Source organism: Lycorma delicatula, chromosome 5, assembly GCF_047948215.1.
Source record: "Lycorma delicatula isolate Av1 chromosome 5, ASM4794821v1, whole genome shotgun sequence".
Lineage (NCBI taxonomy): Eukaryota > Metazoa > Arthropoda > Insecta > Hemiptera > Fulgoridae > Lycorma > Lycorma delicatula.
In genome coordinates, this window is record NC_134459.1 from 169990274 (window position 1) to 170126899 (window position 136626).

The window sequence follows — 136626 nt, forward strand, 5'->3', positions numbered from 1 at the left end:
GTAATTTGCTGTAGGTAGACCCCTCTTTAGAGTCTAACAATAGTCAGCCAAAACTTTTGGGTTACATTTTCCCTGGTATCGTGTTTCCATTATAGATATCTCCTGGTGAAAGCATTCTCCATGTTCATTATATAGTGTGAGAAGATTGTCAGCAAAAAGATTCAAATGTGAATGTAAGAAATTGATTTTGAGTGATATGTTACACCCAAGTTCTATGTAGCTTTGAAGGAGTTCACTCATAAGTTCTCTGTAGTTATTGGCCTTATGGTTTTTCCATGCAGCAACCTACCTCCAAATCATTCAAACATTCTTTGCTCATTATTTTTCTTATTTGCGGTTGCAATACCCTTCAATTATTTTAGTATCGCGTATATTAGGGAATTTGTTTGTTTAGAAACTGAAACCCTGCACCATTACAATACATTTAACAGAATTTTTAATGTGTAGTGGCAGGAGAAACTTTTTCTGGTTTTATTAATCCCTGACTTACAACATTCTTCTCTCCTGTAGTTAGTACCTCTCTCTTTGGCCACTGCTCTTTTATGTAATAGTTTTCTTATCCCTGTTATCCCATTTCATAAAAAGCAACAGAATTTAGTGTATCCAAGTTGCAGCCCAAGTAAAAGCACTATTACTTTCGGATTCTATAAATATACCATAAACATTTCTCATACTGAATCCTGCTGCTCAATAAAGGTTTCATAAGACATGTTCATGTGAACAGCGTTTGCTAATAGTATGGATGGATATTTATTAAGATGAAAATAGGAAGAATGAGTGACATTCTTGTTTATTTTAATTAGTCTGTAAATAATAAACATAATGACTAATGTCCAACAAATCAACATAGCGATGATTAAGGGATGTAATAAATAAACAAGAGCTATTTAATTGACAAATAATGTAATAAAATATGTTCACAAAATGCTATGCTTATGGAGTGCATACATGATACTACCTGAAAATTAGATTGGTAGTTCAAAAAAACTAAGCCTGATAAAAGGATTCTGATTTCATATTTGAAATCAGCATAAAAAATACCATAAGAATTAGTAATTCACTCTCATTTAACAAAATCATTGTTATCAGGGTATCAATGAATTGTTGTTTTATGAAAACATTCTATTTTTCCATGTTGCTTCTTGATAATTGACTTGAACTAAGGATACTTTACACGTTTTTCAATCATACTATTTTTTGTTATTACATGCAGTAGAAAAAAGCAGTCAACAAGATAAAATAAAAATATTTTGTCTAAGGTAATGATATGACAATATTTTTCTGTACTATTATTGTAATATTACACCAGAGGAATAGCTAACCTGTAAAGAAGTAATGAAAAAATGCATCAATCCACAAATATGAACCAATCTGTAAAATTAAATTTAAATATTCTTAAATGCCAATCATGAAAAACTTGAAATTTTTGTTGAGAGTTTATCAACTATGCCTTATTGCATATGTGCATATATGCATTATTTGTATTGAAACTTGGAATTTTGCATGTTTTTGTTTGAGTGGGTATAGAATATATTACAATACTAGTAAGATTAACAAATCAGATGGTGTTGTTATATACATTAAATACATGAAAGAAGATTTAATAGTTAATACTGAAATTATAGAAATGACAGACTTAAAGTTCTAAATGCAAGTGTGAAAATTGATGAGTTGAGCAACTTTGAGATATTGGCAATATATAGATCACATAATATGCCTAAAATTGAATTTATCAATAATATAAAGAAATTATTAAATCAGAAGAAAAATCTCAAGAATCATATAATCATTGGAGACTATAATATTGATTTGCTAGAATATGATGATGTAAGTCAGGAACTTTTAAAACATTTTCTTGGAAATGGGTATATATCCGGTTTTCATGGAGTAACAAGACTATCCAATAATGAACACAATGGATCGTGCACTGACAATATGTTTATCAAAACCACATCATTAATCTTGAGGACATGAAAACTTGAAAGCTTGATGACTGACCATTACCTGTCATTTTATTGATTACATCAATAAATTGGAAATAATAAAAACAACTGGTATAAGATACAATTTAAATTATGGGAAACTTGGAAATTATGCTGAAACAGTTAATTGGAATGTGCATAAACTCCATGTAAAATTCAAATGAAGCAACTGAGTCTCATAATGGCAATAAGGAAATGTATTGATGATACCAAATATATTAGTCAAGTTAGAAAAGATAGAAATAAAATACCTAGAAAGGATTGGATTATTTCAGGAATAATAAACTCCTGCATTAGAAAATGGAAATTAGAACCCACAAATAAAAAATTGAAAACTGAATAGGAAAACTATGATAAATCTTAAGTAAAGTTATAAAAATGGCTAGAATGAATTTTGATAGTAAATTAGTGGAAAAAAATTGTGATATTAAATGTACCGATGAGATAGAAGTACAATAAATCATTAGAGATCTGAAATTAAAAAATGGAGAAGTAGATAATATTAATACAAAATCAATTAAGACATTAGCTTGTTATATAGCTGAACGTTTAGCTCACATATTTAATCAGTGTGTAGAGAAGGAAGTATGGTCTAAAGCTCTAAAGAGAGCTGAAGTTATATCGATCTATAAATCAGGTCCTAAATGTAATATGAATAACTATGTCTAATAACTAACCTATGTCTATAATATCGAATCTGGGAAAAATCTTTGAGAGAATGATTCATAAAAGGATTTACAACTTTGTATCTGAATGTAAAATACTAGCAAATATTCAATATGGTTTTATAAAGAATAAAGGAACTAATGATTCCCTCAGCTACATAACTAAAAACTATATAATGAATTGGATAAGAATAGTCCAACAGCCGTTAAATTTTTGGATCTGGCTAAAGCATTTGACACTGTAGACCACCAAATTTTATTGGATAAGCTTTATAAATATGGTATCAGGGAAAAAACTTTGAAACTTATGGAAAGTTGCCTGTTATTTAAATAACAGGCAACAGAATATTAGAGTTGGAGTAACCAAAAGTGATTATAGGAAGATGTCAATAGGAGTTCTGCAGTACAATCTTAGGACCCCTATTATGTATATTATATATCAATGATGTTCTTGTGGATATGCCTGAAAGTGCGATTTTGTCATATGCTGATGATGCAGCTATAATTGCAACTGGCAAAAATTGGATTGAAGTTGAAAGAAAAATGAATGAATTCTTAACTTACTCAGAGCTAGTCAATTTGAAATATTGTTTATTTTCTGATTGTAGACAAGATTGTATTTATGACCTTCAAAACGTACAGTGATAGTGTACCCATGGAAATGAACATACAAATCAAAGGTGTTAAGCTGAAAAGAGATGAATATAGTAAATATTTAGGAATGATTATTGATTTTAACCTGAAATGGGATAAACATGTTGAGTACATACTCAAAAAGACTAAATAAATACCTAGTATATATATTTTATAAGCTATCAAGAATCATGAACAGAAAAATGTTAAGAATGATATATTATGCCTTTTCCCATAGCTTAATTAATTACAAAATTATTGCGTGGGATGGTACATACAAAACATGCACAAACTTAATACAGTCACTCCAGAAAAATATATTGAGAATAATAAGTAAAAATACTTTCGGTAAGAAATTATCTTTGAACATTGAACAGATGTTTTCTTACCAATCATTAAACTACAGCTACATTGAATTAAAAAAAATTCATCAATTCCAATAGTACAACAAGAAATAAATATATTCCATTGCTGAAAATAAATAAGACTATTAGCTTCAAAAGCAGTTATATCAAAGCTATAAAAATATCTAATCTACTGCCAAATGATCCCAAAAGATTAGTAGGGAAATAAGCGTACCATAAACAGAAAACATAATGAATGGATTAGAATGAATATATAAGACTTATATTTTGTTAAAATACTTAACAGGGCACTTTAACTTGTTAAAGTGCCGTATTTGAATTTTTTGAATTCTGTGCTTAAAAGGATGATGTACAGTTATTACTTTTGGAAATATTTATAAGATGTATGTCTGTTGTGTTTTAGTATGTAAGTTCCAGTCTTGCAAACACGTAATAATGATTTATATTAACTGATGCATATTGACTAGTGAAATAAATAAATAAATTATATCTCATTTGAATATAGTAAATATTTAGGAATGATTATTGATTTTAACTATTGATAATTGAAATGGGATAAACACGTTGAGTACATAATCAAAAAGACTAAATACCTAGTATATATATTTTATAAGCTATCGAGAATCATGAACAGAAAAAGCTATGTAAATAATTGTAACATTGCAGCTATGTAAATAAAGTTGACACATCAATCTCAACATTGATATTTTTCAGATTTAAAGCTTTTCTACTGCAATCTTATCTCATGGAGAGATGGTTTTCAGAATGTATAAATTTTGGTCTTTTTATGTTATTTCTTAAAAATTAATGATCTGATTAGAATAAAACAATCATTGTTGCACTACAGCCCACCCCTCATTGTAGGAAATGGACTTTTTTTCTATCAAAACAATGATAGAGAGGTCTTAAAGCCCAGTTAAAAAAAGCCACAACATATTTTGAAATTTTCAGCAGAGGCACTACTCATTACTTGGTAAAAAAAACTTTTTTTTTATATCTTATTATTTATTTTTCACTTTTAATTTCCCAACTTTATATTTACGCTGTACAGTATAGTACATAAAGTATAGTTTAGTATAGTATGATACAGTAAAGTTTATAAAGTATCTAAAAATGCTTACCTTGGGTAGAGATAAATTTTGCATCATTGGTTTTTTGCAGATCTTGACATTAAATGATCCTCACTAACCAAAAAACATATTTTCAGCATCAAAAACTTCTAAAAGGATGTACGTTAATACATAACATCCTTTGATCATAAGACCAAACACTATATATGAAAAAGTGCCTTAGCTACCTAAGGGGCATTAAATTATGTGGAAAGATTTACCTACCCTTTGAGAAAAATTTGAGATATGATTACTTTATAATTTGAGTATGATCTTGAGATATGAATTTTATGTGATTACAAGATTCATTATTTTTTTATGTTTAATACAGGTGATTGATACCATTTAATTTTGGTTACTACTGCTCAATGGAACAGGGAGATAGTCACTATGAGTCCATATCTCAAAGAATATGTCTCTACATACCCCTCATAAAGTAGATGAGTACTTGTATACCTATAGAGTTTAATGTTTCACTTAATTTTCCCTTAGTACTAGTCTTTCGAAAATTAAATCTTGTACCTTACAGTTATGCAACTCTTTGCTGGCTTTTTTTTTTAATTGGTTAGTGAAAGTAAATCTCACAATATTTACAATTCTCAGGCTGAAAAAAGTTTTTAATTCCTCATTTAACGGATTATATTGTGGTTTCTACAACATTTTATTTATTTTCCACTCTAAAAAATTATAAGAAAGAGATAAATATATGCTTTCAACAGATCTTTTAGAACTATGAAGCTAAATAAAGACAATATAAGATGTGAGATTGTAAACGCCACAATAATCAATAAATTACAGCATATATTACAGTTGATTCTAAAATTTTAACGCAATAAAACAATTAACTTTTTACATTTCATGATATCCAAACTAGAAAACAAGAGCACTTTCAAATATATAGAAAACTTAACCACTACTGATACACTTTTTCACAAAAACCTCATCCCCCACTCATTAGGAATATCATCCACTTTTTTCATTCACATTACATCCTCTATTATATACACCCACACCAACTGACAATCATAATAAAATACACAACACAATAGAATTGTGCTGCCTATTACCTAGCACACATTAACTTACACATTCTTTCTCCCACATAATAGGTTATGTCAGAAAATAAAAAATACAAGTTACTTTCTAAAAAAAGTGGAAATGTGCTTCCATAAGATCTTTTGAATTTGATTAAGAGATTATTGTAGTCATATAAAAAAGTCTGTGTCTTTTCAAGATTTGATTGATGATTTCTAGATTTAGGACATTTCTAGTTATTTAGAAAATTAGTAATGTTTTCATTATTTTGTAATATTTTAAACATCATTTCACCATGCTGATCTGTGAATATAATCTTAAATACATTATAAATTCAAAAACATATCTAATAATTAAGGCCAAGTAATCTACCAATTCAATTTAGATGAATCCAGTCTATTTGCCTTTCAGGTTTGAGACCTGATTTGGGTTTGCCATAAAAAAATTAGGGAAACATCTTCTTTTGGGAAATTTCAATTGAAACATCGAGGAAGCCCTCTAAAAGAGGTTAAAATTTAAAAATGTCATATTTAACACCGAAAAAAGTATATAAGAATAGTACATTCCCGAATATGTTTGTAAAGGAGCTTTATTATTAATGGTTTAATCAGTTTAAAGAAACACGAAGTGTAGATGCTAAAAATTCTGCTGGCTGACTTCCTGTATTGGAGGAGGAAGTAAAAGATAAGACAATTATCCAAATGTAACTTAAAAATATATGTCTAAAATTACTATCCAAAATGTATTTCATAAATATCTGTAATTGCACGCTCAAATATGAAATAAGGCAGTATACCTACCCAGAATAGGGTAATTTGATGAATGAAAGTGATGAAGATGACATTTTTTAAGAGTGATATTTACAGATGAGGCAGCTTCTTATACAAACTGATGTTCCAGTTACTACAACTGTAAAACTTGGGATTTCAACAACCAAATGAAATTACCCAAAATATTTGTGACTCTCAAGATAGACATATGAAGTGGAATGATGCAAGTGTGGTGAGTTCGTTTATGTATAGTGAAAAAACAACTGCTACCAGCAGTTACTTTGTTATTGATGAGAATTGATTTTTTTTTTTCATCTATTATTATTATTAGGAGAGATAACCACATCTTTCAGCAAGACAATGCACCACCTCAAAATAGTCACAATATTCAAGATGTAGTCGATAATTGTTGGATTGCAAGAGATGATTCTGTTTCCTGGCCAGCAAGAAGCCCCACTCGACTAGATTTTTTTAGGGGGTTACATAAAAAAATCTATTCAGAAAGGATTCATGATTTACAGCATTTAAAAAATATAATCCCTGATGCTACAGCATCTCTCATTTTGAAATGTACCAAGTATTGCAGTAAACAGGCAGTCTGCTGAACATTCTGATGAATTTAAACATTTCATATTCAAATGAATAATTAAACATTTCATTGTTTAAGCAGTTATAAAATCATGGACACCACTAATATATGTTAATGACCCTACAAAAAAATGAGCAAACCATTTGCACATTTATCCTCAAATATGTATAACATAGAATCACTAAATGATCAAACATTACACATCACCTTTTTAGAAAATTGATGGACATAAAGACATTATTTCGTAATACATAAATTTTACAAATTGCACTTAACAAAACCATAAACTATCACAGTTGAATAAAATGGCTTTTAAAAATGTATTAGTTTTTTAAAAACAACATATTAAATAAACAAACTACAGATCAACAATATTATTAGATCATTGTATTAAATGATTTTTGATTTTTTACTTCAAGGTGACTGCCATTAATAGCACCTGCAACACATTGTAATAAAACTGTATCATAGTTCTAAATAGATATTTTGGAAACATTTGTTATTTATATGAATTAAGTACATAATTTTTTAATTTTCCTAATTTTTTTCATAGAAGTTTAATTTGACAAATCATTAAACCCACCTTGAATTATAGAAACTGTTTAATTTATAAAAATATTTTCAATGATATGTTTCCCAGATAAATATAAAACTATTAATCAGCCCTGCAGCTAATAGAGTAATAATTTTTTTATAAATAAAATCAAAAGTGTATAAAAGTTGTTTCATTTTTTATTTATACAGAGGCCATTTAAAAAATATGCTATATTTTAGTTTAGTCAAAATTAATTTAAAGAACATAATCACAGAGCTAATGTACAATGGCAGCAGGTCTCAAATGTTTATTGTTACTTTTAAATAATCTGGGTCGAACTCTATAATCACACATAATTTTATAAGTAGCACTAGTCTGCAAGAGTTTTGTTACACAGACAATTTTGACTTATCTTATGTATTTTTTGACACTGAATCCAGATATGAACTCAAAATGTTGTCCTAAGGACTTCATTTTTTAATAATTGTCACTTATAAAAAATAAAAGTTGTTAAAATAATTTATTTTCTCTATTAAGAGCACTTGCGAAGATTTGTTGTGAGTCAGTGTTTATATTAATAATGAAATGAATGTCTGAAGATATTTATAAATGAACCACTTTATAAATTATTCAGAGTAAAATAATTTGCAGGAGTGACCAGTATGATAATATGGTATTACACTATAAAATGACATAGATATTAATTATTTACTATGACTCATTCCGTCTAGGAAAAATATATTTATCACGGAAATATGATTTAATTAATAGTTTTTATTAATCACATCATATCTGATAGTCATGTAAATCATCATTTTTACTCTGGAATAACCCAGACCAGAGAATTATTTTCATTCTGATTTTTTATGCAAATACCATAGTGAGTTTGGCCCTTTTTTAATTTCTGTTTTTCTGATACAAACATGTATTGTTTTTGTTGAGTTTCATACACATTTTTTTTCTGTATGTTATTAATTTATAAAGAAATGCCACATAATTATATAAATCATCCTAATATGCGTGGGTTGAATTAACTTTAATCTCAAAGAAAAGAACTATTCTTTGGTTAAAAAATCATATGACCTCTAATTTGGATGTAAAATAGATGATCAGGACAAGTCTTAGACGCCTCATATGTGCTGTAATTATTGAATATCTTTACTAAGCAGATGAATAAGTGGAAAGCCACAGTATATGCCTTTTGTTATTCACATAATATGGAAAGAGCCTAAGGATCACTTAATGTCTGTTATTTTTGTATCACAAAAATCGAAGACAACACAAGTAAATTTAAAAAATCTGTAGCATATTTTGGATAGTAACAGTTGAAGTAACATTTGAAACTTTCTGTTGTAAAATTGGGAATTGCCTTTCAATGGCATTGTTTGATAGTGCAGTCACTGGATTCATTTCATTTTGAATTTCAAACTAATGTTTACTTTGTATCATTACAAAATAGGGTTGTAAAATTTTGTTTAGTTTTTTTTGTATATATATCCTTTCTACTTATACTAAAAATACTCTAAAGTTTATGATTAAAAAAATTAAAGATTATTAAAGCTTTTTTATATGCAATTTTAATTGTTTACTTTTAAAAAATGTAAGGGTTGTTTAGTATTAAACAACCTTAAGATTGTTTAGCATTAAAAAAAGGTAAAAAGGATCAACTAAACCTCATAAGCATTACAGCTATGAATAATACATTTGACTTTTAAATATATAATGAAATAACTTTTAATAATGAATATTTTTTTATAATAAAAAAAGAGAACAAAGAATACACCTGCCCTGGGTTATATTATCAAAGAAGATAAGTAAGTTTAAATTAGATATTCAGCGTAATTTTATAATTTTACTGTTTGTATACTGAGAGAAGAATCGAATGAAAACTGAATAAGTTTGTAATAAGTAATATTAACAATAAAAATCTACATAAATAAGCTTTTAAACTTTAAACAGTCTTATGTTATTAGTTTTTTTGGTTCCTAATGTCACTCCAAAATATAAAATTAACAATCATTTTTAAAAAGGTGCACAAGTTGCATTGTAAGAGTAATAGATGAATATTTTTCTTAGCTTGTTTTCTAAATTCTTTGGAAAGATACTTCTAAGAAAAATTATGAATTTCTTTACATTTAAATTAATTAATTTTTTTTTAACATGATTTATCATGTTAAAAAAGTTTACTATCATTTCATTGACAGAATTTATTTACAAAGCGATAAATCTTATAAAAATTAAAATAAACTATATATTATGAAGGTTAAGACGGTTAACCCGGTGAAGGTGAAGGTTAAGGTTAGGTGAAGGTTAAGGTTAATATTATCAATCTTTTTTTATTGGGTCAGCTACATAGATCTAAGATTAGTGGTAAATGTTTTAGTATAATTAATTTTTTTAGCAATAGGTATCAGTATTCTGAAATTAAATAATTAATAGGGCACCTCTGCTAAAATTTTATTCATTCCCTGAAATCCCAGTTCCTTATCTGTTTGGCAAGGTCCATTTTTACTTGTTGCTTGTATAAAAAGTTGAGCAAACAAGTAACTAATGCTATCTTGATAACATAATCTATAAATGATAAACTATGTAGGATTCTGAGATAGCTTCTTGAAACTTTACTTATATCCAGTCTGGTGATAATTATTGTATGGGTTTCCTCAGATTGTATCTATACTCCTATCCATTAAGTGGTCTCTAGTGATGTATCTATTTTCTATGAGAAATCATTGTTTTTATTAGGTTTTACTTGACGCCTCTACTCTTGGTCTTGTCCTACTCTTTTCAATAGTCTAGTCTCTTTCAATCTCTTTATTTGTCCAAATCATTTTCTCTGAATATCCTCCACCACTGAGCCTGTTAGTATCAGTTTACACACGTCTTTTCATATCCTGATATTGCTCTATATCTGCTTTTCTTATTCTGAATATCCTCATTTTAGGTACAATGTTTTAAAGACCAACAGCTTCCTTCTATCCCTCCTCCTTATCATCCAACTATCTGTTTTATATAAAATGGTGATGGTGGCCATCACCATTCCCTCAAACAATGTTCTATTCAATCCATCAATCTATACAATCTTCAAAGATCCATCAAAGACTAATTCATTTCTGTAAAGCACTGTGTCAATTTTTACCTTTAATGAAGGACACTCACAACTATTTAAATTTACCTTGAGCCTTCATTATTTCCTCCTCCTAGTGTAGGTTCATTTTCCATCCTCCTAATTATTTTCATTACTTTTTTATCAGTAGCACTTTCTGTCATGTCATCTTTTTTGCAGTTCCCTGAAATTCTGTTCAGCATAAGAATGCTGAGAAGCATAAGAATGCTTCTCTTTGAAACCAACTAACACTACTTCATCTTCTAAATACATAAGTAATGGGTTCTCCTCCTAATTGCAAGTTATTTTCATAATCTCCAAATGAATCAATTAATATCATTTAAGAAAAAAAATTGAGAATGACCTCTTGTTGCTCTGCTTTCAACCATTCCAATAATTAAGTGACTTCACATACTCCCTCTTCCGTGATTGGTGACTCAGTTCATCAGTCACCACTCACTTGCACAAAAGTTATTTTTGTGCAAGTGATTTATTTTCTACTATATTTTATTCCTCTAGAAGTAAAAAATCCTTAAGGATTACTGTAACTAATTAAGAGGATTATTTTAACTAATTTGTATACATTGTTTTAATCTCTGCTTTCAATTTTCAACAAGCATGGAATCCATTTCTCAATAATCCTTTTTTATTTTTATCAAGACATAGGCATGTTATAAGTGGGTTTTTTCATACAGGCTACATTCACTGAAAAACTATTTCTATTTTTTATTAACGTAAAACCAAACAATATGAAATAAAATACATTTAAAAAACAACACTAAAAAAATAATTGTTTCAATTCTTCAATAAGTTTGATTTTAAGTCTGTACCAGATTGAATTAGTAATATTCTGGTAGTCATTTTTATGTGTAATGAGTTTGTTAAAATTTAAAGAAGGATTGAAAAAAGTATTATCATACTTTTTACTTACTTTTTAATCCTGTTTTTTATTTATTTATTTTTTTAAATTCATTAATCCAAACCTTGAAAATTGTAAACTGTAAACTGTACGGTAAAACTGAAATGAAATTGTAAAATTGTAAACTGTACGGTAAGAGTCTTGCAGATATCATTTCTACTGCTCAAAAAACAAAAATTTCTGTAATATAAATAAAATTGTTTTTTACAAAATGATACTGATATCAAAAAAGGTAAGACACTACATTTCTATTATCAAAATCTGGTATTAATTTAGAATTTTGTTTAAAAAAAATACATGTTAATATATATAATAGACAATAGATATACAATAATAGTTAATAAACAATGTTTAAGCATTCCATGTAATAAGCAAAAAAAAGAAAAATTTGTTAGAAAACTCTTAATGGCTCGATTTCATTTATTAAACAACAAATAATCGTAAGAATTGTATTGTTTCTGTAATTATGATATGTATTACATATAAATGTACACCAGGGCAATGAGGTACAGGGCATATTGCCAAATAACAACTTGGAAAAACAATTTCTTTCTTATTTTTTAGATTGAACTCTTGTACATTACAACAAAAGTAGCAGTCATTACTGTGATTTTGTGGTTCTCTCCAGTTCATTGGTTCTCCAAACCGTAAAGACTTTTTCTTATCTTTTGTCTATTTGCATAGCTTTTCCACACAAATAAAACAAACAGTATGAGGGGCCCATGTTTTATCTTGGTCGCTAAATTTTACCCCAAAATAGGCGTAGTACACTATTTTTAACAAAGTATGTAATACTTCTTTGCTGTTTCTTCACCACAAACTCCCCACAAATTTAACAGATAGTATAGGTGAATTAATACAACTCCTTAAAGTCATTTTGAAATAAAATAACTTCAAAAGATGAAATAAAATCTAAACACTATAGAAAGTCTAGAAAACTATTTAACACTAGCAAAACCTTTCCACACAATGTTCTAACTGCAACTGATTTATTTTTATTTCACTAGAATGAAGGGGAGTAAGAATTAGTAAGTCATCACCTTAGCTAATAGCTTGACAAAAATGACTCATGAAGTCACTCTAATTAAAAAATCTAATTAAAATCTTGTTAGTCACTCATCTTATAGTATCAAACCAAAATTATGAACACTACTTGTATTCATTCCACATAACCAAACTAATAGTAAAGTATCAAAAAAATGAACATAGGCCTAATTTTTTATTCAATGTTTTATAAATAAAATATATTGATTATCAATTTTAAGAATATTAAAGAAATTTATTTAGTGAAAAAATAGTACATGATGGAATTTTTTGACTATTTTTCCTGAAACCAGCACACAAAAATCAATAAGAATCAATAATTAGTTCTAAAAAAACTTTTTATTATATATATAAAAAATAAGCTTTTATTTTTTTATAAATTATTGATTGTTATCTTATGGATTTATTATTGCTTAGAACAAAGAAATTGAAGTGCATGGCCAATTTTTTTTTTGTTGATAGTCATATCATTCATTTCATATCACATTTTTCCGTTTTTAATAAAACTAGTATAATGACCTTTACGAATCAAAAATCCATGATATTGCACTTATTACTAATTATTTGAGTTTTATACCCATGTTTACAATTATTCAAAGATTTGTTATTTTTAAGTCTGTGGTAGGAAAACTAAATAAGAACAAAACAAATATTAAAAAATAAAAAAAAACAATTATATTTAAACAAATTTTTAGAGTAATAATTAACGAATTACAACACATGGAGTACAACTGGTTTTATTCATTATAAATGCAGGATGGCATCTCACACATGTTTCAGACACTGAATTAAGAAATAACATAGGATGAAATTGTTGTTCCACATGTCGAGGAATGTTTATTGTTATTGGTGTTGCAGTTTCTGCAGGTATTATTTGTGAATCACTATCCGGTATAAAAAATACTTGTCTTGGGTCCTGGAACTGAAGTTCTAAAACATTACTTTCCATTTGATCAGCATCTTCTAATGGCGCTTCAAGGTTTAAACTTGGACCTTCAACTGGAGGTTCTAGATTATCAACAATTAAATTTACATCACTGAATACATTTGAATTAACAAATGGCGCTACATTTTGATTTTCTTCATTTCCATTTGCATTAGTAGTCTGTGAACTTTCAGGCGTGAACCTTTTCAAAAAAGTGTATTGTTTGAGAGAATAATCATCATTACTGTTATTTGAATTAAAATTTGGATTGAATCTTTTAATAAAGTTATTGTATGATCCATTTTGATTAACAGCAGTTAGGTTTAATTTTTGTTCAAAGGAACTAGCTGTGGCTGAATAATTTATTTTGTACTGATTTTGTTGTGGAACTGGAGTAGTACTAGAGTGTTTCAAAGATGGCACAAAATTTGTCGATTTTGTCTGAAATGGTTGAAAGACTTTAGGTGTAACTGCTGGTACAAATGTAGTTCGTGTTTGTTGTGTTTGGTGTATCCTAGGCGTGGTCACCGATACAAATCTATTTTGTGTTTGATATGTTTGGGGTGCTTTAGTTGTACTAGATGGTACAAAAGAATGGAAATGTTGGTTAGATATATGGTAATATGATTTTGGATTTGTATGTCCAGCAGTTTGCGGAGGTGTAAATTGATTTCTGGTTGGACTGTTATGTACACCAGAATACTGCTGAGAACTAACAGTTCTTGTATTTTGAAAAAAATTGTTTGTTACTACTCCTCCATTTCCACTATGAAGACTTTGTAAATCATCTGGATTTTTTAAAGTGCCAATTCCTTTTCCTGAAAAAAAGAAAAAATGTCCTTGAATAAAATATTTGTTACTAAATATATCTAATTTCTAAGAAATACTTTACATTTTTGGATATTAATCTGCCTCCCTCAGGTATGTAATTATTTGAATTCAAATGCAGAACACTAATAAAATGAAAAAAAACGATTTAAATTATTTGGATTGAGGATAAAGTTTGTTTGTATTCTCCTGGTAATACTTTGTATGCGATGGGATCAGAAAGGAAATGTTCACTATCAGCTTTTGCTGCCTGATCAAACTATTAATTATAATCTCTACTGTCAACAAATGGAAACATTATGCCAAGCAGTCAAGAAAAAGTGACCAAAAATGATCATTAAGCAACGCCAGATCCCTCACATGTTTAGTAAGTTGTTGAAAATTGAAAGAGATTGGCCAGGAAATTTTGATGCATCCACCCTATAGTCCGGACCTTGTACCGTCAGACTACTGTTTTGATCTCTACAGAACTCTCTTAAAGATAAAGATGGACTCAAAAAGGCCTGCGAAAATCACTTATCACCGTTTTTATTTTAGGAAACATGAAAGTTCTCGGGTGAAAACACGGAATTTCTTTTATGAGTTTACCTCAAAGTGGCAAAAGGTTGTCAATCAAAACAGCATCTATTTCATGTAATAGTTCATTTAAAATATAAAAAAAGCTTGTTTTATTTTTGCATTAAAATACATAAAAACATTTTCTCCAACCGATTATTACGCCAATGTAAGAAATGTTTTTAAACAAGTGCTGTTGTTCCACTATATAAAAACCAATTTATTATGAATAATGATATTAAAAGCATGTATTGTTGGCTCGAGTGTAAAATAGTGACATTTTTAAAATCTAGAAAAAAGTTTCCTGAACTTTCTTGACAATCTTCTACATTTTAAAAATTAGCCTTTCTCCTAGTGATAAAATTGAAAATTATGACTACCCTAATTATCTTACTTATTTTTTTATGTATATTTTTATTTTCTTAACTAAAGAAAATAGAAAAGGTAAATATATGTGCAAGTTACACGCCAGAACTGTGTTATCATGTTGCCTATAATAATTCTCAAAAATGACATGAGGACTCTCAAAAGTGAAGTAACCATTTCAAAAAATATCAAATATATTGTGCCAGGTTTCTCAGGAAACTGAAGTGTGAAGAGGTTTCCTACCTTCTTCACTGAGCAGAATATAATGTTGCATATCAGAATGCTAATGCAATTGAAATAGTGATGATATTCAGCCCGGCAAATCACACTTTCACAATGTTCACCAGATAGCCTGGTTGCATATGAACATCATTACTTTTAGAGAAACTAATTCTGATTATTGCCTTTTGTACCTCAGATGCTTTCCGCGTATCACTAATATAAGAAAGATTATATCAGATAGCATAACTCAACAAATAAATGTACCGGTACTCCTTTCTATGAGGAATGATACATTATATACACTTTCCATTCAGTAGGGAATTAAAAAGATTGTACAATATAACTAGTATCATACATTCCTTTCTTATATACTTCTACAACTTACCAACAATTTTGGGAAACTACTAGGGTTAATTTAAAAAGTAGCTATTAATAAATAATGTAATTTTAAGAATTTCATGTAAAAATAGCATTTCTAAAAAAAAATATGAAAACTTAAACGCTGGTCAAACTTGTAGTTGGAGGTCAAATAGTAATCCCAATTAATTTATTAATTAAATTACAAAGAATTTTGAACTCAGCCAGTAGAATGTAGCGAAAGTTTATAACTTTTTGCAAGTTGTTTTTTTTCTTTTTACTTTACTGCCTTCGTTCTTATTGGTCGAAATAGCATGATTCAAACTTCAAGAAATGAGAAGGGTACAAATGAAAACGTGGAAGGATGTTCATGTATTGGTTCAGGTGAGAGGAATAGAATTTAAGAATACAGCATATTGTGAATAATAGACGACAGTCATTCATTCTGTAGTGAATGAAAGCTAACCACTGAAGTTAATCATCATCTAATGGGTAAAAGCAAGCTGAATATTTTAAGCATACATAATATTCATTTCTATATTAAACCATTTATATGGAATAATAATACTTATTTAATAACGTATCAGAGATGATAACAAATAACAACAATTATGCTATTGCTTATTCATACCATTACTGAAATCAGGTCTTATGTATGTTTCTTCTACAAATGGTTTATCTCGCTGGCCAATCAGTAGATTTGCACTATAATGCTGTTCTGATCGACTGCAGTTTACTTGATACCTGTAAAAAATTAAGCAGTAAAAATTATCAGTGACTAAAGCGTTTCGCAGTAGCTGTTGGAAGATTTTTTTTTGTTTATTTTTATTATATACAAGACCAAATAAAAGTATTTTTCTATATCAAAATATTGAATTCTTCATTATCACATTAAAAATAACTTATGCTAAATATCAAAAGATGTACAAGTATATTGTTAAAAATTATAAATGTATAACTCCACCCATAAATTAATTATAAAATAATTTACCTTTAATGTTACAAAATATATTGTCGCGTGTTTGCAGCTTGATCAGGATGGTGTGAGATTGACAGTTGAAAATGTCAATAATTACAATTTATTAGTTTATAAACATAAGTAAAACAAGACAAATCAATAGTAATAATAATCACAACCACAAATGTAATCAGAATATTAATGAAAACAGCAAATAATGGTAATAATAATAACAATAATAAACAGTGAATACCTACAAAACAACTTAAAGTAATCGTCAGGATTTACTTACAGGAAGTTAAATGTAATTCAGTCCCATTAACAAAAGATACTAGCAGTCATGCTAATCACTAGTCTTGTGTTAGCAACAACAGTACAATAGATAAGACAAGCATAAAGTTCTTTTACTGCAAATACTTCACAAATAAAACTAAATTTGTGAATGAAAATAGTACATTATCTCTTTCACTTATAGTCTTAACAGTAACTCACGAAACCACTTTTTGTTTTCGTGTATTGGAACTACTTGTAACATCATGTTAATCACATCAAACTTAATTTACTAGAAATTCGCTTCTTCATTGACTTCCTCACAGAAAACTCTCGCTGAGTGACATCTTAAAGAACTCTCCTTGCAAACTCACATCATAACATCTCGTTTAGACTGATTCTCAACCGGTCTTCCCTGGAGTATTTATACTCCTTTCTTCTTTACCTGTCAGACTGGATCCAACTCGAAGCATGAGAATGATCGTCCACCCTCACAATTTCCCATTAAATTCCAAACCTGGGTCTGGTAACTCTTCTCACAGAAGGATATCTGTTTGTGTCAGTGGGCAATATTACAAAAGATAATTGTTAAAAGACTGTTACTTTCACTAAAAGGGTTTCTTTTAGCCCCTTTCTGGATTTCTTCCACTATTATATTTTCTACTGCTTTCTTCTTAATTGTTAGGAATCTAACAGGTCCATTATACTGGTCTTGTTACAATATCTTCAATTGTGTATCAAATATTTTTCACAAATCAGTGAATATACAAATTAATTGCTGTAAAACCCACTTCAGTGTACTATTAAGGTAATAACAATGATATTAAAATATACAGAATAATACAATACTACACTTTTCATATAAAACATAGTTACTGTGAAGAAAGCTGTTCTAACTTAAATATAAAATTAAGAAAACAAAGTTATATCTGTATACCAACCAAGTTGTCATTTTAAAAATTCTATTCTCAGTTACAGTCTGTTCAGAAGTAAATATACAAAAATATTGCACATTATTTATTGTTTGATGGATGTGCAACTAAAAAGTTCCTATAAATAATATATTGGTAATACATACATAAAGCATTAATTTACATTTTTGTTTGTGTTTATATTGTTTTTCAAATTCTTTTAATTTCAAATAAAATTAATACAACAATCATGCATGCATATGAGTGTGCACTCACAAATACAAAACCAAAGAAAATAAAGTAAAATATGAGTAAAACTAGTAAAACTAATTGGTATATCACCAAGATCACAAATAATATAAGAAAGTTGATACCATCTCTGACAAAGAAAACCATTAGTCTGACAGAATATCTTCCATGAGAAGGAAATATGAAATTAGACTCGACAATAAATATAATAGTAAAGGTAAATAAAGCAATTATTAAGTTATCATAAGTGCATAAAAACAGAGTGTAGCATAAAAAATTCTAGTGCAGTTCTTTGCAAGAAGATTGATTTTTCGTTTCCGATGCCTTCACTATTTTGCAGTCAGAAACACACTGATTTCAGAGTAAAATGGACTACATATGATGAAAGGAAGGACACATCATCATCAAATTTTTACATTCACAACTACAGATACACTACTGCAGGATGTCTAAATTTCATTGAAATTGATCCAGTAGTTTTGAAGATTTTTGGGTCACTAAATTTTATACACGTTCAAGCTGAAAAGTTTTATTTACATGAAATTTTATACATGAATTGTAGTTTCATAATTCTCATACATTAAAACCTACAGAAAATTCAATTTCACCCCCTGAATCCCAAACGTGTGACCAAAAAGTTGCTAAAAATAAATTTATTGTAACAGTTAGAGATAAAAATATCAGAATTAATTAGAAAAATTTTATAACAATACAAATAATTTTAAACAATTTTAATAGCAGTAGATGTAAAATTAAGCTCATGATAAACTAAAAATAAAAGCTTAGCTTGTTAGAACATTTTCAAGAAGAAATTGTCAGTTAATGTGATCTTGTGATCATTATTTATTTTTTATCCTTTTTTTTTGTGAAGATGTTTTAAAGATAATTCTTTATAAATAACATTCATCATAAATAAAATACTAACCAGTGTGCACAGATAAGCATTCGCTGTTGAAACAGTGTTGTGTTTGGACATTTGTAACTGAACTGTGTTCCTCCATCAGTGCACATGTGATAAACCTAAAAATTATATTAATTAATATAAAATAATTTTTAATGAATTATATTTTATATTATTGTAAGATCGGTTTTCCAAGATCTATGACAATTATATATAAAAATACAAAATAAAGAATGATCATTTATAAAAGAATAAAGGTATAAAATTAATAATATAAAAAGTAAATAATAAATAAATCATAATAATAAATTGATTACAGTTAAAAATAATTTTAAATAAAATTACGATATTATAAATAGATTGTTCAACAGTAAAATGCAACAAGTTATGAAAATATAATACATAGCTAAACTGAAATAGTTGACAATGATAGTTGCTTCATAATTAAATTGTGAAGGAACCATTAACAATTGTAGCTATTTAAAAGACTGTTTACAGATTCACATTTCATTTACTGTGTATCTACGGTTTTCTGCAGCCTAAAAATTGTTTTGAAATGATGTTTTGGTGATGAAATGAACAAAATCTTAAAACTAAATTTAACCAATAACTAATTTTAATTGGAAATTTAAAGTTTAAATTATTTCTTTTGGGAAATGAGCAAAATGCACTGACATCTAAGAAATCCACTGATCTAAGAAACATTAAACTGATGAACTGCCTACCTTACAATTGCTGTCAACCTCTGTAAGTATGTACATTCTGAATTCTATTATGATTTATACTGTAATTTGTATAAAAAAACCTAATTTTGCAACTTTTTATCTTCTGAAAATCTTTATAAATGATAAATTTTGTTGTTTCTTAAAACAACAATTCTCAAATTAATTAAATATTTTTATTTGTGAATTTTAAAACGAAACTAGCAATTGAACACTAAATGCATTTGATACAGAAAAGTGACAAGGATAGATCATTTTTCAAATTAATCAAACATTTAAATAAGTTGTGAATCTCTGATGTTATAATACATTAAAAAAAATAAATACTTCTTTGTTTTACAAAAAAGTTTTATACTTAGAAAGTATTCACTGAAAAACGTGTTTATACCTGACAATCTGTTTCTACATCAGCATAATATCCTGGGGTTCTGTTAACACATGAAAAACTTGTTACAGGAACATCATCCACTGAAATCACTCTTTCCCTCTGTAAAAAAAAATACAGTTGATAATTTGAAAATATATTTTTTCATAATTTTATTACAGATACATTAAGGGCCACCCATAAATTAGATCAAATTATTATTTTTTTTAACTCCTTTTTTTACTAAAATAAAGGTATTCAAAATGAACTGATATCTTTTATTTACCGCCATTTTTTTTCCGTCAAAACCAGAGTAGAGATTTTTGTATGTTGTTATCAGTCAACATTGAGGTTAAATTATGGAAAAGTACACACCTGAACAAAGCGCAGAAATTGGCAAAAATAACAATATAACGAGTTTGTATAGTTGCCCCAGAGAATCTACGAGCTTGTGACGTCACGTGCTGACATCTCATATCATTTTCCTAATCATTATTTTTGCGCGTAATTATTATTTTTGTTTCATTTTTCGGCTTACAAACAACACAGGCGCCCAAACAATACATTTATGTTGTTGTGTGTTCAATTTAACCACTTGAGTTAATTGCATGTATAAAAATGCTTAATGCTCAATCTTAAAACAATAAAAATTCCTTAACCAATGACTAATACCCTGATAGTATTATGTACAGGCCTATAAAAATTTATACATGCATTTAGAAATGACGTCATGATTATATTTAGATCTGTCATTCGTAGTACATAATGTGTGTATAAATAAATAAACTTTAGCCAGTTTATATCGTGTTCAGTGAAGGATAGCGTTTTTGTGCGGTCATATTATTTTATAATTTTCCATTGTTTTTCGCAAATCTTTTGTAATATATTATTTTTTGTTTTATTTTTGTTCATGTGTTATTAGTGAGACTTGTTACTGCAGAAAATTCTGCAGTAACATGCCAACTGCCAACATGCCAACATGCAGTAACATAAAAAAAAACTTAAGAGAAGCAGTTGAAACCCACCGGGTTGATCTAGTGGTGAACGTGTCTTCCCAAATCAGCTGAACTGGAAGTCGAGTGTTCTAGCGTTCAAGTACTGGTAAAGGCAGTTATTTTTGTACGGATTTGAATATTAGATAGTGGATACCGTTGTTCTTTGGTGGTTGGGTTTTAATTAACCACACATCTCAGGAATAGTCAAACTTCCCTATGGAGAGGTGTTTTGACCATCTAGAAGAGGAGGTTAAAATGTCTCAATGAGGCACGGAAGACCCCGATGGGGGGCCCCAGAATGGGGCTAAGCTAGGGTGGGGCAGTCTGCTGCCACATCACTATGGGTGTAATCAGAAGGTAATGCTAAAAAGTGATGCTGGTTAGTGCTGGAGTGGTTAGCAAGTTAGAAAAAAAGGAATAGTTGAACTGCGACTTTACAAGACTACACTTCATTTACACTCATATATATCATGCTCATTCATCCTATGAAGTAAAAACTGAACTGTAATTCCTGGAAATGAAACAGGAAAAAAATGAGAAATTACCAATAATATTTATGATTTTATGAAAAAAGAAGTTCTAAAAGTAGGTAAATTAACTGACAACAAAAACATAATTGGCATTCAAAAATGTGAAGAAAGAACTGCTAATGCTTGTGGGATATCAAGAACACAGGTTCAAAAACTCAGAAGAGAAAAAAATATGATTCTTCAATCAAAATCGCAATCGTGTTCTTTGAGCATGCCGAAAAAGTATAAATGACATCTGAAACCTGTCAGTAGACTGGACAGTTTTGATATACGTGTAGTTAAAAGAATAATTAATGAATTTCATTGTATGACAAATGAATTACCTACTTTAAAAAATAAGGCAAGAACTTCAATCATCTATTGATTTTAAAGGCACAATCAACTTAGCTGTTATTTTGAAAGATTTAGGTTTCAAATGGCGTAAAACTGAAAACAACAGAAAACGTTTTACTGAGAAATCCAATATCAAGTGGAAGAGAATTGAATATTTGCAGGCAATGGCTAAGTACAGACAAAGTAATGCTACAATTGTTTATTTGGATGAAATGTATGTTTTAAGTTTGCATTGTCTGACAGAGTCGTGGTCTGATGCTATTCTTCAGGGATTTCATGTGCCGATTAATAATGGTGACCGTTTAATAGTATTCATACTGAAGGAGAAATTGAATGAAAAACCAGTTCCAAATCTTCCACCAATGTAAGTAGTAGTTGTTGATAACGCTCCTTATCACAATACAGGGCTTTATCAGTATAAAGCGCCAAATTCTAATTCTAGAAGAAAAGAAATGACCGATTGGCTGGAGAAATCCCATATTCCATATAGTTCAAAAATGCTGAAATCACAGTTGTATGAATTAGTAAAGTTACATAAAACTAAAGTACAAAAATATCACTTGGATGAACTTTTGAAAAAACATGGGCATCGTTTTCTTAGACTCCCACAGTACGAAAAGCGTACCTCTGCTAGTATGAGAAACTGGAACCACTGATAGATGAAACAACAGAATGTAATATTATATGTAGACTCTGATACTGAAAGTGAAAATGAAAGTGACAGTGATAGCAGTTCGTTTAGCGAGGATGGTGAACTTGCTAGAAGTTTGAATTAGATGCATGAAGAAAATTCAAGTAAGCTTTTGTTTATTATTAAAAATTAATAATTTAGTACAAATATAGGCTATAAAAGAATTAATTATGTATTGTTTATAATTAGTAAATGTAAATATGATGGTTATTACCGCATACAATATGATAATAAGTAATATTTCGATTTGATATGCGGAGTTGATGTTTTCAGGCAAAGTAGTAATACTCAGTCTGCTTGTGATGTCACAAGCTCGTACACTGGCTGGGCCAAGTATAATGTTAAAATGTTTTTGGTAATGTTCAAAGTTTTTGAAAAAAAATCATCTTTATCAATGAGGCATATTTACTTCTTACCGGCTTTGTCAATAAACAAAATTGTCAAATTTAGGGATCAGAAAACCCAAAAAAGATTGAAGTTTTTACTAAGCCTCCTTGAAGGGTAGGGAATTGACTGGACCTTACTTATTCGAAAATGAAAATGGAGATGCCGTAATCACCATGGAGTTTGATATTATGAGATAATTTAAAACTTTTAATGACCTAAAATTAATGATATGGATTTAAAACACATGGTTTAAACAAGATGGTGCTAATTTCACACTGTCAATGAAATCATGCAGTTACGTATAAAAAATTTAATGGAACAAGGAGATGTGAACTGGCTATCAAGATCACGTGACTTGACACTGTTGGACGCTTTTCTTTGGGATTATCTTAAGGATAGACTGTACATTAATAAACCAAAAACAAGTGAGGATCTCAAAGAAGAAATTTGACTCAACATTGTTGACATGTTCCAGCAACTACGTCAACATGTTTTGGAAAATTTTATCACAAATGTAAACATGTGCAGCTAAGGCCAGGGTAGTCGTTTGTTAGATGTTCTGTATTGCTTATAACCTCCATGTCATTACTTTCTAACAAAGCAAAATTATTATCAACTATCAAATAAAAATTATGTCTTATTAAAAAAATTAAAATGTCAGCTCATTTTGGAACACCCTTCATTATCCACTGGAAGAGAGAAAAACAACTCTCTTCCAATAAATTATGTTACATTTACAACCCTTCCCTACCATTAAAATTTCATTTATCTAATAAAGATTAATTAAGATAATATTTATATTTTATCTGTATACTTAATTTAAGAATATTTTATTTAAGTATGAACTGAATCACAATAAAACGTTTTTTATGTAGTGTATTATAGAATAATCGCACATTAAAAAGAGTAATAATGAATATTTAAGTGTTCGTTACACTTAAATATAAAGTAATTAAAAGTAAAATTTATGACTTTTTATTTATGTATTATGTTTTTTTAAAAAATTCACAGTATCAATAAAAATGAATTTAATGCTTTCAATAGTATTTAAATAATAAATTTCCATTTTATCATTTGTTAATTAAATGTTTCATAATTTGCACAATTGTAATAAATATAAATATAAAGCTGTTTCTCCACCCTTGTATATTATTCATATTCTTGGTCATTTTTTTTCCACAGCAATAAAATATATTACAAAAAATGAGAAGTTTCTGAGCTTGAATCAAATTTTTAATTTATACTAAAACTAGTAAAAGATTTGCTTACATCTCTCTTAATTTTTACATTTGTGTAAATATTTTGTAGTATAAACCATCAGTTTACACTTATACAGTACATATTTATACAGTCCTACTGGTATTTTACATCCTTATACAAGTTAGAGTAAAAATATACTCAATGTAAAAACATATGAGTACATTGATGTATCTTCTAATACGATAAATTTAATACAATATTGTATGTATAATGAAATAAATATAGTAGGATTCATTTAAACACTTTTGAAAGTAATTTATAGAAAAAAAGTTATTCTTAAATAACAGATCTGTATTCATTCTGAAGGAATGATAACTAGACTAATGAATCACAGAGTAATTTCTTGTACGATAATTTATGGTTGAATTAATTTTTTTAACAAATGGATAAAATGATAGTTTTGGGAGACAAATATTCTGAACAAAGATTATTTTTTTTATGAGAGAAAATGTCTAAAATAGTTATCTTAGTCACCTTATTCATCAATAGAAAATTTGTTTAATCAGTAATGGTTAAAATAATAAACTGGTTAAAGAAATCATAACCATGTGTTGAGAAGGTAACCTTAGATATTCTATATTTAGTTAATAACAAAATATATTAAGCAGTCTGTTTCAAAGTCTACAGCTAAATAAACCACCCTTTTCCAATTGAATGAAGAAGTTCATACAATTTTGTTCCCTGACATTGAGTGTAAATTAATTTGTTGCTTTCTTTCTGCTAGATGACCCATTTTATTTGTGTTATAATGCACGTAAATTAATTTTCAGTGGTAACGTGATTCTCTTATGACATACTCATGGTATCTAACAGTACAAATTATTCTATTCTTCACAAACAATTGTATAATTGTTTGACCATACTTTGTAATTGCTGACATGAATCAATTAATATATATATTTTCAAATATTTATACGAGGGTTATTTTTTTTCAAGGTTGATCGGTCACAAAATTAAAACCACAGTGAAAATAAAAAATTTTTTGTTTGTAACAAGTACTTATATAGTTATGCTATTTCTCTACATAGTCGCCACTCTGATTTAGACATTTGTCGTTCGAAAAAAGCTACAATTCAGAATAAGCAGAGAGGAATGTTGTCATCAGGCATTGTCTTTCTTTATGACAATGCTTGGCCGCACACTGCAGCTGTAACAAAGAAGCTTCTGCAGCGTTTTCGTTGGGAAGTGTTTGATCACCCATCATACAGCCCGGACTTGGCTCCATCTGATTTTTTCACCTCTTTGCTCACATGAAACGCTGGCTAGGAGGACAACATTTTGGCACAGACATTGAGCTGCTGACGTAGCTGAGTGTAGAAACATGGCTGAAAACACAGGCGGCTTGGTTCTATGAGAGGGTATTGGAAAGTTGGTACCACGTTACGACAAATGTCTAAATCAGAGTGGCGACTATGTAGAGAAATAGCATAACTATATAAGTACTTGTTACAAACAAAAAAATTGTTATTTTCACTGTGGTTTTAATTTCGTGACCGATCGGACCTTGAAAAAAATAACCCTCGTACTAATCATACTATAAAAATTTTATTTTATTGTGTAATGTTTATGTATAATTTTACATCCTATACATAATTTGTCACTAACTTATTAATTCAGTTTTATACTTTTACAAAAGAGTATATAGATAGATGCATCTTCATTAATTAAACTTTTCCACTATACTCTTTTATAAAATTATTAATGTAGATACAGTTTACTGAAACAAAATATGCATGTATATTATTTTATAACTTTACTTACTTGTCTGTGAAGCTGCTGGCCATAAGCAGGAATGGAGAAGAAGCCAACAACTAGCAATGGTATGGCCAAAAGTGCTTTCTGTCTCCAAGTAATCATCTTTATGATAGAATCTCCTAATTTAAACAAAAAAACAAAGAAAATGAAATAAAATATTTAATTAATTAAATTTCTTTTTTAATACACATTTATTAATTTGTTTCAATATTTTAGTTTAGAGTATTGTATAAATAAAAATGTATATACTGTCTTCAGTCAACCACACAATACAAATACATGCACATAAAGTAATTTTTTTTAAAAATTAATCCTGTTTTTGCCATATCACCTCAAAATTTAAAATTCTTACTCATTGTTGTGATCATATAGAGTGAACATTACTGTTTGCAGTCAGTAAGAACATTTTTTTTAAACCAGTTTAAAAATTTAAACAATTTTTTATTTTTTTATTTAAACAAGTTCACTTATTTAAACAATTTACTGATAAAACAGCCGCCAATTATTCAACTGAAAAAAATTAAAAGTACTTTTGAATCAATGTATTGAATCCTCAGAAAACTATTAGAAAATATAAAAACAAATGTAATAGTATTTATATAAACATTTAATATATTATATTAAATGTCTTTATACTGTTGTATTATAATTACATAATATTTTGTGTATTTGTTATGGAATACTTAAAATTTGTTACATGATAGCTACATTTTATAACTCGTTTGTTTTTTTTTTTGTATAGGCAATATAATGTTCTTTAAATTATGAGTTACACATTTTACTTGCTGCTCCTATACATAAATAATTACAGTCATTTACTTTTAATTGTCATCATCATATAGTTATCTTCTCTAAGGCAGGTCCATGCCCACATCAATCTCCATTTTCCTTTATTCCATGCTAAACCTTTAAGATCTTCATAGCATTCTTTTATTTTTATTTTCAACTGGCTCCCTCTCTGTTTTGTGACTTCCATTGATCCTTCTAGCACTGTTTTAATCTATCTTTCTCCTCCCAAAATATATGCAAACCAGTTTAGCTTTCCTATTCTAAATTGTTCTGATTAAACTTTTATTCTTATTAACTCTGCTCATTTCTTCTTCATTTTTCTCTTTGTCGCTTCATTTAATTTTTTCCAATCTCTTTCATGCCATTACTTCAAATCCAGCTTTTTTCCCCTCTTTTTCTTACTGCCGGTATTACACATCTATACAGAAATATAGTCCAAATATAACACCTTAAAAGCTAATTAAACTCTAACTCTTTCTCATTAAATAAGTATTTATTTCTATTAAATACTTCCTAAGCCATTGCTTTACTTGTTTTTATTTTTTTTTTTTACTTTTGAAATCTTCGTTAATGAAGTATCTAGGTAGAAATCTTTCTACGTAAGTATCCTTAGTGTTATATTTGTTCAGTTATTTTTTCTCATACAGATATTTGTTGGCTTATTATCTCCTATGTTTTAATTTTTGTAACATTAATTTTCATTCCTTTCACATTTAGGCTTACCATATTTTTTTGGGTCTAACCCAGGACATATTTTTGAAATTATTTAAAAGTCTTAACAGTTTACTGAAACATTAAAATTTATTTATTCAGTTGTATTTTTCACTAGATATGACTTTTTTCAGAAATGGTTTGTTTGTTTTTACATCATAAAATTCACAACAAGAAAGTTCTGAATTAATTTTTACATTTAGCAGATGTTTAACAGTAGATACTGAAAGTCTTTCTACAGACCAATTGTTCCCATAATTGAAAAAACTCTCTCAACTGGAGCAGATGTCCCAGGCAAAGACAACACAAACTCAACCATTTTAGAATTTGCAACATGAAATATCAGTTTTTTGAAACACCTTAAAAATTGATTTCCACTTCTCTTCAATAGTATCTGGTACTTTTTCAGAACTTGAACCACAACTTAGCCTTTTGTTTTAAATTACCTGGTTGAACAATATATATTCATGAAATAGGTAATCAATGCTTATGGAATCTTTTCTAATTTTATTAACAACTTATGCATTCTCTTCATTTCTTTTTCAGTTTTACTGGATTTTCAAGATTATAAATATATAGGATCATGAAAATACGACAGTTAGTTAAGAACTTATGTTTTATCGATTTAAAAAAAAAAAATTAATACTCTTCTGAAGCAATCATGTGTAGAATTTTCTTAATTTTAATAAACATAAAGTTTTTTTTTTTAATAATTTTTAAAATATTTTTACTACAAAAATGTAAAAAACTCCTTTATTCTCTTTAAAATCTCAATCCTGTTTATCAGTCAATCAATTAACATTTAATTTACATCTTTGTGTTTAAAAATATTAATTCAAGAAAGTTAATGAACAATAAATATAAATTTTACGCTTTTTATTGAATCTGTAAAACAAAATCACACTGCTCAGCAGTATTATCGTCTGAGCTTACAATTACTACAAGGTAGTTTTGCCTTTTTTTTTTTAAGAAGTACTTTATTCTTTTCTTTCTTTTTTGTTAACAAAAATAATTTTTGTTTTTACAAATAATTATGTAAATAACCCAACCTAGTTATCTTCAAAAATAACTCTTAATAATCACGTATGCCTATTAAAATGTTATACCAATTAATCATTAATTTTAATAATAAAAATACATGACAAGAAATATTTTATTAAAGTTGTAATTCATGTTAATTACATATGTTTTTTCCTAAAAAAAAACTAGTTTATAAAAAATAAAACGATTTATATTTAAAATTCATAAACTTAGAAATATTTTATAATTAAAATATGCTGTATTACAATAATAATAATAATAATAATACCATTTGATGAAAGTAAACAGATTAATAACGACTAAATACAATATTATTATTAATACAATTGGCAGACTTATCACGCCAATACCTCTTCGCCAGGTCAAGGTATTCGAGACCAGGAAGAAGGTACGGAGGCGTCTATCCGTCCTTGCATAGTATCGATATACTCGTACTGTATAACATTTCTTTACAGTCATGGCCTCGGTTATGTATTACGGAATAATGATTGAGGGTAGTTGTAAACTGGGGAAAAGTGAGAGGAAAGAAATGATCGATCAGGAATTTGATAGGGGGTAATAATTCTACTGATGCAATTCATTGTAGTATATTATTTTAATATTTTTTTTGAACAGATTAAATAGGTAGTACCTTTTTTTATTAACTTTCGATCTTTTATTTTGATTATATTTAAAAAAAGATATAACTAAATAATGTCTGCATTATTTATTTATTGATAGGTTTCATTATAAACTACTTTGAGAAGACCATTTATGTTTGTAATCGCTAACTCTTAAAAAATCTCACACTCGTATTTGTTTACAAGGTCAAGATTAAATTCAAAAAATACTTAATGGCTTTTTTTTAAATAATTCATCCATTTTCTTTGATAATCCAATAATTATAGAACTGCCATGAAATCTTATGAAGAAACATAATATCGTTTATTTTTATTACGATGCAAAAAAACGTGGGAAGATCATGTTCATAGAACAGAAAAAACTTAGCTACGTAATTTATCTTAGCACTTTATTTACATCCGAAATTAATTCTTTTGATTAGTTATCCTTCTTCTGATAAATTTTGTAGAAATTATTTTTAGCAAACTTCTTTGGTTTCATCAAACACCAAAAACAGGATGATTATTATATCTACATACGGAAAAAGAACTGGCACTCCCAAGAATTAACATATTAATAAATATTATTCTGTAGCTCATTTAGAATTGTTATTATATTGTTTTAGTGACATACAAGATATTATTTTCATAAAATTGATAAAGAAGCTGTAAAAAAATTAGAGTGATTAAAATATTAGAAATGGTAGAAGTAATAAAGTATTAGTAATAGAGGAACGGTAGAAATATTAAATACTAGCCGCTCGGCCCGGCTTCGCCGGACCTCCCAGCCAGGCCTCTCTTCGCTCGGCGCTTTAGTTTTCCAGGTTTCCAAAGTTCTTTTTTCAACCGGAAAATTTTTGACGTTATCAACTTTACTCCAAGAGCTTAATATTTTTAGAAAAAATTTCATGCAATTTAGATACGTTATCTGATAACAGAAAATCCCGTTTTTTTAATTTACCGACTGGGGGCTGCGTCCCCAAAACCCCCTCAAAAAATAACTCCCATATAACAACTGTGAAAACATTTTTCGGTAGATAATTTGGAAAAAACAACGTGATTTTTAATTTTTTTTAACTGAGGGGGGAAACCCCCCACTTCTAATGTTTACATACCGTCTGGAAAAATAACTTCAACTTTTTTACATGAATCACTTTTAAATAAATACAATACTTTTCTTAGTTAGGGTTCATTTTTACTCAGCTACCCTTTGTAATAAATTTTCAACCTAAATTTTGTAACTGAAAACGTTGGGACTCAATTTAAACGCTTTTATAGTTTTACATTTAATTTAAATAACTTAATTTGAAAAATTGATGGATTAGAGACTACGAATTCTAAATTTTTCAATGCTACACGGATACTTTTCACGGAGATTTATAAAAATTACAAAAAACATAATCAAGAATAACTTGGATTCCATAATAATACTTAAGGATTATAATTAAGAAAATCATTAATAACAAAGCTTTAACTATTGCTTTAACTAATTGCTTTAACTATTGTAGTGCTTTCAAATACACAACATTTTTGTTCTTCCTTCGGGCGTGTACACAAAAAGATCCGTGGGGTCGTCAAAATTTGAACTCGAATCCGCATCGAATTGTAAAAACAAACTAAAATTTAACTGTAAAAAACATAACATGTCTAAAATTTAATTGTAAAAACATGAAATTTAACTTTTAAAGCATGCGAACAAATGAATCCAATGTTGTCAAAATGTAAAAAAGTAACTTTAACACCGATAACTCGCAACCGTTATGTCGGAGGTACAAAAAAGTTAGCCTATGTTCACCGCAGGGCTTCAAAGTATAGGTGTGCAAAATTTTAGACAAATCTGTCTGGTAGATCTCGAGTTAAGTTGGAACAGACAGATAAACAAACATTGATTTTTATATATATATATATATATATATATATATATATATATATATATATATATATATAGATTAGTTTAAATATAGCTTAACTAAATGAGTTTTCTATTTTTTATTTTTCTAGTACTGATATTCAACAATATATTTTGTTTAGTAGGCGTACATATTTGAAATTAAAATCATTTTAGGTACTTATACGCTTTGTCTATCTCAATTTCGTGTAAACACAATTTTACCATAATAATAATAATAATAATAATACTCCCGTTTATTGCATCTCTTCATTTTTTGAGAAATGTTTCAAAATTTGAGTTACTGAACAATATGGAACCCGAAATAAAATTGATTTTAAATAATCTTTTATTTTGAAAAGAATGATCTATTTTTCTTATATGCGAATAGATAATTATGTTAATGTAGGCTGAGTTATAAAAAATATGATTACTAGTGCTGCCTGCGGCTTCGCTCGTGTGGAGTTTGGATTTGTACCTAGATCAAGTTTTCAAAAGAAACATTAAATTTTCGTTAAAGTTTAAAAGGTAGTTTGGTGTGACATTATCTTTGGTAGTTCGCTGATATTAACTTTGTGAGTTTTCAAATACTTCTTTTGAGACAAAATTATCGTACGATATTATAGATTTTTAATTCGTCAATAGATGACATAGTATGTAACGTGTCGAATATAATTTCATTTCGTACGCGTGTTTACAACTTTGAATTATATCATGGAATTATATAGACAGTTGAAAACATTACTAAACGGAGAAACATCTTGTAAGTAAAAAACAAACTTGCGTGCACTTATAAAAAAAAATAATTAATGAAATATAAACATATATAGATTTGAAAAACTAACAATTTATAAAATTAAACAAAAAATGTAGGGCCATTACAGATGTTAATTTAAGTAGCGCAGGATTAAGTTAATTTTTATTTAATCTTTTTTTCGGCTTGGACTACCCATTGCTAAATGATTTTAATTAAAAATTTACCTATATTCAAATATTTACATTTTTTTTCTAACTATTCTCCAAATCATGTAAAAAATTATTGATATCCAAGTATGAATACAAAGAATTCCCCGTTTCTTTTTTCTGTTTAGCCTCCGGAGTCACGAAAGGTTTTATTTCAGAGAATGATATGTATGAGTGTAGTCTTGTACAGTCTCAGGTCGACCATTCCTAAGCTGTGTGGTTAATTGAAAAACCCAACCACTAAAGAACACCAGTATCCACGATCTAATATTCAAATCCGTATAAAAGTAACTGCCTTTACTAGGATTTGAACCTTAGTAATTTCAACTTCGAAATCAGCTGATTTGCGAAGCCGCGTTCATCACAGGGACCAACCCGGTTAAAGAATTCCACCTGAATCAAAATTAGAACAACCTTAAATTTCTGTTAATCAAATTTATCATTTTAAGATATATTTTTTTTATTTTGGCCGTATCATTTTTGTTCGCAGTTAGAAAATCAATGGAATTTTTCAGTTCTACAGCTATTTTTTTCAAAGAAAAACTATTTGTCTGTCAAATCTGAACTTTGTAGGACATCAAAAAGTCTTTTGTTTTTATTATGAGGAATATTATAAAAAACAGGGATCAGAGGAACTGTTAAAACACAATATAAGAATGTCTTTATATTTGACCTGAAGTACCATCACTAAATTTTTTATAGTTTGCCTTTTATTACGAAATACTCCTAGTTTAAATTTAGATTATAAAATAGTATATATATATATATATATAAACACACATACCAGAAATATTTCGTAAAATAAAGTATCCCATAAAATACTATTTAAATTTGTTATAACTTCTAATAAACTTTTTTTTTAAAGAAATGTAGTCAACAGGTTTTATTTTTATCCGAAACGAGTTAACATAAAATGAATACACAAATTACTATGCATTATTACTGCATCTGTGTTCATTTTATTTAACTGATTTAAATAAATAAATTTATTAACGCGCATATACATGATTTTATCTGCAGTTATCTTTTGAATAAATTTATTTATTTTTTTTTATAATATTAACATTAATATTCTAATCTTTAAAGAATTATGTTTAAGTATAGGCTAAATTTTACTTCAAAAAGTAATTTACAGAATAAAGATGGACAAAAGTTATGAAATTGTTTTCACTAAAGTAAGCTCATGTTAGTCGGATTTCACGCACTTTGATATTCTGTAGTTCGGTCGGTCACGAGTCACGAAGCCGGCCCTTCGTGATCCAGTTAGATGAGCCAACAACACTTTTATGTTTAACATGAAGAAGGACGAAGAAACGGAGAGGGGATTAAAGATAAAGGTCGTCCGTCGATGGACAATGCTAGAGTGCTTTTCTGCTCAATATTTTCACTTTTTTTTAAATCTGTAAGTTATTTTTAAGATAAATTCACATTTTTCCTATAATCTTAAGATACAGACTAAAACCATTAACCATATATGTATTGTATCATAAATGAATTCTTAATTTTCTGACTGTATGAAGCAAAAATATTGTTAAATCCGAATTCTCAATTAAAATTGACTTTAAATACAATTTCAAAAAATACGATACATATTCAATTTTATTTTAGTTGTTACGTTTGAAAATGATCATATTCACGAGTACAATATTACAGTTAATCTAATCAACTTAATTCGTGGGATTGATAATATAAAATTAAAAGCTTCTTTATTCATCTAAAATGTTGTCACCAACACAATTTCTTATCCATCGTATAAATCAAAAGACGTGTTTCGTTCTCTAAAGTCAAGAAGCAATGAGAATTTTTGGTTCTATTTTCGGCCAAGAATATAATTGAAAATTTATCTAAAAAGTGCATAAAATAATGTTTAGTCATTAATGGTATTAGAGAGACAAATGGCCAACCTACACTTTTACGGTGCATACTTAAACGATAAAAAAGTAAATAAATACGTGTGTCCACGCTTAAATGTATTTAAAAATTTTATAATAAAATATTTACGTTGTTTTTACGTCATTTTATGAAATAAAAATTAAAAACGAAATTTATCCAATAATTAATAACAATCGCCTACCAAATCACAAACAATGGAATAAAAAAAATTTAATTATATTTTTCAATTGTATCTGTCTTAGAACTGAGTTATTTCAGAAATAAAAAATAAAATCGATCCCTTGAAAAGCACACGACCCCTAAACAAAACTGACGTTACTCAAGTCGTTTTTAATAGATTAATAGATATCTTTTTCAAACCCTACGATTGTAAGCTACACATTAACAACAAATGGTTACAACCACCTGATCTAAGTTAAATTTTAATTTATACGGGACAGCGCGAACGCAGTCCCGACTCTCAAAAATTATGCGCCCGAGATATCCACATTTGGGATATTCGCAGGGGTCAACCAATCCGAAGTGCAATGGATAAGTCTCACCCTGAAGGAACCGCCTTCATGATCACGGTAACCTCCACGCCAGGTAAGTATGATTTAACATGAAACTATCTTCGGCCCTCCAGAAAACATCTTTAGTTAACATTCGAGAAGTTACAAGAAAAAATTGAAAATAATTAAAATATATGTAAACTTTTAGTAATAATTTTATTAAAATGCAATTAAAAAATATATTTGTAATTAAAATTTTACATTTAAATTTCTAAAATTAAATATTTCGTTATGAAATTTACTAATAGTGTTGTAAATAAATCATCTATTGGTTCTAAGTTAAATTTAGTTTTATTATTCTCCGGTAGAGGGTTCATAGTTAAAGACAGTACATTGTACAGATAAATCGATACAAGCTTATTCGGTATAAAAAAAATCGTTTTAATTTGAAAATAAATTCTAATTGGAATAATCATAATAATTTATATTCATTTTATTCTATTTATTCATGATAATTTTATAGACCTTAAATAAATAAAATGTATAAACCTTAAATAAAATAAAATTATTCGTGTAAACTGTATAAACCAACTTTTAGATGTGTATCCTGAAACGCTGGCAACAAAATAACGACCAAAGTACATTAATTCGTTATATAAATTAATTTGTAATTTTATTATCTTATGCAGGTAAAAAACTATAAATTTTTTTTTTTTTTAAATTAGGAGGTAAATAATTTGAAAACTCACCTTTCGCATTCGAATATTAAAAAATTACTAAGTGATTAAAATTGAAAAAGTTTAGCAAAAGTAAATTTTTTTTTAAACGTTTAACTCTAAACTATTTTTATTAGTTTTTGTGTATTTAAAAAATTAGTATATTTTAGAATCGGTGTAAACGTGGGACTGCCAGTTCCTTCGGTTTTTTTCGAGATAAATCATGAACAATTCATCCGATCATTGTAAATAAAAGCTTTGCACAAATATATTATCTCATTAATATTTTGGCCGAGTTCTACGACGAGACGAATTTAATTTTACTGGTTTAAATTAAAGTAGTGAATTATTAGTTATGTTTTTAGTCTATTACTTGTGTTTATATAAAATGTTTCTAATCTTTGATTGCACTAGATATCATATCCCTTTTGTCCGCGTGGATAAAAACGTAGAATTTTTTTTACTAAATAATATACTGTATACGGTTTAAATACTGGAAAATGAGTTTTTATTTTACGTTACAATATTTATTTTTTACTGTAGGTATAGTACAATTTTTACCGATTAATAAATAATTTTATGCTTTATTTTTATTTATATTAATTTTTGATTCATTAAAGTAATATTAATTTTTTCTTTCTTACACCTCTTAACTATACGTGTGTATATGTGCGCGCACGCACAGTTTCCCGTGCGTTCACTTCTTGGCCAATCTTTAAGCTCAACACAATTCCTTTTCCCCACATCATCAAACAACTGTTTCATATATTTTAATTTTTGTCTTCCTTTATTGATTTTATCCTCTACACTTATTTTTAGAATCAAATTTACTAACTGTTGATGTCTTAGGATACAGGCCATATTGGGAGAGGGGATGGCCAGACTTAAGAGACTGTTCATTAAAATAAACAAAGAAGTTCATGTAGACAAATGCCGCATTTCGTTTCATTTTTTCTACCCGCCATTTTGTGCTTTTTCAATAAAAAATATATTTCTTACGTGCGCATTGAGATAGCACAATGAAACTTGGTATGTATATATACCAACAACATCTTCTGCAAAATTAAATAAGTATGACTACTACAAAATGGCAGGCATTTAAATAATTTTATCATTAATAGCGTGTAAATCTTAGTTTTATTGAAATATGTTCTATTATATAACATTTTAAGCCTTTTATTACATAAAGCAACACCTCATTTATTCAAATCAGTCAATAAGCAGTTGAAATACGGTTGAAGTTGTTTAAGTGGACAACAAAAATTAGGTACCGAGGGGGTGGAGCGGAGACCGAAAAGTCACATGGAGGGTGTCTTCCTCTACGGGGTCGGTTCATGAATATTAGTTTTTCAAACGAATGAATATTCGTTTGTGTATCCTTCCAAGATGGGTGACAAAGGAAGACTGACTGTTGAACAGCGCGTAAAAACTGTGTTGTTTTTTAATGTGTGGTCCTTGTACAAAGACGGTTTCGTGCTCATTTTAAAACTCGGTGGTCGCTCTCATTTAAAAAAAAATATTTAGACCACGAAAAATTTAACATTGATGGTTCAATATTCGAGAATAAACATAAATGGCCTGCGTTCGCGCTTACTGTGTAGCCTGTGTTCGTTCTCCACAGAATGTTAAAGCTGTCAGAGAAGCATTGCTGAGGGGCATGGGCAAATCAACAAGAAAAGCATCAGGACAATTTGGGATTTCTAGGCGATCTGTGCAGCGAATTTAAAAAATTTATTTGCATTTTTATCCGTACAAAACAGCAGTATTGGCTAAGTTAACGGTTGACAACAAACATCAAAGAATCGCTAAGTGGGCTGTGAACCAAGTATTGGTGAATAATGTTTGGTTTTCAGATGAGGCACATTTTCACCTAAATGGGGTTGTTAATAAACAAAATGTATGTTTTTGGGCTTAAAAAAATCACACGTGCTTCATGAAAAGGTGCATCACACTTCAAAAATAACGGTTGGGGTACTATCTCAAGTTACGAGGTAATAGGGCCATTTTTTTTTAACAGACAATGAACAGTGAACATTATATAAACATGCTGCGTAATAATTTTGTTTCTTAGCTTCTTGCAAAAGGGTTTCAATTAGAAAACTAGTGGTTCATGCAGGATGGAGCCAGACCACACTCAGCTATCGTTGTTTTAGACTTTCTACATGAAACTTTTAACGCAAATGTCATTTCAAACCGATCTCGTATTCGTTTTGCGCGTCGACAGAACTGGCCCTCGAACAGTCCTGATTTGAATCCGTGTGATTATTTTCTTTGGAAATTTCTAAAGGAAAAGATTTCCCCTAAACATCCTCGTATCGTACAGTGATAGAACTGCGAGTGTGAACAAGATAACCGAGGACATGTGTCGTCGAGTTATTAAAAACGTAGGAGTTCGTGTTGAAGAAGTTGCTAGACGTGGTTGTGGTCATATTGAACATGTGATAAGCAGAACGTAAACTCCAGGTATATAGTAAACACGTTATATTTTATTTTTTTGTTTTGCCATTCAGATAAACATATTTTAACAAAATCAAATGTTGTATCATTTCTTGCGCCACTCTGTATGAATTTGATTTATTTATTAAAATCACTTAAGCACTTATTCTTAAAAAAATAACAATATCCGAATCTATTAAACCGTTTAACAGTCCTGTTTTCGTTTAGAGAAAACAAGAAAAGGTTTTATGATGCTTCCTTTCGCTGTAATTATTAATAAATTAGCGAACATTAAAAAAAACTTCCCGACAATTTATTTAAAATATAATTAAACATTTTATTTTACAGAAATAATATTACTCCATTGATGAATTTTCAAATAATACTAATTAAAACAAACCCCTGGATTTTCTGCAACCCGTACAACAAATGTATGATAAATAATTGTCTTCGTATTCATTTAAACGGTGTCAGAATATCTGATGTCAGTAAGATAAGATATCTGGGCTTTTATCTTGATCGCCGTTTAACTTGGAGGTATTATGTAAGGAAGAAAAGGAGGCTGCTTAACAAAACGTTTAAAAGGATCTACTGGTATTGAATAAGGGATCTCGACTTTCTTTATCCAATAAGATTCTTCTTTAAGGCTTTCTTGAAACATGTATGGCATTACGGAATTGAACACTGGAGCACAACCAGTAACAGCATATGGAGATCATTCAACGGTTCCAGAATAAAATACTACAGAACATAACACAAGCGCTGCGATTCGCGAGGAATACTGGGATCCACGATTACATAGGCATTGTGTACGTTCACAAACGTTTGATAAATTTGACTATCAAATTTTATCAAGTTATTTCATAATTACTAATTCTTTTGTGTTTATCCAAATTAATTGTTTTTGTACTCGTTGAGGATTATCACTGGATGATCCTACTTCAAGTAACCGTCTATCATACGACTTACATATACAGGTGATTTTTCAGTCCTGTTACCCAATTGTTAATATCTGGTAATTTTTTTCTAAGAAAGAGAAATTTTGTTTTGTGACACGAAGTTGGTAGCGCTAGTCAACCGGTATAGATACGGCAGTGTGAGTTGATTCTCCTTGAGCTGTGTAAACTTTAGTGCCGTTTCCGGTCGTGTTACGAACAGAATGTCTTTTACCATAGAAAAACGAGTTTTCATTCTTGAACAATATTTTGCTACGAAATCGTACGCGAGTGTAAAATAATCATTACAAATTGAATTTGTTGGTGTTCCTCCGCCAGAAAAAATATCAATTTCTAGGCTAGCAAATCGATTTCGAGAGACAGGTAGTGTTTGCGACAGAAAACGTAGCGGTCGACCAACTCGCTTGACAGATGACATTTTAGAAAATGTGAAAACAAGATTGCTCAATTCTCCACGGAAAAGTTTACGAAAACTTTCCACACAAGTCGGTTTGTCGTATTCGAGTGTTCAGAAAGCAGCTAAAAAATTGAAATTGTATCCGTATCGCGTACGATTAGTCCAAGAGCTTCAGCCTACAGATTTAAACAAGCGATTGCAATATTGCCGTCGGTTTAGGTCTCTCGTAAACGATAACGGAATCGAATTTTTAAACACAGTGTTCTTTAGTAATGAAGCTTGGATCCATCTCGACGGTTATGTGAACAGGCAAAATTGTCGAATTTGGGCGGTTGAAAATCCTAACGCTTTACAAGAAAAATCTTTGCATCTGAAAAAATTGGTGTATGGTGTGCGATATCTCGTCATCGTATAGTCGGACCCGTATTCTTCGAACAGACAGTAAATGGTGAAGCAAACAGGAATATTGTGCGCCAATTTGTGTCCCTCCTGGAACCTCAAGAACGGTATTGCTGGTTTCAGTAACACGGCGCTACATGCCTCACATCTCGAGAAACCGTGGATTTTCTGCAAGAGTACTTTGATGATCGAATAATAAGCAAGGGCTTATGGCCTCCAAGGTCCCCAGACTCACATCTCCTGACTACGTTTTGTGCGGCTATATTATGTCCGAGGCCTTCAAAAACAATCCTCATACTATTGATGAATCTTAAAGTCAATATTACAGACTTAATCACGAATATTTCTGATGCAACTCTTAAAGAGGTTTTTGCTGATATGCTGAAAAGAGTCCGTGCGTGTATAACCGCAAGGGGTGGGCATTTTGAGCATATTCTTTAACAATTATGTAAACAATAGCTTTTTATTAAATCTCTTTTGTAAGTAACAAATACATTTTTTTCCACCTAAATTTCCCTTTCTTAAATTACATTTAAAATTGGGTAACAGGACTAAAAAATCACTCTTGTATATATATATATATATATATATATATATAGTAATATAAAAAATGTACAAGCACTATATTGAATGACAGTACAAACCCCAGTCATATTTCATTATTTGCAAAGTCAGCAATTAATATAAATGCAATTGATGTTTATTCGTCAAAATGTCAATTAAAACATAATAATAATTTTAAATTGGTCGTATATAAAAATCAAGATGATGACAGTATTATTTTTTCGATTTATTAGCGTTAAATCAGATTCCTTTACATGAATATTCTTGGAATGAAAGACTTCAAATATAACATATATGTAAAAATCACTCTGTAGCTTCAACAATTTACAAACTGATTGTAATTAAATGAATTCACCAAAAAAAAGATTCATTAACACGTAAACAGTGTTTAAATTATTTAGTAATTATCTTATATATTAATTTATTCATATTCTAATTATTCATATATTTACTTTAGGATTTTTCATGTGTTTATATTTTAAATAATTAACATAATCTTTACGTGTATTTTTTAATGTTATAATTAATAGTATATTTTGTTATGCTGCTTTGATCAAGGTTTTACCACAATTTCCATCGATCCAACAAGCTAAATGTCGGGACAGTTGTTATATTTAATCCGTAGAGTAGCATATCCACGAATTTCTGACGCGATCTAAATAAGTATTATTATGTACCCATTTGAATGAAAAATTTATTTAATCTATGAAATAATATACGAAAGAAGGGTATTTAGTGACGTATATCCATAATATTCAAACAACTTTAAAATCAGATTCATTGACCTAAATTACCATTACGTAATAAAAGATGTTTTATTTACTTTTTAACAACGGAAATTTATATAGCAGAACTCATATAACTAGAAGCATATCAAATTAGTCTATTTCTTTAAAAAAAAACAGGTAAAAAATAAAATGTTATCAAACAATTTTTTTTCTCATGTCTATTTTGTAAATTTGCTTATATTTAAATAAAAGAAAAACTGTTAAAAGTTATGTTGCATTTACCTTTAAAACGTATGTTAAAAACTGAATAAAAATATATAAAATTCCTGGATGGTAAGTAAAGTACGTAATAGTGAACTTTCACTGTTCACACGAAATATATGTTTTTCTATACAATTATTTTGAACATTATATACACTTGAAGTATTGTAAATTGAAATTAACATAAAGACGTTTACATAAGTATATTTCAATAAGTATACGAGTATAATACATTATTTATATATTAAGAAGAAAAAACACACATTTTGACCTACTTTCAATAAAAAACTTTAATTTTTTAAATTAAATTTTTCTATATTTTGAAAGCGTAACGTGTCATTATTTTAAAAGCGTTTAATTAACATGGATGCTGTTTATTACAGATTTAATTAAACTACCAACAATTCCTACCTTTTATCAGAGTTTATGAGTCATTTTTTCACCGTTGTTTGTTTTAAAAATTGTTTCATTTGATATTTCGTTGCAATTTGTTCCTTAAGCCTTATTCTGAATTACATTTCTATTATATGTAAAAAATTATAATTTTACCCCAAAAAGTGGTTGAATGAGTCTTAAAAGTATCAAGAATATAAAGGCACAAAAAATCTTAAATATAAAAATTTTTTAAGATATGATTTTATAGAAAAAAAAGTAGTTTAATTGTTTACAAAAAATATTAAAAAATATATATATATAATATCAGTATCGCGTTGCAATAACTATCTCCATAGCGGAATGGTAAAGTCTTTGGATGCCTTTCATCCAAAGGTTCCGATTTGGAATCCCGGTCGGACATAGCATTTTTCACAAACTAAAAAATTCATTATCATCAAACAAACAACTTTTATTGGACGTCAACTTGTTTTTAGTATACAATAAAGAATAAATAAACAAAAATAATTGTTTCTTTTCCGATGGATTTACAGTTTAATATCACATTTCATAAAAACGGTAAAAAAATACTAAAATTTTATTATTTTATTCCTTAATGATTTTTCTGTTATTGAATGAAATTTTAATTCATTCGTAAATCTTTCCTTTAAAAATAAAATTAAAAAAATGAAGAAAAGCAATCTACTTATTCCTGCGTAACGACTATGTCCATCTGAAAAGCACAAAAAATTAAAAAATGTATGTTATTTATTACTTAATAACAAATATTTTGTTTTCTTTCTCTATCAAACAACTGTGTTTTTCGATCAACGATATTTTTTACCTATTTTTAAATTTAAAAAAACACTCAACAAAACTATGACTGTGTTTTTTAAATAAAATTCAATTATTTTGTTGCTATTTCAGCCAAACACTGTTGTTAACCTGTGTACATATGCTTATCTTGAAATTGTATATTTTTCGGTATAAACTTACATCATCCTCAATCAACCAGGAGAACCATATTAAAGATAACTGAAGATTTTTAAATGGAAACTGATAGGATCATGATACACCGTTTTAAAATGCACTGAAAACAAAAATTTGACTAAAAATACTGAACTATTTTGACAACCGAAAGAAAAATAACGGCCATTAAATAATTTTTTACATCTGGTTACAAAGATAATCTACAATCAAAATTAGAATATGTGTTATTTTTTTAAGGTAATTATTACTAGTAAATTTAAAGATTAAACAAATTTAGATGTAAAAAGTTACTGAAATTAAGTTCATTTTTACCATATGAAATTACAGAGGTATGAAAACAAAATGAAATTAGTCGTGTATTGTTTTGCGTTTTCAAAATGAAAACAAATCAGTAATGATAGTATCAGTTTTGATTTATGATCTGTGATTTTCCAAAAGGTTATTGACAAAGTAAAAACAATTTAAAGTAATAAAACAGAATTTTAAGAATTTATTATCGTGAATTCCTTTTTTTCTTAATAGATAATTAAATATAGATTAATTAAAAATCTTAAAAACATTAACGTTTTTCCATAAAATTTAATTATATTTATTTTGTTAACTTCCATGTATTATAAAAATAAAATTAAAAAAAAAATTACTTTTCTATCTACATATACGTACTAAGTAGAAGTTAATTAATCCAAGGAGTGCAGTTTCATGGTAACATCATCAGATCAAAGTTTGGTAAGCACTAAACTGATAAGTGGAAGAGATTTTAAGAGATAGTTGATCTATCAGAGAGGGGGATGTTGAAGGTCATACAGGATATACAATTGGAGGGAAATTCAAATTCGTAACTGAATTATATTCAGTTACGATGAATAACCCATTATATTATATTACCGTATTTAAAAAATAATAATTTCGTAATTTTTACTTCCCGTTTTCAAATAAGTTAAGAGCTTGAAGGAACTTTTGATAGTTAATAAATGGACGTTTTTTAAATTTTGTAAATTTAAATAAATAAAGCTGCGAACCTAAACCCCCTCACCTAATTACAGTTATCCTTCTCGTTATTGTTTTTGGATGATAAGAGATGAATTTTTAGCGTGCAAAAAAATGTTAAGCCTAACTGGAATTCGTACTTTCTGGTTGAAAGGTTCTGAGTATGAGTTAATAATGAAAAATTCTTAAAGAATTAGCTTCAGTTAGCTCCAAAAACAATAAACACTAATGAATTTTAATTTAGTTTTATGATATCTCTCATAGTAGGGAATGTAATATAACTAAATAAATATTTTTTATTTCAAATTAAACCGGCTTAATCAGACTGCTTTAGGTAGAAGAATAGAAATCCTTCTTTTTTAAATTTCAGTAAAATTCATTCAATGATTTTCGATTTATAATTAAAAAATCTGATGTGGACACCACATGACTTCCTTGTACGCCTATTAAATTACAAATACACATTCTTAAAAGTACATAAGATTTTATTTCACTAATAGCTTCTGATTTCTTTTCATGCCTATTAAATTACATATACACATTTTAAAAGTACATAAAATTTTATTACAGCAATAACTCCTGATTTTTTCATATTTTTTTTATTGTTATTATTGAATTATTATTTATTGTAAAAACTTTTTTTATAATCAAGGTTAATAATTATTAATAAATTCATATACTTAAATTAAAAAAAAAAAGTTAAAAAAAGGAAATGAAGTCGAATTCGAACCGATGTGCCCTCCCCTTGTAAGATCAAAATATTTCATTAATTAAAATCTTATTTGGCTATAAACTCTGAAACTAATGAAAATAAGTATCAGATATGATATATCGTTGAAAAACTCTAACGAAGGCTTATTACTGCAGTTAAGAAAAAGTCCAAAATCCAAAGTTTTTGTGCTTTTTTGGACATTTTTGGTCAAGTCTATTGCAATCAAAGGGGGAGGTACACAACTGGATCTTACAACAATCCTAAATCCAAAACTTCAATGTGCTATGGCTAATAGTTTTTGAGCTGTGCTAGACATATACGTACAAACGTCGAAATTAGTCAAAATGGATTCAGGATGGTCAAAATGGATATTTCCCTTGAAATTTGAAAACCGAAATGTTTCACGATCACAATACTTCCTTTACTTCGTACAAGGAGGTGAAGAGATTTAATTACACAATTAAACCAAACATTATTTGATAATCTTTTTAAATATTTTAAAACCTCGAATAAAGTTATTTTCTAAATCAGAAATAAACCGTTTCGGGTGGGAATGTATTGGATAATTATAATAATACCTGCAATAACTGTAAAAAAGTTAACAATTTTTTTTTATTTTAAATGATGTTATGCTGTCAGCCTTAGTTTTATAGTTGTACAGTTAGTTTTTCATACAGAAAAGAAATCAGCTATTCTAATACATAAATAGAAATTTATTGATTTCTGTGAGTCTATTACTTTTTCATGCAAAAGTACTCAACTGATTGAGCTGAAATTTTGCTTGAACATTTTTAAACCAGGAATGAACATAGGAGTATTGCCGTTACGAAATGTGTTTACTGTTTCAAGATTGTGGCCATTTTAATAGCTTGCAGTAACAAACGGATTATGATTCTAACAGACATTCAACTTTACTATGGTCAAACCGTTGATGAAATCGTATTCGGATCACTTGGAGTATTTGAAATTAAATTTTCGGCAAAAAAATGTTTTTTTATCTTCAATTATTTTTTAAATCTCTTTTTTTCTTCAATGCAGCCCCTGACACAGTGTGTACGACTCCGACTGGCTGCTCCTACCATCCCTAATTAAATTAAAAAAACATAAAAAAATAAAAAATGAAGTTTAGACACCTCCTCGTGGTCGGGTAACGCAAAGAAACATGCAAAATACCTTTCCAACCCGTAAAAGGGTGGGTAACCAGTTATCTTAAAGTAGTAGTACCTAACTAATTTTACTATGGGGCCGACGATGCTAAAACCTGCGTACTTCAGATCAAGTTGTGAATCCTGGTGAGTTGACCAAGTAATTGCTCAGAAGAAATTAAAAACCAGCGATACCTTTTAAAAATTGAACAGGCTTTAATTGTTATTAATCAGTATTATTCTCCAAGCACGAAGATAATGAACACAGTGGGGGTCCAGAGAGTAAAGCCCCTTGCGTAAACGAGAAGTATCTGGCCTGCTAATATCTAATACAGATTTAACTGTATAGATTTTACATATATAGATTTATATAAAAGTTGTATATTTTATATAGATTTAACAAAAATTCTTGAAAATATTTGTGCGAAATTTAGCTGTTTATGGTAGTGAAATATGGTCAATAAAGAAAGGAGAATATCAGAGCTCTTTGAAACATAATGTTACGGGAGAATACTGAAATCAAATCGGTCGATAAGTTTCAAAATTAAGAAGTCTTTAAGACGAATAGAAGAGAAGAGAAGAGAACTTTATGGGAAAATACATATTTTAAAGAGATAAAGTAGATTGTTGGAATATGTATTTATGAAACATAAATACAGTTAATTTGGTGATACAAGGACGTGTAGAAGAAGCTGAAAAGTATAGAAAAAGCCGATTATTGGAATATATAAAATGCATAACTGAGGATTTAGGAAATGGTAATTATGTTGAGGCAGAATGGAGAATCGCATCAACCGGTATAAATATCAAAATATGATATAACAGTAAAGAAATTAAAATACTTTTAAACAGATAGTACAGTTTAATTTTTCTTTTGTCTATAACAGGATTTTAATCGTGTTTTAAAAATAAATTTCACTATTTGCGGTTTATATTGGGAATACCAAACCTACCAAGTGGTCACATCAAAATAAGATACGGAATACATCTCTTACTATATGATTACTGTTTAGATCAGTAAAAAAGGTCAAACATATCATGATAGATAAAGTAATGTCATACCGTCACTAATGATCACGCAAACGTTTTAAAGAAGGAAGTAAAAAAAAAAAAAACGTTTAAAATTATTATTATTATTATAATTAAAATACCAATAAATTCGTAAATTTATTTTAATTTTTAAATTCCTGTAAACGTTCATAAACCCTTCTAGTTGTATATTTTCTAATATAATTTTTAAAACCCTGTTTGGTTTAAATAATTTAAATGATTTTATTAATATCTAATCCAAGTTTAGATTTATATCGACATAAACATACAATATTCAATAGATTATTCGTGACTTAAAAAATACTTCTTAGAGGTCACATACTTTTTGTGTTTAGTACAAATTTCAGAGAGAAGAAATAAAATATTTGTAACATTGTGTGTGCGCGAGTGTGTGTGTATATATATATATATATATATATATATATATATATACAGTACCTAGTAGCAACTTGTCCTGATTGACTGATTTATCAACGCTCAGCATAAACCATTAAAGACAATTGATGAAAATTTCTATAGATATTCCTTCTTACGTTGAATGCACACTAATAAAAAATGTTTTAAAATCCGAAATTTCAAGGAGTAACAATGAGATTTTTTGTACTTTTTGTTTTAATTTCTTAGCAACAAATGAAATATAAAGTTGATTTTTGGTGTGTGTAATCTTTTTTATGAATATCTAAAAATCTATCTCTAGATTTTCGAAATTCGACCTTGAAAGGGATGAAGAAACAGAAAAATATTTTGAACAATGATTATAGATTTTACTCATATCCGATCATACTAAACGAGATATTCACTATATTAGTGCTTGCAAATACTCTTTAGAATATATAAAAACTATTTTTGGGCTTTGTTTCATTTTTTTTTAAGGGGTCCAAAGGCACGGCAACTCAATCAACACAGCCAATCTCGCTGTAACTGCATGTGCATCAGGATGCACCTGCCTCCGGTTACTTAATTAAAAACATTAAAAAAACGTTTTTTAGTGAGAAATGATGTACAGTCATCTCCTACTGGTCTTTGTCGGGTGACGCTAAGAAACGGGTAAAATACATATTTAGGCTTCGAAGGACGGATAAAAAATTCGATGGTAGGTTAAAAATTCGATTTTGTGTTTTAAAAATAACATAAAAGACATGCATTCTTTGCGAATATAATAGCAGGACAAATTAAACCAAAATATTTAACTATATAATCAAAACAATGTAGAAACAGCGAAATTTAAAAAACCTTTCGGTTAAAATAAAGGAATATAAATAATAATTTTTTTTCTAATAATTATATCAGAAAGATTGTTATGGTTTTTAGTTATATAAGCCTAGGTTTGTCAGTTTGCTACCTTGTTACTCCAGATTACTACACCAATTTTCATGAAGTAGGTATCAAACAACTTATGTAAACTGCGCGTATAAAATTGAGAATTTATGATTTAAAAGAAAAACAAAATGGCATTCAAACTAAAATTAAAACCAAAATTAATAAATATTTGACGACGATTGATCTTCTCTATACTTAACTGCAGAAAAGATAAGTTTCCGCCAGAGTAAATCATGAATTGAACCAAACCTAATTCTCCTATATAAGATAAAACCCGCTTCCTTTTTGTCCCCTTACAAAACAGATTAATATAAAAGGGTTGGTGTCCAAAACGGGCAAGACCTTTGTGGACACCTAATCTTTCATCTTTTACAAAACTCACTTCTGATTATAAATCAAATAAATTAAGTATGATTAAGTTAAGTTAAGTTAAGTAATGAATATTAAATTGTATTATAAAACAATGTTAATATTGGTTCTAGACTATGAGTAGATAACCTTAGAGAGTACAATTGTAATTAGTATTAGGATTACTCCATTAATTATTAATTTCGTAAAAGTGAAAGAAATAAAAGAATTTAAATTTGAATTTGAAGTAAGACTGGACGGAACTAAATAAATCTAGTCAAAATTCAAATGAATCAATATTAAAAAAAAAAGATTAAAAATATCAGAATTACATCAAATCACCAAAAAATTATGTTTACGTTTTTTGAAAAAAAAAATTATATGATAATCAAATAATTATATCTGTAAATATATAAATTACAGGAGAAACATCTCATTTTAGTTGTTTATTCCTGAATTTTTACTAGAGATATGAAAGATAATGATGTTATATTATTTCTAATTGTTCTAAGTAGTTTTACTACTTCTCATAAACTGATTGTTTTTCCCAATTTTTTGCTACTGTGCACCCCGCCATTTCACCTGTGCCTTTTAAAATTCAGAACCAAACTTTTCTACTTATTAAGAACAATCAAAAATAGAAATTTTTAAAACGCTGATTTCTAATATATAATATACGATTTTAAAATAAGATAACGCGTGAAAAATAATTATGAATTCTAAAAATATGTATAATTGAAACAAATATTTATACATTTGAAATACTAAATAAAATAATTTTAAACTAATCACTGAAAGTTCTTTTGACAAACACTTCAAAAATGGTACTTAAAATACAAAAAAAAAACCGCAAATCAATTTTAATTATTAATTTTGAAATTTTAAAAACTTAAGTTTTCATAAATAATGAAGACGTTTCAACTCTTACTTCAAGTACTATAAGCGATTTTAATATCCTACTGTAAAATAAACGAAAGATTTATAGCCGAGTACATAAGAATTTTGTAATTATTTTACTTATTAAAATTATGACGGAAAGTCTAAACAAAATAAGAAGCAAAACATTTTTTGTTAATTCTTTTTTTTCCATGAAAAAAATTCAAGCATTTAAATTGAAAATAAAATAAATTATGTTACATAAATAAAGAAGAAATTTAATTAATTCAAATTATCTTGAATAAAAAACTTGGTATGAAGATAGAAAAATAGTAAGGACTTGAATTTTTTTTGTAAATTTATTCAATAAATATTAACTTTATTAAACTGCATAAAAATAAAAATTGTAATTAAAAATTCACATTAATTTTTCTCATAAAAATATGCATAAATAATGCGTACTTGAGATAAAGAGACAAAAATAAATAATAAATAAACGCTTGAATTTTATGTTTATACAAGAACACATTTATATTTTTCATTTTTAAATATCATTAAAAAAAAGTAAGATGCTAATGAAGTCATTTTCAAATTTTTTTATAAACTAGAAATACATCTCTTTAGTCAATTCCATTTATATGTGTAAAAAGATAATTACGTAATAAATTTTCGTTAAGTATTAAAATAAAAAAAAGTTTTAACACTAATCTAAAGGACATATCATTAAAATAATCATTTCATAATATCCTTCGAAGTTATATTATCTTCAAAATAATTAATTTACTCTATCAAATAAATTATATCTACTTATCATAATTAATACAGAAAAAAATTAATGTAATTTTTTTAACCATTTAATGTCCTTTAATTGGTTTCTAATAGATAACTAGTATTAAAAATCGTGCATTATTCTAATGAAAGATTTTGTTAAAAATTATACGAGTATAATAAAAATAAATAAATCTATAATTAAAAATAAAATTAAAATATAATTTAATTAAAATTAAATCTATAATATAAAAAGTATTTTTATATTTTTTATATTTTCAAGTTAAATATTACAAAAAAGAATTCATTAAAATCAATTCTTTTTATTTTCAAACGGAAGAGGTAGCTACTTGGCCTTTCATCCAAAGATCCCGGGTTCGAATCCCGGTCAGGCATGGCATTTTTCATACCCTAGAAAATTTCAGTTTCATATTCTTATGCACAAGCTTCAATCTTATATGGTGAATTAAACATCAAATCAAAATAAATAAATAAACTTATTTGAAAACAAATAATCATGAATAAAAAAAAAAGAAGAAAATAAATATAATTTTACTACTCAGAAGTAGAACGCTAATTATTAATCTAGATAACAAGGGTTATAAATGAGAAGCAGTAGGGTTGATCATAATTGTCAGAGTCACGAAGGGCAACTATTTTTAAACTCTATTGTACTATCACTCCCTTATTCATACACCAGGGTCGTTCAATAATTATAGAAATAACTAGAAAATTATTATTTATTCAGTGAAAATAAAACTAACGCTACTTTTAAACATAATTCAAGTAATATTAAGGCACTTGTCCTATCTTTCTACGAGTTTGTTTGTTCCAGTAGTAAAAGATGTTTCACCTTGGGGTCTAAACCAGTCTTTATTGCATTCTAGAACCCCCTGCTCATTGTTGCCGAACTCGGTGCCACGCAAAAACACTTTGAGAGAACAAAAAAAAAAAAAAAGTCTAACAGTATGATATTGAAACTGTAAGATGGATGTGGAAACACCTACCGACCCTATTTTTGAATAGCTTCTTATGCCATTTAAGCGGTAAGGGGCATGCGTTATTATGCAGAAGAATACGCCTTTTGAGAAAGAACTGGAATATTTCCTCGTTATTGTGGATTTCTCTTTATTTTATAGCATTTTACAATAATACTGCTTTGTAAATCGTACGTTGTTCTTCAAAATAATCATATTAAATTGGTATTTTATAGTCCCAAAACACCGTTAGTATCACTTTAATAGCTAATGCGTAGGGTTTGGATGTTTTCAAGATTTTAAGTCGATTCTCTTAGAACCCTAATTTATTAGATTTTGCAGTAATTAAGCTTAATCATGGATAATGGAACGAACAGTCCCGATAGTCGCACTAAGAATTTCAGCGATTTACCAAATTTGTATGCAACTATCCATGCAAATAAGATCATTAGGGGTTTTTGCAAAGGGTCGGTCGAAACTTCCACTGGTCTTTCCGCTATAATGAAAATGGTTGGAATTTTTTCTTTCCGATTTAAACCATTCGATTAATTTAAAAATATTTTACACGGTTAATTCACTTTAAATATGTATTTTAACATTCGTTAATGAATTTCAGCCGGTTTTACATCTTCAGAGAAAAAAAATCTTATCACAGCATGCTGTTCTTCCACGATACATTTCAAGTGGAACAGACAATATGAAATAAAAAAAAAAAGATGTTATAATCATGGAAGTTGCTTTCGAACAGCTGATATGCCAGGGTGCCAATTTGAACGTCACTTTCAGTTTATGCTATTTTTAGTTTTCGGCTGTTGTCATTTTTATTTTTAATTATGTAACGATCTTCTTTAGCCTATAAACCTAATAAACACTATAATATAGGAAAATAATATAGGACAAGATAACAAAAATGCTGATTTTTCTTATTTTAATTAATACTGTAGAAGTAAATACTAATACTTCTTTTCAATTATCAAACGAATAATTACATACTAAACAAAATAAAAATATTTATGAATATAGCATAAGAAGACATTTTTACGTGTAATATCAAAAACAAAAAAATGCAGAAAGATAACAAAATTTAATTTGTTAAAATTAATTAATTCTTATTTATTTTTTAATTAAATACAAATTTAATTAGTTTTTATACAGTAAAATAATTATTATGTCATCAATTTATTTTATTTAATAAGCTGCCGCATGCTCGTGACAATGAAGTCTTTAAATTGTTAATGACACAAGTCGTGCTGCAAAGTGTAAAATGTTATTACATAAATACTCATTAAATTTATTGAATAAATGTACTTTATAAGAATAAAAAGTATGCGTCTATTATTATTATTTTCTTTGTTTGCGATTACGAAGACAAAATATTTTAATCTATCTTATTTATGATTTTAATAAAAAAAATATACTTACATACATCATTACAAGTTAATCTACCAGTTACTATTATACTATTTTACTAAAATCTTATGTTGCGTATAAATATTAAAAAAGAAGTAAAAGAAAAAAGACTGATTGTTTAATAGACGAGATTATTAATAATACAAATAAAATTACTTAAGTTATTATTTCGGAATACCTAATAACTAATATAATTGTTTAAATTCCAGTTAAAAATCAATTACGTAGTATTAATAAGTTGGGTAAATCCACTGTAATATTATACAATTGGATTTAAAGATTAATATAATCCGCAAATTTTATAAAATGATTATCTTGTAACAGACAACTTTTTTCTGGAATTTAATAGATAATGGTTAATGATAAATTGATATTTTAGAAGTTTATAATCGGTTTTGAATCTTTCTCAATGAAGTAGTTATGTAATTATGATAGTTTCTCGAGAATTATGGAAATATATAATTATTTCCATCTTTTCTTTACTTTTTTATATTTTATAATCTAATAAAGTGAATGATATACAATACCGTTATCAATTTAAAACATTAACTACCTTTAAAAACAACTATTATCATAGCAAGAAGGTCGTTCAGTGATTGCCAACTGGCAAAAGCGGAAAAAATAATAACTGGGAAAAACTGAAACTATCGATATTCAAGTTGGCAACATGGAAATTTCAGCTGTTTGAAAAGAATTTCCACTATCATATCCTCATTTGTTTATACGAAAATTTCGGCTCTGCTTCAAACGTGTACCGTGGAAGAACAGCGTGTTGTGTTTAAGAGTATTATTTTTCGAAGGTGTAAACCCGATTGAAATTCCTCAGAAATGTATTGTTTAATGTATTTTTTACATTATTTATTGATTTAAACAGAGATTGAAGAACAATTGCTAACATGTACAGGAACCAAACAGCAACAGTAATAATTGAAGAACATAAGAAAGAAGCCGTAATAAGAAAGGGAGTCCGATAAGGATGTTCCCTATCCCCGTTACTTTTTAATCTTTATATGGAACTAGCAGTTAATGATGTTAAAGATAAATTTAGATTCGGAGTAACAGTACAAGGTGAAAAGATAAACATGCTACGATTTGCTGATGATATAGTAATTCTAGCCGAGAGTAAAAAGGATTTACAAGAAACAATGAACGGCATAGATGAAGTCCTACGCAAGAACTATCGCATGAAAATAAACAAGTACAAAACAAAAGTAATGAAATGTAGTAGAAATAACAAAGATGGGCCAATGAATGTGAAAATAGGAGGAGAAAAGATTATAGAGGTAGAAGAATTTTGTTATTTGGGAAGTAGAATTACTAAAGATGGATGAAGCAGGAGCGATATAAAATGCCGAATAGCACAATCGAAACGAGCCTTCAGTCAGATATATAATTTGTTTACATCAAAAGTTAATTTAAATGTCAGGAAAAAATTTTTGAAAGTATATGTTTGGAGCGTCGCTTTATATGGAAGTGAAGCTTGGACAATCGGAGTATCTGAGAAGAAAAGATTAGAAGCTTTTAAAATGCGGTGCTATAGGAGAATTTAAAAAATCAGATGGGTGACAAATGAAGTGACAAATGAAGAGGTATTGCGGCAAATAGATGAAGAAAGAAGCATTTGGAAAAATATAGCTAAAAAAAGAGACAGACTTATGGGCCACATACTAAGGCATTCTGGAATAGTCGCTTTAATATTGGTAGGACAAGTAGAAGGAAAAAATTGTGTAGGCAGGCCACGTTTGGAATATGTAAAACAAATTGTTAGGGATGTAGGATGTATACTGAAATGAAACTACTAGCACTAGATAGGGAATCTTGGAGAGCTGCATCAGACCAGTCAAATGACTGAAGACAAAAAAAAAAAATTGATTTAAATTAATAATCCCAATATTTTTTCAGCCCGAGAAAAAATGTAGTATGCAATTTTCTATAATGGCCACTAATGCACTCTTGCGAAGTTTACAACTCGTTAAGGCTCGTATCGTAACTTACTTCACACACTTGCATTAATGGCTATCGTTATAGGCTCGTTGAATGATATAATATTATTAAACTTCAATAACTTGTACCAGGTTGTCAGACTTTATTGATCGAACCAAGAGAATTTATTATATAAAATAGCCCAAAGAATATTTTCTTTGAAAAAATAAAAATTCATTTTTTATTTAGATGTTACAGAAGTCTAGGCACCACTGCTTTTTCTGTTAATTAATTGAATAATATATTGGATATTTTCGTTTTTTAAACAATTTTTTATTTTAATATATAATTTATCTTATATATAATTTATATAGAAATAAAAAATGCTTTATGAAACTCCTTAAAAGAAAAATTATAATAAGCAATAGGATTAGGTAAAACATGTTTTTTTAAGAATTTAAAATTTTGGGTATAATTCCGTTTATTGCCATCAAAAGTTGGATAAAACAATTTAAATATTACACCTACTCCTCTTTAAACTACCACGCTTTTTCTAAAACTGTAAAACAATGTCAAAAGTATAAGTCAAGAAATACAATAACATTAAATTTTAAACTATCAAAATGAATCCCACTTATACGGCACAATTGCATAAAGATATATATATATATATATATATATATATATACATATATATAATAATACAATAATATATATATATTATTTTTATTCTTTTATCACGTGACAAAGCCTTTAGAAGCGCTATATTTTATAGCATTAAATTGTAAATACAAGTTAAAAAGATGAGGCAGTTTTAATCGTGCGTGTTGTGTCGGGTGGTACACTCAACCATAGTTGTCAGTGTAAAGTAACCTCGTGACACGGCGCTTTGGTTTTCACCAGTCATCTGGGATTACATTTATACGAAGCAAGCTGGCTGGCTTAAGAGAAAGTTAGTTAATAGGAAGCGACGACACATATACTGTATCTATTGACCAGTATAAGCATGTAAAATAATCAGACATTTTACTAATATATGTGTATAAAATAACATTAGATTATGTATGTTACGTACTTATAGGATTGGAGGATAAAATTATATAAAAATAGTATGTAATTTCAAGTAACATTTTAAATAACGTTATGTAACTTAAATCTACATATTTAAAACACTACATTTTTTTTAAATTTTGTTTAAAAACACTTGCCTATTGCTTCGATAGATCGATTTTAATTATTTTTGCGTTAAAAGAAATATTTTTATTTATATATCTTCAAAGAAAATTTTAAAATCTGTTCCTCGTGTAAGTTATTTTTTACTTTCCCGGTTGTTACAGGGTGTATAACAAAACAAATTATTATTGTCAGGCAAGGACTTTCTAAAGATTTTTTTTTTTAAACGTTTTTAGATTCAAATCTTTGAAACTTTTAAATCAAACTGTCCTACACGACCAAATTCATGTCCTTTAAACAGGATTACATTTTATAAAGATATAGCACAGAAATCTAGATAAAACATAGACCAGATGTCTCAAGATCGATGAGATATCTAAAAGCTAGAATAAAAGAGCATCTGTCTCATTATAGATATAGAAGAATGGAGAAATCGATTATAACCCAGCATTACCTGGAAGCTGGTCATAAAATTTGACTATTAGAAATGATTTTTATTTAAAATATAAGCTAAGTAATAACCCTGGAATTAGATAGTTGGGAAACTTTCTTTATCGGTAATGTAGCTGAAAGTTAATTTTTAAATAACTCTACTTTCATTGGAATAACTAACAGTCATTATGAGTTTTCAGTTTATTAAATATTTGTGAAAATATTCTACCATGGAAAAACATTAGGAATAGAATAAATGTATTTCTTATTCAATCTGACTAGTTTATGGTGCGCAACCTGAGTTGAAGGTTTTAGTAGTTTGGTTGTTTAGACTTCTTACTTTACGTTTTTGGTTGTAATTGCCTAAAACGACACCTCTCACTGTTCTGGTTAAAGGTTGGTTTTTATTTTTTTATTTTAATTTTTACGCTCTAAAAATCTAAAATACGCGTTTTAAGGAGGTTCTCGGATGAATGTAAGTACTTCGGAGACAGTTTGAAATACTTTTTTTGTGAGTTTTTTGTGCGTTTGAAACACTTTTTTGTGAAATGGCTGACAGATAGGCCGGATGGCAAGGAATACCCCGGACGCGTGATGCAGTTTATGTTACGCAACCGGTTGTGTGCTAACTGATTCAAAGCAGTCGTACAAGAAAAAATGCGAGAAGAGTAAAGTTTGGAGGACTAAAAGTGAAAAAAGTAACCGCTGTTGTGTAGAAATAGAAAGGGGATAGCCTGGTCAAGAGGTGATTGGTTGTTCAGAGGGGTAGTCAACTATTGTTGAGGTGTCTAGGACTCCTTGAGCTAGTCTGAAGCCCCGTGGTGAGTGCAACATACCTCTGAGTAATGCCGAAAGACGGGTACCGGGGCATGCTGTATTAAAGAGAAGGGGTGAGCCCGACATTACCATTTGTACGGCTGCATTGGCGAGCGGTGGTTAGCGATCTTTCCCCTCCTCCAAGTTAAAAAAAAGATATATAATACTTTCCCATTTTTAAAAATAGGATCTATATTAATTTTCTTTAAAACATTTAATCGTTTTAATTTACCAGTTTGAAACTTATTCTTTTAATTAATTACTTTTTCGGTGAATATAGCTAGAATGTGTATAGCAAGGGGTGGAGGGATATCGCGAAAATCCAGTTTCGAATTTCTTCAGAAGCATTCTAGAGAAAACTTTATTAAAACAAATTTTTTATTTAATATAAACAATTCATATATAAATAGTCCATTTTTTTTTAATCAATCCCGATCACTTAAAATTGAAATATAATTTGTTGTTCTTTTACATTATCTCCCTTCGGTTTAAATATTTTTCAAAACTTTTTTGAATATACTTCATATATATTGTTATCAATAGACGTCTACAATTTTTTTAAATAGTACAACCTTGACCTAAAGTGCAGAAATTAAAAAAAAAATTTTTTTTCTTATTTTAGCCTCTATAGAAGGGGAGTGTTAGATTTAAAGAAGACTTTACTTAAGCAAATCTATTAAATTTAACCCGTATAAGAATATTTTTAGAAAGATATTTTTTTTAATTTATTTTTCACCTCTAAAACTATATATATATATATATATTTTTTTTTTTTTTTTTGGGTTCTAACTCTTTTAATTGTTATTATTAGTAGCCGGGAAAGTCATGCAATACTTTGCCAGTTTTTTTGTCAACATTTAAAATAGAAGAAAAAGTTAATTAAAAAAGATATTTTTGTTAATATTTCCACTTTAATGTTTCTAAACTAGATTTTATACCTCAAAGTAGGAAAAATTATCATAAAGTAGTATTTATTCGAATTTTAAAAATATTTTATTGATGAAATAAATAATTTAAAAATTGTAAAACGTTTTGTTTAGAAATGAAATTTAGCAAAAAAGTTTAAGTAAATAATTAAAAATAATAAGAGTAATAGTTATTTTCAATTAAATAGCTAAGGAAATAATACATGTTTTTATAGGTTCATGTAATGACAAGAAAGTTCATTCGCATCTTTTTTTTATAATAAATTTTATTAGTATTTGTAAGAATTTATTAACCTAATCATGCGACAAGTGTCTGAATGAAAAAAAGAAGAAACATAATATCATAAGGTAGCCTAAATAAAGCATTATGTAAACAAATACGAAATAGTATACGTTAGTTTGTGGGTATAAGTAAAACAAAAGGAAGAAAAAAATTTGTTGATCACGGAAGAGAGATAGGAAGGGGGGAATAATATTTTAATAATTCTCTGCATGACGGGTTTAACCAAAAAAATATTAATTTTAAACGCATAGAAAAAATAAATAACACGAAAAAAACCAGTGATCAGAATTTGAGTCACGTAACTAGTGTTATTACATATCATACATACGCGCGCGCGCGTGAGCTCACACACACATCACTATCACACACACAATTGAGCACGTGCGTGGGCAAATAAACACATAGCACAAAAGAAATTGGATGATGAAATCAGACAGTAAAATCCATACAAAATAATTGACTTTTCAATTCAATAAATTTGAATCAATGGAAACATTATTGAAGAGGATTCTAACAAACAATAGGTAATAAGAGATATATCCGCGTATAGATAAATGGTAATGTTTATAATAAATAAATTCTGTTAAACTGTAAATTATTAATTCAGTTATGACATTTGAAAATGGATTAATTCCAACCAGATCCGACTTCAACAACGGTAAATTATAAATAAATGACTTCATAACAATTATGCTTAGAAAAAATGAATTTATTGTAATTTCAAAATTTATAAACAATATGTGGGTTATTTTATTTTTTTAATTTGATAATTTATCACTTTAAATTTTGTTTGTTACCTCTTATCCATTGAAAATCCAATCGGAATATATATTACAGAAGAGTACTAATGAGGCGAGATATCAGTTATTATTAGATCATCATCTTACTTAACTTTAATGAATATGTTGTGTGTGTGTGTGTGTGTGTGTGTATGTGTGTGCGTGCGCACACAAACCCCCACACACACTAGCGTGAATATATTTTTTTTTGAGAAACATCGAAGGGGTTATCCAGGTTTTAAACAAAGTAAGCACTATTGTTCGTAGAACATTAGAAGGAAAAACTTGTGAGAAAAAAATTAATCGACGGTTCGTTGTCCAAATCTGAAAAATGAATAGTAGTATGTCCATTCGGGTTTTCATCTTTAGGCCTATCTACTATCATAATTTCAATAAGAATTATGTGATTCTTTTATATTTTCTGACGCCTTTTTGTTTTTAATTGATTATTAAATTTAATTTTCAGCTTCTAAGACACTGAGCCCTAGGTGTAAAGCTCCTAGAAGGAAAAGGGAGTATCATTCCCATTCGGTCATGTGTATGGAAGTTCTGATGCTCAGTGTTACCACATACATCATATAAAATAACAATTCATTCAACAGAATTTTCCAGCCTCTCCTACACACTACTTAACCTGCAGCAGGTGCTTCTGCTAAACCAAGAAAGTCAATGGGCAACAATTCCATCAGGATACTTTTTCGGTAAACAGATTTATGTGGAAGACTGGGGATTGCATCCGTAATTAATCGCTCTGATTTAATAAGTACAAACATCGGATTGTCTCACGGAGTAGGGGAAATAGAAGGAATAAACTCATCTGAAGTTCAGAGTGCTCTTGAGTATCAGCGCACAGCCGAAAGCGGGCAGCTCCTTCACTGCAATAAGGTACTGTGGGCCTAGCCCCATTCCTGAATTTTAAATGGATTAAGAAATCGCTACTTTGCCTTTGAGCAGAACAGAGAACTCAGCAATAAAACGGACAGAAAGCGGTGTACAATTTTAGAAGCGGAAAAAATTGCTATGTGAAGGTGATTGGATGATGTGGAGGATGATTTAGAAAAGAATCCTATATACGCACAAACGTACTTCCAACAAAAATAAGATTTTTTTTGCACTTGTGAGCACTGGAATAAAGGGTTTTTCGCAGATTATTTACTATTTATTTAAATTAACGTTTTTGTTAAGCAATTTTTTAAATGTCTCCTTAAGGCATAAAACGTAAAAAAAGACCAACTTTTTGAGATTTTTTTTGACCGATCAATGAACTTTCCCGTTATAGCTATAAGAGCACACATCGCTATAGCCGGAAAACAACTTTTATTTGATAAGCAATATATACATGAGTCTCAAAACTTTATATCAATTTAAGATAGTCTGATTTCGGGTTCTTATTTAAAGTTTTCAGAAAGTGATAATTTCAGCAGTTTCATGAACATAATGAAGTAAGTAGAAAGGAAAGTATTGTCTGCTTTCGTCGACAGTATTAATAATAAAAAATATAATTAATATGTCGGACGATGAAGTAATAAAATAATAAATACGTCGAAAGAGAGAGAGAAAACAAATAATCAAAAGGCTACGTAGGAGGAACAAATTCATATATAACTTTTTCTTTAACGTAGCAGTAAATTTGAAAATTGAAGAAGTTGGAGAAAACGAAATTGACAGTAAAAATGAGAAATAAAAGTACTAACTAGAGTGAAGATAGTGGAACCTTAATCACAATAATTAAGAAAAGGGAAGCTAGTTGTCTGAATAAAATATATCATGAAAGGAGAACGCTTGATTAAAACAGCTCTATAAGGATGAATAGAATGTGCAGAAGAGACAGACCGGAAAAGAGTAAAAATACTTCTTTTATATTATAAAAAATATAAAAGAAAATTTGAGTTATCAAGAGCTTAAAATTTTAGCTATAATATAAATAGAAGAGAATGGAGACGGATGTGGTGCAAGGCACCTGTCTTATGGCAGATAATCATGTGATATACGTATTGTCGTCGAATGGCTTCGACGGCACGTGGCACTTACTAACCTTATGGTAGCCCTGAGAAGGGCTGTTATTGTCGAATGGCTTCGACGGCTCGTAATTCATAACCTTGTAGTGGCTCTGAAAAGAGCCACTACAAGGTTATGGAATTTTGTAGCGTATGAATAAATGCATGGCATTTATATCCCGCTTGAGCGGGATTCAAACCCGGAACCTCCGGAAGAAAGGCCGAGATGCTACCACTCCGCCATGGAGATTGGCGGAGAATATTATTATTGTTACTGTCTTTAAAATATTCAAACTGATAATCTTAAAAGAATTATGTATTTATTCCTGTAATATTACTTTGTTCTTACTTTATAAATATAAAATAATGAATATGTATTTAAATTAAGATGATAAATATGAATTCTGTATTTTATGTAAATATGTATTAACAAAAAAAAAACCTACATGAATAATAATAAATAAGTATGTTATTTAATCATTGATATAAAATAATTTACACTTTTAGATATATATGTCTTCTAATATACAAAATTTATATTAAAAATAATAATAAACAAAAATAATAGAACTCATATAACATATTTATAAATATAATTTCTAGAGAAGTATTTATGCATTATGTTACGTAATTTTGTATATACGTTTTTTTAAATATATTTTTGTAAGAGTATAAAGGAAAACAACAAATAAATAAAAGTAAATCCACAAGAAATATGTGCGCGTGATTCTGAAAAGAAAAAACAGAATTATGCATGTAGGCATTTAACAGTATAATAATTAAATAGCAATTGAATTGAAAGGAGTGATTTATTTATTACATTCTTCTCTTCTTCTTCCTCTTTGATCCCTAGCTGACGATTGGAGGGGTGGCTCACCGTATAATCAATACGCTGCTGTGGGTGCCGCAAGATTCCGAACTTTGCTCACAATGCTTTTCCGTGCTTTACGGTTTATAGCGATTATCCTGGCCTGGTCAAGATCAATTCGCTGATTCCTCAGGTCATCTGCAACTTGTTTTATCCAAGTTTTCTTTGGGACAGATCTTTGAATCTTCTACTAAGTAGGACGTTACCTACAGAGGAGTCTGTGCGGCAACCGATCTAGGTCCGTCCAGCACAAATGACTAAACCGCCTCAGCTTCCGCGTTTGAATCTGCTCTTTAACTGCTGGTGCTTCCCGCATCTGGAAAGCCCCTCAGGGCTTGGAACGGAGGGGGTGGTGTGGTGACCGGTAAAGTTACAAGGTGGTATCTTCCCTGTACGGGGTTGGAATGCCCGCATTTGGATCTGATGACTTCATTTCGGATATGGTCATAAAGTGAGACCTGTATGATCTGACGCAGGCACTGCATCTGGAAAGCCTCTAGCCGGTTTAAGTCTGTTTGGCGGAGAGTCCGATTTTCTGATCCATAGAAAAGAATCGGGATGATAAGTGTGCGAAAGAGGCGGATTTTTGTCCGGATGGTAATGTTTTCCTGCTTCCATAAGCATTATTTTAATGAGACGAAAGCTGTAGCTGGATTTGCTCTTCCTATGTAGCCTTTTGGTTATAATTAATAAATCCATATCCGATTTTTTACATTCGTCTTGGTTTTAATATTAACTACTTAGGCGGTCTTTCTCCCGTAACACTTATCCGGTATAAGGGCTTTTCAGATTTGGATCTAATGTTTGTGACCTGATTCCATAAGGTTACAAATGTAATATGTTAAAGTACCTACGGAGCTAGGGATATATTGTATGGGCATTGTATGACAAACAAAAGCCAGCAAAGGGTTGCATAACTGGTTTTGCCATTGAAAGATTTTTATTTTAAATACGCCACGGAAGCTCATCGAGCTGGTCTAGTGGTTAACTCGTCGTCGCAAATCAATTGTTTAACAGTTGATTTGCGAAGTCGTAGATTCTGAGGCTCAGACGCCCTCGTTGCGCAAGTGCTAGCGTCTCAGTCTTTCATCCGGAGGTCCCAGGTTCAAATCCCGGTCAGGCATGATATTTTCACACACGCTACAAATCATTCATCTCATCCTCTAAAACAATACTTACAGTGGGCCCGGAAGTTAAATAAAAAAAAAAAAAAAAAAAAAGTTCTTAGGTTAAAATCCTAGCAGAAGTTACTTACTTTATACGGATTTGAATACTAGAAAATGGATACCGGGTACTTTGGTGATTGGGGTTAAATTAACCACACGTTTCAGGAATAGTCGGCCTGGGTTTATACAAGATTGCAACTCATTTATATGTCATCCTCATTTCATTAAGCCGGGAAGGGAATTCACTGATTGGATAGATTGTAACGTCACATTAGGAAGATAAATAAAAAATACGTCATGGGAAGTTTTAAAATATTAATAACTTAACTATGAAATATTTAGATTAGAACTACAAAAAAAAAATCAAAATTTTCAGGGAAATATTTCGGTCCGATTTGATCTTGATTAAATGTTTTTGTCTTAAAACGTATGCATTATTAAAAGTAAAATTGAGAATAAAATAAACTTTTGGATCCTAATTGACCCCTTTCATCGAATAACATTTCTATCATAAAAGTTATACTGTTCATAGAGAACAATTTATTAAAAAAGTTCAAAATTTTAAATAAGAAAATTTACATCCCATTTGACTTCCTTGTTCGACAGCTACTTCATATAACATAAAACAGCCACATTTGAACAAGTATCAGAAATTACAAAAAGTTTTCAAATTATTCCATTGGAGCCCCTCTTTTTAAAAGGTTTTCCTGTCGTCTACATAAATACCGTATACAGTAGGATCTTTAATCTTGAAAATTAATGTTAACAAGTGATATTTTACGTACGGTTATAATTCAGGCCCCTTTTTGGGGGCATAAAAGTTTATTTATTGGAATAATTATTAATTTCAATGAGTCGTTATGATTCGGTGCAATATTATTCAACAAGGCTGAACGAAAATCATAGTTTACTAAGAAAAATGTACGGGTAAAATTTGATATACGAAAATCAAAGCAAGGATATATAAAGCCAAATTCAATCATTTCTGGCAAAAGGTTTTCGAGTGTTAGGAAAAAACCGTTTGGAATTATACGTTATTTTTTTTTTAATACATATTTTAATAAAATGCAAAATACATATTCATCTTTTTTGAAAATATACAGTGTTTCTAAAATGGTGCTCTGGCTATACTTTTTCAGATTATACTTGTAAAACTAAACAAAAAATATCCTTAGGAAAAATAGCAATTTATCCTTCGTTCTCCCCAGTCTGCCATTTTGTTATTTTTATATAAAAATTTATATCTCAATTTTGGACAGACGAATCACATTAAAATTTGGTAACCATCTTGGTAATAAATTTTAAAATTAGCAAAAAATCAGGACTTCGAAAATTACAAAATAACGGCCAGGTTCGTATTTCAATCTGTTATATCTCCGCAAATACTAGATTTATCAAAATTTATGTTATTTCTTACAATATTAAATCTTTTATTTTGGACAAAATTACATTTTATTTTTTTAAATCGGTTAACAAATAGTCGAGTTATGGGAGAAAATTGATGTAATTACGTGTCTGTTTTTATTCCTCCACTTTAGGTTCAATTCGATGAAATATTGTTTTTATTTATTGTTAATTCTAGTATTGTAAATTAGTATCAAATTAAGTAATAATTTTCTGACATTAACAGACCTAATAATTATGACACAAAATTACAACATCAATTTTCTCCCATAACTCGATTATTTGTTAACCGAGTTAAAAAAATAAAATGTCATTTTGTTCAAAATAAAAGGCTTAATATTTTAGCATAACATAAATTTTGATAAAACTAATATTTTTGGAGATATAACGGATTGAAATATAAAAACATGGCCGCCATTTTGTAATTTGCGAAGATATTTAAGTCCTGATGTTTTTGCATTTGGAAAAATATAGTTAAAAGAAGAGAAAGACTTATAGGCCACATACTAAGGCATCCTGGAATAATCGCTTTAATATTGGAAGGACAGGTAGAAGGGAAAAATTGTGTAGGCAGGCCACATTTGGAGTATGTAAAACAAATTGTTGGGGATGTAGGATGTAGAGGGTATACTGAAATGAAACGACTAGCACTGGATAGGGAATCTTGGAGAGCTGCATCAAACCAGTCAAATGACTGAAGACAAAAAAAAAAGATGTTTTTGCTAATTTTAAAACTTTATTCCAAGACGCTTACCAAATATTAATCTGATTCGTCTATCCGAACTTGAGATATAAATTACTATATAAAAATAACAAAATGGCGGACAGGAAGAGAACGAAGGAGAAATTGCCATTTTTCATAAGGATATTTTTTAATTTTACAATTAGAATACAAAACGTTATAGCAGGCCCACCATTTTAGAAACATTATATATATTCATTATTGTATAATTATAAAGTAGGAACAAAGTAATATTTCGGGATGTTGATGTCTTCCCCAACTCAAAATTCGATTGATTTTAAAACTTTGAAATTTTAAAAAAATTAATAAGTGTTTTAGTCGTAATAAAACTCAACTTACCACTAAACAACAGTCAAAAATTCTAAATGCCGGAAACTATCCCGACATTTTTTTTTTAATTTTGTTCAAAATTTAATGCCATCAATTGCTTCAAATATAAAAATTGTCTGAGTCATTTTCGAAAAATTTATGTCGAACCAGTCCCGAAATAGGAATCAAAATACAGACGAATACATCTTCGAGATGTACATCCATCTTCCTAAAATTTCTGTAACTTATTTTTGTGTTGTTTAGACCTAAGGTTCTATTGAAAGATCAAAATTTCTACAAATTTTGAAATCTAAAATTTTAGTTGATCGCTTTGCATTTCCTTTATAACTACATTTTTGTAGCGGCATAGATCTATAGCAAAGAAAGTGAGAAAGGAGAGTAACTTTATCAGGAATACATAACATTATTTAAGTAAGCTAGATTTAGATATATTTATTGTAATTAAATAAATCCGACATATAATTTTCATTATTATTTTAATGGTAGAATCCAATTTAACCCATAATTCAAATTTTATCATAAAAATTATTATTATTATTTTTTTTTTCTTTCCGTAGGGGGAGGAAAAAGCTCTGCCAGTCGCCATCAGGCCCGCACTGACGGCAGTCCGGGCTCTCACCCGCTAAAAAACCTCCCCTCTTATCATGCAGGGGCCGGATCTAAGCCATATGGTATGTACAGCCCCTGCATGATCACCCAGGCGCTCTACTATCCAAATCCGTATGACCGGAAGGCGTCCCCAAGGGGAGATCGACGAGCGAAAACTCCGAGGAGCCCCTGCCGCCCACCCCCAGAAGCTGGCCTCCCTTGATCACCCATCATCGAACTCCAAGTCTCTATAGATCCGCATCTGCTCAGCCTGTCGTTGCCTCTCTTCAGTGGCCTTCCATCCTATCACTGAGTGATCGTAGTCAAGGTACATTCCCATTTGTTGCTATTGCTGAGCATCACCTCGATTGTATTGTTGGCCCCCTCCACACCTTGATCCTCGAGCACTACTCTTAAGTTGCGCCATCTAAAGCAAAAAAACACCACATGCTCTGCTGTATCCAGTCCACCGCAATCGTGACAGCGACTTGTATGGCATCTACCCATCCTGTACAGATAGTCCTGAAAACATCCATGTCCAGACAGGAACTGGGTGAATTCGTAGCCTGTGTTACCATGCTTTCGCTCCACCCAGTTCCTGACATCCCTTATGAGCCCATAGGTCCATTCCCTTCGTCCGAATCTCGCCATCTGTCACGCCAAGCCATGTAGAGACCTTCAATTGCTTCCTTTCTATCCCGTTCATTCACTATTGAAGCTCTCATTTGCGCTTGTAAGTCTATGGGCGATACTCCAGCTATAACCGATGCCGCCTCGACACTGATCGTACGATATCCTGCGATGATACGTATGTTTATCCTACGTTGTTAAATTATTATTGTTATTATTATTATTATTAATTTGAGTTTTCTTAAATGGCTGACCAGGCCTTTTAAAAACACTGATACATGTGTTGTTCTGCATAAATTATTGGTTTGCAGTATAAATCGTAATTACACCAACAAGGATCTTGAACATGTACAGAATTTTCTCAGTCGGCTGCATTTTAGATTTCAACTTCAAAATCTCTCCATGACTGTTATGCAACAACGGCTAAATTAATTATCAATATATCTTTCAGGAAAGATACGTTGAACTTAATTTTATTTTATAAGAATTTTTATGGTCTGAATGAACTTTATTCCGGGTTCGTTTCGTCTCCGAGTGTCACGAGCCAACTTAAGAAATACTTATATTCTTATTTGTGACCATGGTTCTGTCTCTGCAACTGATAGAATAATTAATACAGCCATTTATTATGAAGATAGGGTAAATTATTTTTTACCATCTAACAAGTTTATACCTCAATTAAAAAAAAATGATGTAGGGAAAATATTGGTGGTTTATGAAGTTTCAATTGACGATTGTGAGTTGATGTTTCGGCGAGCGTAGCCTCTGGCTTTCTGTCCTGTCTAGGGTGATATGAAGCACTGTAAGGGGTGGTGGATGTACTATATATTGTAATTATTATTATTTCTTTTCTGTATCTTGAAATAATTTTACGTAAAACATGTGAAATTTTTTCTTTTATTTTAAAAAAAAACATTACATTTCTATTAATGTATCTTTCTCTTAATCTATTTATTACAATAAGAATAAAATTTAATTCTTAGAAAAAAACTATTACTTTTAAAATTAGTAATAAATATTTACCTTCTATGTAAAAATAATGAAATAATTACCTCCTATTATTTATACATATATAAAAACATATAATTTCATAATTAAATAATTGAAAACACACAAATTCGTTTTTTATATCATTAAAATTTGATCATTTTATTCAGTTTTTGGATGTACATATTAAAAAAATGTGCCAAGGTACAAAGCAAGGTTAACAAAATAAAAATTAAAAATTATCAGTGACATATAATTTATTTACACTAAAAGCTATATAATAATTACTGTTTACCTTATATATATATATATATATAAAAGAAACAGACAGCAACAGCAATTTGTAGTGTATTGTAACGCCCATCTGATTATAATGAAAAGTTTGATGATTGTAACAAAATTTACCACACATTAAGAACAGATGAGCACCGGCCTTGTAAATTCTATTTCTCAACCTAATTTATCTGTATCTTTAAGAAAAATGAATTGCTATTTAAGACAAATCTTAATATAAAACTAAATTATTATTATTATTATTATTTGGTATCCTCGTAACTAATAAAAATTTATTGTTTAGCCTAGCTTTTTAATACTGATATTATAACAAAAATTTCAAGCGTGATAATTATTTCACATGAAAACTAATTTCTCACGTTAGTTTTAAAATTATTTATTCACGAAAATATGAACAGCATATCTTTTTTTAATAAATTAATTATTTAAAAATTTGTTATATTATTATCAAGTACAAATTTAATCTTTTTTTCAACTCTTTATTTGAAATATATATTAAAAAATATAATCGAAAATATTTAAGTTTAAATTATATACTAAGGTTTATACAACCTTGAAATGTCGTGATTATTTCAATAATTTGTCATAAAATAAAACCACATATAAATAAAAAATATTGTCACATAAATTATAAAATGATATTATAATAATAATTCTCATTTTTGTTACGACCTAAATAGGATTCAATTAAAATCTATCGGTTTAGAATAGAAGAGATAAGTAACAATTTTAACACTTTATCCTATTAACTTGAAGAAAAAAATTGTGCTATTTCACTTAATAATATATTAAAATCGGCATTGCAATTATAATTGAAAAATTTTAAATTGCAGTAATTATTGGAATATTGCTACTCAACATAAAACGGATATGAAAATTGAATACTCTTTTTACTCGATGAATTAAAATTAGTTAAGGAGGCGTTAACAAGACAACCAATTTATATTAGTGAAATAATCGAAAAACATAGTGGCAATTAGTTATAGTGTCCCTTAGTTTTTAAATAAAAAAAATTTGTATTAAGTTAATCTTATTTATTTATTTTTTTAAATATATATTTTTTTTTATTAGTTTTTAGTAATTTTTTTATTATTAATTGTTTTAATAATATTTATTAATTTTATATATTTTTTTAAGTATTAATTTTTTATTTATTAAAATTAAATATCTAGTTAATTATGTATTGTACTATGTAGTTAACATAATAGAAAGTTATGTTAACTTTGTATTGATCAATTTTTCCTACGATCTTACGCAGCGAGTCTCAGCGGTGAGTGAGTTTAAATTTTGTGTAGGGTCTACTCGTTATTTTTAATTATTTCATCAATTACAGTTAAATAATTTAATTTTCTTAACAAAACTTAATTTAATTTTCTTTAACAAAAAATTTATTTTAATATTAGATAAAAAAATTATACCTCTTTCAGTTTTTTCATTTAATTTATATTTTTATATATTACTTGCTTGATTTATTATTGATCATAAAATATCGTTTGTTATCCTAACGCTTTCGTACAGCGCTTGTTCATCAATGTATGGAACAATACATGAACTGAAAGTTTGCCCCTCGCCATTCTGCTGTGTCTGGTGTACTAGTCTGTTGTGTTCGCATTTTATATACAAATGTGTCATGTTATTAGTAATCGGGGTTGTTGTCCCGCCTACATCAACCGACAGTTCGGTTGACAATGAGAGGAGCAAACTTTCAGCTTACCTAGTGTAATAGAAAGCGAAAAAACACCAGCTCCCGCACACATAATCCTTACAGTTTTTTTTTTTTAATTTATTTTATTAAAATCAACTCTAACAAAGACATTTATAAATTCCAAAAATAAATTTAATATATTAAATTTATATAATAATTAAATATAATTTGTAATTTTGTATGTCTATTCAAAACTACAAATTTCTACCTACGAAACAAAACTATCTGTAATTAAAATTTAAATAGAATAATCTATATTTTTTATTGGATTTGAAGTATCTATCTTGCTGATATAAAGATCGTTCGACATTACAAAAGTTAGATCAACGAAGATAACCAATTGATTGCTTCACCGGTGGATTAGATAGTTATTTGTTTAAGTGCGGGTTATTTATAAGCAAAATATCTAAGGTTTTAAATGCGTAAATATAAACGTATATATAAATAAAATAATAACTAAACTTTATTCTTTGGTTAGACAAATAAAAAAAAAAAAAACTAAAGTTAGAAAATTATAAAAATTAATAGAAAATTTTCTAATGTAATTTATTAGGTCACAACCAAACAAACAAAATAACAAAAACAAAAGCAGAAAACCTAAACCTGATTTGTGGTTTGTCCTACATCTTGGACGAAACGTCCAGGTTTTCTGCTTTTGTTTTTGTTATTTTGTTTGTTTGGTTGTGACCTAATAAATTGCATTAGAAAATTTTCTATTAATTTGGATAATTTTCTAACTTATTTAGTTTATATATATATATATATATATATATATGTATACACACACACACAAGAATATATAATAAACTAGGTAATTCAACAAATTAATGTTATTAGAATTCATTTTTCTCATATTAGTTAATAAAATAAAACTACATTGCGGTAAAAATGATGTTAATTTTTCGACATATCTATTTTTAGAAGATACTGTAAAGACAAATTACAAGACTTAAATAATTTGTGGTAAAGTTTCCATTTGTAAGGGTTTTTTTTGTATACTAATAAGAAAAATTAGGTAAAGAATGTTATTTAATTTAATATTTATTTATTTTAAATAGTAATAACAATATATACTAGTATATCCCTTTTTAATAATTGTACAGATTACATATATATATATGAGTGTGTGTGTGTGTGAGAGAGAGAGAGAGAGAGAAAGAGAGTGAGAGAGTGAGGGGGGATGAGAAAACGAGAGATTTTGTAATTGAGAAAATCAGTATAATTTTGTGTAATTTTTTAGTTTAACATCATTATATTAATTTTAATTTTCTTTGGGTATTTATATGATTGCGTTTTTTACGTTTTTATTTTAAATAAGTTATATAATTAATAATCGTGTTTACTTCGTTATTCCGCATATACTGACCGACCGTCATGAGATTTAAAAAATAATTTTATGAAGACATATGCTGTAAGAGTTAATTACGAATATAAAAAATATTTTTAACTCTTTATTTATGCGATAATTATCCATAATTACCTACATTAACGGATATAACTTTTATTCAAGAAAGGTTAATGAGGTAGCTTATTGCACGTTTTGTTCAATCAGCATAATTATTATGAAATCGTAAACTAAATTTTTAATAGTAATTTTTTTTGTAATATTAAAACCTTGAACAGGCATTTACAGATATATTTTAACAAGGAATATGAAATGAATAAAATGACACGTGAATAAATACTTAGGGATAAAGAACAGTACATAAAGCATTGAAAAACTGTGTAAAGGTATTAAGTATGGTGTTAAATATATCATATTCATTTATAAAACACAGACACACACACACACACACACACACACACACACACACAGAGAAAGAGAGAGAGAGAGAGAGAGAGAGAGAGAGAGAGAGAGAGAGAGCGAGAGGGATAAGCGAGCCCAGTAATTCATCTCATTACTTCTTAACTGAATACCCAGTGTTAAATGTATTAGAAGATTATGAATTAGGATTTTTAACAAATCCTAATTTATTATTGTTTTTAAATAAAATTAATAAGTAACGAAAAACTGTAAAATTAATTTAGGATTATTTTCAATAACTAATATTACGAACAGCACTTTTGTTATATTTAAAAAACAAGCGTTATTAAAAAAAACAGTTGTTAAAAATAATGGGGAGAACACCTTTATCTTTTCTAAACTTAATTTTTTTTTATCTTTTTCAAAAAATAAATACGAATATAATAAAATAATGAGAAACTAGTCACATAAAAAATAAATAATTATATGAAATACTAATTTAATCAGATAAAAATAAACTATGTGCCAAAAAAGAATTTTTTTTAATCTTATTTGCCGTGCCGAACGATAAAATATATAAAATACCATAAGTTTTCTGTCCATTGATAAAAAAAATAATCTTGTACTTTGATCAGTACAAAATAATACTTTACATATATTACGTTAGAAATGGGTAGATTTGCTAGTCCAGCGGGATAAAGAAAAAGAAATTGGTCACGATTTACCTGGGTGGATCAAGGGTATCCGTTTTAAAATCTTGATCAGAGTTGTATCATAAAATTCGTAATTATTATAAAATAAAGAAGAACGGTTAATATTTTCATTAGTTATTATAAAATAATATTAAGATGAATATACAACGATACTAAATATAAAAAATCTGACAACAAAGTTGTTATACTTTCCTGGCATCGATTATTTATTCTTATACAGTGGAAAAATAATTATACATGAAAAAAAGTTGATTATATGATTTGATTGTATGACTGTTTGATATAGATTAAATGATTTGTGTTTTGTTTTTTTTTTGAGGTAGGATTTGTAATGTAGTTTTATCGTAAAATTATCATGATATGTTTAATAAACTAAAAACAGTATAAGAAATGGGTATTTTTTATTTTTTCTGCTCTACCTCTAAAATCACCTTCCAAATTTTTTTTTGATCTGTCTACGTATGCAAAAATTCCATTGATAAATTTATATGCAATAAAGTTATCCAATAAATCATTTTTGTGGGTGAGGGATGAATTATGTTAAATTTTATTATATTATTAAAAATTAATTAATTTTAATATTATTAAAAGTTTAAATAAACCAAAAAAGCTTTTAAAAAATTCAAAAAATCGATATCTTTAGACTTTGATCGGTTCCTCCACCCACGATATTGCCCCCAAGGTATTATTTTTTTTTTGGGACACTTGCATATGGATAACAGTAGTAGTGGGGATATAGTAGATAATAGTGGGGTAATAGGAAGACATTAAAAAAATCTCAGTTAAAATATATGCAATAAATAAAAAAATAACGTTCTTCGATTTTTTTGGAAAGGAAGAATTTTGGAATAACTTTTTTTTAAATTGTCCGATAAGCACGCAAGAATGTACTGAACTTAATATAAAGTGGGATTATGTATGCAAAATTTTGAGGAAATTGACTCGCAAAACATCCCATCTCCTGTAATTTTACCCAAAATTTTACCAAAAAATTATTTCATAAACAAAATTTCATCGCTACAAAATTTCATCGAAATTGGTTTATCCAGTCAAAAGTTAGTAAGTTTCAAGCACACCAACGCACGTAGATAAATACGAATATTATCCCTTACTTTTTTGTTTTTTGGGATTTTTGGGTAATGAAGCGTCGAGAAATGTAAAAAATGTCATACTCCATTTTTTGATCGATTACTGTACTGCTTCTTGCAGCATAGCTCTAGAGATATGATGCCAGGATAGTAAAAATGACTAAAAAATAATTTCAAATTCAGAAACCGTTAATTATTTTTTTTTTTAAGATTTAATTTTTTAACAACGCTTATCTTTTAAATATAATAAACTGGTGTTTGTAATATTTGTTGTTGGGAAAAATTTATTTAGTTCTTATTTATTAATTTTATTTAAAAACAATATAAAATTAGAATTAGTTAAAAATTTGATTTGAACACCTTTAAAGGGGTGAGAAAAATGCGTGCTTACATTTTGTAATCAAGGTTATTTAACAATTCAACAACAATGGAATTTTATTTCTCTAAAAAGATTTGTTTTAAATAAATTGATGGGAAAATCTTTTAAATATCCCCATGATTTATTAATAATAAATAATTTTATTAAAAATAAATGGTAATTTATTAAAAATATCAAAGGATCATAATAAGGTCCTTTCTCGCAAGCTTAAGTATTTTGTTGAGTTACATAAAAATAGTTCTGTTATTTAGATTAATAGAAGTGGTTGTTTTTTTATTTTTATTTTTAAAGAATAAATTATTCTTTTTTAGATTATACTTACAGCATCAAACTATGATCCGACACCTAATTTTTATATTTTGAAAACTAGTTCTGACGTTTTAAGAGAGCTTCAAGGGATAATATTTGATTTCAGACGGGTATGTGTAATAAATATTTAAAAATGATAACAAGCTTAGCGTTTTATTAAATCGTTTCAAAGTAAAACCGTTTGATTTTACTGCAAACGAAATCAATTTTATCTTCCCAAAAGAAAATATAATGAAGATGATTACCGAGCAAAGTATAATAAAAATAGCTTTTCCTAAATACTTATTTATTTTTTACATAAAAATTATACATCTTTATGTATTGTAATAGAGAAATTACGTACGAGCAAGAGATAAGTGACGTGCGCATAAATATAAAACAAAAATTTCTTCACATAGTGACAAGAAATAAGATATAACATGTATTCAAATTAAAAAAAAAAAAACATGCACAGTTAAAAATAAAATGAAATCCATCGAAAGGTTCTTGAATTATTAATTATGTAAATATATAATACAAAATAAAAAAGATAGAATATTACTTAATAGATTCGGTTACATTTTAATAAGGGTCCGGAATAGCTAATATGTATATTTGTTGTACCGATGAATTGTTTATTAAACGCTACATTAACAAGTTTATTTATTTTTAATAAATACCACTAAACAAGTACGATTTTTAAAAGTATACAATATGCTATTTTAAAAGGCTTACTAAATATTTTTTTTTTTTTTTTTTTTTTTTTAATAAGCTTTATAATAATAATCTGTCCTTGAAAGGATAGAAAGTGGCTTTCAGTCATTTCTCACCCACTTAAATTTTTATTTGAAAAGAAAAAGAAAGATTTATTTTTGTTGATAATTCTATAACTTATCTCTCTCTCTCTTTATCAGTTGTACTTACACAAGTAATAATATTAACATAATGCTTATAGTCAATTACTGTACTTGTAGTTTCCGTTCAATTGACTATTAAATAACTGTTTTCTTACTATTATTATTGTTTGCCTGTTGTTTTTTTTTAAAGTAGTCCGTTAGGCCATTGAATAATATTTATTTTATAATTAATTTTTTTTTAATAAAATGGATACAAGAGCAACTTTATAAGAATGAATTGAGAAGTAACAATAATAGTAAAATAATATTTTAAAAAAACAACATAGATTAAAACTAACTTCTTGATATTTTATTTCGTAACTTAATGTTTAGAAATTGACAGGTAAAATGTTTAAAAGATGATTTATTTTCATTTATACTTTCTGCTTTTATAAAGATGTATAACGAACGTTGTCGCTTTATGTGGGACAATACTTTAACAATAATAATAAAACAGGATATTTTTTTATATATTAAATAATTTTAGTTTATATACAAGTAGTTATATTATCAATACGTAAAAAAAAAAAATAATAATAAATTTATAAAAACAAAAAATTTGAATTAAAAAAACAGTACATTCAATTACAATTTAGTTACAAAAATAGCTTTCATAAATATCTTACAGTATTAAGTACAGGCTTAAACATACGGTTTGGGCATTACGTGTGATGACATATCAGTCAAATAAAACTAGAGAGAGCATTTCATCATTATCTCTTGTCTGAATTTTTTCGCGTGCTGATTGCTTAACACTCATTATTATAAAATATATTTTATTTCCTCAATTCGATAATAGAAATTATTAATTTTTTTCACTGATGTTAACAAATTATGATAATTCTTAAGTCACTAATCGACCGTTAAATATAGAACAATTAAAATTTAGCTAATTCTCCGACCTTAAAATTAATTATTTTTCAGTTCGTAACTACCACACCCTCAAGCCCAAAGAAAAGTAACTAAAAACTTTTTAAATAAAATAGTAGGGTTCTGGAACATTATTTTAAAAGAAATTGGAAATAAAAAACATTTTGACTTAAAAAAGCCTTCAGGTTGTAGTAACCTTTACGAAAATGGCGGCTATTTAATACTTTTTATTGGTAATTTCAAAAGTACCCTGTACTACACCAAAAATTGCTGCCTCATACTGAAATTATTATTTAGATAAGAGCACTTTATTTATTTTGCTTTTGTTTACTTTATTTATTTATTAGTGTTTCATTGTTATTTAAAAAGTACCGTTGGCAACGTTTGAAAATAACCTTAAAAAAAATAAATGGCCACTATTTGATTAAAGGTGTCGTAGCCAGAGGTTTTTTACGACAAGTTTTTGTAATTTGTCACAGTACGCCATTTCCGTTTAAAATCTATAAGTTATCCAACTCTCTGCGTGCTCTTGGTGAAATGGTCTCGAACAGAAGAAATGGATCGTTTCGAGATAAGAATATTTGTTAAATTCAATTTTTCTGCGTTTAACTATTGAAGTTATTTCAGGGTTTCCATGTCAACACTCTGTATGTACACACACACGCGCGTGCGCGCCCCATCTCTGACTATAATTATCACTAAAAAATACATCACAAATCATTCAATTTTCCCATTTACTGAATACTCAAAAAGTTGAAATTCGTATAGTTATTACTAAAGGAGGTCATTATGAAAATGAAGAAAAAATTATTTGGATTAAAATTTTCTTCAAGAGGGTTGGAACTGAAAAGCGTGTAAAAACCGGAAGAGTTGGAAACTTGAAAGATGGTATGGATGTTTCTTTAAATATTAAGCTATCGTTAAGAACTATTCTTTTTTTTACCCGACTGAAAATGAACCAGAACTGATATTCCAAAATGAGACTCCAATATGAGAATGTTTAATCAACCAAAGTATATAATTTTTCAGGTAAATGCATGTGAGTTCGCAAAAGTAAAGAGACGAAATAACGAAGTGAGAATATGATAAATAAAAATCGTTAGTTTTACATCGAAAAAGATTTTACAATGTGGTAAAATAATACTGAACTATTAACAAAATTTCTGTACTTACATATTTGAAAAGCAATATTAATTTACGGTTGGCGTTTCTATACGTAAAGATTTACTTCTACGCAAATTTAAAAAGGAGCTGCGGGAACTGAACTTGTACTGCTTTACTTTCTTTATCACGATCATTTAATTACTTAAAAGCATATTCAGCAGGTTTAAAAAGGTATTTTAATTGATATATTCAAAAATAGGTTTTTTAATTGATTTATTCTCATTTAAATACGGAACACTTGTTTTATCAATTTTCAATGCTATGGTTCGATCAATCAAAATACGGAATGAAAAACGATTTCAGTAGGAAGTAAAGAATATTCACTATAAGCGAAAACTGATCATCAGAATCATTAGCCGTTGTCATGAACCAAAACACGTGAATATCATAAATGAATTACGACATTACGTTCAGATATGATAAGTGATTATAGAAAGGACAACCCTACATGTTTTTTTCATTGTTTCATTGAAATCTCTGGAATGCAACAAAATAAAATAAGAAATATAACAATTCAATACATAATACAACATTTTATGTTCTTAAATTAAATAAATTTAGAAATAATTTTGTTTTCACGAATCAACTTATAATATACCTCCGCCTAGGAATATTTTTAAAAAGTTTTGAAAAAATTTAAACGTCTGCAGAAGTCATTTTATATATACACCTAAAAACAAATAAATTTTGTTCCGAATCAAATTATCTAAAATTTTCTAAATAAAAAAACCATTAAAGATCTATCTTTAAAGATATATAGCTGTGTAAAAAATATATCGGTTGGACGATAATGTATGCCCATATATAATACGTAGGCTTTATCTAGGTTCAATTAGTATACGATATATTCTATTTTTGAAATGAATTTTCACTTATTTATAAATTTTTTTTTTTTTTTTGGCGCAATAATATTGATGCAGAAAGGGTGTACAGAAAGTAATTCATTTTAATAGTCATATAATTTGGTTCATGCCGACAACAAATGGATCACGTCTTGTAATGTTTTTGAGACACTTTTCTAATAATTATATATTTGTACATATATATTTGTACGTATATATTATTCTCATAACCATGAGAATAACCAACAGTACTGTTGCTTATTCTCATGGTTATGAGAATAATACGGATAAATAACAATTAAAGTATTCAGTCTTTATAGAAAACTGAAAAAGTAACTTAATTTTAAAAGACTAATAACTATTTTATCTAAAGTACACAGACCTTGTCAAGAAAAACTCCACAAACTATTTCAGTTACCCGGTGGCAGAAATATAATAATGAATAAAATGGATAAATCTCTTTTTTTCTTTAATGAATATCTTTAATTCACAACTCCACTCCCAAGCGGGTAGAGCTTAAAACCTGTTATGGTTTAACCTTCTCTGGGATAACGCGAATGTATCCTGAAAATTTGAAACTAATCGGTCGGTTAGTAGTCGCGTGATGCAGACAAAGAAATAGAAAACCGTCGGCTTTATATATATATAGATAGATATAGATATATATATATATATATATATAGATTTATATATATAAGACCGGTTAAAATAAATTTCTTATGTTTAAAACTTAAATTTCACACACTACATTTTACAATAATTTTAAATAATGTTAGTGAATTCTTAAGTCTTCCAAAAAAACTGATATGTACACCACATGACTTCCTTGTACGTCTATTAAATTACATATACACATTTTTTTTTAAATGAAAAGTACATAAAATTTTATTTCATTATAACTTCTGATGTTTTTCTTTTTTTTTATTGTTATTATTGAATTATTATTTATCTTAATTTTTTTTACAATCAAAAGTTAATAAGTCCTAAATCCAAAATTTCGACATCCAGCGTTTAATCGTTTTGGAGTTATGCGAGTTACTTACGTACGTACAGACGTCACACCGAAACTAGTCAAAATTGCTTCAGGGACGGTCAAAATGGATGTTTTTGTTGAAATCCAAAAACCAACATTTATCGCGATCAGAATGCTTCCTTTTAAAAAAAAAAGATATATATATATAATGTAAAAAAAAAAAATATATATATATATATATATAATTAATAATTAATTATTAAGTATATATTTATATAATTTCAAATTTTATTTTGTAAGTTATCCTGAATATTAATTCCTGTGTTCTATTTACATTATCTGTATTTGGTTCTACATACTCTTAATAATTTATTTTATGTATGATAATTATCCTATGCAGTTAGAAAATTAACATTTTACTCTCTCTCTCGCTCTCTCCAAATAAGAAAAAATTATATTGTCTTTTTTATTTATTAAAAAAAAAACTTTTATAAGGATACTTTCATTTTATTTGAATTATTTATAAGAAATTTTAATCTCCTTGTGCTTCATTTTTTCCTTAAAAAAAAAAAATAAGTGACCTGCGCCCAAGAAACCCATTTATAGGTATTATTTTTTCTGTATTCTATGTTATAATTTATAGATTTTAAAGAAAGGAAATAATTAATTTGTTCGTTTTTAAATTATGAGTACACCCTTCCAGTATCATATTATTGCACAAAAGAAGATATTGTTTTTTTTATTATTATTATTTTTACATAGCCTACACGCTATTTACGAGCACACATGTAGACGATAATATATGAGCCGTATGCAAAAAATTTGTGAATAAAATGAGGGCGGTGTAAAACGGGAGTAAATAATCAGGAAGTAAAACGGTTTGGAATAAGACAAAAAAGAATATGAAGCTAGGTTGGAATGTGCAAAATTAAGGAGGGAAAGAAAGTAGACAGGTGCTTGGCTCGATATTAGGAGAGGAAGAGTAAGACAAGCTGTAGTGGAAAGAGAGGGTTGATGAATGGAGCGGCTACGGATAAATAGAAGTGCAAAAGATGAACCAAGATTAACACGACGCCGTAACTGGTAAAAATAAGAATGAAATCAGAGCTTTACATGTATAACACGAACAAAAGGAAGAGGTTTTTTTATAAGAATATAATATCACGTAGAAGTAGGTGGAAGAAGAAGGGCCAAGATATGCTTTAACGATATGTGGTGGGGGCAAACCGTTCCTAGAGAGTGCATTGAGGTGCATCTTCATTACTTCAAACTATAATTTGGTAATAGCATCAATTTGAAGAATGAGGTAATTTATAATGAATCAATCTCATCAATTTAAGAAGTAGAGAGAGTTTTATTAATAATGGATAAGCTATTATAGTAAGATGAAGTGATGGGAATGCAAATGATTTCTAAAATATTTTACGTAGCCACGTACAAAAATACTGGCCTATGTTTTTACGACTTTTAAAGTACAAACTATTTTTAGAAAATGACACCGCGAAAAAAAAATCCTTGCACCGTTGATAATTAAAATTAATTATTCAAAAAGTGTTTTAAGTTACAGTCAAATTCAACGGTACGTTTTTTTTCAAAGTTAAATAACAATTCAGAAATTGATATTTTGGATAAACTTATGCAAAATATAGATTCTGTAGATGTCAATTATCAAATAAACTCCATCTATGGTGTTTTTACTAAAAACATTATAGAAGGCGTAAGAATATTAAAAATGACCAAAAATAAAATTAATAGAAGTGAAATCACTACTTTAAAATCAATATCAAGGAAACTATTTCAACATATTCATGGAAAGAATAAGTAAATTGTTTTTTATATAGAAGAAAACTGTGAAGTAGCTTTTAATTTCAGAATATTGTTAGACCGTAGATGGCTACATTTCATAACAATTGTTTTATGTTTCGCTCTTATTTAATACAAAGTATTTTTCATTCCAACAAAAAATATCTTTTACTAGAAAAAAATTTCGAATCGTTCTATCTAAATACATTTCAAAAAACATTTATATTGATTTATTTAAACCGTTTGAAAAAATATATTTATACAGGGGATTGAAAAACAAACATTTTGACATAGAAGAATTAGGCTGCGACAACCCAAATAAAATGATAATCATTTAACAATTTTCTTGTATAATTTTAAAAGGGTCCCCAAAAGTGATCTCATAAAAGAAATATTAAATTTTTTTTTAAATATGTTTTTCTTCAAAAAATAAAAAACAAAAACAAAAAAAAGAATCATACTGAAAAGTAAAAATAATTTTGTTTTCAAGAAAATTACTTTTAAAGAAATTTTCATTTATGCGTAACTAAAAAGAAAAGCGTGGGGCGTGCTCTCATATACAACGATTTTATGATTACAGCGCGCTCCACGCTTTTCTTTTTAGTCATGCATAAATGAAAATTTCTTTAAAGTAATTTTCTTAAGTTTAATAAGTTTAAATACTTATACAATTAAAAAAATTGTTTAAAACATGCTTTTCTTAAATAAAATAATAAATAACAAAAACAAAAAAAAAACAACGAATCGTACTAAAAAGTAAAAATAATTTTGTTTTCAAGCAAATTACTTTGAAAAATAGATTGTTGGAGATAGCAATAGTTACTAAATTTATTTTTTCTACATTTAACGGTAAAAAAAGTTACTTAAGGATTCCCACATTTCAATAAAAAAACATATCCCTCTACATATTTTTTTTTACATTTCTCAACGTTTCATGACCTAAGAATCACCAAAAAAAAGGGGTTAATGTTGTTCGTACGTACAGGAAACTATTACAACTTTGTGGCCAGCTGTTTTTGTATAAAAAAGCATGTATAAATATGGTACATCAACGTAATGTTGTCGAGCAATTTACAACTTAAATTTTGATATAAATATTTTTATTCCATAATTCATTGGATAGTTTCAAACATTTTTTTTATATATATAATAAAATAGCATCTATGTTCTTCTATTTTTTCTTCGAACAAATCTTTTTATCGATTACAACTTGCGTGATTAAAACGAATCATTTTGTATCTATTTCAAGAGAATCGATGGCTCTATTTTGGAGTCAAGGGGTCACAAATAATATTCTTGTATATTATTGTTCTCTTATAGGAGATTTTTGTATAAGGAAATAAAAACATTGAAGTACATTGTAAATTTAGTTAAATTACACAAAATATTCAGTTGGAAACAAACAAAAATTTAAACAAATTTGTCCGTGCAGGCAAATTAAATCTATTTAAGATAATTTTTGAAAGATATTCCTTAGAATAGATTGATGAGATATTTCAGGAAGTTAAAATTTAATTTGATTATTTTTCTTGATAAATTAAATTAATAAAATGTAAAAAGGTTATCGTTGTATAAAATCGAAATAAGTCAGATCGGATAAAGAAATAAGTATATTTTAATTCAATGTTTAGTAATAACAACAAAGAAGCCAATTCAATTCCTTTTCAGACAAAACAATAAAGATTCTTTATAAATAAATACTCCTTCCTTCATTATATTCTTATTATAACCATTTACATTCCACACATTATTGACTTACTTCCCTGACCTTTTAATATCAGAATATTCCGTATAATCTAAGAAGATCTTTATTTAACGTAACTTATATTTTATTTATTAAAATGTAGCACGACCATAATAATGCAGAAACTAATTTTTCAGCTAAAGATTAAGTAAAATAAATACTAGAAGAAAAAAAATAAGTGAAGTAATTTAATAAAGTTCAACTTCAACAGAACATTTACCGTATTATTACAATATTCTTTATAAGAGTTTTAAAAATTAACTGAACAAAAAAAAAAACAAGAAACATGAACCTAAAATGGCTTACATTTTTTACCATCTATTAAAAATTATTAATAAACTTATTATTTCTTTTAATATAGGGGAAGAAAGAAGTAATATTTAAAACCATACTACAAGGCAAGCTCTGATTCAAAATGTAGTGAGACAAGGATTATTGCGATCGTACCATTTTATTTTTTTCCGTTATTAATACTTCGTACACAGCCAATAAAGATCTTAAAATCGGAGAATGTTACTCAGATATTTTTATGTTTACGTTTTTTTTGTACTGCAACCCTATTAACTATTAAAAATCCCTTAGAAAAACAACTAATTTATGAACATATATATTATTTTTATTTTTCTAATGAGTACGTTACAATCTGTTCAACTAGTGAACAGTAAGCAACCCCTCCACCCTCGGCACAAGATATGACGATGATATAAATGACATGTAAATGAGTGTAGTCTTGTACAGACTCAGACCGACCACTATTGAGACGAGTTGTTGAATAATTTTCGTATAAAAGCAACTAACTGTTACTAGGATTTAAAACTCAGAGCCTTTGTCTTTGAAAACCAACTGTTAAACAACCTTCATCCTTCAATGATTTTTGTAAGTTCAGTGAAGGAGCTGTTATTCGACGCGATTAAGGTGACGTCACAAGTAATTCCAGTGTGGACAGTACATGAAAACAAGAAATGGTTTGGTGAGTTACTGGACTATAAGTGAAAGAGATAATGTAGTAAATTTCATTCATAAATTGTTTTTTTTTTTTGTCTTCAGTCATTTGACTGGTTTGATGCAGCTGTCCAAGATTCCCTATCTAGTGCTAGTCGTTTCATTTCAGTATACCCTCTACATCCTACATCCCCAACAATTTGTTTTACATACTCCAAACGTGGCCTGCCTACACAATTTTTCCCTTCTACCTGTCCTTCCAATATTAAAGCGACTATTCCAGGATGCCTTAGTATGTGGCCTATAAGTCTGTCTCTTCTTTTAACTATATTTTTCCAAATGCTTCTTTCTTCATCTATTTGCCGCAATACCTCTTCATTTGTCACTTTATCCACCCGTCTGATTTTTAACATTCTCCTATAGCACCGCATTTCAAAAGCTTCTAATTTTTTCTTCTCAGATACTCCGATCGTCCAAGTTTCACTTCCATATAAAGCGACACTCCAAACATACACTTTCAAAAATCTTTTCCTGACATTTAAATTAATTTTTGATGTAAACAAATTATATTTCTTACTGAAAGCTCGTTTAGCTTGTGCTATTCGGCATTTTATATCGCTCCTGCTTCGTCCATCTTTAGTAATTTTACTTCCCAAATAACAAAATTCTTCTACCTCCATAATCTTTTCTCCTCCTATTTTCACATTCAGCGGTCCATCTTTGTTATTTCTACTACATTTCATTACTTTTGTTTCATAAATTGTTAGGATAGTTTTATTTGTGAACAGCAAAGGTATTTGCAGCGAAAGTACTTTATACTAGTCTTATCTATTGTACTACTGTTGTTAATACAAGACTAGTTGTTTAAAGTGTTAAGATTACCGGTCGTGCTAATGTCTTTTGTCAATGAGACTGAATTCTGGTTTTCAGTATTTACCTATCTATAAATAAATCATGACGATTACTTAAAATTTTGTTTTGTATGAAATACCTGTTTATTATTGTCGTTTATTATTTGTCTTATTTTATTTATGTTTCTAAACTAATTTTTTTTTTTCTTTAAACCTCCGGGACCAACGTTATGTATTGCTTCAGAGGATGAGATGAATGACAAATGTAGCGTGCGAAAATGTTATGCCTGACCGGAACTAATAAATTGTAATTATATAAACATTTTCAGATGTCAATCTTTCAATATCCTGATCGAGCCGCGAACACGCGACAATCTATAGGGCTACAAAAGAAGTCTACAATTTTCAAAAATTATAAATCCCGGGCTTTAAACACAGAAAATGTTTTTGAAAATCCTCTTTTTCTTATTGAACGAGGTATTATATTTAGAGTAAACTTAACTTAAGGAAATTTTTTAAGCTTAACTTAACTAAAATTTATTCCCCACCTCTGAAAAATATAATATTCTGTTTTTTTTCCTCTAATTTAAAATTTTTATTATTAATTTTTTCTTTCTCACTTTAATGGTAATTAAACTTTAAGTAGTTTTTGCTTCTGTAATATACCCCCAAATAAGAAGCAATTTTTTTCATTACTAGCATAAAAATTATACTAAATTTTTTTCAATATTTAACTTTTTTTTTGTTCAGGATCACCGTTTTATAATTTTTTTTTTTTTTTTACTAAATTGTCCCTATAGAGTAAGGAAGATCCCAAAATCATTTTTTTTTATTTATTTGAAATTTGGAAATTTTGATCCCTTATTATAATCAATAAAAAAGGCAATTGATACGGGGGCGTCAATTTTTTTTAAAAATTCGGTATTCTCTTGTGTTACTTAATTTAAATGTTTATTATGAAAATAAGCATTACTTTTAATGATTGAATTACAAAGACTTCCTGGGGAAGCCGTAGAATTTTGCAATGTAAACGCTGCGAAGGTATTGTATGACTTGACTGGCGTAACCGGGAAAGTTTTTATTTATTTTTTCTTCTTAAATATTTATTTTTATTCTTTTTAAAATTTGTATTTAATCGTTGGAAAAACACTAATAAAATAATAAGCAAAAAATTGCTATGAAACTGTCTTTTTATTAGCTTATTATTAATAAAAATAAAATTATTTAATATCGATGTTTATGAATAACAGGTAAAACTTTTAGTAAAATTTCATAAACGAAATTAATATATATGTATATATCAGCACTCCTAAATGAATGCGTTTTTATTTTCTTTCATAGAAAAAAAAATGAACACCAAAAATATTGTTCATAGAAAATCTAACAAAGTAAATATATATTATTAAATAGTTGTTAAATATCTTGTAATATGATATACACCTAAGTAAAATATAGTGTATAATAAATTTATTTAGGTAGTTCGTGTTTATGATTTATGTAAGTTATAATTTATGTTGTCTAATATTTTGCAATTCCATGACCAATTATTATCCGATAAAGTTCATATTCGTTTAATATTTATTTATACACTCATAAATAAATACCGACTGTTTTATTTAAGTTTTCTTTTTTAAAATACAACCGGTTCAACAGAATGCATAGCAGCTTTCATTAATCTTAAACTTATATATAACGAAAAAGCTAGAATAATTAATTATAGCTTTAAAATAACAAAGAGGTCTAAATTAAATATTTTTATATAGCTTTTAAGAAATTGCCCTGTTATAAATTTTGTTAGAAAATATTTTATCTCAAATTTATAATATTAAATAGGAATTTTGTGTTGAAAAATATCCGAATAAAATGATCTGCAACAATCAATAATAAAAACTGTAAATTTTACTATACAAGTTAACATACATTCCAGTTAAACTGAAAATGAATAAGTAAAACAGTGAAAGCAACACAACACCGCTGAGTCATAGATTATCCGTAAACCGTCTCTACACCACATTCTACTTTATTGAAATATATCTATATATAGACAGTCACACGAAGCATACTTTGGTATTTCAGTGGATTATTCATATTTGCTTTTTTGTTATTATAATGAGTAAAAACACGGATGCCTTGCATCACATTTTTTTAGTTATTAGTTATTATAATTTCTATGTATATTTTACACATATTTATAATTCAGGAGTTTTTTTTTCAATTTTATTTATCAACTTTATAGAGATATACGGGTACCGGCTTAACTGGCTTCCAGTTAATCTATATGAAGGTTGCTGTATATTTATATATATTTTTTTTATACCATAATGCATTCCAATGTGTTGCTTTCATAATTAAATCTTTAATAATAAGATGATTAAAAATGTAATATGTCTTTAGTTAATTTGATAAAAATAACAGTTTGTTTTATATATATATATATATATATATATATATATATATATATATATCTTTTAGAGATATATATATATCTTTTTAAACAAATAATGAATTTATATGCTTTTTTTATAAATATTTTTAAAGCAGAAATTTAAATATATATATATATATATTCTGTGTGTGCGCGCGCGTGTGTGTACGTTCTTCCTTTTCACGTATGATTGTCGGAATGGATCAAAGGAACTTGTGGTAAAACCATGATCTAGAACAGCATCACAATTTATATGTCCAATTAATTATAAAATAATTAGTAAATGTGATTAAAGGCTATACTGATTATTATTAAAATGTAAACGCAAGAAACAATATTAAGGTAAACGCATCCTTACTAATATTATAAATGTGAATGTGAGTTTGTTTGTTTGTTACGCTTTCACGCAGAAACTACTCAACCGATCATCATGAAACTTCGTGCACATATTCTCAAAGGTATTGCAAAGGACATAGAACACTTTTTAGTTAAAAAAAAAACAATATTTTTTTCGGGAGGATAAACAAATTTATATTGGTAGGTATGATCGTCCGATAAAAAATTTGATCAAATTTCAACGTCATCTGGCGTTCCAGTAAGTAAATGAAATAAAGTGCCAATCCAACACTTAATACCGACGGTCAAGTCACTATTCAATAGAGTATAGTGCTTCTGCTATTTCGAATCCTTCTATATTTATTGTTATTCTTGTCATTTCTAAGCAATACTAAAACTTTTCCCATTTTTTTTTTTCTAAAATGCCTTGAAAGCGCAAACCTGTCCGGGGACTCATCACGCCCGGGCGGCAAAAGTTGCTCAAACTCAAGAATCTTCCGCTCACGCAGAACTAAGACGACAACAACAAGCGAGGCGACAATGTGCTTTGAGGGTGGTGAAACAACTTCTCAGAGATAAGAAAGGTTAGATGAACAAGCTGAACGCCAAGCTACCTTAACAGCAGCTGAAACCCCGACAAACACAAATTCGTTTAGAAAGACAAGCTGAACAACAGGCAGCTATAAGAGCGAGAGAAACTCCAGAACAATCGCAGGCGAGAAGAATCGTTCCTGAAGAAATGCAAATCGCGCGCTGTCGAAATTTCATGCATAACAATTGGTCTGTATTTAATAATTCTGGAGTTCAATATGATCCTTCACTTGAATACCATAAGCATTCTTTAATTGGTATTGGGTCAACGAATAGAAAATGACAACATTGCGATGCTTTGAAATGGAAAGATGAAACTGCTGGGATGCGCTGTTCTAGTGGTAAAGTTTCGCTTCCTTTACTTGGTGAACCAGAGGAGCCTTTGAAACCTCTATAATTTAGTATTACAGATGAGTCGAAGCAATTTTTAAGTAAAATCAGAAAGTATAACTCTTGCTTCCAAATGACATCCTTTGGAGTAAATAAAGTGATAAGAATGCCCGGATTTTCACCAACTTTTACTGTACAAGGACAGATATATCATCAAATTGGATCGCTTTTTCCAGTAGATATTGAACATAAATTTTTGCAGGTGTATTTTACGGGTGATAAAGAAAATGAAGTAAACCGTCGTTGTCAGTATATTGAAGGAGTCGAAAGAGATACAGTATTGAAAATTCAACGAATCTTACACAGCCGCAATTTGTTGGTAAATACCTTTAAAAGTGCAATAGAAAACTGGCCACCAGATAATTACATAGTGGTCATTCATGCTGATCGGACTCCACGTGGCGAACATGAGGGGCGTTATAATGCGCCGATAATCAATGAAGTTGCTGTTTTAGTTACCGGTGACCCGTGCTCTCCACGAGACGGAGTGTTACGGGCACATGATAATACACTGAAACGCGTAGCCGATACTCATAAATTTCATGATGCTTTGCAATACCCGTTAATTTTCAGTAAAGATGAGCAAGGATATCATTTCAATATTCCAGTCATTAATCCAACAACAAGACAGCCAGTTCCCGATAAAAAAGTTTCCTGCGTTGATTTTTATGCGTATCACATGATGCTTCGAGAGCACGACTTCAATCTCCTTTCGCGGTCAAGGAGACTCTTTCATCAATTTTTGGTAGATATGTATATTAAAGTAGAGAGCGAACGCCTTCGTTACATTTCTATAAACCAGACGAAATTACCAGCTGAAAACTCATCTACAATTCATCTACAAGATGCGATTAGCGCAGATGGTATTATTAGACCTAACGACATAGGCAAGATGGTAACTTTTACCTGTAATCCTTCGTGGCAGGATGTAACTAAAGAGCTAATGCCCGGGCCAATGATCGACATGACATAGTTGCTCGCGTATTTCGTTTAAAGGTTCACCGCGAGCGAAGCCGCGGATAAAAGCTAGTGAAGTTATAAATGCAAGAAAGCCGAGCAAAGAGTTGCATAACTTTCCTGCTTCACCCTTGATAGATGTTTATTTTAAATACGCCAAAAACTAACATCTAAGAAAACTACCTTACCCGTTTGAATGTAAAAGCCTGAAACTTAATATAAGAGCTCATGCACAGTAATACTTTGGCCTAATTTTTTACCTAATGGTTAGAACCTGTTTAAAAAATAACTTTGGGCACACTCGTTCCCCTTGTAGGATCAGAACTAAAATTTAACAAAAGGTAAAACTTGACTGAGTAAACCGATTTTGGTGAAATTTCGAACAGAGACTCGCATCTATGAAGAAATTTGTTGGTAAAATTTTAAGGTTAATATCTCCAACAGGTGGGATTTTTTGGGGTCAATTTTTTCAAAATTCTGCTACGTAGCTACCCTTTATATTAACTTTTGTACATGCGTGAATGTTTATCTTACCGCTTTAAAAAAAATTCCCCCTTCCCCAAAAATCGAAAAGCTAACTTTTGATTTATTGTTTATTTTTAACAGAATTTTTTTTAATGTCTTCCTAAGCAATGCAAGTGATCCAAAAAAAAAATTACTTCACTTTAAATTTTATAATTAATGGTTAATCCTGTTTATAAATCAAAATGATAATTAGCTTGGGTAAACCTGTTGCCGGATAAGGATTAAAATTTAACACAAAGTAGAACTTATGTAGACAAATATTTTTCGAGATTTTAATAAGGTTTTAATAAATCGTTTGGAAGTATATAATAAAAGCTCTAAAACGTTTAAGCCAATTACATCCTCACCCCTAAGTCCGATCGACTTAAAATTTCATATTGTAAACAACTCAAATAACTCATACAGTATTATGGTGTACTAAATTTCAAGTTCCTACGGTGCCTTAACTTGACTGACAATTTTTGCGATCCATTTTATCAATTTTAATCATATCTCAACTGTTTATAAACAGATTGGAACAAAGTAAAAGGCATACAATTTATCTAATAAAAAATAATACTTATGGAGATATTAATGATTAACATATTTAAATGGCCGCCATTTTGGAATTTTCCCAAATAAAAATTTATACTTATTTATTTTGTAAAATATGATATTTGGTACATATAAAAATAAATTCTGTTAAAATATCTCAATCCGTTCTTAAGATATAAATTTTTATTGAAAAAACATAAAATAGTTGTCAGAGGGAAATGAAGCATTGTACACATTTTTTTTTTTTTGACGTCCTGAATCAGTCAGTCCCTTCAGTTTTTCAAGTCCTAGTAAAGCCAGTTATTTTTACACGGACTTGAATACTAGTTCGTGGATACCGGTGTTCTTTGGCGGTTGGGTTTCAATTAACCACCCATCTCAGGAACGGTCGAACCGAGAATGTACAAGACTACACTTCATTTACACTCGTACATATCATCCTCATTCATCCTCTGAAGAATTATCTAAACGGTAGTTACCGGAGGCTAAACAGGAAAAGAAAGAAGTCCCTTCAGTTTGTTCAAACCTCCCGAAACATACTATAGGGCTATTTCAGAGGAAAAAATAGGTACCGTGATGTCCCTCCCCCTTGTCCGATGAAGTCGAAAATAAAACCAATATATAAAGTTGACCAAATTTCACTTTTATTTTTTGTCAACGGTTTTTGGAGATATGAAGTAAACAGTGACGTATGAAATAATGTTGAATTTCCCCCGCCGCTATATACATTTGACTTAAAACATTGGAATTTTAAATAGCTTAATAAATATTTTCATCGTACTAAAGCTCAATTTTCTACGACCACTATTCAAAAAGTAAAACATTCAAAACGGTGGGATCACTTCTCCCTCATTTTTAATTTTGTTAAAAATTGGATGTCAACAATGCCCTATCAACAGAAATTTTTTTGCGCCATAAAGAATTTATGTTGAGCAGTGCAGACATATTAAACAAACTACAGACCAACACCGTACATACGTCTTCCGGAAATTTCTGTAAATGTTTTTGTATTACTTTATTCTTAAAACGTCACCGTTTGCGAAAACTCTGATATCTAAAATGTTGGCTGATCGCTATACTTTACCTTTACAGTTATATCTCTGCATCAGGAATAGAGCTACATCCTGGAATCAATTGTAAAATTAATAATAATTCAGAAGGTATTAATAGAAAATATATTTGCAAATATTTTATGTACACGTTGAACGGAATGCAGAAAATTAAGGGTAATAGAATTATTAAAACGATCTAAAAGTTTTAAACATTATATTATTAATCAGTAAGCAACATTACTAAGTCTACAAGGTAATCGACTAAATTATATAAGGAGTAAGTATTTCTGTTAAACGTATAATAGTGGGGAGTTTAATACTTCATAGTTATGTATGTTTCCATTTTTATGCATTTCGAAACACGATACAAATAAATAAACGTTTATATATAATAGTACTTTTAATGTAAGTGTATTTAGAATGTTTTAGAAGTATAAAAAAGAAATGCTTATGATCGAAATAAAAATGAAGACTTTTAATCTAAAACAAAAGTTAAGTACCAGTTATAATAATAGGCAATTATTTTTGCATCCACTTATATCCAACCCTGACCTTATCTTTACATCAGTCATTATTATTTTTATCGGTCCATTATCATCTTCCTCGAAGAATTACTCGTTTAATAAATGCAGAAGCGTGCCACACTCTTCTTCAATTTACTAATTATTAATTTTATATACGCAACAGCTACTATTAAACTAATAATGAAAAATATACGCTTTACATAAATTAAGCTGCACCCTAAACAGATTAAAAAATTTATTACTAATAGACCTTGAACTTAAATAACTTTAACAAAGTTAAAAACCTAAAGAATTTGATATTTACATATTTTTTCTCCTTTCAATTTTGCGTTTCTATAATATTTACATACGGCATTAAATTATAGTCTACATTAATAGAAAAGAAGGAAGGACGATTTTATCGTGTTGTTCTACACACACGTTTTATTTCATATTTATAAGTTATACTACCTAAACTTCACGATTTATTTTATTTATATTTGGTGACAAATAGACGTTCTTTATTAATGACATCATTCGCGTACAAAGCCTTTTCAATTTAAATAATGTACACGAACACAAAGCTCGAATAAATGTATAATAAATTATTATTATTAATAATAATATAAATGAATCGATGTAATATTTCTTCGAGATTAAAGACACTAAGAAAAAAACAGAAAATGAGTGGATGGAGAAATGTTACTAAATAGGTTGTAAAATTCAACATGATATTCTATTCCCATACTGATTTAAGGCAGTAAAATGCACTGTTTCCCGTAGAAAAGCAGTAAATTAATTTACTTCTTTATTTTTTGTTGACCATTTTTAACCGCACAGGGGCAACCGGTAATCGTCTAGAAGACTCTGCCTCGGTCGGCTCTGAGTAACATAGCTGTAGAATAACTCATCCTAGTGCATACAGCTAAAACCGCTGCCCTACCCATCGGGGTCCCTCCTGGTATATTGAGACATCATTACAACTGTATCCAGTTGCCCCGGTTCCTCTCTTCAGAAGGGCTGCCCTTCCCGTCCCTATACACTAATAAGAATCCGGGTATGTACTCCACGCATACTCCCTCCCAATCGCACGCTCACCCCACATACCTTGAGGGTCCTTAATGCGTCGTCGGAGCGTCCCAATCCAACCACTCTTGTATGTGGATGGACTACAAAAACGCCCTCGGCAATGCGGCGACCTCCCTTGTCCCTACACGTGTCCACGATTCGACCCCTGTAAGTAAATTCGTAAGTAAGTAAATAAGTTTACCTTTTTTCACTCTATGACAATGATGATCAATGTTTATTAAGTATGAACCATCTGAAATACAATCAATATTGTTTTCTCTGAAAGTAAAGATGTTCATTATATAACAATCAATGTGGTAATCGGTATGCAGATATCGCCTATAAGGCTGGATATTACTTGACGTTTAGTGGGCGTAAGATATACACCAGTATAATCGACTTAGTGAAGAAGAAACGAGAAACCACCTCATTCCTCACTCTCCCTGATAAGCCTGTCTTGGAAACTTGTTATTCTTGGGAACTGATATCCCACTTTCGGTAGTGACTTTATCATGTCTAGTTGTTTACAACCGTTACGACTGTTTATTTATATATTCATGCAATAACAACAACAGGCTGACGCCTAATAATAGGCACTATGATACATATGACATAGAATTTTGTAGCTTGTGAGAATGCCATGACTTACCGGTACTTGAACCGGGAACCTCGGTATGAAAGGCAAAGATTCTACAATTCCGCCATGGAGGTCGGCATTTTAATAATTCTTTTTCATCAAAAAGAATCCTTTCAGGTAAACCAATTTAACTTCGGAATATAATTTATGAGTAATGCCAAAATTCGGTGAACGAATCACGTAGGTAGGTCGACCTGTATCAGATGAGGTGAAGAGATATATGCTTAGTCATGTTTTACAAGCTTATGGGTCTTACAACATCTGAGATTTCTATTGGAATACGGTAAATTATTAACGTATAAAAAATAAAGTATGACGTGAACAAGACTCTTAAGAATTATTATATTTTATCAAACATGACTCGTCGGTATGGTTATATAATTAATAATTAAAGAACCCACTTACCAACAATCGTTTTATATATACGTTCAAGCGCTTTCAAAATAAAATGCCATCATCAGGAACTAATTTTTTTTAATGTTATAATCTTATTAAAACTAAAACTAGTTTGTCATGTAAATCTGTTTATATAACGTAATATAATATAACAGTGGTCGTCATCGTTTAAAATTATGTCGACTTAACAAGTCCTGTCATTATGAATGTTTCCACCGTTATTTTTACATCTATATTTTTTAGTTCCTGATGATAGAATTTTATTTTGAAAGCGCTTGAACGCATATATAAAAGAATTATTGATAAGTAGGTTTTTTAATTATTAATTATTATATTACCTTCTCTGTATAGGTTCAGTTCCTCTAAAGACAGAGAAAAAATTAAGAGAAAAGTAAGTAAGATAAAAACCCTGCATAAGTATTGTAGGTAAGTAGAACTTACCACGCGTCACAATGGAATGTAGAAATATAAAAACGGTCACTACACGAATATTCTACGCTTTAAAAGCTTTAGCAAGCACTTGAAAGTAGAACTCTGCAAGTTTGTTATGATTTATTTTATAATTTTTTTCTTACAAACATTTTGACATACTGTACAAGTATTTTAAGGAGAAAGGTAAGATGGATTAGGTTATACATGAAAAAATTAAAAACATTTTTCGGGAATCGAACCATACACCAGTTAATTTTATATTCGGCATCACCCTAATCTCACATAATTTTTTTTTAAATCAGGTTTTCATAATACTTTAGGAACAACCCAATAATTTTAAGTCTTTGTAGGGTAAATTTTAAGATTTTTTTTCTTATCCGAGATCGTTTAAACGGTATATAAGTTGTAAAATATATAGATAACAAAAAATAATTAATCATTTAAAATCGAAATATATATCATTTGTCCAATCAAACGAACATAACTTTAGAATTATATCAGTATAAATATTAAAAACTAAATTTTTACTTCCTTGTACGAAGTAAAGGAAGTATTGTGATCGCGAAAAATTTCAGTTTTCAGATTTTTTGACCATCCCTGAAAATAGTATAGAATGTTTACATTATAACTCCATGTTGATCTTTGACCCATGAGTCCAAGATTGAGGCAGAACCAGAGGATATGTTTTACAAGATTACCCCCTGTTTGTAGTTTAATTTTCACGCTGAAAGAGTGGATATACTGCAAAATACATAGCAAAACACGGGTTTGAGATGCTCCCAAAATTACAAAAAAGAGCCAACAATTAAATTGGCGCTTGAACCTGCACTTCTCTTTTCACGGATTTATTCGAATACATTAAAGAACGGCTACTTTCAATTATGAATGCGTGTTCAAGTTAGATTTACATGTCGAAACAGTTGATTTACTGAAAAATTCATAGTAAAACATATGTTTTAACTGTAAACGCATGATTAATTTTAAATTTATGATGATGATGATGATGTAGTTCATCATTACTTTCAGAGATATGGGTCATTGATCATTATTTAATGTATACAATGATCATTATTTACGGTTCAAACTTCAAAATCATTGTTGGTTTTAATAATCTAACAGCTAATCAGTTAACGCTGTAAATTTATAATGATTTTTTGCATCATTACTTTCAGAGAAAGCGGGTGTTGTGGATTTTTAATTTTTTATGGTTGTGATAGCTAATGATTGACAGCTGATGTTATTCTATTTATATTATACATAAGAAACGGGATTTCTCAGACATATCTTTCATTAAATAAAAAAAAGGGCGTATCTCGAAAACGGTGTATCCTAGGCCAATTCTGACTATTGTTAACAACAAACCGAATGATGATTACGTTCAATCTGTTATATTAGATGTGTTTCTTTTACCTTTTGAGATGCTCCGTTTTTTCATTATATTAAATATATACTGCTGATTACGTCAGGGGATTCCCCATAGTAACAGTCAATCATTCATAATTACTTGTTTTTTTTATATATTGTTTTAGATCGATATTATAATAGCACTGATCTTTGATCTCTGCTTAATGTAAATTACAGTTTTTCTACGCATGCGCAGTAGCATATTAATCGATGTATGTTAAGAACAAATAAAAGATACGGTATTTTCACCGATTTTAAGCTAATTATAAATACAAATACGGGTTTTTTTAACACTACAAAATTATGTCAAAATGGTGGGAAAGCGGTTTAAAGCATAATATTGTAATAAAGAAAAGAATCAAAAGAATTAATTGAATTTTTACAATAATAAAACCGAAGCTGGAATCACAGCCTACGCTTTTTATGAGGTTAAAGGTGATAATAAAGACGAAACAACTAAAATTATTTGTAATCGCTTTAATCCATTTGGCTACACCAGTTACATGAGGTGTGAAGTGAAAATTGTATTACATAAATTGCATTATCTTTTACGTGTAATGAATGTTAACAGTTATAATATGATCATTACAATTGTTCATCTTATTTATATTTTTTATTTTTTTTAAACTCCCCCAAGACGTCCAGCCCACGCTAAAAAGCTTAACACAGTCACCTCAGGGTTTCATGGCAGCGCAGTCTGCCCTCCCTAGCTCGTCCGAACTCGGACATCCCATCGGGGTTTCTCGTGCCTCCTCGAAAACATACTAATCACCTCTTCCGGTGATCAGAATTTTTCTCCGCAGGAGAACACCCTTCCGGTCCCTATTGTACCTGATCAAGACACGCATTTCGTCTGCCCTTCACAGTTACGCGTCCCCCCATGCACACCTCGAGGGTCCCCGATGCCATCATCGGGGAGCTCCGACCCACCCATTCTTGCGCGTGAGTAGGCCCGAACACCCTAGGCATAGAGGCTGCCTCCCTGGCCCCTACACGCATCAAGATGGACTTGTACCTGTCCTCGATCACCCACGCATTCCCATGACCCCTCATTACTTGTCGTGCCATGCTTCCTTCGCCGTCAGCGGTAGAGCACCGGACACAATATCTCCCCTCTCCATGTCCATCGGTATATCCGGCAGCATAATCCAACAATAACATGAGCAAAGAAACATAATACAATCATAAATTCCTAACCTAGCGAAGTACATTAACAACTACAAAAACAAAACACATTTCGACGCCTCTTTTGACATCGAGGGCCGTGTGCACGTCAAGGGGGTTCCTCCTGCCTCTTCGCTGTTAGTACGAGACGAGCCACTCTCTCTACCTCCCTCCATCCATTCTCACTCTGGAGCATGTGTCTGACGACGTTATCTGGTGTTAAGGCCGCCGGAATCTGACGTCTCTCGTTCTCCCACCTGACACAGTCGAACCAGGTGTGTTCGGCTGTGTCAGCTGTCGCACAGTACCTGCAACCCGCCGTTCTCCTCCTCTTGAAGCGATGCAGATAGCTATCAAAGTTCCCATGGCCCGAAAGTAGTTGAGTGAGGCAGTATCCAACTTCGCCATGCTTACGTACCACCCAAGCACTCACGTCCGGAATCAGACGCATAGTCCACCGTCCTACCTGGCTCGCCTCTCCCACCGTTGCTGCCAGATGGCCATGATCTGCGTCCTTGCATTCTCTTTGTTTACGCCTTCAAACTGCAAGCATCGTTCCTCTACCAATAGGTCTATTGGCGGCGTTCCCGCAATGACGCAGAATCTTATTTATATTAGATGTGTTTACATGTCGGTTCTAATCGTTAAAAAAAACCCGTATTCATATCGATAATCAGCTTAAAATCACCGAAAGCCGAGGTGCAGATTCACACCTCGGTTAATTTAGATACATTAAAGAATCATTTTTCCTTGGAAAATTTTGTTGATAATAATAGTAAAAATAAACTTAAATTTCTCATATTTGATGCTGTTTGTTTACTATTTCGTAAAAAAGAAGTATTCGTATAACTTATTTTTTACATTATAGTATTTAGGTAATATCACATGAAATGTATAATTTTCATCAATTTGTGGATCTATGTATCTACTTATTATTATTTTCTACTGTTACATAACGAAAAAGTTTTCTCAATCTGTTAAAAATTAATCTGTTTTTTTGTTAATAAAAGTCGACATGCTTAAAATTTTATTTGTTTTCTGTTGAAATTATTTACATCAATATTCTTATAATTAAATTCTTTACAATTTATGTTTAAAAAATGTATGATTAATTGCCAATTTAACAACGTTATTGTACGTCAAATGTAAAAAAAATGTGTTTTTATAGGATATTTTTGGCGTTTTATATAGTATATCTTAGAAACTAAGAGAGATACAGTTCTGGGACTATTTTTTTCGATTTCCCAGCTCAAAAACCATAAGAACAATTGAGTTTGCCCCTTAATTGACCTTCCCAAAATTTCAGAAAGACTTAATTTACCCGGAAGAACTGAAACTCAGGCGAAATCTTTAACCCTGTATAACTCGCTAACAAAGCGTTTTCGGACCTACGTTTATATGAACTTTTTTCTTATTTTTAGCCTCTAGAATGAGTTGTCAAAGTATTGCCCTATCCTCCTGAATCACACTGTATGTATCCATGCATGTAGTATATGCAACAAATATTTATTATCATTCATCGTTTAATAAGCATTATTTTATTGTATTTCAACTGTATATAAAAAAATAAATTATTTACAAACTTGATCAATAATTCAAAAACACGATTTTATAATTTATTTATTATAACAGTAATTATATATTAAAATGATCTCATGATTACGGATTGCAGATATTTTAGAAAAATATGATGATTCTACAAACAATATATCTGAATATCTTACATTGTTATATTCAAAATTACAGGAAACTGCAAACATTATTGATTATAAACTTAAAAGTTAAAAATAAAACTTTAAATATGAATTATATTAAACATATGGAAAAATTTCCCAAGTTAACCATACGTAATTCGCAATATAAAAACGCAGCGTCAAATATATCACATATGAATTGGTATATTAAAACGAAAATTTAAAAAACAAAAGAAATCCTCTTTTAAAAAGAAGTTCGTTTATGTTAACATAAATCAGAATGATTATAAATATAAAACGGTAGTTGAATTGTATAAAAATTTAAAACAAATAATAACATTTTTTTATAATAAATATTCTTTATATATTAAACTGCAAACAATTATATTCATTCATATCTCCACATTTGTATAAAGAAATTTACAGTTCTAACCAGATAATACCTTTCACAGAAGATTTATATAAAGAATGTCTAAATAACAAAACAATAAGTGTATCTAAAAGACAGCTACGAATTATAACATCTTTACATTTAAATGTTTTATTAGGTTTAGATCTCGAAAGTGTAATGTTATATATTAAAAACCAAAAGGAAAACGGTGCGGTGCCTGTTGTAATAAAGCATTTATTGACTGCAATTTGTAAGCAAATTTCTAAAATTGCTTTTTCTGAAATATATAGACAAAATATTGTTTTATCTTTAATTAATCTATTAAAAGATAAATATTACGAACCGCTACTAGACAAAATTATACAGAGTGATTTTTTAGTCCTGTTACCCAATTGTTAATTTCTGGTAATTTTTTTCTAAGAAAGGGAAATTTTGTTTTGTGACACGAAGTTTTGTGGGTACTGCTACTCAACCGGTATAGATACGGCAGTGTGGGTTGATTCTCCTTGAGCTGTGTAAACTTTTGTGCCGTTTCCCGGTCGTGTTATGAACAGAATGCCTTTTACCATAGAACAAAGGGTTTTCATTCTTGAACACACTTTTGCTACGAAATCGTACCCGAGTGTAAAAGAATCATTTCAAATTAAATTTGTTGGTGTTCCTCCGCCAGAAAAAATATCAATTTCTAGGCTTGCAAACCGATTTTGAGAGACAGGTAGTGTTTGCAACAGAAAACGTAGCGGTCGACCAACTCGCTTGACAGATGACGTTTTAGAGAATGTGAAGACAAGATTGCTCAATTCTTCACGGAAAAGTTTACGAAAACTTTCCACGCAAGTCGGTTTGTCATATTCGAGTGTTCAGAAAGCCGCTAAAAATTGAAATTATCCAGATTAAAACAAGCGATTGCAATATTGCCATCGGTTTAGGTCTCTCGTAAATGATAATGGAATCGAATTTTTAAACAGAGTCCTTTAGTGATGAAGCTTGGATCCATCTCGACGTTTATGTGAACAGGCAAAATTGTCGAATTTGGGCGGTTGAAAATCCTAACGCTTTACAAGACAAATGTTTGCATCCTGAAAAAATTGGTGTATGGTGTGTGATATCTCGTCATCGTTTATTCGGACCCATATTCTTCAGACAGTAAATGGTGAAGTATACAGGAATATTGTGCGCCAATTTGTTCCCTCCTGGAACCTCAAGAACGGTATTGCTGGTTTCAGCAAGACGGCCCTACACGTCACACGTCTCGAGAAACCGTGGATTTTCTGCAAGAGTTCTTTGATGATCGAATGATAAGCAAGGGCTTATAGCCTCGAAGGTCCCCAGATCTCACATCTCCTGACTACTTTTTGTGCGGCTATATTAAGTCCGAGGCCTTCAAAATCAATCCTCACATTATTGATGAATCTTAAAGTCAATATTACAGACTTAATCACGAATATTTCTGATGCAACTCTTAAAGAGGTTTTTGCTAATATGCAGAAAAGAGTCCGTGCGTGTATAACCGCAAGGGGTGGGCATTTTGAGCATATTCTTTAACAATTATGTAAGTAATAGTTTTTTTATTAAATCTCTTTTGTAAGTAACAAATACATTTTTTTATTCCACCTAAATATTCCATTCTTAAATTACATTTAAAATTGGGTAACGGGACTAAAAAATCACTCTTGTATGTATATATTGTAATATAAAAAATGTACAAGCACTATATTGAATGTCAGTACAAACCCCAGTCATATTTCATTATTTGCAAAGTCAGCAATTAATATAGATGCAATTGATATTTATTCGTCAAAATGTCAATTAAAACATAATAATAATTTTAAATTGATCGTATATAAAAATCAAGATGATGACAGTATTATTGTTTTCGATTTATTAGCGTTAAATCAGATTCCTTTACATGAATATTCTTGGAATGAAAGACTTCAAATATAACATAGATGTAAAAATTTATGTCTTCCGTACGATAGTATTACAGTAAAACGTATATCATTTTTAGATGTGCAATTTAATCATTTTTATTCAAATAATAGCGTATCGCATAATTATATAAAAACAAAAGGTTTATATAATGGGACGGTTTTTAAAAGAATTAATAAATACAAAACCAGCAGATACAGATAAATATAAATATAGAAATATAATCTCTAAAAAAACAAAGAAAAGTCGAAATAAGACATTAAAAAACAAATTATGTTATAAGAAATATACAAATAACTTGTAATGATAAAAACAAATAAATTTTGTGAAGACGTTATAACATTATCAATACCGAATAGTTTATTTACAGACTAAATGATATTAATTAGACTGTACTTAAACATTTTAACGTCGATCCACTGTAAAAATATAGCATTTGAATAAAAATAAATTTTATATAAATATTTATATATATTTAATGAACTTACACAATCAGATTTGAACGAAATTAATCAATCTAAAGATCTTTATATTCGTGCATAAAGTATTGAAGTTCCATATTTCGATAAAGTATTAAATGTAGATTTATAACATTATCACACAATTGCATTGTGATTGAAAAAAATAATAATAAGATCTAGTTGAAATAACAAAAAGGTTTATTTTTTCCGCAACGACTTTTTTTAAAATGTTTTATTAAATAGGGGCTTTTTTTTTGCTTAGTTAATCCGAGTACTTAGAACCGACATCTAATATAAATGAGATGAACAATTGTAATAATCATATGTGTATTACTACTGTAAACATTCATTACACGTAAGATAATTTGCAGCTTATGTAATACAATTTTCGCATGACGTCACGGTTCATTGGTGTAGCCGAATGGATTAAGGCGACAATAAATATACCGACTTCTATCAACTGGTTCGAGACTGCGTTAGCTGTTTTTTTTTTTTCATTTTTTAAGTATGTGAAAATATTCATTTTAAAATAGAAACAAACTTGTTATTTACGGTCTTTAGAAATTCTAAATTAAGGATGATTATAAGAGTCGGCACGATGTATTAGAAGGAAGACAATAACATTTCCGGAACAATTCTGCTAACTGTGGTTTACGGATCTACTTCCTCTAATCGAATTGGTGTTATGCAGTTATAAGGAAACTGATAAACGCTAACCATTAATTTAAATGTATTTATATTTTATTAAAAGTAAAAAGCACTAAACAGAGTAGTTGTTAATTTTAAATCAAATATAATTTTTTTTTACAAAATCAGTTAAAACAATTGCGTAATGTTTTTTTTTTTCTTTTTATTTATTTAATTAATAAGGTAACAAATAGTTCCGTATTGCGAATAACTTCCGTTGGAAAAAGGGCTTTTGTTTAGATGTTATGAAAGTCATCTTATTATATTGTAAAAAAAACTTAAAATAATAACTCTAAAAATAATAGAGTGAAAAAATATTTTTTTATTTATAACCTTCAGGACCACTGTTAGGTATTGCTTCAGAGGATGAGATGAATGGCAATTTTTATAGCGTGTGTAAATGCCATACCTGACCGGGATTCAAACCCGGGGCCTCCGGATGAAAGGCCGAGACGCTACCACTCGCGCTACGGAGCTGCATTATTGTTTTTTAAATTGTATAAATTGTTACGTATGTCAGCCACTATAACCAAAAATGTCTGAATTCGATCTGATATGAGACACAAGCTGCTCATGATATTAATGTAATATTTATTCTCAAGGTAAAAATCATCTTATCCCAAGCTTAAAAATGCTGCTGAAGTGTGAAGTAGTTTCTCATTGCCTTCTTCACGAGTCAAATATGCTGTTGCACATCGGTTTGTCGATCTTACAAAAAAAATAAGGGTATTCATATCTACAAACGACATCATTACTTCGCGAAAAAAATAATCTTTTTTTTCATTTTGTAAGCTCCTATTCTTAAGGGAAACCATTCGGGAAATATTAATTTTTTAAGAAAATAATCCCTAAGTAGTGATAATAAATGTAAAGAAAAACTTTTTTAAAATTGTTTAAAAAATACAAACATACAGAAATAATTTTAAATAAACAACGTATTTTTCTAGGAAGGGTGTAAATATTTTTGGCTAATCTTTTTTTCAAGAAATACTAAAGATTAAAGGTTATTAAAAAATTAAGATTTTTACATTTTAAATGCAATGGGATAAGTTGCGAGATTGATTTATATATATTTTTTTTTAAATACTTTTTGATACCACAGCTCATTAACGTGGGATGGGTAAAACGTTTTAACACCGGTTTGAGAAGCTATTGATGTATAAAATATAGATGCAAAACGCTTCCATTAACTCTTTTACTGAGCAAGATAAAGCTAAAAAAAAAGTGTATACATATATATATAAAATATTTTTTTGGATACGGGGTAAATAATTAATAAAAATGTTTGGTAATTTCTTGATAAAAAAATTCAACTTTTGTAAGAAACGTTTTGCTGAAGTCCACCAGTAAAAATTTGAAATTTTATTTCGATCAAAACAGTCTCACTCCTCTTTCCAATTTTTGAAAAAATTTAATACATTCTTTCCCTCCAAGGTTAGTACTTATCTACCAGGGTTTAAAGAAAATCAGTCAACAGGGTCCAGAGTTATAAAATCAGATACAGGTCAGCATATATACTTACGCATAAAGTGACGAAAATAGATTTTCTGAACTTGGGAGCAATGGAATAAAAAGGTTTTTCTCAAATTATTTTATTTAATTTCTTCTTTCTAAGGAAAATTTTTCTAATGTCTCCTTAAGGCACAAAAATAATATTTTTTGAGATTTTTTTTTTACCGATTCTCATACTTTCCTATTATAGCTATAGCTGCCGTAGGAAAATGTATCGATATAGGCGAGAAAGTAAAATGTTTCACAAATCTTAACAAATGATCATTCTTTAAGCCGTTTACCCTCAAATTAACAAGAACTAAACACGCACCAGTCCAAATTTTAAAACAAAAACTTTTATGAAAAATCGTTTAACACATATTGTTTTGCCTATTTACAAGGAATCTTAACGGAATTTCATTAAAATGATGAAATACTTTTTAAATTGATCAATCTGGCTATAGTTACATCACAAATAGGAAAATCCCGAAAAATTACACTTAAATCGTAAGATCAACTAACACACAATACTACTAAATTAAAGTACTCTTAATTTTCACCAACAAAAATCATCAAAAAATAGGCTAGACATATCAAAAGAATCAACTTCTTAACTCATCGGTAAGGGGATCAAAATGCCGGACAAATTATATGTAAGAGTATACTCTTACAAAGTTTTTCGTGCTGACAATGCGTTCGCAAATTGTTTTCTTTCGTTTATATCAAAATAAATTTTAATTTTTTTTCTATCTTAATATTATTACTTTTTTATCTCTTCTTTACGTTAAGTGATTTCGCAGAGATATTTGCTTCGTCAAAACGTATTAAACTTTACATATTTGATTAAAACATAATTTGAAAAATTAAAATACAGAGATAGTATGTTTAGCAAGTCAGTCGCTGAGTATGAGATGGTAAACAGAATAATAAATTTAGTGATACTAGAATGCTAGAAAATACCTGCAATGATTTCTTAAATATCTATATTAAACACTATACATTTTATATTATACATAAAATAAAGTATAAACATACTAATAATAATAATAATAAAATAAAATAACAAAAAACATATTATATGACTAATATGGCCACAAATTTTAATAAATCAGAATCGAGAAATTTAAAAAATTAAAATATTTTAAATATTTCGGAGACTAACTAATGGAACGGCTAAGAGAAAATAGCCCTTAGAAATCAGGCGAACAAAGTATAATTGGACAATACATTTGTACGCTGCAGAATGTTTGACAATGATCAAGACAGGGCTTTTAAATAAAGAAATCAGATTTTTACGGAAAATATTTGGTCCTATAATGTTTGGTCGACACATCCCAACAAGATACTACAAGAAATTTAATGGGACAACAGAAATAATGTATAAAAAGAGACTGAATTTCATGTCACATTTTAGAAAAAATTAAAAGAAATCTTATAAAATAAAACTTGTTATTTGGATTTCCTAATCCCAATTCAGCAGTAACAGAAAAACTCAGGAAGAAGGCTGTAAGATCAGTTATAGACTTAAAACGTGCTGGCAGAAGGGAAGAGGGGGACACTAAACATATTCATATGATATAAATATGTACAAGGAATCGTGCTAGATTTTTTTGGATATTCTGGTAGGAAGACATAAAGCGATTTAGAGGGTAATGCACAAACATAAAACACACGCGCGCGCGCGCGCGCACAGAAGTTTTTACCGAAACATTTTACGAATACACGTTTTGAAAAAAAAATTTTAATTTCGATCTTTTTATTTTTTACTGAAAGCAACACTTTCCCTTTGATATATATATATATACACGAGTATATACAAATATATACATAAAACAGTCAGGAAAGTAAAAATTATTGTTATGACCTTGATCATGCTGTTCACTTATTTCAACTAGGAAAATGAAATGACTGGTTAAAAAACCTTAACGGACTGGGCTCTTAATTAGAATAAGATATTCCTGACATGTGAAGTATTTCATTTCATAAACTATTTTCTTATCAAGCCTACGTATACGATATCAACTTATGAAATGATTTTCAAATGCATCAGTCATAAAATGCAATATTTAAAAATACGTTTTTATATTTGTTCATATTTGTCAGAAAAACCAGCATCATTATTTGTCATTGCATTGTCGATTATATTTTATATAATGTTAAATTGGAACATATTTTAATTTAAACGATCAAAGAAATTTTTTCATCATTAAATAGCCATATAATATATTAATTTACATGACATTATAAAAGACGCTAGATGGATTTAACTGACGGTATGACTAACTATATAATGAGTTCAAAACTAACTGACAGCTACTAATCACAAATATATAATAATTTAGTAGTTTCAGATTAAGCAAAGTTATTATCAGGTATTTATTATACATGTATATATATATATATATATATAATCCTGTGATCGATTATAATTTTTTTACTGACTTGCCTAAAATTCAAGAGGATCTTGACTAATTGGTTATGAATTATTGCTACAACAGGGATCAGTAACTAACTTTGATTTCGGTTTCTATTTTATTCTAAATGCTAAATAAGCTAGATATACCCGTAGTCATACATCATCTCTTAATTAAAAGGTAGCATAATCCTGTCAAAGTAAATACAATTTTGATATTTCATCGTGTATATTATTTATTACCGCAAGTCAAAAGAAGAGTTAATTAGTAGAGATGCGGCTAAAAATTGATATACATAAATACTCGTTTATATTTTGTAATGATTACATAAAGGAATAATAAATATTATTTTTTTAAATTAAAGTTTAAGGCCTTTACTTTCAACGTTGTTATTATTTATTTCAGGGACACAAATAATTACAAAAATATATATTTACTTATTTAAAAAATGATATATTACTTAAATAAACGTAGTCATTCCATAAATTTTGTAAACGATTCAAATAAGTTACTAATTAAATAGCGTAGAGTTAAAATTATTATTTAGTTTGAACACTTACATATATATATTTTTTTTAACTCCCTTCCCCTCAAGGCGCTATCCACGATCCCGTATAACACGGCCTTGAGAGTGCCAGTTGCCTCTACTCCCCTGGGAGGCCATGCCAGACCCGGAATTCCTGACAGTGGCTGGGTCTCGGTCTTTTAATAAGCGCATGCCTCTAATCCGAGGTCCGCTACTGGAAACCCAGACCGGTCTTTCTTTTCTCCACCTAAGGACCCCGGGAGTCTCTCAAGGCGGGACGCCGGAGCATCCCACCCCTCCTGAACGGGGCTGTGTCCTCCCTGACCTAACGCTAACACCCCCCACCCATCTTCCACTTCTTCCAGGGTCTTCTTGACCAGTTCCCGCTCACCATTAAGCATTACCTCCACTACGTTATCTGCGGTAACCTCTCCCAACCGCGCCCGCACCATCATCCTGTCTTCCTCCGAGCTTGGGCACTGGAAGACAGTATGTTCTGGGGTATCCCGCTCTCCACAATACTGGCAGCTTTCAGACGACCGTTTTCTCCTGCCGCATAGATAGCTATTAAAGCTATCATGCCATGATAAAAAATGGGTTAGCTCAAACATGAATTCCCCGTGCTCAAGTCTGAGCCAAGGCCTGATATCTGGTATTAACTTCTTCCTCCGGAGACCCACCTCCGATTCAGTCCATCTCTCCAGCCAGCGCTCTGTCGTCTCCTTCCTGGCCACGCTCTTTGTCATCCCTTCTCTTCTTCGCACCCGTTCTTCCGTCAAGAGCTCCATAGGGGGGAGCAAGGCAATCACCAGAACTGCCTCTGTAGAGACCGTTAGGTAAACCCTAGCAAGGCCGATTACCAGTCGGCGCTGAACACTTATACCTTATATACATATAATATCACACGATACAAAAATATGAATGTAAGAGATCACATAACATCGAGATAAATACGTTTACAAAATCACGATAAAAGTTTTCATTCCTTTCTTGACCGTTGTTTTTTTTTTTAAGTCAAATTTATTTTTACCGATTGTTCTAGAAAGACGGTAATGTATTCGGGTGGTATAAAAGGACACCGCACTTCTTACCAGTTGATGGTGATGATCGGTCTAGCCTCCCACGAGATGCTCGCTTAGCTAATCTTGACCCACATTCTAGCCCCACAGGAAGCCAAATGTTGCTAAACAGATTTTATTTTAATTCATTTAATATTATTTTATTTAAAGTAAATTTAATTCTATTATTTTTGTAACTATTCATTCGATTGATTCGGAATCTTCAGGACAAACCCAGCTCACACAGTGATAGAGAGTAACAGTTCACAGTTCATATTCAAACATCGGTAAAAATTTGGTTGCGATTGATCGAGTAGTTTTTTTTGTTTATATATATATATATATATATGTGTGTGTGTGTGTGTGTGTGTGTGTGTGTGTGTGTGTGTGTGTGTGTGTGTTAATAAGTATAAAAACTCATAAATAACCTTTTAACATTTAAAAATAAAAATTAATTTAAGAAATGTAGACTTCTTAAACCTCGAAATTATAAACCTTAATATTTCAACCTCGAAACCTGTATACTTTTTGTATTACAACACCACCACACTCCAAACATTCACAGAAGATAATTGAAAAATTTTAAATGGAAAGGGTAAGGATTGTGAAAAATCATTTTAAAGGACATTAAAAAATAAAACTTAATTTATTTAGGCCGTTGGTATCAGAAAAACAGCCTACAATACATCCGAAGATCCAAAATAGATCATTCTGAAGTAGAAGAATATACGAAACTTCATTTGTTTATTACATTACTGTTAAACAGTTTTTTAAGAGGTACTGTAGACCTTTTTGAAATCAATAAAAAAAATATGAAATGGCCGCCATTTTGCTTCAGGTTGTCTTAATCCGAAATTTTTAAGTCGGTGTTTTAATGCCCTTTAAAATGATTAGTCACTATTCTATTCTTTGCAGTTAACATGTCGGTTCTCCCGTGGGAACTTGGACAGTGATGGTCTTATACCGAAAAAATACACAGTTTTAAGATAGGAACATTATCTTAAATTTAATTATTTTTTTTAAAAAAGGTTTCTAAAATGTGTTTTAAAAAGGTTTTAAAAATGTGTTTCTATACGTTCTTAAGTTAGTTATACGACTACAAAAAGTCGAGAAAGCTAGATGATCAAGATGACATAACTGTCGAATTAGGAAAGAAGAAACTGTAGGCTGATCTTTCCTACCAGAAAAGCTTTAAAATCTGAGTATATTTTAGCAAAATAACTTTTAATTTTGTGTTTGCAAAATAATATAAAATATTATAGCTTCTATCTAAAATAAGAAACATCTAGACAAAGCTAGAAGAAGGAAATTTCATCTAACTTTCTCTTTTTATCCAAATGTATCTAAGACGAAGTTTTATCAATACTTAAAATGATTGTTAAATATTTCTATCGGTGAAATTATTGCTGATTTTATTAAACAATAATTTTTGTATCTAATTAACTTCACGAATATCAAATATCTTTTTTAAAACCGTTAATGTTACTTTATTAAAACACGTTAACGGCTTTAGCGGGAATTCTACTTTTAAAGAATTTTTTTAATCTTCATTTCTTTTTTAATATTAAAAGAAGCGTAGGCTTTAAAGTAGTAGATTGATATCTAAAATTGATCCAATATAATTTCTATCGCCACAAATCAGCTTATCGTATTATACGCATAAAATGTAAATGTAAATTATAAAAATAATAATCGTCAACATCTTAGTTACCGGGAAGATTTTTATATCGGCATATAAAACAAGAGGAAAAAACTCAATTCGACATGCTTAAAACAAATACGAACCGGTTAAACTGGTTGTGAAATAATGTTAATTGATTGATTATCAGGAATGTAAACGTACATTAATTTTTTCTTAAGTTTTAAAAATAACTTTAAATCGATAAATAATCAAAGTTTTTAAAATTAAGAATCCATTTTTTTAAATTCATTTATAAATCTGTATAAATATTCGGACTGAAATTGAATTCCACCCCATACTTTAGTCATATTTAAGTAATATTTATTATGTGCATGTATAAATTTTAATAAATTCTTCTTATAGATGTATGACGAATAAGTTGTTATTAATTAATAAACAGACATTTTAATCTCTCTTTTTTATTTTAGGAACTACTCCTAATATAAGTTATAAATTTAAAACAAATATATTTATAACCTTTCGACGGTAACAAATTGAGAGGTTAGAATGAAATCAATACAAAGAGTATTGATAGCAAACACTATTTTTCCTGCGGTTCAATAACTTTTTTTGGATGATTAATTTACCACACAATTTTTTTAAACTTGTAAGTGGAATGGAAATGTAACGAATGAAAGATGCCATTGTTGACAGAGACTTGAAAACAGGATTAAGAGCTTCCAGATTACAGGCTGTGACGTTACCACTCTGCTATGGAGGTAAGCTTTTTATTACTTCTTTAATTTAACCAATATATACGGAAATTTTAACTACATTAATAAAATTAACATTTTATTATCACATTTTCTTTTATAGTAAATATTTTTTAGAATCATCAGATTTATGAAGAAATATCGTATGATTTTACTCTAAATTAAAGAAAAAAAATTAATCCGATTTGTATACGAAAAATATTCTAAATGTACCTTAAACGTATGTTTATTATTTACCCTTAGAACAAATAGTATACCTAATTTTATAGAATTATAAAACTCGTACTAAGTTCAGTGCTGTTAATTGGACCCTCCATTAAAATAAAGAAATACATTTTATTAAAATTACGGCAAAGTTCAATCGTTTTTACCATCAATACAGAAAAGAGTCGAAAAAAATTTAATAAATACAACAAAGCAATTTTACTTCAGAACGATAAAGTAAAGAGAAATCGTAGAAAATTCTTATATTGCTCTGTGTATTATAGAAAGATAAGAAAAAATCGTTTAAACCACAACTTCAACATTATCGTAGTTCTATCTAGAAAATAAGTTTTTGTCCTCGGAAATGCTAAAAATAAAAGTAAACCTGTCCGTCGAAAGAGTGAACATTATAAACTGATTTGTAAAGACAATAATTACCATTCAGTGTACAAAGGGCAAACTAAAACAAAAATTGACACTAGGAACCCGATTGGCTAATCATAAATATAGAAAACCGGAGAAATTGGCTATATCTCAATCGATTTGAAACTATTATTAGAAATGAGATTTTTAGAAAATGCATATAATCAACAGGAATTGCATAGTTATAAACTTACTAATAATAGAATTCATTGCTGAATATCGATAGAGGACCGATAAATAATCGAATTTTAGTTTTAAATTTACTAAAAGCATTTTTTGTAAAAGTTTTCTATCACAATAAAAATAAACTGTTATCCCTTTCCTAATTTCGTTTTGTGAGAGGGGATATCTGATTTCTTTAAGATGCTATCTTCTTTTTTTAGCCGATTAAATTATCACATGAGCTCGAAGCCTGTACGTGGTCGCATGTGAATATGAGACGAAATAGTAGCCTGACATATGCTGCCAAGCCTAGACGGCAATTCAAACCAAGAAACTTTCGGATGAAAGATAAAAAGGTATTCCACCTTGAAGGTCGGCGGCATTTATCATGTAAATTTTTTATCTCATCCAACCGATATAAGATAAATACACCAAGTCGTCGCGGGGAAGCTAAATTTACGTTATCAATTTGTTCGGATTACCTAAAACAACAGTTTGTAAAAATCTTTTTTAACTCTTTTCCTAAAACTCGTGTTCGGAAATCCGTTTTTAATAAAAAAAATTGTAATTTGTGGTTTTTAATATTAATTATTGTACAGTCAATATTTATTGTTGCTTCATTACTTTTTTATTTATTTACTTAATTTCTTTCATCCATACTATTTTCGTAGTGTGTACTTACTTACTGATGATAATTGCTTAACAATCTATATGACAATCTGTTATCAGATTTTAAATAACTTTTTTATTTTGTATATGACTTTGAGCGCGTTATATTTGTTTTTCAATGCACGTAATACTATTTAAAAAACAAAAGAGTTAAAAAAACTTATTTTTCACAGACTTCTTTAACAATAAAACTTATTTTAATCGAAATGAATAACAATTTCAATTCATGAAGTAAGGTTACCACAATACAAATTGTCTATGGATCCGGCCTCCATAGCGCGTCTCGGCCTTTCATCCGGAGGTCCCGGGTTCGAATCCCGGTCAGGCATGGCATTTTCACACACGCTTCAAATGGTTCATCTCATCCTCTGAAGCAATACCTAACTGTGGTCTCGGAGGTTAAATAAAAAAACAAAGTGTTCTATGAAAAAATATTTTTATCTATTTATGAGATCACTTCATCCCGTAGGCTCTCGTGAGGGAGAGAACTGAAATATTTTAAAAAGAAAAAATTGAATTGTAACAAATCATTTTAAATATTATTGAAAATAAAAAACCTGTATTAAAAAATTTCGAGCTACGACACTCTAGTCAAAATTGCAGCCACTTAACATTTTTACAGCAAGTTTTTAAAAGTAGTCTATAGAACCTCTTAAATCATTGCTTTACTGTGAAACAATAACAAAATAAACATTTAACAATGCTTCTATCTCAAAATGATTTATTTTTGGTATGAGACCCCTACTTGATGTGTACTGAAGGCCTCTTTTTAAACTACCAGTGAAAAATATTAAATGAACGCTATTTAATAAGCGTTTTGGGTCAAACTTTTTCTTTCTCAATGCCCTTAAAAAGTGATGTGTCACAATTCTACCCTTTCCAATTAAAATATTTGAGTTCCCCTCTATGATGCTTGGGGGTGTGGTGTTCTCAAACTGAAAAATAGATCCTTTAGAGGTAGGAGCATTTGCTAAATTTTTGTTTAATGGTTGAATAGTTATTTAAGGATTCCAATGTGCTCGTATGCATATATATATATATATATATATATATATGCATACGAAAAAAAAAAAAAATTTTTTTTATATATATATGCATACACACACATATAAAATCTATTTATATTTTAGTGTTTTTGTTACCAATCTAATTTGATGTTTCTACTTAATGATACTGTTCTACGACTGGGTGTATTAAAATTGATCAATAAAAGATGCATAACTGTAATTTTTTTAAGACAAAATGAAACAGTATAATGTCATTCAAAAGTAGTAGAGTTTCTCTTCTTTTCATCCTAAAAGTTCTAGGTTCGAATCTTGGGTATGTTTTTTAGCAATGTAAAACACATATCTAATTTTCATCGTTAAATTATTGTAACTTAGCGTTATTCAGTAATTGCTAAAGATAATTAATAAAAAAAAGCCGCTAAGACTATTTATTTAACATTAATTTAACTTAAAAATTTAATACGAATTATGTACTAAACAAAAAACCCGTTTTATCTATTATATATTATGATAATACCTACGATTATAAATGTATAAATATACTTGTATGAAATACGTAATTCATTAAAGGATCTACGAGGTGATAATAAGGTAACAGTCTCCCTGAATAATATTCATATATAACATATATGATATTACTATACATAAGCCTCGGTAAATTAAGAAAATACAAAAGTAATAAAAAATACGTAAGCCATAAATAATAATAATAATGTTTATGTTTCGTGTTATAATGATTAATTTAAATCCATTTTATGAGTAGTACGTAAATAATTTAGACCAAGGATTTTTTTTTACTGTAATTTAGTTATTTACTTTATTAGAGATTTTATTATTAGAGTTTTTTTTAATAATTATAAATAACTGTGGTAATAAACACTAACGGTCTAAAAAACAACTACAAAACAAAAAAATTACACAACTATTAAATAAACAAAACCCTTTTGTTTGAATTTGAATCGTCCTAGAAATACCTCAAAGTAGGTATCTTAAGCCGGTTCTAGCGCAGTAACGTCACAGACTGGATATGTCTCGAGCGTGTGACGTCCCAGGCAGGTTGCCTCAAGACGGTCTATCTGCCTAGATACAAAGAGCATGTGACGTCAGAGCAGTTGTCGCCTGCAGTCGTAGCTCGAGACCGGGTATCTAACCGGCCTCTTGAGGTAGGGTATGATAGCGGGTGTCTGTCGAGTTATGGAATTAGACTGGTACTGGCTGTTAGCGGGTATCGACTTCGCAGCAGTAGCATGCGGTGTCGGCTGGCAAGGGGTATCCTACCGTAATATAAAAGCAATACCGTTTACGCGGCGGCATCATTAGCAAGCAAGTGTAGGACGACGGCAGTTGGACTTAATAACGATGGCAAGTGGAAAAATTATCTGTCAGCTAATTAACACGAACCAGCCTTCTAAACAGACTTTAAAGCTGAAGAAATGGAAATTAATAACAAATATGCCCAAGTCAAAATCCGAAAGGTTGACGCTAAATTCGGCCCGACTTGGTAGCGACATTATCGGATGATAAAAAGGAATTCTACTGCTTCTTATCGCATCGATATGCGACTCTATTTACTAATTCCCAGCTGGAAAAAATATCACAGTTAAATATCACACTAAGACTAGTAAAAGGAAAGAAGAATGGAAAACACGATATTGAACTGAGAGAGTAAATAAACTGTTTGTATTGTATTCTATGAACGTATAGAATAAATGTTTATAAATAAAATATATTTGTCTTATTTATTTAATCTTACCTATCCCGAATCATTTAGAAACGTTTCAGGTTTTTGCCAGCGTGCAGGAGAAGAACAAGTAGCCGTCATTGCGTTATGGTAAGTAAAAATTTCATGCGTTCTAGCTGTGGAGTCTACAGAGAGGATAAAGCTATTTATATTGTAACAAGACCGGTATAGCGGGCCTAAGTAACGGATTCCTACCAATTATTATGAAATTAGTAGAAAATATAATAATGGAAAAATCCAGAAAGGGATAAAAAAGAGAACCGTTTTTGTAAAATACAGGTCCGTTTAACAATCCTCTTTTGTTATACTCTCCATTATCACACACAACGAACCCCTGTTGTACGGTGAAAAGTGACCAGGTTTAAAATTGACGGCAACTAAAGCTTCGGTCGACTGTTCTCACGCTTCGGCTTGGGTCCGGTCCGGCAGGTACAGAGGCTAGAACCCACCGGGTTGGTCTAGTGGTGAACGCGTCTTCCCAAATCAGCTGATTTGGAAGTCGAGAGTTCCAGCGTTCAAGTCCTAGTAAAGCCAGCTATTTTTACACGGACTTGAATACTAGATCGTGGATACCGGTGTTCTTTGGTGGTTGGGTTTCAATTAACCACACATCTCAGGTATGGTCGAACTGAGAATGTACAAGGCTACACTTCATTCACACTCATACATATCATCCTCTGAAGTATTATCAAAAACGGTAGTTACCGGAGGCTAAACAGGAAAAAGAAAAGGTACAGAGGCTAGAAGTATAAATACCCGTTAAAAACCATTTAGAAGTCAGGCCCTGAAACTCCCACGTTCACGCACAAGTCGGGTAGTTTTCGGCTTGACGTCCTCGTCATTGCCGTAGTGAAGGCAGTGGATAAACCACTGACCATCACGACAATCGATGACCTCAGTTCCGACCACTCCCCTGTCCTGCTCGAACTGGAAGGTGATAGGGCCGCCCAGGTGTAAAGAGGCGGTCAACTGGATGAGATTCAATGAAACTCTCCAGAGGACCTACCACCGAGAGCCACTAGGTCTGCTGGACACGGCCGAGGAAATTGATAACGAGACCGAGTCAGTTACCACGGCTATCAGGGCTGCTCTTAGTACTTGTGCGACGAAAAGCCCGATAGACCGCTGTAGGGACAGGCTTCCTCTTAGAGTGACTGAAGCAATAGCCGAGAAGCGAAGAACAAGATACAGACTCACCCTGGACCCTGACGATAAGCGCTTGCTTAACGCTCAGACGACCAGGGTGAAACAATTGCTTGAGGCGCACAGGGAGGAATCCTGGCGGGATTTTCTTGAGTCGGCCTCGGCTGATATGGGATCGGCTTTCCGCCTTTGCAAGAAGCTGAAGGAGCCCGGAACTCCGAAACACCCTCTACATGGTTCGAGTGGTCTGGTCTACTCAGACCAAGACAAGGCAGAGGTTTTCGCGGATACACTGGAAGACCAGTTTACCCCGAACACCGATGTCTACGATGACGATCATATAGAGAAGGTCGAAGATTTTTGGGAGACTTACGCCGAAAATGCAACAGCGGTGCCCCCTCAGGTTGATCGCGTACGCGAGGACGAGGTCACAGCGGCCATAACTGCAACACGCCCGGATAAAGCTCAGGGGCCGGATGGCATAAAGGCCCGTGCCCTTAGAAACGTCCCGCGATGTGTGATCACAGGACTAGCGGTCATCTTTACTTCCATTATCTGGGTGGGCCATTACCCATCCAGCTGGAAGAAAGACTGCGAGAGTCGTATGCTTTCCGAAGCCAGGGAAGGACCCACTCTTCCCTCAAAACTATAGGCCGATTTCCCTGCTCCCGGTATTGTCGAAGATATTCGAAAGAATACTCTTAGAACGTCTGACACGATATCTGGGGCGGGAGATCAGGCAAGACCAGTTTGGTTTTCGGAAAGGCCACGCGACAACGCACCAACTGGTACGGATCGTGGACAGCGTCGTCACAGGTCTCAACAGAAAGATGGTCACTAAGGCCGCCTTCCTGGATGTGGCCAATGCATTCGACAGGGTGTGGCACGAGGGCTTGTTATACAAGCTCGCCAGTTCCCCCTTGTCGAGTGAACTGGTGATGCTGTTGCGGTCCTACCTGATGGGCAGAAAATTCCACGTCTCGATGGGGGAGTCAATTTTCACTGACCGACCAATCGAGGCTGGAGTTCCGCAGGGGGCTGTACTTTCACCCTTGCTTTTCACGACATATATCAACGATATGCCGTGCATGGCGGGGGTTAAGGCCAGCTTCTACGCTGATGACACAGCGTTCTTCTACACGTCGTGTAATATCGACTTCGCGGTGAGGAAACTGCAGGAGCAGCTGGACGGGCTGGAGAAGTGGCGGGTCAAGGTGAACGGAGACAAATCCGTAGCCGTGATCTTTGCTCCTCCCAGGAAAAAGCGGAAACGGCCAGTCCGGTTGGAAATCTGTGGCGACCTTATCGAGTACAAAAGGTCGGCGAAATACCTGGGGGTAATTATCGATAACCGGCTAACCTTCCGGGAACATATCTTATGTGTAACCGAGAGGGCAAGGCAGGCTCGAGGAGCACTCTACCAGCTACTGAACCGACGAAGTCTAATCCCGAATCTAATTAAGATTTTACTTTTCAGGATCTACGTGATTCCGATCATGGTCTACGCCTTCCCGGCATGGGGAGGACTGGCAAGCTCACAACTCTTGAAGAAGCTGGAGGTCGTCCAGAACATCGCCCTGAGGACTATATTCGGGGCCCCTTGGTTCATCAGGAACTCAGCTCTGCGCAGAGACGCTAGATTGCAGACAGTCTGCGAAGTGGATATGGAGCAGGCGAAGCGGTTCTACAGCTCAGCCTCAGCTGCTGCTTCCGAGTTCCAACATATCCGGGACATCTGCTGGGAGGACCCGCAACCACAGGTGGTCAGGAAACGACCACATGCAGTCTTGTACGAACCGCCTTGAGGTAACGGCCGACCAGGTAAGCCATGCCACAAAGATGAGGTAAGTCCTTCTTCAAATTAAATATTCCTAAACATATATATTTATTATATAACATGGTTTAGTGATAACCATTCAACAACTACAACGTGGGTTGTCGCCCCCTTTTATAATTGAGGTTAAAACCTTATTTGACTCTGGGTTCTTGCATATAAGAGTCAACATAATGACATACCTTAATGTCATCCGCTGTAAATTTAAATCAAAATTAATAATTGATATAAATTTAAATTTAAACGAATACACGCACACACGTTTATAAAATTGTATACGTATACAGAATAAGCAAACCCCTTACACCCAATTCCCTCTGCTCAAACCTCCTTCACCTTCCGCATCAGAAGAAAGAAGAGAGGACGAGGTAGCAGAGGAAGAAAACGACGAAGGAAAAACTACCGCTGAAAGAAACCTGCCTTCTCGCCCGCTTAGTTCTTCTTAGAATTACAAGCAAAGCGGTGACTTAAAGGTTACTCAAGAGAAGAGTTAGGCAAGGTCTACGGCTTCGCAGAGGTCCCACCATAGGAAGACAGGCGGACACTTTACCAAATTCCACTTCCACTTCCATACCCTTCCGGCAGCACATCTGCCTTAACCCGTCACCCCCACATGCCATGGTGATGAAAGAGCAATATTTCTCACCCCCTTCAAAAGTTCAATCCGCTGTGCGCATGGGCTTTTTCTTTTTCAGGTGAATCACGAAGAACTCCAGAGACAGCTAGAAGAAAGTGTGTTTGGCCACACACCACCAGATCCCCCAAACCCTCCGCGGACCATTATATTTTCTAGGGCTAGACCAGCATCTGCATCAAATCAAAGTTTACATATAATAGGGGGGCGTCTTATTCAAAATTATCACCACCCCGGCGCACGGGCGCTCGAAAACAACCTGCGTTATATATATATATATATCTCCTGCCTGCCCTTACGGCGGGCAGACATCTAATCCTTAATAGAGGTATATCGCGCTCAGACTAGTCAATCCTAACGATAATAACAACCGCGCCAAAACCGCTGGTACCATGATCCCACATAACCTTTTCGCTTCCCACCCATCCTTGAAGAAAGAAGCGAATTAAGAAGAAGAAGAGTCAGAAGAAAGAAGACAACAGTCTGTCTCTTGCCAGTATAGTTCCCTCTGGAACATACTGGTTACTAACAAGGTTAACAAGAAGACTAGAGAGGCAGACATGAAAACAAATATCCAAATCATCCCGAATCCATACTCCTACTGACTGAGATAGCTCTGGGGCGCACTGCCTCAGAGCAATTCATCCAACCACATTTCCTTAATTCAAACCAACTTAAATTGAATTGAATTAAAATAAATGATAAAGTGTAAGCCCAAAAATCGCCTCCGACGTCCTTTTCTTACGAGAGGACGCCCCCTTAAATGAAGGATTTCAGCCCACTCTAGGCTGAAATGGAGCGCGTCACGGAAGATAAGCTTATTAGCACATCGTTTCGTCGGGACCCTACCGACAAACCCTCCATTGGAGTTCCGATCCAATGGAGGGTTTGTTTTTTTCACAAATATCAAACAAATCGTTTGATATTTGTGAAAAAAACTTGATCTAGCGATTTAAAAGTTAAAGGGCCCATACTTACAAATTTATACATAAATTAATAATATTCTATTTACTATAGATTTGTCATACAGTACCTTTCTAAAAAAAAAAAAGAAAACAAAATAGAATACATATTTTTTAGAGGTAGGAAAGAAATAAAGTTTAAGAAAATTCTTTTCAAAAATATTCATACTGTAAGTTAAGCTTAACAAATTGCAATAAAGGGAAAAGTTTTCTCTAAATCTAGTATTCCCTTTAATAAAAGCTAAAATTAAAATTAAAAAAAAAAAATCTTCTGCACATTAGCGCCAGGATCTACAATTAAAAAAAAATGTAGACCTTTGTACAGCTGTATTTATGATAAATAACCTTTCAAATTATTTTTGAAAAATACTTAAAACGAAGAGACGCAGAGCAAAAGAACAAAAAAATATATATTTCAATTTTAAGTAGTGGAGATTGATGTAAAAAGAGATGTTTTTGGATTATTTATATACGCTTTGTAGGTTACAAATATGCTTCAATAACATTTTCTCTAAAATATAGCTGAAGAAAATCGAAATTGGTTTTTTGCGATATCCCCTCAACGAATTTTGAAAAAAAAATTAATTCGATCAATGCATCATATTTAGAAATATTTGAGCCAAATTTGAAGAAAATCGGTTCAGTCAATCCCAAGATAAAAAGCCAAAAGCAATGTGATATTCATTGCTGATACGTACTGTAAATACTTACCCACATACATACGTACTCATACATGTTTTTTGTCTCTACATGAACTAGTTAAGACCCTAAACCATTACGATTCGAAAAAAAAACCCTGTACCCAATTTTATACAGCTATTCTAGCTATATACCCCGGGAAAGTAAAAAAAATATATATTTTTACAGAGGATATATTAATTTATAATTTTTTTTTATTAGTCTAAATTACACAGTATTATTTCCAGTAAATTAGACAATAATTCATAAATATAATTATCTACATAAAAATTTATATATTCTGAAATATTAAAAAAATAATGTGTCTAATTTTTAAAATATTTGATTATTACAATATATTATAATATATTCACTATTTATTATTTGTAACCGAGTATTGATAAAAACAAAGAGAAATAATAATAATAATAAGAAGAAGAAAGTAATACGAATATGCATTGTGATAAGTATTACTTACCATCTTATAGAAGCGACCTCAACGACCCGATGCTAGAAGATGAGGCAGTATCATAATAAAAAGTTGTAAGAATGGTGTGGGAGGTCTTGTAAAAATGTGACAAGAAGTAGAGGGGAGTTCAAACTGAAACAGAATTATAAGAAAGCGGGAGCGGTAGATGAAGATGTTTGATAGTAGGGGAAATGAAGAAGAGAATTGTATTCCGATTATTAAAAGTAAAATACCATATAACAAGTTTGATGCACCATATTAATGTAGATAAAATAAAGAAAATAACATAACATAAGGTAGAAATATAAGTTTTTTTTTTATTCCTCATAAAGTAATCCACATTAAAATGAAAATAGGTTTAACAATATATAACCTATACGCACCTTGAATAACAGTCTTCCAGGTGTGAAGTTTTACTGCGTGAACATTAATGGAATACTCTTATGAAATCTCATCACGATTTAAGTATATATTCTAGTGCGTATGTGTGTGTGTATTTTTAATCACGATAAGATATTAGTTTATTAACTATTTTTATTATATTTTGTGGCCTCGTTAATATTTTTTCGATATAATAATTTTTAGAATAAATTAGTTTGCATATAATTTACTTATATATATTATATATAAACCGGAGAGGTGACGCTCACGGTCAGGTTTAGTTGTATCCCGACTACCCCTATAGTATATAGTTAACCCTTCGGCTATAGTGTTTCTTAGCTGGAACATATTTTTCCTGGTAATAAAATGCACATAATACGGTTATAAATAGATTTCTTGACCAATAAATTTAGAACGCATCTAAAATTCATCGCCCTAAAGCAAGAAGAACAGGAATGAATATATTAGAGGCGTCGACTTAATTTCTAATTGATACCTACAATAGAATTAAAACCACAATACATCTTTTACTTCTAAGAAATTATAATTATATCCGGTTGCTCCTTTTAATTAAGTGATTCTCCAATCCTGCATTTAAATAGTAAAAACAGAAGTTAATTAGCACCTTTTAATAGATCTTCTCTGATGACTTAACGTAGTTTCTTTATGATTTCTTCAATTTATAAAAATTCTCACTTAAAATAAAAATATTAAGTTAAGCAAAAGATGAAATGAAAAATAAATCTATTTGTAAAAACCTTGCAATTATTTTCAGACCAATTTCATTTTTCAATCCATATTGTTTTTTAATTAAAAAAGAAGTATTTAAATCAAGTATACAATCATAAACAGTTCACACATATTCAAAGCAATCTATACGGATATGTACTGATAATAAAACTCAATAGATTCATCTCGATTTGATTCCAGATTAGAATCTAATATTTTATTTATTTATTTATCACAAACTAAAAACGATACAAGAGATAAATATTAAAAATTAATAAATACGACTGTCAAAAAAAAAACATTATTAACAAACACCGCTCTTTTACTAATACAGGATAATTAAACAGCGTTCGGATGACAATTTTGTATATAGTATAATATTTTCTAATTTTTTTAAACATATATATAGATAAACATTTATATAGCCTATGACACTCTCGGTAATGCAAGGATTCCAACGCGGGGTCATATATTTAAATCGGTTCAACCGTTGAGAAACTGCGTTGAAACAAACATACATACACCCTAAATATATTACACTCTTTTTTCAGCAGTCATCTAAAAAATTAAAATCCTTCTAAAAGTTCTTCAAAATTCTAAGGATTCTTACATCAACAAACTAAAAAATAGTCTAGCTATAAAACGTTTATTTATTTAAGTCTGATCACAGTTAGATCACACCGGTGACAAAACAGAAATGAAATGTTGCAACCTTGGTCGTAAAAATTCTGCTATTAGATTTAGAGGATTTATCATAAACGGGGGAAGAAATTTGTAGACCTTGACAGAGATTTCTTTCGGAAAATAATTTAATTTTTAATTTATTAAAAATCGCATAAATAAATGCAAAAAATATTGTATATATTAAGCTACATTACTTACTTTAGTTGTCTCTATAACCCCTGATGCGCCTTGGCTTCCCAGATTCTGTAGCAAATTGTTCTTTTACAGATTGGGATGTTAACTTCACTCCCAACTTGGAAGATTAGGAATTTTCTGTCAAGGATTTCCTTCTCTTAACAGTAAATTCTTCGCTTTAAACAGCCAAGAACTCGCCTATTACGCCCTCTTCCATCCTGCTACGCAACAACCACATGCCGTCATGCACTCCCTAGGATCAAGTAAAGAACTCAGAAATACGATTTGCTGGCAGAGTTGATTAACTAACAGATAGATAGTTCTGACCCTTTCAACAAAAACAGTAGGGATTAATCGGTACTTAATGGTGGAACGTATTCTACACCAGTTCCCCTACCATTTTTGCCAGCCTTTGAGTAGATCCAAACACCTCCCCCCACCCAAGTTAATCCCTACGGCCATTTGTATATATATATATATATATATATATATATATATATATATATGACTAATGATAACCTGTAATCAACGAGAAGAATTTATATTAAGTTCATACATTTTTTAGAGGATGCGAAAAAATCCAGCCAACACTCGGAATCCAGACGTGATTAACAACTCCACTTGTTCACTTAATTTATTTGATCACACTTTTATCCTGTAAAATTAAAACTGAAATCATTATTTTTTTTAATAAAAGTAGATGGAAACTGTTAAAAAATGTTCACTAAACTATTTCCTTAAAAATTTGATGTAGACACCACATGACTTCCTTGCACGCCTATCAAATTACATACACATTATTTGCTGCGCTTCATTTAAACGTATTTCATTTGAAAGTGAGATACGATCCTCCAATTCTTTAATAAAGCGGACAGTTAAACAATTGTGGAAATATTAGTTTTTATTAACATCAAATATTTATACATTTATTAATTCAGCAATCTTACATGAAATATTAGGATATAATAAAAGTCCCTTTATTACTCGTATTACTAGATCGGTATTATTCGTATTTTCGTGAGTCGCTGATTAATAAACGTTTCAGATATCTGGTGTGTCTTATAAATAAAAGTTAATAATAATTAAACTATTCCGTTTAGTGAACTCATATACCGGTTACAAATGTTAATTTCTACCTTACGGTGTAAGATATTCAGTTTTTATTATTGGATTATTTAGTGAATAATCAAAAATGAAAAAGAAACAATCATACAGGAAAAATAAAGATAACATGAAGAAATATATCTCAAAAAAACGACAAGAAGATGAATATGAAGAGGAAGTAAACGTTAAGAACAAGGGAAGAATAAAAAATTATGAGATTATAAATATAAAAAGGAAGAAAATGTAACAAACAATAAAATATTAAAAACATTAAGATCTTTTTATTGATGTTTTATCATCAGAATTATTCTGTACTAAAGGTATAAATAATAATAAAAATCTATCATTTTTAATGAACAAAATTTGGAATCCCTTGCCCTGCAGTTACGTCACGTAATATTTTTAATAACACCCACGACTTGAAAAACAAAGTATCAGAAGTTATAAAAATTCAAAACATTTTTAAAACGCTTAAGTCGGGCCCCATGGAACCCTTCTTTTTAAGAAGTTCCCATGTGTCTACATTAATACTAGTTACACTTGAATTTTCAATCTTGAAAATGATAATCTAAACGATTGATATTTTAAGTACTGCTCCCCAATTAATCCACTTATTATTTTCAGGTTTAAAAGTTTTTTTATCGGAGTAATTATTTACTTTAGAGTTGGCCCAATTTTGTGCAATGTTATTCAGCAAGGCTAAAAAAATTATAGTTTACTAAAAAAAAAAATTTGGTCCAGTAATGCTCCCTTCTCCGATGGAGTAGAAAAACAGGCAAAAGCTCGGATATAAGTAGCAAAATATTTGTTCCGATTTTCAAATTTTTTGGTCAGCGATCTTTTGAGATACGAGGCAAGAAAACTGTTTAGAAGTAACGTATATCTTAGCACCCTAAACCCGTTCGACCTAAAACTTTAAATAACGTAATAAAAAATGAAAGCTCAATTTTCTACGACCAGTATACAAAAATTCAAAATGGCAGAAACTATCTCCTTTTTTACATTTTCTTCAAAATTCAATGGCATCAATGCCCCATTTATAGAAATTTTTTGAGTGATTTTCGAAGAATCAATGTTGAGCCGGTCTGAAGATATTAATCAAGATGTAGGCCAACAAACCTACGTAAATACGTAGGAAATCTTCCGGAAATTTGTATAACTCTTTTTGTGATTTCTAGACAATAGAAACCATGAAACCCAAAATTTTGGCCAACGCTATACTTCCCTTCATAGCTATGCTACTGCCGGGAAAGTAAAAAGCAAAAAAAAAACAGTTCAATTAATATAAATTGAAACCTGATTTCAATTATTATTATTACTTATTGATAAAATAATTATTTTTGAATAGAAATCGATGTAATACATTGAAAACTTATAATTATTCCTGTTTGGACAAATAAAATTCATAATTATCTAAATTGCACGTGACTATGTAGCAGGCGTGGTTCATTGAAAGCTAATAAAAAACTTCTAAAAACATTTTAATGTACGTCCTTATTTTCATTTAGCGTTTCATCTAATTTTAACAGGAATCAAAATATTAATTATTTGTTTCTATTATTACAACTGCGATGATATTCGTAATTAAATGAATCGGATTTAAGCGTTAAAAAAACCTGGGAGACGTGGTTCTTTTAATAACTGATTTACAGTTCAATTTTCCTAAATATTTATATAAAATATCTTAATGAAAACTATTAAATTATAAAACAATCGCTTCTGTTTTGATAAATATGTGTTTACCATTAAACAGATTATATCCGGGTCATCCTAAGACAGGTAGTAGGTGTGGTCGTTAATAACTGATTTAGAGCGTCTTTTCAGGTTATTTAAATATAATACAGGGTCATTCACAAACCGGATGTTTTTGAAGTGGGTTGTACTCGGGCGTTCATGATGGGAGCGGCACGCGCTGGTGTCTGACGTTTTCTTTGTTCATAGCACTTACATTTTAGTCGTTGAGATGGAGCCGTGGACGCTAGACCAACGCCTGTACGCGTATGAGTTTTGTGCGAAATGACGAATCCGTAACTGCTGTTCAACGAGATTTCCGCAGTCAGTTTAATATCCATCGTAATGCAAGCGTCCCTTCTCGTAACACAAAACTGCGACGGGTAAACAACCTTCGAACAAGCGGTTCAATATTGAAGAAAAACCCACCGGGTCCCCGACAAACTGCTAGCACTCCGGAGAACATCAAACGAGTAAGGGAAGCCATTGTCAGAAGCCCACGCCGCTCTATTCAGAGGCATTCAGCAGCGCTTCAAACGAGCACAAGTACGGTAAGACGAATTCTGCATACAGACCTGCATTTCCATCCTTACAACATAGCCGTCGTGCAGCAGTTAAACGAGCAAGATTTCACGCAGCGATTACAATTTTGTCGACAGATGTTTACCATTTTTGAAGAAAATGAAAATTCGTTATTGTTAATGAGTGACGAAGCCGTTTTCATCTGAATGGCTTCGTCAACAAACAGAATTCCCGGTATCGGGCAGAAAGAAACCCACATCAGCTTCACGAGAGACCACTTTTTAGCCCAAAGGTGACTGTCTGGTGTGAAATAGGAAAGGTCGGTGTTATTGGACCGTATTTTTTTGAAGAAAATGACGCTGCCGTAACTGTAACAGCTGATCGTTACATTGCGATGTCGAATACGTTTTTCATCCCCGAGTTACGAAACCGGGGAATCGATTCTTCAAAATTTGTTATTACAGCAGGATGGAGCTATAGCGCGCACAGCGAGGGCAACGATGGCTGTTCTCCGTAACTTGTTTCCGGGACGGATCGTTTCCAGATTCGGCGACATTCCTTGGCCCCCTCGGTCTCCCGACTTGAGTAGTTGTGATTTTTTTCTGTGGGGGTTGCTGAAATCGCGTGTGTACGGCAATAAACCGCGTACATTGGAGGACCTAAAGATCGCAATTCGTTATCACGTCACCCAGATTGATGTAGACATGCTGCAAAGAATTGAGACCAGTTACCGTGAAAGGCTACAACAATGTATTGCCCAAAATGGACATCACTTGCCGGACATAATTTTTCGTTCATGAGTAAGTAACAAATGCTTTGATTTAACAAGTGTTTCAGTACCAATAACACTTTTTTAAAGTAAATATTCAATTTTTTATGATTATTTTAAAAACATCCGGTTCCCGTGAATGACCCTGTATTATTAGATCTTACTAAAACGTTAAACAAACAGCATATATATCTATTATATTACACAAACTGCATTTATTATTAACGAGATTACAACTAGTCATCCCATGAACCTCGTAGGCATTTTATTTTATTCATAAATAATTTATATTTTCTGATCACAAAATTTAATTTTTATAAAATTATTAATTTTACGTAATTTAACAAAAATAAACTATTCATGAATATTAATTCATGATTTATTTATTTGCTAAAAATACAGATAAGATTGTAATCAGACACCCGATTTTCATTATTTATTGATAATCAATTTATCATTTAGCTCTAAATACGAGTATTTATTAAAAAAAAAATAAAAGATTATTTCGTCAGTCCTCGCTAGTTACAATTTTATATAATTTTTACAATAAAAGTTCAAAGATACAGGTCGAGCGGCATAACTTGACGATTGCAGTCTACGGTCTACCACGCAAGTAGCAGTATACTGTACATTGTACTAATATCGTTCCACATCATCGCAAGTGCGACATATATCGCGGTTATAAATGCAAATGAAATTAAATAGCAAACATTTATGATATATATTACAATTCATGATACACTGAAGCTGTAAGAGGTAATATAACTACTGAAAGAAAACCAAAATAAATTACTTAAAATGCTATTCAAAAAAAAAATTTTCAAAAAAAAATCCTTGGAAAACGAAAACAAAAATTAATGAAACACGTTAAATAACGGCGAATGCTGTTATTTAATTATTCCTTCTTTTTTTTTTAATTATTCAAATAATCTAATTTAGATTCCCGTATAGGTTAAATATTTCATTAACATCTGAATTGTTAAATCAAACTTATCGATTTGTGTTCTGTATTCAAACTTTATGAATCCGTTTCTTCAACTCCAGATAGTGTTTCCGATGAAATCTCATCTTCAGCATCGCTCGCTATTTCATTAGTAAAAGTTTCACATTTTAGGTTGATGATTAGTTTGTCAACTTCAATATCCGTGGTGCATTTATTACGCCAGTAGTAGTTTTCAATTTCAGTAACTTTCTTGCAACATTTTAACCACATACTCGTATTAGCATCAATAGAAGAAATTTTTGTTCTACGAGGGCAATAATATCTGCCGCTTTAAAGGTTAAATTTCAATCTGCCACCCACGCTTTTATTATTCCCTAAATCAGTTCTATTAGATTTAAATCCGGGTGATACGAGGGCAGTCTAAAAACTGTACGAGGTACTTACGTATTAACGCCACCGCAGCTACAGCTTTATTTAAAAACAAAGTAGTCAATCGGATTTCGGTGGAAAATGAACAGTCCCTTTATTAATTTTAATAAACGGTTATTTATATTTATTTATTTTATAAATATAATTTAACCAAACTTAACCTACGCTCGCTAACCTTGACTAATTAACAGGATGTTTTTGATTATTTAATTAATAAATAATTGCAATAATTACCGAGTTTATTAAATAAATACTCAAAAAGTTACGGTGTTAATTAGTCAAGGTTAGCGACCGAAGCGAGCATAGGTTGTTTGGTTAAATTATATTTATAAAATAAATAAATATAAATAACCATTTATTAAAATTAATAAAGAGACTGTTTTGAATCTACGTTAAACTCTATATCGGCCCGTTTACCACCGAAATCCGATTGACTACTTTGTTTTTAAATAAAGCTGTAGCTGCAGTGGCGTTAATACCTAAGTACCATGTATGATTCTCCGAATTTAAAATGTTATCAAGAGAATAAGTTACAACCGGATTTTTTATGCTTGTATTAACTGAAATAACACTCTTTTAATCATCGGTTTAGTGTAGGAAATATTTCGTCTCTTTAACCACTCCTGGATTTCTGCTTTAAGAGTTCCCATATTTGGAATTTTTTCCAATTTGCAACAATGGTATGGAGCGTTATCGAGACCTAAACAGAATTTGGTTTTAATTTTCCCAAAAGTCCTTCAAAAGTCAATATAAGGTCCTATAACAAAAAGAAAGTGCAATTAGTTTTAAAAATCTACGCATAATATACTTTACTAACAGAAAAAAGTTATAATTCTTAAAAAGATGTTACTTAAAAATTTAAATAAAAAGCGCACAAATAAATTTATTTAACTTGCCTTGTTACATAAGAGGATACTTAAATATTAAATACTTATTAAATATACTATACAATATTATATACTAATATTCTTATTCTTAATATACCGATATACCAATTAAATACTTACTTATTGTTATATGTCATTGTTGTTTTTGAACAAGAACATAGGGAAGAGAGTAGAGTATTTAAAAAAACATAGCGATATTATCATTGTAATAAGGATAAAATCGAAACCTAAACCAACAACGATTGTTAATGTCTATATGCCCATGATGATGATGATGAGGTAGAGATACTAAGAAATTGATGAAGCAATTAAACACATAAAACATAACAAAAATTTAATAATAGTTTATTATTAAAAGATTGAAATGCAAGTATCGGAAAAGGCAAGGAAGAAAATATTGTGGGTGAATACGGGCTGGGCAAAAGAAATGAAAGAGAGGACTGACTTATTGAGTTTTGCACGAAGTATAATTTAGTAATTGCCAACACCCAATTTAAAAATCATAATAGAAGAATATACACATGAAAAAGCCATGCGATACTGCAAGGTATTAGATAAATTATATCATGGTTAAACAAAGATTTAGAAATCAATTGCAAAGCATATCCAGGAGCAGACATCGATAGCGATCATAATTTAGTGATAATGAAATATAGGTTGGGGTTTAAAAACCTGAAGAAAAGGTGCCAGATGAATCGGTGGATCTACAGAAGCTTGAGAAAGACGTAAAGAAGATTTTTGAGGAGGATAAGAGGTCTGAGTAAAAATGATAAGGTAGAAAATATAGAAAAAGAATGGGAGAATGTTATAAACGAAATTCTTAAATCAGCAGAAGCAAACTTACATGGAACAAAGAGAACTGGTAGAAAACCTTGGATATGAGAGGATATATTGCAACTGACGGATGAGTGTAGAAATTATAAGAGTGCTAGTGATGAACAAGGTAAAAGGACCTATCAACAATAAAGAAATACTGTAAACAGAAACTGCAAATTAGCAAAAGAATAGTGGATTAAAGAAAAGTGTTCAGAAGTGAAAAGAGAATGATCATTGGTAAAATAGATGGAGTATACACGAAAGTTAAGGAGAACGTTTTGGTACATACATTAAAATCTAATAATGTGCTAAATAAGAATGGTACACAGGTTTATAACATGAAAAAAAAAGGTAAACAGGTAGGCGGAATATATTGATGAGTTACACGGAAATGAATTAGAAATTGGTGTTATAAAGGAAGAAAAGGAAGTTGAAGAGGATGAAAAGGGAGATACAATACTAAGATCTGAATTTAAGGTAGCATTAAAAGGTTTGAATGGGAAAAAGGCTCTTGGGATAGACAGGTATCTGCAGAATTACTGCGCTATGCAGGTGAGGAAGCGATAGATTACACAAACAGGTGTCTATTTATGAAAAAGGGGAATTTCGTCAGACTTCACAGTGGAATAACACAGGGGAATAACGTCAGGGGAATAACACAGTGTTATTGTTATAATACCAAAGAAAGCAAGAGCAGATAAATGTGAAGAATACAAAACAATTAGCTTAACAACAAAAGCATCAAAAATTTTAACTAGACTTCTGTACAGAAGAATTGAGGGGTCAGTAGAAGAAAACCAATTTGGTTTCAGGAAAAGTATAGGGACAAGGGAAGCAATTTTGGCACTCAGATTAACAGTAGAAGGAAGACTAAAGAAAAACAAACCAACATACTTGGCACATATAGACCTAGAAAAGGCTTTCAATTATGTAGACTGGAATAAAATGTTTAGCATTTTTTAAAATTTAGGGTTCACGTCTACAGATAGAAGAACACTTGCTAGAGATAGCTAACACTTTACAGGAACCAAACTGCAACAGTAAAAATTGAATAACATAAAAGCAGTAATAAGACTTATCAGACGGATAATCAAACTTTTTTGAAACAAGAAAAGCAGACCGAACTGGTTATACAAAGTACGGAAAGACATGGAGGAATTAGACATAACCCGTGAAAGCCTAAAAACGTAAACTGGAAACTATGAGAAATTAAAAAATAAAGAAACAAGATTCCTATCAAAACCCAAGAAAACAATAAGCCGGGTGTACTCCGAACAAGAAAGGGCAAGAAGATCTGAAACCCTTAGAAATTACTGGCAAAAGAGAAAAGCTGAAAAACAACAAATCAGCAAGAAAAGAAAGAACTTGCCAAAAAAAAAATGAACTAAAGTGATCCATTATGGTCTTAAAAGTAATAAAAAAAAAAAAGCAGTAATAAAAAAGCGAGTCTGACAAGGATGTTTCCTATTCCCATTACTTTTTAATCTTTATATAGAACTGGCAATTAATGATGTTAAAGAACAATTTAGATCTGGAATAACAGTGCAAGATGAAAATATAAAGATGTTATGGTTGCTGATGATGATATAGTAATTCTTGCCGAGATTAAAAAAGATTTAGAAGAAACAATGAATGGCATGAATGAAGTCCTACGCAAGAACTGCAGCATGAAAATAAACAAGAACAAAACAAAAGTAATGAAATTTAGTAGAAATAATGTAGATGGACCACTGAATATAAAAATAGGAAAAGAAAAGATTACGGAGGTAGAAGAATTTTGCTATTTGAGAAGTAGAATTACTAAAGATGGTCGAAGCCACAGCGATATAAAATGCCCAATAGCACAGGTGAAACGAGCTATCAATCAAAAATTAATTTAAATGACAGGAAAACATTTTTGAAAGTATATGTTTGGAGTGTAGCTTTATATGGAAGTGAACCTTGGAAGATCGGAGTATCTGAGAAGAAAAGATTAGAAGCTTTTGAAATGTGGTGCTATAAGAGATTGTTAAAAATCAGATGGGTGGATAAAGTGAAAAATGAAGAGGCACTGTGGTAAATTGATGAAGAAAGAATTTGGAAAAATATAGTTAAAAGAAGAGACCGATTTATAGGCCACATATTAAGGCATCCTTATAATAGTCACTTTAATATTGGAAGGACAAGTAAATGGGAAAAATTGTGCAGGTAGGCAATGTTTGGAATATGTAAAACAAATTGTTAGAGCTGTAGGATGTAGGGCGTAAACCAAAATGAATCGACTGCCACTAGATAGGGAATCTTGGAGAGTAGTCAAATGACTGAAGACAAAAAAAAGGTTGTTTATAAATCCAAGGGCCTACATATCTACTGTTAATATGTGCTGGATAACATGAATCATAGTTTAAACATAGCTTTAAATGCAGTAGTTAGATATAATTGTAAATATGATTTCATAACATTATATTTGTAATAATGATGTTTGTGGAACCGTCATCTTACAGCACAGACCCAATAACATAAAATTTTTCTACTTCAATAAATAAACATTATGTATAATTGACTTGGAATGGTTGTCATCATCTTGTGAAACCTGGTAGACAGTTTAGCATTTGACCAATCAAAAGTGAAGGAAAGAGAAGCTAAACCGCAAGTCGTGGGTTCAAATGCTGGACAGACATGGCATTTTCACATGCTACAAAAATTGTCATTCATCTCATCCTCTGAAGTAATACCTAATGGTGGACCCAGAAATTAAAAAAAAAAACGCAGATGAAGTTTAAAAATGCATTAACATAAAAGTTGTTGAAGAGAAAATCTCGATTTAGGGAATTATAAAAAATACAATGTAATAATAGTTGGGAAAAAGTGTTAGACAAGCATCATGGAGCCACAGAAATCTCAGAGGCCTCTAAATAAGAGGGCAAGCTCTTTAGGCGCCCCAAACTTTTTAGCAGGGAGTATGTACATCAAGCTTTCTGATATAATGCTCACCACACTATCATCTGATGCCAGCAGCAAGCATCCTGACGATTTACTGCAGATTGGAAGATTCTATCTTCGAAGCCTCAGATACCCTGGAATCAGAGGTGGAGGCCATCAGGAGGATGGAGAAAAGGGAAAAAGAATGGCCTAAGGGAAAACCTAGGCTATAATTTTAATTGAAGTTTTTTGTAAGTTCTATGTGAATTTAATTTAAAACTGAGTTATTAAGAATTGCGGCTTTACACCCATTTGACAGACTAACATTTTTTTTTTTTAGAAATGGATTGAATGGTTTTTTAAGTGGCATAGGCTCTATGCATACCCTTGTCAATTTATGTGAATCATGGGGTTGTAATATATTATGACAAGTTGATATTTTTGGATGATCTGTTTTGTCAAGACTCTTACTGATATCACCTCTTGCATCAATTCTAAAGTTGATTTTCAATAGATTAAAATTGAAATTTTTTTAAATTTCTATTTGTTTTAAATTTGGCAGCTCATCCATCAGAAGATAGAAATTAATTATTTTAGTCCCTTTATTGTTTAACAAAATACAATTTAGTATTAAAACTTGAAATTGCAAAAAGATTTTTTTTAAATTTTGGTGGATTCATACTCAAGGGGAAGCATTTGGGTAAAATGAATTTTTAAGAAAATAATTCCTAAGTGATGATTATATATTTAAAACAAAGGAACTTTCTAAAATTATTTGTGTTTAAAAATTACAATGATTGAAACAAAATTCTAAATAAAAAAAGTTGTAATTTGGAAAGGGGGTGAACATTTTTGGCTATTTTTTTTTTCAAGAAATAATTATCAAAAATATAAAAATTTTGCATTTTAAACAAAATGAGAAAGCAGCAAGATGGATTTAAGTTAAAAAAATTTGGAAAAATTAAAAGAAATATATTTTATTACCACAGACAATTGGAGTGGGATGACCAAAAAAAGGTTATAACAGTTGAAGGTCAATTGATGTATAAAAAATAGATGCAAAACACTCCCATTCACTTCTTTTCTGAAGCAAGATGTAGCTAAGAAAAGAAAAATATATAAAAAATATTTGGTGAAGGGGTAATATTTTGGGAAGAGGTGAGTATTAAATAAAAATCTTAGATAATTTGCGATCCTGATAAAAAAACTTATGTAAGAAGAGATTTTTGCTTCAAGGCCAGAATAAAGATTTAAAATTTTATTTCAACCAAAATACTCTCATCCTTTTTACAATTTTTGCAAAAATGTAATATTCTTTCTCCTTCAAAAGTTGTAACTATATGTGTATGTATGATTTTCTTCAAACTTGGTAGACAGATACTATTAAGCTTGAAGAAAATTGGTCTACAGGGTTCAGAGTTATAATACCAAGTACAGGCCAACAAACACATGTACTTACATACAAACACCTGTTTTTAACAAAAATAGATTTTTTAGATTTGGAAATATTGGAATAAAATTTTTTTTCACAAATTATTCACAATTCTTTTTAATGTCTCAAAAAAGAACAACTTTTTTAACTATGAAACTTTTTCATTACAGCTTTAGCTGCTGCAGCAGCATGTATCGCTATAATCAGAAAAGTGAAAAGTTGAAAGTTTGATATGTTAAAACAATAAAAATTTTATAAATTACTATTTCTGGAGGAGGGAGGATTTATTGTGAGCTGTTTTTCTTTTTTTGTCATCAGTCAGTTGACTGGCTATGTTGCTTCCATTCCTTCCCATTCTGTGCTAATCTTTTAACATTAACATATTAACTACATCCTACCTGTGCAATTACTTGTTTTCTGTATACTACAATCTTTGTCTTCCTCTACACTTTTCATCTCCTAGCACATTCCTACATCACATAATAACTAAACCTAGATGTTTTCCTGTTGTTTGTTGTGAAGTCAGATCATGTTGAACAATTTTATAAGCTTTTAATAAATATAAAAATTAATAATATCAATATTTTGTTTCCTGAATGTTATCATAATTAGGATATCTACATTGGTTTTGTCATTCACATTCCTCTAAATACAAATTACTTGTAAAATGGATTATTATCTATTAATCTATTATTTATCTATTAATATGAATTATTTATTATCTATCTATATTCTTTTTTATCTTATAGGTAAGCAATAAATTATATTTAAATTTAAATGTTTTATTTAACTTCAAAAATTACACCAATATAGGTTATAAAGAAACAAAAAAAAAGATATAATATAACTGATTTTTTTAATACTTACCAGTATTATGTAACCTTGAACTCTAGTTTTATGTTCTTTGATAATTTACTAGTTATTACCCATGATATTGCAGTTTTGATACTTTGTTCTATGAAATAAATAAAAAATAAAAAGTATTTATACATGCAAAATGTAAAAAAATCTTATTTTATAGGAAAAGTTCTAAACAAACCAGTTTACATTAACAGATTTGTCGTTTGACCTCTATTTTTTAGTATCTATTGCATTTTTAACTTCCTTATGGTGCAATAGCTATAAAGTTTCTTAGCCAGTATTAGGTTGTCAAATAACATTCACTAAATTTATGCAAATATAAATTAAAATGTTTTAGTTATAATTTATTCAAGATTTTGTTACTCATTTTTTTTTTTATGATATTAATTTAACATTTTATAATAACCATTTTACTAAAAATGTAAAATTAAATTACTGTAGGTCGATGTTCTAATATTTTGGAAGTTCATTGATCAAAAATAATTATTAATAAATATAAGATTTTAACATAAAACATAACATTTTTTTTTTATATCCAATCAATGGTAAAAAAAAAAAACAAAATTGTTCACTTTATAGTAGACTTTAATGATTATAATGCATACACTTAAAGAACACACACTTTTTTTTTAAAACTTGTTCAAATTAATAAAATAATTAGTGCAAAATACTTAACAATGTACACTGTATAATTTAAAACTTCTACAATATAATAATGTACTTCTGATACACAATAATATCTTTCTTTATAGAGATGAGCTACTAAATAAAGGATTTATCCAACATGCTAAATATGGGAAAATGTTCCTCCCCCAGTACCTAAATGATAAATTTATGCAATACTGTATCCTAGCAAAGTTGATACTTGACGAGAGCAACTAATGAATACTTAACCAAATTGCTGTATTTTACATGACTGAACCACAAATTCCCCAGTACCTAAATGATAAATTTATGCAATACTGTATCCTAGCAAAGTTGATACTTGACGAGAGCAACTAATGAATACTTAACCAAACTGCTGTACTTAACCAAATTGCTGTATTTTACATGACTGAACCACAAATTGCTGCTTCATTACTAATATAAATTGCTGCTGCTTCTTTATTAATATTTGTAAGGATTTTGCTGCAACAATAAATTATTCTACTATCATAGACAAAATTTGATAACACATCTTAATAAATTAATATTTTTTTGATAAATATTTAGTAATGTGTCAGTCTATGTAATGTACACTTCTAGGATGTTTTAAGATAAATGTTTCCAAACACTTAATTCTTTTACTATGATAACAAATATTTTAAGTCTATTCAGCAAATTTTTTAACTAACTGTGTTGGCATGTCATGAACCAATAAGTTTGTTAATAAGTGTTAACAAAATAAATAAGGTCTACTGTAAATAAGTAAAAATAATAAATCCTTTCATTCTAATTGGTACATGATAAATTACATTGATCACATCAGGAATTTAAATATGACATGAATAAAAAAGTAAATACCCCAGCATTTGCTTGAATGGATCAATAGAATCCTTGATAAAACCTTGAGTAATTATATACTGTTATGGATTCACCTCTGGTTTTGATAAATCTTATTTAGTTTATCTTATTTTAATATATCTTATTTAGTACGTAAGTTATACATTAATATTGAAAGTATTTTCTGGAAAATAATGAGTTACAACCTTCGTAAGTTATGTAGTTCCCTCACCAAAACTTTTGTGATTCAACACTGTATAAATGTAAAATACATTATTTTCAGACTAACTAATTGATTATTGTATACAATTATAGACTCAGCCTATCAATTGGCCAATTCAATATTTAAGGTTAACTAGGTGTAGTTGGCAAGCAAAGAAAGCATTAGATTATGTAAGCTGATATCGTATGAAGTTCAGTACAAGAAATCAGTTACCTTATCTAACCTAATCTAACCTTAATCTTGCCCTTGACCTAAACCAAGGTAAACTCAATTAGATTTCATTTAAACCAAGTTATTTACTCTGTAAATATTGTATACAGCACATTAACCAAACCCATACCTTATACTTAACCTAACTTAATTTAATATTAAGTGAATCTACTCTCATTCTTATCTTAATTTCCCTGAAATCAAATTATTTAGTCCAAAAATAATGTATGTTACAACTGTACAATGCTGAATTATGGACGTTTTGGTGAGGGTACTATGTAACTTACATGGGACTTAACTCTGGTGAATTGTATTTCCAACAAATAATTTCAATTGTAACGAATAGCTTAGCTCCTAAGTAACATATATTCTAAATTTCATCAAAATCAAAGGGGATTTCATAATTGTATGTAATTATCAAATCTTGAACAGAGCAGCATCACAAGATATACAAATACATATAAAATGTAAAGACTGTTATGATTAAAGTTCATATTAATTATTTAAAAAAAAAAAAAAAAAAAAAAAAAAAAAACATGAAATAATGTTAAAGTAAGTAAATGAGTTGATTAATATAAAAAAATATTACAAAATAATTAACAATTCAGAAGGCACTAATGAAAATTATTTGATCATATTAAAGTACATGTTGAACAGAATGCAGAAAATTCAGGTACTTTCAATTTGTAATCAGTATCATTTAATAATTTCATCATTCAGAGTAATTGAAATTTTTTTAATTGTAGATATTTTTAATTAATTGGTGGGAAGATTATTTAAATTGTTTGGTAATTTATAAAAAATTACAATGGAAGGAAATATAATAAGGCCCTTTCTTGTAAGCCAAAGTCTTGTGCTGAGTTATATGAAAATAGATTTCTTGTTTGGTTTGATAAAGGTGGATGGATATTGTTAATTTTTAATAAGTGACAATTTTTTTGAAAATATTACATATTCATAAATGTAAACACAAGGATAAATTTAGCTTTTTATTTTATAATCATCAGTTTACGTGATACTTATTTGTAGTACATGATGAAAAAAAGAAAGTCTATCCTAAAATTAAATAGAGGGCAGCTACAAACCAATGGTAAAAGCCAAAGAGACATTTAGAAAAAGCTAAAGTTAATTATTTAATGATCATTACATTAATTTTAATTATGTTTTTCTATCTAAGGTAAAAAAATATTGATGAACATCTATAGATATCAATTACTTATGATACATAATTATAGTTAAATTTTAAACCATGAATTCTGATTCAATAGTTGAGGTTCAGTTAATTAAATATACCATAAATCTATTAATAACAGTCTCCAATGAAGATCTGACTGAGAAGTTGATAGTTTTGTCAGATACATCCATAATTGGGAGAGGTATTCCATTTAGATACCTGAAATTATTTCATAAGATCTTTAATTTTGCAAGAAAAACAATTACTTGCAATATAAAAGTCGGTGAGCAACTTATATATCAGTAATGTGTTATTTTCTTCCATCTTCAGAAAA

The 136626-nt window shown here is 29.7% G+C and overlaps 1 protein-coding gene, 1 long non-coding RNA gene and 1 other non-coding gene across 5 annotated transcripts in view; all 3 read right to left on the minus strand.

The window, feature by feature from the left end:
- Positions 1–13405: 13405 nt before the first annotated feature.
- LOC142325582 (uncharacterized) lies at positions 13406–118983 on the minus strand. Of its 3 annotated transcripts, none has more exons than XM_075367501.1 (6): positions 118850–118983; positions 26335–26447; positions 20402–20500; positions 19316–19410; positions 16634–16746; positions 13406–14492 (listed from the first exon to the last, which is right to left on the minus strand). In XM_075367501.1, exons 2-6 carry the CDS (start codon positions 26428–26430, stop codon positions 13453–13455), a joined length of 1443 nt encoding a protein of 480 aa, XP_075223616.1. In that variant the 5' UTR covers positions 26431–26447; positions 118850–118983; the 3' UTR covers positions 13406–13452. The 3 variants fall into 3 exon arrangements, with proteins under 3 accessions (XP_075223616.1, XP_075223618.1, XP_075223617.1); XM_075367503.1 differs by lacking the exon at positions 118850–118983 and adding an exon at positions 91876–91898; XM_075367502.1 differs by lacking the exon at positions 118850–118983 and adding an exon at positions 43186–43273.
- LOC142325857 (U1 spliceosomal RNA) lies at positions 34644–34805 on the minus strand. Its single transcript, XR_012756609.1, has one exon. It is a non-coding gene; the product is annotated as a U1 spliceosomal RNA (small nuclear RNA).
- A 7734-nt stretch (positions 118984–126717) lies between the features above and the next one.
- The window catches only part of LOC142324587 (uncharacterized), an 11177-nt gene continuing 1268 nt past the window's right edge, over positions 126718–136626 (minus strand). The window contains exons 2-3 of the long non-coding RNA XR_012756334.1: positions 133210–133297; positions 126718–127063 (exon numbers count right to left, since the gene is read on the minus strand). This is a non-coding gene — a long non-coding RNA (uncharacterized LOC142324587). The remainder of the gene's footprint in view (positions 127064–133209; positions 133298–136626) is intronic.

Bases quoted from the DNA above. Each gene is read 5' to 3' on its own strand.
- LOC142325582 (XM_075367501.1), bottom strand. From the start codon at position 26,430: ATGATTACTTGGAGACAGAAAGCACTTTTGGCCATACCATTGCTAGTT. The intron at 16,747-19,315 runs GTTAGTATTTTA...AATTTTTTACAG, and splicing joins ATGCTTATCTGTGCACACTG to GTATCAAGTAAACTGCAGTC. The intron at 14,493-16,633 runs GTATGAATAAGC...TCTTTTTTTCAG, and splicing joins AAGACCTGATTTCAGTAATG to GAAAAGGAATTGGCACTTTA.